The sequence below is a fragment of the Fundulus heteroclitus genome, unplaced genomic scaffold (genome assembly GCF_011125445.2).
Source record: "Fundulus heteroclitus isolate FHET01 unplaced genomic scaffold, MU-UCD_Fhet_4.1 scaffold_380, whole genome shotgun sequence".
Taxonomy (NCBI): domain Eukaryota; kingdom Metazoa; phylum Chordata; class Actinopteri; order Cyprinodontiformes; family Fundulidae; genus Fundulus; species Fundulus heteroclitus.
Genome location: NW_023396793.1, coordinates 1 through 118,865, shown reverse-complemented (window position 1 = coordinate 118,865; position 118,865 = coordinate 1). Strand labels below are relative to the sequence as shown.

The window sequence follows — 118,865 nt, the reverse complement described above, 5'->3', positions numbered from 1 at the left end:
CTTTTTCTCCAGAAAGCAATTAGAGGGGGGAAAAATTGCAAGAGTTCTCCCTTGCTTTGATGAGCCTAATGGAGAAAGTGAAAGCACAGGCACCTAGGGACATGCCTAATGCTGAAGTTCTCTTGCGTGACCAGTTCATGGAATATGTTCTTGATGGTGCGCTCCGTCGTGCGTTAAAACAGTATGTTCGTCTGAAACCGGCAGCCACACTGCTTGATGTCAGAGGTGAGGCAATGAGGTGGGAATTACAGGTTTGCCAGCTAGTATGCGAGGCCGGAGTAATTCTCTGCCTTAGCGCCCAGTTTTCAGTTTGCTGTGCGTGGGGTTCACCAGTTACTACTAGCCCCACTAACAGAGAAATTGACGAGTTAAAAGAGCTTTTACAAACAGCAAAGGAGCAGCTTAAATCGCTTACTCAAAGCATTACCCTCCTTCAAACTGCACAAGAGCGCAGTCGCTCTCCACGTCACGGTCCTATTATATGTCAACGGTGCCACAGCCCAGACATATTGCTAGGGAGTGGGGGGCCACATGTTGCCGTCCATCAGCCGTCTTTGTCAGGGTCACATCAGGGGGGCCGGCTTTCGGAAAACTAGTGCCCACCGCGTTGCAGAGCCACAGCTCGGGTGGGGCATCCATAGGCTCAACTAAGGTTTGTGTTCAGCAGATGCACCTACATTAATTGCTTCTTGCCCACATATCGAAGTGGACATGGCTGGAGTAAGGGTGCCTTGCCTGTTGACACGGGTTCAATGGTGTCCACTATTACAGAGAGCTTCTTTATTGAATTCTTTGAGCCCTGGGGTGAAGAGCGTTTGAGAGCTTGCCACTGGCTACAGCTAAAAGCAGCAAACGGTCTCCCTATTCCTTACATCGGCTATTTGGAAGTATCTATTGAACTGTGTGGCAAGTTGATGCCCCACTGTGGGGTGTTGGTGGTGAGAAACCTCCTGATGGTGGTTCAGCTTCCGTTCCTGGTGTGTTGGGGATGAATGTTATAAATAAGTGTTACCAAGAGCTATTTGGACAGCATGGTAATGCTCTGTTTAATACAACTCCTGTTGTGGCATCTCCCAAACCCTTGGTTAATGCTTTACAGAAATGTCATGCAGCTGAAATGCAGCAGACTCTGAAGCAGCCTAGTAAGGTTAGGGTGCGTGGTGGGAGGGCCTGCCGCATTCCAGGGGGTGTAGTGAAGATTGTGCCTACCACATGCTGTGATAAATACTCAGGCACTACAGTCTTGTTTGAACCATCTGAATCTGGCTTACCAGCGGGTTTGTTAGCATCCCCTGCTTTAGTTCGGGTTATCCGGGGGACTGCTTATGTCCCAGTGGTAAATGTGGGCCACACAGATGTTTTGCTTTACCCCTCGCACCACTGTGGGAACTTTAAATAGTGTTGGTGTGGTGAGTCTTCCAGAAGGTGTAACTGAAGTCCCATTATTTGTAAATATGTCTTCCCAAACAGCTGCTGCCCCTGCCTCAGATGGGATCGAGGCAATTTGATTTATCATCTTTGCCTGTGGAGGAACAGGGTCGGGTGCGAGCACTGTTGGGTAAATACACTTCTGTGTTTGCAACTAACGATAAGGATTTGGGTTGCACCAACCTCGTTAGGCCATGACATTCCACTTCTTGATGACGTGCCCGTTCGGCAACGTTATCGTCGAATTCCTCCATCGGAGTATGAAATTGTGAAGGACCACATAAATCAAGCTTTTGGCAGCAAATGTCATTAGGGAAAGCTCCAGCCCCTATGCATCACCAATTGTGCTTGTTCGCAAAAAGGATGGCAGCATTAGGCTCTGTGTTGATTATCGTCAGCTTAACAGCAAGACACGGAAGGACGCTTTTCCACTCCCTCGCATTGAAGAGTCCCTTGATGCTTTGACAGGGGCACGGTGGTTTTCCACTATGGACTTGGCCAGTGGTTACAATCAGGTTCCTGTCACGGCAAGTGATCGCCATAAAACCGCATTTTGTACACCTTTTGGCCTTTTCGAGTGGAATCGCATGCCTTTTGGCCTATGCAATGCCCCGAGCACATTCCAACGCTTGATGCAGCGCATTTTTGGTGACCAGCAATGCCAATCCCTCTTACTGTATTTAGATGACATTGTTTGTGTTTTCATCCTCTGTACAGCAACATCTTGAGAGGCTGGATGTGGTGTTGGGACGGCTGCAAAAGGAGGGGCCTTAAGCCAAGCTGAGTAGAATGCCGTTTTTTTTCAGCAGGGAGTGCACTACCTGGGCCATGTAATTTCTGACAAGGGAGTAGCCACTGATCCAGCTAAAAATCGAGGTCGTAGCAAATTGGCCTTTACCCACCACGGCCACTGAGTTGCGTTCCTTTTTGGGATTCGCTAGCTACTACCGCAGGTTTGTAGAAGGTTTTGCTAAGATGGCTGCCCCTTGCATCGTAGAGCAGCAGAGCTAACTGGTAAAGGGTCTAAAAACAGGGCTGCCCAGATAATTGTTGGAGCCTGGACTGAGGAGTGCCAACAGAGTTTTGAGGCTATAAAAACCAAGCTCACGTCTACTCCAGTCCTTGCTTATGCAGATTTTTCCCTCCCTTTCATTCTAGAGGTGGACGCAAGCAACACTGGGTTGGGAGCTGGTCTTGTCACAAGAACAGGATGGGGAAGATAAGACCCATTGCTTTTGCCAGCCGCGGGTTAAGACCTAACGAGCGAAATATGTCAAATTACAGCTCAATGAAATTGGAGCTGTTGGGCCTTAAATGGGCAATGACAGAAAAATTTAGAGACTACCTTTTGGGCCACAGGTGTATTGTCTACACAGACAATAATCCTCTGAGCCATTTGGACTCAGCTAAGCTTGGAGCAGCGTTGGGGCAGCCAGCTTGCTTCCTTTAACTTCGAGTTAAGATATAGGTCTGCTAAGTATAAACAAAAAGCCGACGCTTTATCTCGCTGGCCTTGGCCGGCTCCCCCTGAAGTGACTTCTTTGGTTTCAGGTACTCTTGTACCTCAGCCATTACAGCAAGCTGTGCAGAGTGAGCAAACGCAAGCCACCCAGTCCTCTATAACTGTCTTTCCCTCTATTGCCCCCGGTGATCTCCATGTCCTTCAGCAGGCTGATCCGGGTCCCTTCAGGAAGTTCTTTTCCTTTTGGAAAAGAAAAGAGCGGCCAAATCGTACCGAGCGGCAAGGGCTTTTCACGATCTGCCCTTGCATTGCTCAGCCAGTGGATCACCTGACTGAGTTGGAGGGTCTAATGTATCGGCGGGTGTATCGACCAGATGGCGGGTGGGGTAGTATACCAACTCCTCCTGCCGCAGGCCCTAACCAAGGACATCCTGACTCAGGTCCATCAGGGAGCATGGACACCAGGGAGTGGATCGGACTTTAGCTGTGCTACGGTCTCGCTGCTATTGGCCAGGGTATGTCACGAGAGGTAACAGACTGGTGTAAACCTGTGAGCGGTGCCAGGTGGCCAAGGATAGTCAGCCACCTGCTCGTGGCTTCTTGGGGCATTTGCTTGCATCAAAAACCAAATGAAATTTTTGGCAATGGATTTTACTTTGTTAGAGCCAACTCCATCTGGGCTAGAAAATGTACTGGTACTGACTGACGTTTTTTCTAAATATACATTAGCTGTCCCAACTAGGGATCAGCGCGCTTCTACTGTAGCGCACGTCCTGGTCACTGAATGGTTTGCAAAATTTGGAGTACCAGCACGCATCCATTCAGACCAGGGCCGCAACTTTGAAAGCACTTTGATCCAACAGCTTTGCAGTCTGTACGGCATTATTAAATCTCGTACCCACACCTTACCATCCAGCTGGTAATGGGCAATGTGAACGTTTTAACAGGACGCTTCACAATCTGTTGAGAACTTTGCCCACATCCCGGAAACGAGACTGGACTGCTTGTTTGCCCCAGTTGCTTTATGCATATAACACCACCCTCATCAATCAACTGGTGAGTCACCATTTTTCTTGATATTTGGTTCAAGAACCCACGTCTTCCAGTTGATTTCTTGCTGGGAAGAGTTCAAAACCCAGTTGCCGGAACTGTTCATGAGTGGGTCAAAGAACACCAGACCCGCCTACAAATCGCATTTGAGGGTGCTAGAGAGAAACTGAGGACTTCTGCAGGACGCAGAAAAGCTAATCATGATAAAAGCATCAAAGAAGCTCCACTTAAGGAGGCCAGCTTGTGTTACTCCGAAATCTGGAGAGTAAAGGTCGTCAGAAAACTCAGGATTTGTGGAGTTCAGTGAAACATATAGTTATCCAAGTGAGGGTGGGGTAGTGTACTCAGTGGCACCTGTTCATGACCAGACTAGGGTACGAAGGGTACATCGCTCTTTGTTAAAGATTCTGATTGATGCGGAAGCACCTACTCCAGTTTCAGTGGAAGTTGCGTCTCCTGAACATTATTCCATTTCAGAAGGAGAGCTGTCATTTGAGGGTGATTTGTTCTTGAAGCCATGGCCTCGGGAGCAGGTAACATCTGCCCCACCTGTTGCTGTGGCCTCTGGTGCTGTTCCTAGGGCTTCAGGACCTACTGTGGCTCCTTCTGGCGTGACCACAAATCAACCTACCCTCATTACCAGTTGTACCAGTTGCAGAGCCTGGTCCCAGCGAGGTGTCGGTGCGTAAATCGGTACGATCAACTGCTGGCCAGCATCATAATCTCCATCATCTTCCAAGGCCAGCACTGAGAGAAACTCCATCATCTAGTACCATATCTGCTGTATTTCGACCTTGGTGTTAAGTTAGACCATCGTCGGGACGTCGATGCAGTTTGGGGGGAGTGGAATGTGGCAGTATGCCCTGCTGGCCCTGAACGCACCATACAGGTGCCTGAATCTAATTGGTTGTGGTGCTGTCTGTATATAAAGGGCCCTCCCTCACCTGGCAGACATGTCTGTCTTCTGGTTCAGACCTCGGCGTTTGCTGGTGCTGCATGCTAGCTGCATACAAATGCACGCATGAAAGACTGACATTTATCTCAGACCAATTCTTCCTGTGGTAAGAAGCTTCCCACACTCTTAATGTTTGCTTAACTTAGCTTTAGCTCAGCTTTACCTGTGTATCCAGGTGGCCAGTACCACTGTTTGATTCCCCTCCCTGCTTGAGGCACTACACAGAGCTCAGGGGTAAGTGAGAAGCTTATTTTCTGTACACATTCAGATTCTATTTTTGACATCTACTTTTGATAGACGCTGCTGTTTGTCCTTGGCTGGCTGTTTGCCAGACTGTTACTCCGAGCTGCCGCTCGCCTGCTACCTTGGGTATCCATCGTCTGCTGACTACCTGTCAACCTGGTTGCCGTAAAGCTGGCTCCTGGCCCTCGTCCACTGTGGCTGATTTGGGCTGGTTTGCGACCAGCTCTACTGATTCTTCTGGTGCTTCTCTGGGTGGCGCGAGCTGTGGTGTGGCCGTGTGCCCCAAGACGGATTCCTAATTATAACTGCTGCTTGAGTTGTTGTGGACTGAACTGTATCATTTAATGCATGTCATTTGAGTGTCTATTTGTATATTTGCCAGGAACAGCCAGCTCGTGGTGTTGGCGGTGGACTTTCCGGGTGGTGGTGCTTTTTGGTTTGGTGCATGATTTTCTTTTATTTTTGTTTGCTGCGTTTCTTTTGTACGCCACTACCCTGATTTGGACTGCCACCTAGAGTGAGCCAAACTGTCATTTTACTGTGTGATTGGTTTTAATGTAGTATGTTTTATCAAACTGAACCCAAAACAATTGTGCAATAAATAAAATTATTGAATTGGGTGAGATTGTCTCAAGCCTCATCTGTAGCGGGCCGATGTGCCTTAAAGGTGACTTGGAGGAGAATTAATTACAACCGTATAATTGTTAAATTGGTTTTTATTAATTCAAGTTGCCCATTTGTAAAACACTGGTACCGCCACACTCATATCTGGAACTTTGGATCAGAACTATGACTTCCTCTTTATAATTAGATTTATTATTAACTTTAATATTATAGCTGCTCAGCTTTGTCCTCCTGGTTCTGATCACGTTCCTCCATCTTGTGGCTTTATTCAGTCTGAGAGGAAACGGGAAGTGACTGTGAGCTCACAGCTAAAGAATCTGAACAAAACGGGTCGGTCCAAGATTCTCACTGAGAGAACAAAGGTTTAACTTCCTAGTTCAACTGTCAGAGAATAAAAACATCTTCTGTTTCCTGAGAAGATGTGAATAATTAAAGCTGAAGCAGAACCAGACTGGGTTCTGGTACTGGTTCCGTTTACAGAGAGAAAACCAGGAGAAGTTAAGCCACCCTGATCCAGGTTCTTCTCTTTGCTCTGATCTAAACTGACTGCAGTCTGAACCTGACTGGACCTGCTTCTCCTGATCTCATCACACCTGACTCCTCTGAGGCTCCGCCCCTTCTCACAGAACAGGTGAGTCTACCTGTGTGGAACAAGGTTTAGATTCCTTTCTGCTCATCTCTGCATTGACAGCAAACTGGCCCTAAATGACTGCCCAGTGCTGCAGTCAGTAGCTCTGTTAGCTTGCAGCAAGAAGATCCTGGGTTCAACACCTGGGTTTACCTGGAAGAACCCAGGTGTTCTCTCTGGGAGCTCTGGCTTCCTCACACAGTCCAGAAACATGATTGTTAGGTTAAATGGTGACTCTAAGTTACCCTTAGGTGTGTGAGGAGGAGACGGGATCTGAGTGTCTGATTACAGGGAAATAATTGACTGGTTTTAGTCTATGTTCCTTTTCTTTATTCAGGATCATGAAGAGTTGTCTCCGGTGGGAGACAACATTCTTCAACAAAGGTGATTTACACCCCAATAGGATTTTTTTAACAGGGGAAATCACCTTTCAGTGTTGCCACAGCTCCTTAACAAGGAACTCGTTGCTGATGAATAGAGGGACATCTGATAAAATCACCCTGGTAGCGGCTGCGTGAGCGGAGACACCTGGAGGAACGAGCCATTCACCGAGATGCCTTATTCCATTAACAGGTGCGCCTGCTCCACCTTCCAGCTTTTTTGTTTTTTTTGGACAGAAGACCTATGAACCTATAGGTCTGTTTAAAATACAATGACTAAAAATAAATAAATAGAATGAGATTCAATACTTTATTGTCATATAGACTTTAATGCACGCAACCAGGGTCTGTAACACAGACATCACCAGTTCTCAGGTGAATATATGCGCTATTAATTAAACTTCACACTAACACTTATGCTAGGTGAAAGATTGCTAATGAAAAGGCTCCATCCATGTTTAGCTGGACTCTAATCTTTCTTTCTACGCTGTAAAACATTCAGTCCTGGTTCTACGGGGATCATTTTCTCCCTGAAATCATCTGCAAGTGTTCAGCAAATGTTCCCACAGTCAGCTTCACTTTCTCCCAGCTTGGAGTCCCAGAAAAGATTGATTTCATGTGTGATTTCTGGGAATCTTCTGCTGATGTTTTTGCTGAAAGCCAAAGTGGAAGAAGATCCCAGTCAGAGCTGCAGGTCCAGTAAAGTTCTGCTCAGCAGACTGGTCAGCAGCTCAGCTCAGTCTGCTGAGGATCTGGAGATGTTGAGGCTCTCAGCAGCTTTAGGTGAGTCTGATTCCAGGAGATCTCTCCAAAGTGTCTCCAAGTGTCCTGTCCTCCTGAGATGTTTCAGAGCAGCATCCTAACAGCACAGCTGAGGAAACGTGTTGCTTGACTGCTGCTGCTGCTCTCACTTCTTCTTCTTCTTCTTCGTGTGGGAGGAGTGTGAGTGAAGGAGCGGAAGAGAGAGTGCGTGAGAAAACTCTGTTTGAGTGGTTTCTCTTACTTTTTTCTGTCCTTTTTCACTGGGTGAGTGTAAATATTGTGTATATAGTTGTTTTACTTTGGTTGTTAAGGTTTTTTGGTGGGTTTTGTGGGGTTTGGTGGCCGTCGGGTTTTGCCTGAAACTTCTAAACAGACTAATTGGCATTTTAGACTGTATCTGGTTAGCAGAACTAATCCAGCGTGCAGCCATGACTGGTTCTGAATGAAGGATTTATCTGGGAGCTGCTCTCCCCCTTTGCCTCCTGCTTCGTACTTTCACCACTGGTTAAGACCAAAAAAAAATCATGACTTTGATTGTTCTTACTGCTGCTCTGTTAACTGGATCATCCATGCATTTAAATTTTAGTTGTAGTTCTCTTAGCCTTGCGCATGTGCTCAGTTACGCACTCTATTTGCACCATACACTGTTGCCAATTATGACACTATTTTCTCTCTGTGAAGTATTTGATAGAGTGCAGGTCAGAGAATCTGGGCGCTGTTCATAGGGGAAACTAGAAACGTGGTTACAAACACATGCAGTGTTATTGAGGAAAACTAAAATAACTGCGCTCATTCTGTGTGTAGGTGACTGAACTTCTCTCTCAGAGAAGCAAACCGTTTTTTTCCCCCAAAGTAAAATCACAAAAAAAGTAACGTAACGTGAATTGGATAAGGAATTTTAATCTGATTACTAGTTTGTAAAAAGTAACGGGTTTTTTGATCTTCATTAAAAAGTAGAAACAATAGAGTAACGCCCTACTAAGTAAGGCGTTGCTGGCATCATTCTCCATCGCTGCTCTTGAATCGACCCGACCTTTTCCAAACACAGTTAAATCAAACACAATTACAATAAACAATTTTCCAACAATTTTAAAACCAATAAACGACCCCCTCTTTTGTCATCAGCACCTCACCATTCACCTCATCATCATCATCATCTTCCCATTCATCTCACAGAACTTTGGTAAGCCTTCGCTGCACTTCTCTTCTATTGCTTATCTTGCTGTTCTCTGTTCTTAGTTATCAATTCAAGTTTCTCTGCTTTCTGGGCATACAGACGCACTGGCCTCGACCTCGGCTATTTTTGGGGGGAACATCCCTATTCTCATACACCTGCTTATGCATATTGAAGTATAATTCAGCGTGAATGTTTCCTGCCATGGTCTGAGTGCCAAAGTCTTAAAATATTGCATCAATAACTTCTTCTAATTGTCTCTTCTTTCCGTGTGAGTTTTTCGGATTGAAATAACTGCGCTCATTCTTAGTCTGTCATCATGGTCCCAAAGGCAGCTGCAATATGCCGCAGCGCTGCGCACCGATGGCAGGACGCTATGTGGAGAAATGCAGGCAGATGGAAAGAATAGCAATGAGCTTCTCTGTTCATGTGAACATCTTTAAAATAATAGAAGAAAAATGGAGGCAGGACCTGTGGCAGACTGGACAGGTTATGGTTTCATTTTCTGAACGCAGTCTCAGTCAGAAACGGCTCCACATGATCTCTGCAGAGACCCAGGAAACTGTTTTAATGGAGAACTTCTGCTGTTTGACCTTTTCCTTTATTAAATACATTTGGTATTATAAAAATAAAAGAAAACGACTGTTTTGTCAACAACATTTCAACAAAGCAGAAGAAAAACTCTGAGTTTAATAAGAAAATATTCCAGCTGCCAAATCCAATGAACAAAGGCAGTGAAAAGCCATTTTTCTCCTTATTCTAGCGGTTGGTGGATCAGTGACGGTCCTCATGTCAGACCAACAGCCTCCGTGGACTAAAGAGCTCCTCTGGTCTCCAAAGTCCAACCAGCGTCTTCATCTGCTCTTCATCCACAAACTGCTGCCTGACAGCCTGGAGCTGAACAAAGATCACCACAGCTGCTGCTTTGCCTCAGAAGGAAAGAAGGGAAGATTCTGAGCAGATGTGGACTTGGTAATAGTTCACAGCTTCATAGTCACTTCCCACATCAGTTCATAGGCCACATAGTTGCATACTTGAAGAAGTGCGACAGAGGCCTTGATGGTAGCAACATGTTTGTGAGGATGATGAAGATGGAGAAGAAGATCTGCTGTCACATGCTGAGGGCTCCAAACTAACTGAAGGGAGAAAATATTGTCATATTTCTGCTGTCATTAGTCCTCATTACCTCTAAGTTATGTTTCTGATAGAGAACAAACTGATTTCTGCATTCAAAGATGTTCAGTGTTGGGATGCAGAGTTTCTTTGACATAATCTGGATTTTGTTCCAGTTATAATAGCTTGACTGACGACCTCTGTTTTCTCCATTGATCAGGACTGTAGCAACTTCAAAGCTGCAAATTTACTCTGATCCAGAACCAGCAAAGCAAACGTGACGTAACTGGTGGATCTGGAGCTGCTGCCAACATGAAATACCATTAATGTTGTTGAACTGGTGGCGAAAGGTGTGTTAATTAATCTGAGCAGAAGTCATTACCTGTGGTTAAAGATGGAAAACCCTCAGATGCTGTCCAGAAATGCTGAATTCTCAGTTATTTTCATATTTTCTCATGTATTTATCAGTTTTTTCTTCTTGAAACAGGCTTGCAGATCCAGAATGTGTCATCACTGAGCTGCTGAAAAAATGTCAGGACAAAAACATTGATCTGCATTTCATAGACGACGCTGCGTGGGAAGTTTTCTCACAGATGCATGTGAGCATCTTCCTGAATGTTTGACTCAATATTTCTGTTCATATTAAGAACTCACTGTATTGTGTTGATTAGAAAACCAGAGAAGCTCTTCCTAAAGGTTTCTCCATGGCTGTAGCGGCATTTCTTGTTTTGGGACATAAACTGCGGGCTCAGCTTATTTTTTATTTGCTGGGACTAAAACTATTTAGCCAAATTGTAGCAGATGTTTCATCCTAGGTACATACCTGCACATGAAGAAATTATTCACTCCATTCTTTGTGCCATATGGGAGTTAGGGTCATTTTGACCTTTTTCCCTGGCTCTCGCCGATGGGAGCAACAGGAAACCATCTGGAATCGGTTATTTACTAGGACTGTTCCAAGATATGTCAAGTAGTGGAACTAATCGCTCTGTTGTTGTAATTTTCGTGATAAACACTTCCCAGAATTTAAGCCCTGTTGCCAATTGACGTCAATAGCGTGTAGCGCACACACACCAATGGAGACACACAGACACTTGTGTTTAACGCACACACATTATGTTCCTTTAAAATGACGACCATTGTATTTGAATGTCAGAATTCGCTCCGGAAACCCGTTTGTACGTTTCTAGGCATAATAAAGACGAATTCTCGTTGTTAAGACAAAGGAACGCCATTTTCTCTGAGTCTTTCTTTCTTTTTATAAGGTTAATAGTTAAGTAATTCTCCCACAAAATTGGTGAACCCCGGACGTGATAGGAAAAAAAAAAAGGGAGTTTTTGCCTTCCCGGACAGACGGCTTGGGTTCCCCCGCGCGGACCTGGCCCCTCCGCGCCGGGTGGAGGAGAGAGGACAGAGGTGAGTGAAAATAAATTTTTTACTGCTCTGTCTTCTGCTCTCTCTGCTTGTTAGCGATGAATCTGCCGCCTGTGTAATTGGAATTGGGAAGAGCGTTGTTTGTGATTGATTGACAGACGGGAGTGGTCGTTCCTTTGGCTTGACATCTATTTGGTATTTTTCTACGTAGAAAAATAAGTTGTCTAAACATCAAAAGATTTGGAATGATATTTGCTTCCTCCACAGTTGGGCACACATGACAACTTAAAGAAGTGATTGGTTACTCCCAGCCGCTTTTATCGGATGTCCCGTCAAATATGACGTTAGAAGCGACGGCGTATAAGAAATTAATCGGACCAGTACGGGTCTTTGCTGAAGTTTTTCTAATATACATAACTTTTTAGAATCAAAGAGATAATTTCTGAAAGAATTGATCTTATAAATGTTCGGTTGGTCGGAGTCTTTAGGGCGCGGCCCTGTTAATGTAAGCGCTTGAAAAAAGAATAAGGCAGTTCTCGGATCATTCCATGCGTGGAACTCCGATGAAAATGTGGCCTTAACAGAGTTGACTGCAGTCTGTTTTTGGTTGAGTACTCCAGGTTTAGGCAAACGAGGTTAAAGCCTCCTATCAAATTTGAAGCAAAGAGGCCTTGCTGGTGCACGTGAAGTATAAATGTTTATTTTTAACTTTTTTTTTTGCTCTGGGTCCCATAAAAAACCTGATTTAAATTTTCTGTGCGCACAGTTAAAATCCAGGAACATTGAACATTTGGACCTTTAAGAAAAACAATAAGTCTCCCGGGAGAGTGAGAGTGAAAGGAAAACGTGAGAATGTGGGAATGTTGAAAGGTGATGATTAAGAATGTGTGATTGTTGTTGACGTCTACGTGTGATTATAAAGGATGAGAGCTTTATTGGATGACTAAAACGCATGGATGAATGAAACTGCATGGTTGCTTTTGTTTTGTTTTTGTTTTTTTTGTATTCAAGTCCCACTGTTAGAGGTAAAGTTGTCTAGGTTGATGAGCTAAAAAGTGCTTGGAAACTTTTATTGTTGTAAGGAAATCTAGGTGGACCAAGGTGTGTATACTTTTTGAAGCTGTTATGTTGTTAAGATGTGGGTGCAGGTATTTAAACTTTGTATTTGTAAGACTGTTTTGTTTGGGGAAGGAGACGGCTCCGTCTGCCTTTTTTGCCTGTCAGTGGGGCAGAACCACTGGCAGGCTGAGTTATTTTTAGCCTGTTAGTTAAAGACTGCCAAGTAGCTCTCTCCCCCGCCCGAAGGAAAATCTTGCACACACACACTAAGTTCTCCTCAGGCAGAGGAACCACACATACAGCTCTACGCAGGCAAGGAGAGCCACACACACAATGCTTTTCACTCCCTCCTCCCGGAGCGTTGCCCCTCCTCTCCCTCTCTCCCCCGCCCGAGGAGAGACAAAAGGACCTCTGAAAAAACAAAAAGTAAAAAGATTTTAGTCTCGCTTTCGCGAGAGAAATTAACCCCGTATTGCATCTCAATTTTTTTTTGTTTTTCTTAATGTGGACTAACGAAATGTGGACGATTTGTTAATCTGCGGAAACACACTAAATGACTGTCATCAGGACTCAATCAAAGTTCTGCAAAGATTAGCAGAGGGAGGACACAAGGTCTCCAAACAAAAACTACAGTACTGTCAACCACAGGTAGATTACCTAGGAAGACAAATACCTCAAGGAAGAGTTAGCATTTCACCTTCTCAACTGGAAGGTTTTACCAAAGCTCCAAGTCCACGGACAGTCAGCGAAATGATGACATTGTTGGGAATGACAGGTTTCAATGCAGACTGGATTGAAAACTATGCAGGAAAACAGCATCGTTTAGAGAACTCCTAAAAGAAGCAGGAAACCAGTTGTTTAAAGCAGTGTTAAAATGGACAACTGAAGCTAAAATAGCTTTTGAGACACTAAAACAACACTACGATAAATAATTTTACCTGTATGTAGCCAACAGAAAAACATGTACGCGTCAATGTACTAATGCAAGAAACCTCACCCCAACCAACTTGTCAGTGAGAGCCTGCGTCTGCTCCGCTGTCCCCTGACCAAGAAAAAAAAAAAAAAAAAAAAGAAAAAACTTAAGTTGAAATGTAACAGTATCTTACAAAAACCTTAACCCTTTGTTACCTCCTTGGCAACCCCTACCGTTTGCCAAATTAAACTCGCTCTGTCCAAAGAACATTAACCCATTAATAGCCCTACTGTCGTCGGTTCACTGGATCGATCATTGATTTTGAGGTTGAGTTGAAGCCTACTTAGTATGGATGTTTAATTGGACGTGTGATGTGATGAATGAGGTTATTTGAATATGTGAAATGCATGTGACAAGGTATTAACATTGCATGTTCGGCTTTAAGCATTAACAGCTGTTTCAATCGTAATGCAGAGCAAACTCGCTGTGTGAAAGCAGACACACACACACACACACACGCGCATGCTTTAAATAACTGCTGACAAGCAACTAGAAACGTAAAACTGTTTATAGCAATTAATAGAATAAATGCCGGCAAGATTATCTATAACATACAAAAGTTTGTGTTTGTCTAAGTGTTGTCTAAATGTTGTGTACGTCTAAGTGTTGTTTAGGGGTATTTTGTGTAAATGTTTAATCTATGTTGCGAAGGCGGTTTACTGACAGTTGTCTGACTTTTGTTTGTGCTATCGCAGTATGTTTTAATAATAATGTTGATAAGCATTATTAACGCAATGACATAATGGATCAACGAGAATTTATTAGTGTAAACAAAGGTCATAAGTTTTAGCTGTCCACAATGCCTGATGTCTCAGTATTCACAAAAGTCCGGACTGAAGTGAATATTGGCGAATTGCCTTAAGATTATGCATTGGATTGTACTAAATTCTTAGGAATACTGGGGTCTCAGTCAGGCTGGAACTCAATTGTGAGGTTTATTAAAAAGAATCATCATCCATAAGCCTTCGTCAGTATCAGGAGTATGGGTGGAGAAAAGAAAAGAGAAGGAAAAGAGGAAAACCATTAATGATGTCTGTGTATTATGTGATAATGATGTCTTAAGATCTATGATCATTACAATTTTGGTATACTTAAGGTAACATATTGAGTTAATGGTGTATTAAATGAAAGTGTGAATATTATTGAACTTTGCGGTTATGAAAAAACTTTGGAAGTGGTTGTGTCTCTCCACTCCTAAATACCAGGATTGACACAATGCCAGGAGCTGCAGAGCTCTGAGAGGAGAGCAGCAGAGAGGAGAGGAGAGCAGCAGAAGGGGGCTGAGACTCCCGACTGCACAACAGGGGCGACCCTAGAAAAAACAGGGCCCCAACATATTTGACGTCTGTCGAATCACTATGAGTCAATAAACCATAAAATTTAAAGAATATGGGAAATCTGGATAATTAAAAACAACTTAAACAGGGAAACTGAAAAGGAGGCTTGTGATCAAAAGGTACTTCTAAATTAGTACTCTTTTGGTTGGTTCACCATTGGGACTAAATACAAGTTTAATGTAAAAAACAGCAGAAATTATAGCATTCACAGTGAGTAATAAGGTCTAATTTAAATAGGATTAGAGTTGCCAAAGAATAGGTTGTGATAATTGTCACTCTTGTTAAAAACAATAAAATAAAATAACTTAAAGTGAAGATTAAGATGGTGAATTAATTATTTTGCCATTGGGAAACCTCTGTGACTTTGTGTGATAACATCCAAAATTATAAAATGACTTCAGAAAATTGTTTAATTTCGGTGCAGGGGAAGTAATGAATAAAATAGAACATAAGCAAAATTAAGGAATCAACTTATTAATCTCTAAATGGTGGATCTGATGAAAAGGGTTGCACATACTGAAATGGCACTGAAGGAGAAATGCCTAATGAGCAGCTGACTGGTGATGGTACAACCTGAGGTTTGTCAACACGGGGAACCAGAACAAAATTTACATCGGCGGGAATCCTGCCTGGATTCCAGAGCGCTGGCTCAGCGCCTGCTCAGACATGGAGCAGCGAAGGACGCTCAGGCCGTCAGGAAACACGGCTGAGCAAAGGAAGCGGTCGCCACATCCGTTGACAAAAATGGCCATGGAAGAGAGCTGCAGCACACTGATGTTTGTGAAAACCCAGCGACTGAAGGTCCACCACAAGAATTAGCACAATCCAATCGATTCGATTAATTCTGGAAGTAAAGTAAAACAAATATTGAGAATGGCAACTAGTTGCTATAATGTATTAAATTATATAAGTGGCTAAAATCAAATTGTCCAGTGTAATTATTAACAGAAAATTCCCAGTGATCAGATAAGTTAACATTTTGTTTTATACCTTTGAAGTTGAACTAGTAGAGTGTTGAATAATAAGACGATGGGTCCTCCCATGACAAAGTAATTAATTACTTTCGGCACTGTTAATTAGGAAACAGGCACTTTTAAGAATAGGATAGCAGAATTTGAGGATTACAGAACAAATGAGGTATTCAACACTAGAGTGTCACATTATGATTGAATGACACGAGTAGATTGAGAAACCAATAACTTATGTATTTGAAAACAGATTTATGGCTTAATGACGTAAACACTAGAAAAAGATTAAAGTCATAAATTAAAATAATTTGGGTTGAAGAAATTTCAGAAATAGTTTTGAACCCTAAACTAAGTACTTTTGTTTATTTCCTTTAAACATTAGACAAGAAGGACATGTTATTTTTTATTCTTGAATAAAAAATATTTTTGAAGTGGATTGGGAATCTTTCTGCTAGTATCAGCAGATCACAAGCCTCTGCTCAGTTCAGTGAGTATTTTATTTTGGTAATTAAAACCTTGGGTAACAGTGAATCAATCAGTGACAGTAACCCGATTTTTGTTATAACTATAAAAATCCTAATGTAAAAAGATACATGGGGTATGTGTAAATGCTTCATTTGAAAATTGAGTTTGTTACCGGGTAAACAGACACAGCCACAATACAAAGAGTAATGACAGGACCAGGTTTTGATTGCATGCTTAGCATTAACAACTCAGTCCTGATTGAGAGCACTAACTATTCTGTCTTCAGTCCTGTTTTTTTTTTTCAGAAGTTGAGATTCTGTCCGGTTCTGGCCAACCTTTTTCTGATGGAAGACACATTGAAAAGACGAGAAGAACAGCTGTAAAGTGAGCATGGAGAGACGGTATGATAAATTATAAAGTGAAAATCAGACTGATGTCAACCTCTGATTTAAGAATAAATCTGAGCAGTCGGGTATATTTTTAGATTAGGATTGCAGTGCAGCATGGAGCAATGAATATTTGAAAAAAAAAAAAAGAAAAATTCTTAATTGCTGAACAAAAGAGAGAATAAAAATATACCACTTAGTTTTACTTAGTTCTGGAAGGAAAAAGGGGCCTCAACTTCTAACACTTCTTCTTCTTTTCTTCTACTTTTGCTCCCTTATCTTGCATGAAAACCCTGGTCACTAAATTTTAATCATAAGGATGGAAATTTTTGTTAGGAATATCTTTCAGGAGCAGACGGAGAGCAAATTTGCACAGGAGTATGGCTGAGTCTGGGTACTGGCGGAGTAAGCCCTGTGAACATATCCTTTTTAAATTGTGAATTTTGATGAATAATTTTGTGACAAATGAGGACATTGGTTAACCTTTTAAATATGTGAAAAGTCACTATTTTGCCGTTGATGTGGACTTTAAGTTCTAAATGTGCTGATGTATTTTATTTTCTACTGTTCCTATGTCCTGGAGTGGAGCATGGTTAATGGAGAACGGGATGAATTGTCACCGAAGCGGACTTTTATGTAAGGGTTGATAATATAGTGTGAAAAGAAGTTCCTGTCCAGGGATGGTGGTGAAGAGACCAGTCAAACCAGGAGACCTGGTGTACGTGAAGGTGTTCAGACGGAAATGGAACGGCTCGAGATGGGATAGACCCTTTGAGGTCAAACGAGCAACCGCAACCGCCGTCCAAGTTCAGGGAAGTGAAACGTGGTTTCAATTGACTCATTGTACTAAAGTATACGCAAGAGACAATGTGAAGCCAGACATTGGGAAAAAGTGTGAACAGACGATTTGCAGCAATGAGACTAGTATTAATGACATTTCACCTGTGGATGTTGGCAGAAGTGGTGAACCTAACGACAGCGAGGCCGGAGATGAACTCTCACAGCCTGCAGCCAGCGCCACAGCATCAGCTAACGACAGCTCAACCACGAGAGAAAGCAACGAGTAACGTGGGTCGAGACAGTCGACGTCCAACCATGAACTGTGGGACTTCGGTCTATAAAGGGAAATCCACCTTTGTAGAACAAGATAAGTACAACACAACGTTAATGGGTTTGAACAAGTACACACCAGTGTTTTTCCCAGCTGAACTAAAGTTAATGACTCATCTAGGGTTTAGAGAACAGTTAAGAGTAAAAACAAAAAGAATGCGTAAGAAAAGACAGACCCATGCTGAATTCAAATGGAAAGCAACGGTAACCGATACAGAATTTCATACAGAATTAGATACAGAATTTGAAGTAAATGTCTATTACAATACCAGGAAATTATGCGGAAAAAGTGTTAAATAGGAATATAAAGTGTATGGGGCAGACCAGTGTTCAATCCTTTTATACATTAAGGACGATGGTTTTGGCGTAGAAGTAAGAATAGAGTCCCATTGGTATCCTGAGGACAATTACCGTCCCTAGTGGACATGTGACTTTACCTATTTCAGTCACCAAAGCAGGACTAAATAAACTGACAACCTTAACGGTTAAGACATTAACAGTTACATCAGCATCTACAATCTTAACTAGCACAATACAAAGTTCAACCAATAACGATAAAACTACAAAGGTATATACAAATAAAAAGGAAGTGCTACCTACAGAGGTTGATAGCAATTTAGAAAATGCAAAACCTACGGTGCCTCGACCTGAAAATAGGATAACCGAACCTCCAACAACCGCCACGGCTAAAGCAAATCCACGGACAATAGTTTCAACTGCAGTAGAACCCAAAACAGCAGTAGTTTCAGGTACAGTTAAATCCACAAAGGAAGTTTTAAAAAGTACTAAACCTTCATTAATAAGATTAATTACAACAGTACCTTCTCCGGTTGAGGTAACGTCAAACCAGGACAACAACCTAATATTAGAATTCACAGAACCGGATCCAAAACAGTATGGATGCTCTGAAAAAGAAGGATGTGAGGATTTCTCTGAAGGTTTAGATCAATTTTATGAAAAACGCAATCCAAAAGTAGCTATACCAAGAGCAATAAATAAACTACAGGATATTAAATGGCACGGAATCAGACCAAGGGGAGATCCTTTATGGCAAAGAACCTTACATAATACATGGTATACAACATCATGGTATACTGTCAGGGAGTTAACTAAAAATGATTGCTTAGTCTGTACTGTTGCTCCGGGAGCAGTACCTATGGTTATTCCAGAAAAATACACGTCAAAAGAATGTGCAGTTGTGCAGTGTAAAAAATGTAGCAATGGTGAGTTCACTTCAAGGGAAGATGCAGTGTCATTTTTTAAATTACCTATGTGTGGTTTGAGTTGCAGACTCTTATATGGTTCAAGAAACTCTCATCAATACTTAGAAAAATAGAAAGGGTATAAATTAGAATCATTGTGTGCAGAATTTAACATTAGTACTACAGATAATGTTCCACCTACTGATTATGACATAGATTATGATGCAGACTACGAATGTTTCGTTAGTGGAGGTTTTGAGGACAATGAAGGAATTAATGTAGGAAACACCACTGTGAAATGTAATGTAACCTGGGTGGTATCTTGGTTTAAGCATGCAAATGTAACACCAGAGTTTGCTACAAAGCCCGTTTGGTTTGAAAACCCAGAATTTGTAGAAGAGGACTGTAAAAATATAACTATGACTTTTCCCAAACTTTTCTTTTTAGGAGATCAAACGTATCCAGTGGCAGACAGTTACTGGATGTGTGGCGATGACATGCTAATGAACACTTTACCACTGAAGTGGATAGGACTTTGTACATTAGTACGAATGAAAGTACCGATAACCTTAGTGTATGACGGGGTAAAAGAATTAGTTCAAATTGAAACAGGTAAAACTAGGTCTCGTCAGAGTCTAGGAGATTACGGATTAAATGAAAAAGTTTATTTAAATCTTATTGGTCAACCAAGAGGAATTCCAGATGAATTTAAAGCACAACATGAAGTTAAAGCAGGTTTTGAGTCTATTTTGCCTCAGATTACTATTAATAAAAATGTTGAATGGATAAATTACATTTATTATAATCAGCAGAGGATGATAAATTTCACGGTGGAAGGATTTATGGCACTAGGAGACCAATTACATGAAACAAGTAGAATGGCAATACAAAACAGGCAAGCTTTAGATTGGCTTCTAGCAAGCAAGGGAGGTGTATGTCACATGTTTGGTAATGAGTGCTGTACATACATTCCCATGAACACAGCTCCTAAAGGTTCGTTTAGGGTAGTAATGGCTAAACTTATGAAACTTAGAGAAGAAGTAAAAGATAATGCTGGAAGAAACAACTGGTCGTGGAAAAGTCTGGAAGAAATTTTAGGAGAATGGGGAGCAATGGCTGCAAAAAACAGGAATAATTTTGGTGATAACGCTGATTGTATTCTTTTTAATTGTGTGTTGTGTTGTGCCTGTTTTGAAAAGGTGGATTGTGGGGACAATGTATAGATGGATGACATCAGGCAGCAGCCATCCGAAGGGCTGATCCCCGGCCGCCTGGACACGTCCATGGACTCATGCGTGTGCTACAGACTCATGCCACATGGAAAGGAGCCCCGAGATCGGGATGAACTCTTTTTGTTTTGCTACGTGTCCAGGAACTCATTCAAGCCAAGCACACAAACTGAAGATGACTAACCCTATTAACCTTGTTTGTTACTCAATTAATAAATAAACAAAATACAATACAATGAAGCTTTGATAGATAAGGTAGCACAGGCGGCCGGTTAGGTTAGTTTATACTATCATAACATTAGATTCTAACATCCATTTCGTTTTTAATCCTGCGTATCAATATTATTAGCAAGATAATTTACATATGTTGTTTGTTGTTTGTATTATGATGTTTTGTTATTATATCATGCTTATGTACTCTTTTATATGACAAGTGCTGGATGTCATTGCGAGTAGCATGGCTGACTTCCAATTGATGCCGTCGGTCAGGTGACCGATGATAACGGCGGATGCTCAGAGGTATAAGAGGTCCATGAAAGACTTTTTCCCTGAGAATGACACATAAATAAGTGATAATTATTGGGGTTTTTTCACTTTCATATCTAATTGGAAAGATGTTATTGCAAAAGCAATGACTGTTTTGCATACGTGCACACTCTCTCTGTCTCTCTGTCTCTCTCTGTCTCTCTGTCTCTCTCTGTCTCTCTGACACTCTCTCTGTCTCTCTCTGACTCTCTCTTTCTCTCTCTATTATTGGAAATATGTTATTGATTGTAATCTGCACTTATTACATGACATTTTATATCAGCACGTGTGTAGACACCATGATTACATTAGTATGTTATCCATTGGTTGTGTAAGAAATTAGACTTTTTTTACATGTTTGTTATTATCACAGCTAGACTTGATCAGTGTGGAGTCAGATTTTCAATGAAGAGGTCTTCTAGATATGTCACGCTGTAACGTGCCAAGGGAGGATTTATGGGAGTTAGGGTCATTTTGACCTTTTTCCCTGGCTCTCGCCGATGGGAGCAACAGGAAACCATCTGGAATCGGTTATTTACTAGGACTGTTCCAAGATATGTCAAGTAGTGGAACTAATCGCTCTGTTGTTGTAATTTTCGTGATAAACACTTCCCAGAATTTAAGCCCTGTTGCCAATTGACGTCAATAGCGTGTAGCGCACACACACCAATGGAGACACACAGACACTTGTGTTTAACGCACACACATTATGTTCCTTTAAAATGACGACCATTGTATTTGAATGTCAGAATTCGCTCCGGAAACCCGTTTGTACGTTTCTAGGCATAATAAAGACGAATTCTCGTTGTTAAGACAAAGGAACGCCATTTTCTCTGAGTCTTTCTTTCTTTTTATAAGGTTAATAGTTAAGTAATTCTCCCACAGCCACAGTTTCCAACAATGTGCTCCGAGCTTTTCTCTTCATCCCAGATCATGTAGAGAACACGAAGGCTGCCTGGATCTGGCCTAACAGTTTGGATCCATTTAAGGTTCTGCTAATGTGGCTCCATAGAAAGCTGAAGCTGCTCAGCAGCGCCACCTGCTGGTCTCCTATCCTGATGGAGACAGAATAAAGGCTGGAAACCAAAGGAAACATCCAGAGAACAAATGTTTCAGAACAAATGAACAGAGAAATGTTCCTTTAAGGTTCCCACGTTTCCATCAGAGGAATGGTCTCTAAAGCTGCTCTGACTGAACCACAGTCCAGCTTTTCATTTCCACTCACTTTTTAGTGGGAATTGACCTGGCTCTCAGTAATGGGAGTAAACATATGGATATCATTGTTTAACTTTAGCGTTCCAAGATATGTCAAGTAGCGGAATTAATCGCTCTGTTTTTGTACTCTTTCTGATAAACATTTCCCAGAAGTTTAGTCCAATTGCCAAGATGGACGTCATTAGCCTGCAACACACACACCAATGGAGACACATAGACTGTTGTTATAACGCACACACATCTGTAGGCCTTAAAGAGGCCAGCTCTGGATATGAATGTTAGAACTCATGCTTCTCACCCGTTTGTTCGTGCGAAGATGAAATGGAATAAATTGAGTTCTCGTTGACAAGACAGAGGAACGCCATTTTCTCGAGTCTTTCTTTCTTTCTTTCCTTTTCTTTTTTAAAGGTTAATAGTTAAATAATTCTCCCACAGAATCAAGTAAGACACGACCAGCTGATCTTTGATTTTAAAGCTAGAAACTGCACCAAAGGATCCAGATAACTTGTTAAACTTCTGATTTTAAACTCAGTTCTGACTAAATCTAATAATCCCTGTTTGATGCATGAATCATTTTAATAATTCCTCATTTTAACCCATCTTTAATTTTAAAATATAACACATCTAAAAATTATTTTCTATCTTTCTGCCTATCTGCTGGAATGCCAGATATGGTCTTTCACAGGTTCTAAATGTATTTATATAACAGGGAGACAATCTGAGGATCCAGGTTCTGTAGAGCAGATTCTGGTTCTGGTCCGTCTGAAATGTCCAGGAAACGAGAAAAAAGGAAATGATTCATGTTTGAATTTCTGATGAAAAGAAAAAATCTCTTTTCCTTCTCCAACGTCCACAGTGGACTTCATGAGGAGCTGCAGGTGAAGGTTTTACCCCCACAGTCCCTAAACAGGATTCAAATCTATGGTCTGACCTCAGCAGAGCAGAGCTGCATGATGAGCCTCAGATCCAACATAACCAGAACCGTTCTGCAGGAAGAACAGAGAAAATCCTCCAAAGAAGATCATAAAGTCTCTGAGCTGCTTCAGAAAGTGTTTCCATGCTCACCAAAGGAGAAGCTGGAGCAGATAAAACTTTATCTTTACTCACTTTTAGATTTTACCTTCAGAAAGAAGGAAATAAAAATATTTGATGTAAAATCTTGAAGAAAGGTTTCATCCTCTGATTGAAAAAACCCCATAATTTTACTCACTGAGCTGTTTGCAGCAACAGATAAAAGGAGCAGAGCTGCTCAAACATTTGCAGAAAGCATCTAAAATATGCTGAAAAACCTCCAGAAACTGCATCACAATGAAGCAAACATGCAGCCTGAACACTTTAGAGTTGAGCTTTATTTCAGATTTCTGGGTTACAGGCTGAAAATGAAGCAGAGAAAAAAAAGGATCAACTTTGCAGTTTCATCAGATTCAGATCAAAACTCCATGGAGCCACTAAATGCAGCTTAGTTTTCATTTGATCCTTGTTGGTCCACATAGAAAAACAATATCAAACACTAAATGACAAACATTATCAGATAAACAGGATCAACATCTCTAAGGTCAGAGTTCATCATCAGGATCCAGTCAGTCTCTTTGAACTCAAAATGCTGCAGCTTCAGCCTCTGGATCATGAGGACAGCTCAGCTTCTCTCCTCTACTAAGATCATCACCTCCACTTCCTACAGAGAGAAGAATGAGCATCAGAGGAGATCAGTGAGTGTTTTCAGCCTCTGGAAGCTGAACATGAACATATCATCTGTTCCTGAAACATCAGCTGACTAAGAAACATGGAGGCTGTCCCTGAACACATCTGGATGAAACTAGTGAGAGAAGGACACATGTCCAGATGTGCTGAGTGGACTTCAGCAGAGCTCCTGCTCTGTAGAAAGACCACATGGTGACTAAATGTAATGATGGGCTGTGAAATCAGTGGTTTGCATGCTGCAGTCAGACTGATCTCAGAGCTGTGACTAAGATGAAACTAATCAGCTGTTTGCTGTTGAAATGAGAGAAGAGTCTGAGATCAGATCTGATGCTCCACAGCTTGATGAATGAGGACCACTGTCTCTAGACATGGTGGAAGGCTGTCAGCTGCATTTCCTGGAGACATGAACACAACAACAGTCATCTTCACATGGACACAAAGACAGGAATGCAACAAGCTGCTGGCTCATCTGATTGGCTCATTGTTGTCTTTGTGCCCAATCAGGAAGCCTGTCACCATTCTCCTCCCACTGAGAAGCTTCAGCTTTACTGGGAACACTGGATCTTTGCTTTGGTACCAACTGGGTTCAGAATAGTTCTGCTGACAGCAGCTGACTTTTAGATTTTAGACTCACTCCAACCATCTACTTACAGAGTTTCCAGTTTGTAGTCTGGAACCTTTACAAGATCCTGCAGCTGCTGAACAACTGACTCCTTCAGGTCATTGTCTCTCAGGTCAAGTTCTGTCAGATGGGACGGGTTGGACTTCAGCGCCGATACCAGATAATCACAGCTGATCTTTGACAAACTGCAGCCTATAAATCTGAATAAAGAATCAAAGATGTGAGCTGAAGCCACCAGGATGCAGGTTCTAAAAGTCCAACAAAACAAGTTAAAGACCTCTCATTAATATTAATGACAACAAGCTGCCGCTTAAATAAAAACCTAATGACTTCAGCTCTTCAACAATCAACAATATCAGAACTTTCAATAGTTAAAACTTGTTTAGCAGTTTTTACAGTCCTGGCTCTCATTTAGAAACTTTGTGTGGAATCCGTACTAAAAGTGAACGCCAAGAAAAAGAAAATGGAGTATGGCAAAAATATTCAGATGAATCAAACCATGCTCAGGCACAGCAGCAGCCATTTTCCTTTCCAAATCCCAGCTGTAGCGATACATTTGGTACCAGGTTCTGGCTCAGGTTCTGCCCTCTACACGCCCAGATTCAAACAGAAACGGTCGATGCAAAGCACCTCATGAATGTGAATGTGTAGAAAATGTGTCAGCTGATCATTTTTTCATCATGGTGATGTTGCAGCCATGGAGAAAAAGCAAAGAAACGTTGGGAAAATTTCCCAGAGAGGCGTTTATTAAATGTGGAAATCAGAGGAAAAAGCTCAGATGTTGTCCACATTAAAACAAGTTGTTAATAAGCTGTTAAAATAAGTTGTTAAAAAGTAAACCACGCAGTGCTCCGTGTTGAAATTCCCCTGTGGCTGTGGGTTCAGATCCACATTCAGAGGAGAGAGGTTTCCCCACCATTATTACCCCCTCCCCCCCAAAAAAGGTGAGCACTGCCTGGGTGTGAGCAGAAAGCCTCCTTCTCTGCTCTCTGGGGGTTGGAGAACTGCCTTTCAGCTCCTCAAAGGGAGGTGGAGCCACTTTCCCCTGTGGGGAACAGCACAATGCATGCTGGGTGTCAGAAGCAGGATATTGGCCAGTCCTCATTATTGGCCAGGAAATATTTGATCCCTGAAAGCACGTTTCCTCAATTCTCCAACTGCACTGTCTTCCAGCAGTGCCAATGCATCCAGCCAGCAGCATTACGCACGAGTGTGTTTGACTGTTTTCAGCAATTAAAGTGATTGCTGCTCACCTGGTCACAATAATCTGTGCAACACATCACCCTGGTGATCATTGGAGAGAGGAATGTGAAGGTAGAAAACACAGAGAAGATGGTAGCAGACTTTGATTTAAGATTTAAGATGGCTTAGGGGCATTTAGATTTATCTGAAATGTCCCAGATGGATTTAAGAGTCACCAGCAGCAGAATGAATATTAGTGAGGTTTTAATGCTTTTGATCAAGATGATCTATGATTAAAATCTGATATGGAGTGAAAGTGAACGTCTGAGAGGAATCCTCATGCAGGTTGGCTGTAATTCACCACTTCACCATCTGCGTCTCCAGTTTCCCCGTCTCCAAAATGAGCGTATGCCTGGGTCAGAGCTGGCATGAGGACCACACATTTTCCCCTCAAGTTCATTTTTAGAGATCCTAACTTCTGGTGGAAAGTGGCGTTTTAATGATTCCACAGTCATAAAAACATGATGCCATGGAGAATATTTCATGTAAACTGACTTTAGGAGCTGAAGCTCCCAGAAGCAGAACCTGGTACTGTGACATGTTGTGTCTGAGTGTTTTAGTCAGTAAAAACCTTGCAGAGCTTCTAAAAGTGCTGAAGCATCAATCAGGGATTATAGATTTGTTCCTGTCAGACAGATTCCAGGAGCTGAAATTCACTTTTCTAAACTGGTTTGAATCCCCTCTGACCCGTTTCACATGAGGGGCATTTATACACACTGGGGGTCCGAATGCCGTCCGCTTCTGACCTGAGATCAGGGCTCAGACTCAGTTACACAGAGAAACAACATTAAAAACTGGCTCCAAGTCCAGGAACAAACTCAGCAAAGATTTATTACAATAGCAGATCTGAACTTTGTTTTTCTGCTGAATTAGATCAACTTATTCAATTATTTTAAAACCATTCTGTAGAAAATGGAGAAAAACTGACCTGATGAAGGTTTAAAGAGCTTAGAAACCTTCAAAATTCAGCTCATTGCTTCATGTTTTCTGATAATTATTGAGAAAATCCTGACAGGAAGTTAGAAAAAGAAAAACTTTACCTTTAGCAAAGCAGTGAAGAAGAAAGAAGACATTACCATGAAGATCCTCAGTGTGGATCAGTAGAATATCAGCCAGATGTCTGCAGTTTAGTGTCAACACAACTTTCACATCGCAAATATCAGAACTAAAACATGGAGTCTGACCTCAGTATCTGTAGTTTGCAGAGGGGAGTCTGGAGGAAACCACAGAGTTCCTTCACCCCACCATCTTTCAGGTCTTTGTTGGAGCTCAGGTCCAGTTCTGTCAGATGGGACGGGTTGGACTTTAGCGCCGATACCAGATGATCACAGCTGATCTCTGACAACCTGCAGGCTATCAAGCTGAATAAAGAATAAAAGATGTGAGCTGAAGCCACCAGGATGCAGGTTAAAACTGAAACTGTAATATTCTGAGTTCTGTTCTGGTTTATGTTAGTTTTAGTTTTCCTTCTCTCTCCTGTCTTTTATTATCTTGCTGTTTTGAGTTCTTTCTTGTCTGGATTCTTGTTTACTGTTTTAGTTTGTTCTCTTATGTCTTCAGAAGCTTCTTAGTTTAGGTTTGGTTTTTTAATCTGTGTGTGCAAGATCCTTAGAGAATTCTGGCTCTAAGGATCTTGCTCAGGGACCCAGGGCAGGAGTCTGTGGGATTTGAACCAGCAAACTTGCAGTGCAAACTTGGACTACAGATCTATGCATGGTATTTGGTTTTAGCACTAAACAGTGCAACAATGAGGCACAGACTAAATCACCATTTGACTCAAGTTATAAAGGGTTAATAATAACACCCCCACCCTTTATTTAGGAAAATAAAAAGGTGAATAAATATATTTACTTTAGGACCTTTAAATAAAGACAATTAACAAGCACTTCTCCACATACAACACCAAAATAAAAACCCTCAGGGTGTCAATCTGAGACCCCAGTTCAATAATATTTGCTTAAATGCTTATTAATTAAAGCTAAACCCGGTAAAACCCAAGCTAACACTACATTGCAGGCCTGTTTTTATGCTTGTGAACATGGAGACCAAACTCAGTGGTTGCTTTTGTCAAAGAGCAAATAATGAACTAAAAAGGAACCTTGGTCCAGATAAATAATAAGGCTAACAGAAACGCTCTGCTCCCTTTAGTCCTCCTCTCCTGGAAAAACTCGCCTCCCACAGTCACGGCTCCCACTCCAATACTAGTCCACCTGCGGGGTCCACACCTATCACAAACTTCTCGTCCTTGTCTCCAATGTCCCCAGAGGTCTCCAGAGTGCATTCCGGGTGACTCAGAGTGCATTCTGGGTAAATCTCTGGTTGTCCGGTTGGGTAACGATACTCTCCAAGCTCCTAGGTCCAGCTGAGTTAGCCAACGGCAGCCTAGAGTCCATTGGCCAGCTTGTTAGCATCGGCTAGTTGGTATGCTAAGCTAGCGGCTAAACACAGTCCAAAAAGCTTCCAGTAGAAACTTCAGAGTCTTCTACCTTGGACTGAAGCTTACTCACTGTGGATCATCGTGGGGACAAACCATAGCACAGAATACTGTTTATAGTCCAAAGACAAGCAGCTTAACATGGAGATGTTGACTTATGGCCGCAGAACCAGATCTCTGCAATTTCCCCTGCTGCGCTCTCTCACCTACACTCACAATGCATTCAATGACTTCCTCTGTGTAGGAAAACACACTTCTTCTTCTTCATGTGGGAGGAGTGAGTGTGAAGAAGCGGAAGAGAAAGCGCGTGAGAAAACTCTGTTTGAGTGGTTTTTCTTACTTTTTTCTATCCTTTTTCACTGGGTGTGTGTAAATATTGTGTATATAGTGGTTTTACTTTGGGTTTTTGGTGGGTGTCACGCCAACTGACAGAAAGCACGACGAAAACATCAAAAACCTCTTTCATTCACTTCCGTAAAAAAAACAAATCTTCAGGCGGACCAGCAGGGGGCAATCAAACATTTGCATTTTTGCAACATCACCAGAAAAGCATCCCAACCGACTTCCTGTCAAGAGGAGGAACTTCCTGTTAAACGGCCATCTTGAACATCAGTTCAATACATGCTTTGGAGGACAAAGGAGTAAAGTTTGTTGAGAGCAAAAGCTTAAAGAAACAAGTCAAACCAAGAAAACTAAAATCCCTCAGTTCACCATCAAACGCAACTGGTTTTCAACCTGAATGACTGAATGACCCCTTCACCAATCAAATCAAGAAAACAAATTTTAATAATAAACAAAAAAGGGGAAATCCTTGTTCTGAGTTGTTCCTTGCCGACTGGGCTCTTTCAAGTGGAGTATTACTAAGGAAAAAAATTAAAATCACAACAAAACTTGACAGTGGGTTTTGGGGGGTTTGGTGGCCGTCGGGTTTTGCCCGGCGGCAGGTCGGCGTCTCGAACGCCATAGTGTTGTTTCTGGCGTCTTCTCCACGCTGACACGGAGGAACGGCATCAAGGTGGGTGCCGGGTCTCCGTGCAGCGTGGAGGACATGTTTCTGGCGGTGGGGGAGATTATTGGGCATGGTTCTATCAAGTCCGCGGCCCGCATGAACAGAGCCGCGGTGTTGTTTGTTGAGAGGGTTGAGCAGGCAAACCTGTTGGTTGAGTCGAGCATCTCGGTGAACGGCTCGTTCTTTCAGGTGTCGACGCTCACGCAGCCCACTACCAGGGTGATGTTATCAAATGTCCCTCCATTCATCAGCGACGAGTTCCTCATTAAAGAGCTGTCCCGTCACAGAAAGGTGGTTTCCCCCGTTAAAAAGATTCTGTCGGGTGTAAATCACCATTGTTGAAGCATGTTGTCTCCCACCGGAGACAACTCTTCATGATTCTTAACAAGCGTGATGAGGAGCTAAACCTGTGTTTCCGGGTCAGAGTGGACGACTTTGATTACATCTTGTTCGCCACCTCATCCAGCATAAAGTGCTTCGGCTGTGGACAGGAAGGACATTTGATAAAATCGTGCCCAATCAGAGCTGGGTCGGCTCCGTCGGGCTTCGCGGAGCAGCAGCCTACTGCTGAGAAGGTGGGTGTGTCCGGTGAGGCTGGAGCACCTACCGCGGCGGGGGAGTCTGGCACTGCGGGGAACTCCAGCGTAGCCGCGGAGGAAGCTGTGGCATCGGGTCTGGTCGCTGGAGACCATTAGTGGAGTTTAATGGAGGAAAGCACTGTGAATAAAACATCTGATCCACAAAGGAGTGATTGTGTGGTGAGTGAGGGCAGCACGGTGGTGTGTGGTGGTGGAGAAACTTGTGTGACTGGTGAGGAGGTGGAGAATCAGGGTGAGATGGAGCAGGATGGTGTGTTTGGAGAACAGGAGGGTGAGACTGGTGGTGAGGTGACTGGTGTGTGTGAAGATAAGGGAGGGAAAGGTGAGGTGGTGGCTGATGGAGGGGAGGTGAGTGTGGAGGAGCCTTTGGTGGCTCCTGTGAGGGAGAAAGTCGAGGGGGACCTGGTGATGGAGCAGGAGGCTCCTATGAATTTAAAAAGATGCAGTCAGAGGAAAAATGTGATGACTGCTGTTCAGAGCAGCAAGCAGGTCAGCAAGCTGGCCACACGGAGAAAGGAGGTGTCAGACAGTAGTGATAGTGAGGGTGAGCTGTCAAACAACAGTGAGGTGTCTCTGTCCCAGGGTAATAGTGCAGAGGAACGTTATCCTGTGGAGTCTTTTAATACTTTTCTCCAGGAAACAAAAGGATTAAGAGGAATAAAAGTTGGAAAATATTTTCCCAATTTAAAAATATTTTATTTTTATGCAAGGTTTAAGATTGCCTTCAACTGTTCTAGTTAACTGAATCACCACTTCTTTGTTCTAATTTCTATCTACATTTTATTCCTACTTGCTTTTATTCTGTTTTAATGTGCTATATTGTAATCATGTAAAGCACTTTGCATTGTCCCTGTACTGAATTGTGCTATATAAATAAATGTGCCTTGTCTTGCCATACATTTGCAAAGTTTTATATTAGAAGAAAAGAAGAGTCTGGTTTTTTCTGATCAGGAGGGTTTTAGACTAAAGGAAATTATGGGAAAAGTGAGAAAACCATTTTGAATATCATGACGTACACTAGCTTCTTTTTATTTTATTATCGTGTTGTTTTTAGCCTTTTACCCAACATGGATCATTTTAAAATAGCTTTTTTAAACATTAATGGAGCTAGGGAGGCTGTAAAACGCACCATGATTTATGAAACAGCTAAACAGAAAAGAATCAGTGTTTTATTTTTACAAGAAACGCACAGTGATCTTACCATTGAAGCAGACTGGCGCAAGGAATGGAAGGGAGAAGGTTTTTTTAGCCACGGCACCTCACAGAGTTCACGGGTGGGCCTCCTCTTTTCCTTGGCTTTCACCCCGAAACTCTTTTAATGTAGAAAATATCGTCCAGGGAAGGTGTCTTTTAGTAAAAGCTCAGTTTGACCATTTTAACGTAGTTTTTTTTAAATCAATATTTATGTTCCTAATGTCGGTGCAGAGAGGAAGCGTTTTTTAGAGAAAATTGGGGAGAGGTTGGGAGATTGTGTGGGAGATTTATGTTTTTTAGGTGGGGATTTTAATTGTACAGAAAACAAATTGTTAGACCGGAATCACAAAGAGCCTCATCAAGCCTCCCAACAAGCTATGCGGCAGCTGGTCTCGTCCCACGGCCTGGTGGACGTATGGAGGAGGATGCACACAGGCTCCAGACAGTACACATGGTCTCCAGATAAAATCATTTTAATGTTTTTAAAAAATATCAGATTTTACCAGTAGCTTTTACAGACCACTCTTTGCTTTTAGGGAATGCTTTTATCACAAACATTTTACCTAAAAGCGCCTACTGGCATTTTAATCTGGCTTTAACATATGATCGTAGTTTTAGAGAAGCTCTAAGTTATTTTTGGACTGTTTTTAGACAAAGAAAGGGTGATTTTACTTGTCTAAGGCAGTGGTAGGACTATGGAAAAGTTCAGATCAAGCAACTTTGTCAGCAGCATACTCTTAATGTCACTCGAGATGTCCCCAGATCTATTAGAGATCTGGAGATGAACATAGTACCTCACTTAGTACCGGATGTGTCCCAACTACTCTTAAAAATGCTGTTGTACAACCTCTGATCAAAAAGAAAAATCTAGATCCCTCTGTGTTGTCCAACTTTAGGCCTATCTCTAAATTGCCGTTTTTATCTAAAATTTTAGAGAAAGTGGTTTTTATCCAGATTCAATCATTCTTAGTGGCCAATGATATAAATGAGAAGTTTCAATCTGGCTTCAAACCTTTTCATAGCACTGAGACAGCACTGATGAGAGTTTTTAATGACTTATTGGTGACTGTTGACTCAGGAAATCCTGCTATGCTAGTGCTCCTTGATCTTACAGCTGCCTTTGACACTGTGGACCATGGGATCCTCTTAACGCGACTTGAGCAGTGGGTGGGCATTACAGGATCTGCTCTCTCATGGTTCCAGTCTTATTTGACTGATCGGAGCTTTTCAGTGCAGCTAGGTGAATTTACCTCATCTTCAGCTCCTTTGAGTTCTGGGGTTCCCCAAGGCTCCATTCTTGGACCTATTCTTTTTCTTCTATATATGTTACCATTAGGATCAATTTTCAGGAAACATAATTTTTCTTTTCATTGTTATGCTGATGATGTTCAGATCTACTTTCCTTTAGTATCAAAATCCAACAACCCTGTACAGTCATTTTCTGACTGCTTAAACGATGTAAAATCTTGGATGACCTCAAACTTCCTTAATCTAAATGAAAATAAGACCGAAATTATTACATTTGGTTGTAGTCCAGCAGTTTTTCCTCCTGGCTCCTTGGGCCCTCTTACACCTAACATTCGATCATCAGTAAAAAATCTTGGTGTAATATTTGATGATAGGTTGAAATTCGATCGCCAGGTTAGTTCGGTCGTAAAAAACAGTTTTTACCAGTTAAGAATTTTATCAAAAGTGAAAGGGTACCTGCCACGCAGAGATCTGGAGACTGTAATCCATGCTTTTATTAATACAAGATTAGATTACTGTAATTCATTATATGCTGGCTTGGACCACTCACTTTTACACCGTCTGCAGTTGGTACAAAATGCAGCTGCCCGTCTCCTTACTGGCACACGTAAACGTGACCACATATCACCCGTTCTAGCCTCGCTGCACTGGCTTCCGGTTGTTTTTAGAATAGATTTTAAAATTTTATTGTTTGTTTTTAAAGCTCTTAATGGTCTAGCCCCCCAGTATTTGACTGAGCTTCTCAGAATCCATGTCCCGGCCAGAACACTGAGATCCTCTAATCAGTTGCTACTGGCCATGCCTAAAACCAGACTTAAAACCAAAGGTGATCGCGCCTTTATGGCAGCGGCACGAGACTCTGGAATAACTTGCCTTGGCATATTCGATCGGCAGGCTCCTCATAGGTTTTTAAATCTTCTCTAAAAACACATTTCTTTTCACTGGCTTTTAATCAAGTCTAGGTGAAAATTTGGCAAGTTATAATTTATTTTAATATTTTATTTAAATTGAAACATTTATCCTATTATATTTTTATCTGCATTCAATTTTTCTTTTTGCATTGTGTTTATGTATTTTAGCATTCAGTTTTTATCTTCTATCTGTACAGCACTTTGGTCAACCCCGGTTGTTTTAAATGTGCTTTATAAATAAAGTTTGAGTTGAGTTGAGTTGAGTTGATAGTGGAACTAGAACATTTAAGTGAGTCCACAGGAAATTGAGAGCATATTGAAGCTCTCAAATCCAAAAGGCTAGTTTTAGCCAACCTGCTGGAGTCTAAAGTCCAAGGCGTGTTGGTCAGGGGTCGGGTTCAGAACATCACAGAGATGGATGCTCCCTCTAGCTTCTTCTTCAGCTTGGAGAGGAAACACGGGCAGAGGAAAGTGATCCATTCCTTACTATCCGACACAGGCCCTGTTTCTCCTCTGCACCGACTACAAGATCTTCTCCAAAGCCTTGGCAACAGGGCTGAGAGAAGCTATGGAGCAGGTCATCCATCGGGACCAGACTGACTTCGTCCCCGGCAGGTTCATGGTAGATAATATCTACCTAATTCGGGATGTTTTGGAGGTCTCCGGTTCATTGGGTCTAACAACGGGCTTTATCGCATTAAATAAAGAAAAGGCGTTTGATCGCGTCGAACACAGCTTCCTTTGGAAAACAATGGAGAGGTTTGGGTTCGGCGCTGGTCTGATCGCCAAGATCAAGGTGATGTACAGTGGCATTGAGAGTATGTTAAAGATTAACGGTGATCTGTGTGCTCCTTTTAGGGTGCGTAGAGGCGTTCGCCAAGGCTGCGCTATGTCCGGGATGCTCTACGCGCTGTCCCTGGAACCCCTGCTTCAAAAGATACATTCCAGTGTTCACGGTTTGATTTTACCTGGTTTTAATAGCAAAGTGATTTTATCTGCCTATGCTGATGATGTCGTTGTTTTTACCAGAAACCAGCAAGATGTCGATAGACTGGCCGAGATTACAACTAAGTTCTCTGTTTTATCTTCTGCGAGGGTGAACTGGGGAAAAAGTGAAGCCCTGGCAGTGGGCGAATGGCGCGAAGGATTGTGTTTAAATGAATATAATGTTGAACTAGAATCTGAGCAAACTAAACTTCTTAATGGTCTAATTTCTTCAATCCATTCTAATGCCAACATGATACCAAACATTTCTCCTGTGTAAACTGAAATTTCATCACTGATTCTTTTACCTGACTTAAAATTAAATTCTGGAACTAAAAACGAAACTCCATTCTTATTATTTGAATCTTTTGAAGCATCCATGTAAATTTTTACATATCCATAATATTATTTATCTACATATTGCTCAACCATATTTGAATCTGAAATATCCTCTTTGTTTTTCCGCCTATACAACAAAGTTAAATCTGTATCAATTTCAGGCAACATAGATGGATGAAGTAATGATCTAATAACTGTTTTACTGCCATTTGTTTGAGACAATTCAAGATCTTTAATAGTAGAATCTGCAATCCATCCAAAATGATTTAATTTCTTCTTCCCTTTTTCCCAACTTGGTTTTAAAATTTCCTGACATGGATGAGTTTCACAATGGTTATTTAACTGAAACCAGTAAGTTGAAAGTAATTGTAATCTCCTCAATTGTAGTGGCATTTCTCCCATTTCTACTTGCAATGCTGATGTTGGTGTTGTTCTTATGGCACTTGTGCATTATCTCAGTGCTTGATACTGAACAATATCCATTTTTTAAAGTAATGAAACTGATGCTGAACCAAAAACAATACATCCATAATCAAAAACAGACCGAATTATACTTGTATAAATTGATTTCAATGCCTTCCTCTCAGCTCCCCATTCATTCCCAACCAAACACCTCATAACATTTATAACTCTTTTGCATTTATCAATTATCTTCTCAATATGAACTTTCCAAGTAAGCCTTTAACCCAACCATATACCCACAATTTTAAATTGTTTTACCCTTTCCAAATCATATTTATAAATTTGTAACTTTATTTCGTCAGGAACTTTTCCCTTGTAAAAAACAAAACCTTTGTTTTATCTACAGAAATCTTAAATCCCCATCTAAAGGACCAATCTTCTATTTTATTAATGGCTTCTTGAACATTTTTAATAATGAAACATTTTTACCCCTCTTCCAAATAGCTCCATCATCAGCAAATAAAGAAACATCCATTTTATTTTCCACATCTTCAAACACATCATTAATCATAATAGAAAAAAATAATGGACTAACTATGCTTCCTTGGGGAATACCATTAGGAAAACACACTTTTTCTTTTTTTTTTTTTTATTTGCAGATTGCAACCAACTTAAGTTGCATTTACTGCCACCTCCCAGACTGGATCTTTAAATATCACACTTTAAATACAATTAAATAACCCAGGGTTTTTAAAAAATCTAATTATTTGACTTTTAACAGAATTTAATTTCTTATGGGACGGGTTAGACTTCAGCGTCGATACCAGATAAAATATGATCCAAGATGGTGCTGCGGACGGCTGCCACGGTGTGTTGGTGCGTTGTTTTTTACTTTGTCTTACTATGTAATTCTGGTTTTTGTGATACCCAGAGTTCTTTCACCAGAGAAGAACTCATGAACATCAGGGCTACATCACCAGAGGATTTATTCCCTACTTTTCTTCTCCCTACGCTGGAAATCTTGGACATTCTAGTCAAAGGTGCACTCACCTTTGCTCACGCAGCAGAACACCAGAGGAGAGGGAAGCGTGCTTTTGTGCTCGTGCGTCACTGCCACCGCGGACTCCGCTTACCGCTACCGGGAATAATCCTGTCCAACGTGCGTTCCCTGCCTAACAAACTGCACAAACTGAAACTGATGCTGGGAAAAAACGGGGACTTCTCTTCATCTGCTGTTTTCTGCTTTACGGAGACGTGGCTGTGTGGATTAATCCCGGATTCCGCGCTGCAGCTGGACGGTTTCCAACTTCACAGAGCTGACCGCGACACACATCTTTCCGGCAAAGGGAATGGTGGAGGGATCTGTTTTTACACAAACAACGGCTGGAGCAACGACGTAGCAGTGATCTAGCAGCACTGTTCTCCTGACCTGGAATCCTTCGTCATAAACTGTAAGCATTTTTATGTTCCCCATGAGTTTGTTTCATTCATTCTGGCCGGTGTTTACATCCCCCAAATGCAAACGTGTAGGTCGCACAGCGCACGCTCGCATACCAGATACTGAATGTGGAGCAGAGAAATCCGGACTCTTTAGTTATTGTCCTTGGTGACTTTAACAAAGGAAACCTCACTCGATAACTTCTTGAGTGAGTGAATCTTGGTGTTATTTTTGACCAAGACATGTAAGTTAAATCCCATATTAAACAGGTTTCCAGAGTTTCCTTTTTTCACCTCAGGAATATTGCCAAAATTAGAAACATTCTTTCCAGGAGCGATGCTGAAAAACTAGTCCATGCATTTGTTACTTCAAGGCTGGACTATTGTAATTCTTTACTATCAGGAAGTCCACAAAATGCAGTTCAAAGCCTTCAGCTGATCCAAAATGCTGCAGCAAGAGTTCTGATGAAAATCAACAAGAGGGATCATATTTCTCCAATTTTAGCTTCCCTTCATTGGCTTCTTATTAAATCTAGAATATAATTTAAAATTCTTCTTCTAATGTATAAAGCCCTTAATAATCAATCTCCATCATATATCAGAGCTCTGATTATCCCATATGTTCCTACCAGAGCACTTCACTCTCAGACTGCAGGTCTGCTGGTGGTTCCTAGAGTCTCAAAAAGTAGAATGTGAGGCAGATCCTTTAGCTATCAGGCTCCTCTCCTGTGGAACCAACTCCCAGTTTTGGTCCGTGAGGCAGACACCCCATCTACTTTTAAGACTAATCTTAAAATGTTCCTTTTTGACAAAGCTTATAGTTAGAGTGGCTCATGTTACCCTGAGCTACCTCTATAGTTATGCTGCTATAGGCTTAGGCTGCTGAAGGACATCAGGGCCTATTTTTTTCACTCTACTGATTTATACTGTTCTCCAGTTTTACATTGCATTGAAATGGCTGTTATTTCAGCTTTTAACTTTTTACTCTCTCTCTCTTTCTCTTCATAGTAGGTACACATGGTCTGACGTTCTGTTAACTGTGACATCATCCAGGGAAGACAGATCACCCGCTACTACCATCTAATGTAGAACAGATTACTGGATCAATGTTTGCTTCTGTGCCTTTTTTCCTCTCTTGTTGTGTCTCTGCTCTTTCTTCTGTAACCCCCAGTCGGTTGAGGCAGATGACCGTTCATACTGAGCCTGATTCTGCTGGAGGTTTTTCCTTTCCGTTAATGCAGAGTTTTTCTTTCCACTGTCGCTTCATGTTTGCTCAGTGTGAGGAATTGCTGCAAAGCGATGGACAATGCAGACGACTCTCCCTGTGGCTCTACGCTTATCCAGGAGTGAATGCTGATTGTCAGGACTTTGAAGCAATCAACTGGTTCCTTTATATAGGAAATTTTTGACCAATCTGTATAATATGATTGAATTTGACTTTGTAAAGTGCTTCCAGATGACATGTTTCATGAATTGGCTCTATATAATTAAAATTGAATTGAACTTCCCAAATATAAACAGTTTATTAAATGCCCAACCAGAGAGGAGAGCATTCTGGATCACTGCTACACCACAGTCAGGGATGCTTATCACGCCGTCCCCCGTGCTGCACTGGGCCAGTCTGACCATGTCGTAGTTCACCTGATTCCTGCTTACAGGCAATGACTAAAGCTCAGCAAACCTATAGTGAGGACATCAAAGAAGTGGACCAGTGAGGCTGTGGAGGATCTTCAGGCGTGTTTGGACTCTACTGACTGGGACGTTTTCAGGGCTGCTACCAACAGTCTGGATGAATTCACAGAGGCTAAGGCTGGAGAAAGAAAATGCTTTCAAAAGTGGGAATAAATGCAGATTCAGAGATGCAAAATACAAGTTTAGCAAGGTGGTTAAAGAGGCTAAACAGCTGTACTCTGAGAAGCTGAAATAACAGTTTTCAGCCAACAAATCTGCTTCTGTCTGGAAAGGGCTTAGGCAGATAACAAACTACAAGCCTAAAGCCCCCCACTCCATGAACGACCGACAGTTAGCCAACGACTTTTAATATGGTTTTGACAGACAAAGGGACAGTCCTGCATCCACCCCCCACAACACCACCCAACAGGTCACCTCCACCTCCTCCTCAGTGACAACTCTTTCCATACACGAGAGAGATGTTAACAAACTCTTCAGAAGACAGAACTCCCAGAAAGATGATGGACCAGACTCTGTCTCTCCATCCACCTTGAAGCACTGGGCTGATCAGCTGTCTCCAGTGTTCACAGACATTTTTAACACCTCACTGGCGACATGTCATGTGCCAACCTGCTTCATATCCTCCATCATTATCCCTGTTCCCAAGAAGCCAAGGACCACAGGACTTAATGACTTTAGACCTGTTGCTCTGCCCTCTGTGGTTATGAAGTCCTTTGAGTGTCTTGCGCTTTCACACCTTAAAGAAATCACTAATCCCTTCCTGGACCCCCTACAGTTTGCCTACAGAGCCAACAGGTCTGCAGACAACGCTGTCAACCTGGCCCTTCACTACATCCTCCAGCATCTGGACACTGCAGGAACCTACGCCAGGATCCTGTTTGTGGATTTCAGCACTGCCTTCAATACAATCATCCCAGCTCTGCTTCAGGCGAAGCTCTCCCAGCTGAATGTGCCTGACTCCACCTGCAGGTGGATCAGACTTCCTGTCTGACAGGAAGCAGCACGTGAAGCTGGGAAAACATGACTCTGACCCACAGCTCATTAGCACTGGTTCCCCCCAGGGCTGTGTTCTTTCTCCTCTGCTCTTCTCCCTGTACACCAACAGCTGCACCTCCAGTCATCAGCCTGTCAAGCTCCTGAAGTTTGCGGATGACATCACTCTCATCGGACTTATCTTTGATGGTGACGAGTCCGCCTACAGGTGGGAGGCTGACCATCTGGTGACCTGGTGCAGGGAGAACAACCTGGAGCTCAACCCTGTAAAACCAGTGGAGATGGTTGTGGACTTCAGGAAGAACTCCCCCCCCCCCCCCCCCCCTTAGTTGATCTGGGTTCTTTAGTGCAATATTGCAAACCAATTGTAAAACATCTTGGGGTAAAAGTAGAATCAGACCTTAAATTTGACAGCCAGATAAAGGCTGTAGTGAAATCTAGCTTTTTCCAGTTAAGGCAGCTGGCAAAGATCAAACCAGTTCTTCAGAGACAGCACTTTGAGACAGTAATCCACGCCTTTGTGACCACTCGGTTGGATTACTGTAATGCACTTTATATAGGGATTAGTGGGTCCTCAATTGCTCGTCTTCAAATGGTACAAAATGCTGCTGCACGTCTTTTGACTGGCACATGCAAGTATGAGCACATTTTGCCTATTATAGCTTCACTCCACTGGCTACCCATCCATCTTAGGATTCATTTTAAATTATTTTATTTACTGTTAAAGCCTTAAATGGCCTTGCCCCACTTTACCTCTCTGAGCTGCTGCATCCCTACACTCCCAGACGATCTCTCAGGTCAGCTGACCAGCTGCTCCTGACAGTGCCTAAAGCAAGGCTTAAGCTCAGAGGGGATCGAGCGTTTTCCGTTGTAGCTCCAAAACTTTGGAATGGATTGCCACTGCACATTAGACAGGCCACCTCTCTGTCTCATATTAAAACTCTTCTTAAAACCCACCTCTTTTCCTTAGCTTTTGACACCACATAGGGCGTTGATTTTATGTATATACATGCATATTCGTATCCTGTGCGGGGCAGTGCTTTTATTTATTTAATCTTTTTGTGCAGCACTTTGGAAATCTTGTGTTTGTTTAAATCGTGCTATATAAATAAAGTGGATTGGATTGAATTGGATTAATGACAACAAGCTGCTGCTTCAATAAAGACCTGCTGACTTCAGCTTTTCAACAATCAACAATATCAGAACTTTCAATAGTTAAAACTTGTTTAGCAGTTTTTACAGTCCTGGCTCTCATTTAGAAAACTTTGTGTGGAATCCGCACCAAAAGTGAACGCCAAGAAAAAGAAAATGGAGTAATGGAGTATATTCAGATGAATAAAACCATGCTCATGCACAGCAGCAGCCATTTTCCTTTCTAGATCCCAGCTGTAGTGATACATTTGGTACCAGGTTTTGGCTCAGGTTCTACCCTCTACACAAGTTTCAAGCAGAAACGGTCGATGCAAAGCACCTCATGAATGTGAATGTGTAGAAAATGTGTCAGCTGATAATTTTTTCAACATGGTGACGTGGCAGCCATGGAGAACAAGCAAAGAAACGTTGGGAAAATTTCCCAGAGAGGTGTTTATAAAATGTGGAAATCAGAGGAAAAAGCTCAGATGTTGTCCACATTAAAACAAGTTGTTAATAAGCTGTTAAAATAAGTTGTTAAAAAGTAAACCACGCTGTGCTCCGTGTTGAAATTCCCCTGTGGCTGTGGGTTCAGATCCACATTCAGAGGAGAGAGGTTTCCCCACCATTATTACCCCCCCCCCCCCCCCCTAAAAAGGTGAGCACTGCCTGGGTGTGAGCAGAAAGCCTCCTTCTCTGCTCTCTGGGGGTTGGAGAGCTGCCTTTCAGCTCCTCAAAGGGAGGTGGAGCCACTTTCCCCTGCTGGGAACAGCACAATGCATGCTGGGAGTCAGAAAAGGGATATTGGCCAGTCCTCATTATTGGCCAGGAAATATTTGATCCCTGAAAGCACGTTTCCTTAATTCTCCATCTGCACGGTCTTCCAGCAGTGCCAATGCATCCAGCCAGCAGCATTACGCATGAGTGTGTTTGACTGTTTTCAGCAATTAAAGTGATTGCTGCTCACCTGGTCACAATAATCTGTGGAACATGTCACCCTGGTGATCATTGGAGAGAGGAATGTGAAGGTAGAAAACCCAGAGAAGATGTTAGCAGACTTTGATTTAAGATTTAAGATGGCTTATGGGCATTTAGATTTATCTGAAATGTTCCAGATGTATTTAAGAGTCACCAGCAGCAGAATGAATAATACTGAGGTTTTAATGCTTCTGATCAAGATGATCTATGATTAAAATCTGATATGGAGTGAAAGTAGTACCTCTTTCTGCAATGACATCATGTCATATTTCCCAGGAAAAATCAAAAACATTCACCAGAACCTTGGATCAACGTTTCATCTCAGCACCTCAGCAGATCTTCCCTCGCCTACACAGTCGCTCTCCTCCTTCCATCTTCCCACTGTCTCGGAAATCTCAGAGCTCATCCGGAAATCCAAACCATCCACCTGTCAACTGGACCCCTTCCCAACACAACTTGTCAAAACCTGCCTCCCCTCTCTGGTTCCCCTCATCTCCGCTATCATCCGCACCTCCCTCACCACTGGAACTGTCCCTACACCTCTCAAAACTGCTGCCATCACCACGATTGTAAAAAAAAAACCTGGTGCCGACCCGATCAACTTCAACAACCTCCGTCCTATCTCCAATTTACCCTTCATTTCCAAAATTCTTGAAAAAACAGTTGCCTCCCAGCTCCATTCTCACCTATCTGCCAACAACCTGTATGAAGAATTTCAGTCTGGTTTTCGGCCACTCCATAGCACTGAAACAGCACTCATCAAAATCACCAATGACCTCCTCATGGCATCTGATTCTGGACTACTCACCATCCTCATCCTCCTCGGCCTTAGTGCAGCCTTTGACACCATCTGTCACACCACTCTCCTCAGTAGGCTTTCTTCCATTGGCATCACTAACACTCCGTTGGACTGGTTTATTTCCTACTTCTCTGACCGCACTCAGTTCATTCAACTGAAGACCCTCAAATCCACCCCCTCCCCCGTCACCTCAGGCGTGCCCCAGGGCTCTGTACTCGGGCCCCTCCTCTTCATCATCTATCTCCTTCCCCTTGGCAATATCTTCAGCAAATTTAACATCCACTTCCATTGCTATGCCAATGACACCCAGCTCTACCTCTCCACGCAATCATCGTCCTCTCTTCCCCCCACCTCCCTCACAGATTGCATCTGTGAAATAAAAGCCTGGTTCACTAACAACTTCCCTCAATTAAACAGTAGTAAAACTGAGGTTATCCTCATCGGCACCAAATCAACTCTTTCCAAAACCGACAGTTTCCCACTTATTATTGACAGTTCCTCCATCTCCCCCTCCCCCCAGGTTAAGTCTGGGTGTCATCCTCGATAGCACCCTATCTTTTCAACCCATATCAATAACATCACTCCATAAACTACAACTGGTCCAGAACTCAGCTGCTCGCATTATACCAAGAACTGCCTCTATCCACCACATCACTCCGGTCCTCCGACAGCTCCACTGGCTCCCCGTGCAGTTCTGCATTCAACACAAAATTCTCATGGTGACATTCAAGGCCATTCACCACCTGCCCCCCCGCCCCCCATATCTGTCAGTTCTCCTGCATATTCCCACCCCCTCCCGTGCTCTTAGATCCTCATCTGCTTCACACCTGTCTGTCCCTTCCGCCCGTCTCACCACCATGGGGAGCAGAGCTTTCAGCCACTCTGCCCCCGCCTCTGGAACTCTCTACCACCCCTACTTAGAAACACGGACTCACTTCTCCATTTTAAATCACAACTCAAAACTCATCTGTTTAAGACTGCCTATTCTCTTTAATTATCAATTTCCCTCTCCCAGCATCGGTATTTTTTAAAATGTTTTTTGTTTTGATTTTTGTTTCTGACATTCTGTTTTTTTACCCTTCTGTATGGTGACCTTGAGTGTCCAGAAAGGTGCCTTTTAAATAAAATGTATTATTATTATTATTTAAAGTGAACGTCTGAGAGGAATCCTCATGCAGGTTGGCTGTAATTCACCGCTTCACCATTTAGGTCTCCAGTTTCCCCATCTCCAAAATGAACATACGCCTGGGTCTGACCTGGCATGAGGACCACACATTTTCCCCTCAAGTTCATTTTTAGAGATCCTAACTTCTGGTGGAAAGTGGCATGTGCACATTCCAGCTCCATTTAGTGTCAGCAAGCTTTCAAAAATGACAGCCCTGCTAACTTCAGCTCTTCGCCTCTTTCAGCTCCACCAGCAGCTCCATCAATACAAACTCAGGTTCTGCAGCCAAATTATTCAAGTTTCACAAAAAAGAAGTCAGCAGCAACTGTGGAGCAAATATGAACAAATGGAGATTAATGCAGATAAATGAACTATTTTAATAATTCCACAGCCATAAAAACATGATGCCATGTAGAATATTTAATGTAAACTGACTTTAGGAGCTGAAGCTCCCAGAAGCAGAACCTGGTACTGTGACATGTTGTGTCTGAGTGTTTTAGTCAGTAAAATCCTTGCAGAGCTTCTAAAAGTGCTGAAGCATCAATCAAGGATTATAGATTTGTTCCTGTCAGACAGATTCCAGGAGCTGAAATTCACTTTTCTAAACTGGCTTGAATCCCCTCTGAGCCACTTCACAAGAGGGGCATTTATACACACTGGGGCTCCCAATGCTGTCCGCTTCTGACCTGAGATCAGGGCTCAGACTCAGTTACACAGAGAGACAACATTAAAAACTGGCTCCAAGTCCAGGAATAAACTCAGCAAAGATTTATTACAATAGAAGATCTGAACTTTGTTTTTCAGCTGAATTAGATCCACTTATTCAATTATTTTAAAATCATCCTGTAGAAAATGGAGAAAAACTGACCTGATGAAGGTTTGAAGAGAATAAAAACCTTCAAATAAATGAAACATCAGCATTTTATTTCTTCTCTCTTCCTATTCAGCTCTTGATAAAAGCTGCAACTATAAACTGAAATTCAGCTCATTGATTCATGCTTTCTGCTGATTATTGAATAAATCCTGACAGGAAGTTAGAAAAAGAAAGAAACTTTAACTGGAGCAAAGCAGTGAAGAAGAAAGCAGACTTTACCATGAAGATCCTCAGTGTGGATCAGTAGAATATCAACCAGATGTCTGCAGTTTAGTGTCAACACAACTTTCACATCACAAATATCAGAACTAAAAGTTCTGATACTGAGTCTGACCTCAGTGTCTGTAGTTTGCAGAGGGAAGTCTGGAGGAAACCACAGAGCTTCTTCACTCCACAATCTTTCAGGTCTTTGTTGTAGCTCAGGTCCAGATCTGTCAAATAAGACGGGTTGGACTTCAGCGCAGATACCAGATAATCACAGCTGATCTCTGACAACCTGCAGACCTGCAATCTGAATAAAGAATATAAGATGTGAGCTAAAGCCACCAGGATGCAGGTTAAAACTGAAACATGAACAAATAAATGATAAAATGTAGAAAATGAATGTCCCTGAAGGTAAAAGTCCCAGAAACATGATGAACTGATGTCTGATATCTGATCCAGTAGAACTGATTTAAAGAGTTAAAGCCAGCAGAACCAGAACATGTTATCATGACATGTGAAGGTCCAGATCAAGGTTTGGTTCTCAGCAGTGGCGGCTGGTGATGAAGATGTTCTGGGGTTAGGGTTGGGGTGGCACTAGAGCTTAGAGATTACCTGCCAACAATAAACTCTACTTGAACATAAATCCATCCATGATCACTTGCTGCTGCTGGATATTTAAGTCTTATGGCTCTGGCGTCTGTTTAAAATGCTGCTGTCTTCTAGTCTGGCTCAGGGTTATGCTAGAAAAGTGGTTCTCAGAGCCATAATGTTCTAAACATGGATCATTTAACAGAATTTCAGCTCACGTTGTTCTGGATTCATCTTCAAGCTAAAGCAGCAGCCTGCGTGGAGGCTTTTCTTTAAGGAAAAATGGTGTCTGTTTAAAGTTCTGCTCCTTCAGTCCCTGATCACTGAACATTGGTCCCATGTTCTGCTGCTGGGCTCACATGTTCTCTATCATACTGGCTCAGTTGTTCTCAGTGGGTCTCTGTGTGTCTGGTGGGTCATTGTGACAACTAAAACCTACCATGAGGAGACATTCCCCACCTGCGGCCCTCAGCTGTGCATCAGCCTCCCTGGACACCTGAGCGCAGCTCAGAGCTTTGGACTAAATAATAATCATCTGCATTTTTCAGCACATCTTTAGAAACCAATGAAATGTGTCTTCTGCATTTAACCCGTCCCTCAGGGAGCAGTGGGCTGCCACTGGGTGGCGCTGGGGAGAATTCTGGCTCTAAGGGTCTTTCTCAGGGACCCAGGGCAGGAGCCTGTGGGATTTGAACCAGCAAACTTGCAGTGCAAACGTGGACTACTCATTTATGCATAGTGTTAGGTTTTAGCACTAAACACTGAACACTGGAATATTGAGGCACAGACTAAATCACCATTTGACACAAGTTATAAAGTGTTAACAATACCCCCCCCCTTTATTTAGGAAAATAAAAAGGTGAATAAAATAAATGTACTTTAGACACCTTTAAATAAAGACAAGTAACAAACACTTCTCTGCATACAACAGCAAAATAAAAACCCTCAGGGTGTCAATCTGAGATCCCAGTTCAATAATATTTGCTTAAATGCTTATTATTTAAAGCTAAAGGCGGTAAAACCCAAGCTAACCCTACGTTGCAGGCCTGTTTCTATACTTGTGAACACGGAGACCAAACTCAGTGGTGGCTTCTCTCAAAGAGCAAATAATAAACTAAAAGCCAACCTTGGTCCAGATGAATAATAATGCTAACAGAAACACTCTGCTCTGTGACTACTGTGAGGGACAGAGCCAACCAGACCCGATGGACTCCTTTCCTGGCCTGATCCTGGATCCTGGTTTCCTGGAGCAAAGTGGACCTCTGCTCTCCAGCCTGGACCCACAGAAGATGGTTTTATTCACTATGAACCAGAAAACTGTTTATGGAGTCTGCTCTAAAGTAATGACTAAAAGAGGAGGAGGAGAGAGGGAGGAGAAAAGAGGAGGAGAGGAGGAAAGAAGGAGGAGAGGAGTTGGAAGAAAGGAGAGGAGGAGAGGAGGAGGAAGAAAGGAGAGGAGGAGAGGAGAGGAGGAGAGAAGGAGGAGAGGAGAAAATGAGGAGAGATGGGAGAGAGGGAGAGAGAAGGAGGAGAGAAGGAGGAGAGAAGGAGGAGAGGAGGAGGAAAGGAGAGAAAGAGGAGAGAAGGAGGAAAAGAGAAGGTGAAGATGAGGAAATGAGGAGGAGAGAAGGAGGAGAGGAGGAGGGGAGGAGGAGAGAAGGAGGGGAGGAGGAGGGGAGGAGGAGAGGAGGAGAGAGGGAGGAGAGGAGGTGCAGTGTGGAGCCTCTGCTGATCAGTCTGTGAGGAGGAAAGAAGGAGAAGAGAAGGAGGAGAGGAGGAGAGAGAAGGAGGAGAGAAGGTGAAGATAAGGAGGAGAGGAGAAGGAGGAGAGAAGGTGAAGATAAGGAGGAGAGGAGAAGGAGGAGAGAAAGAGCAAAGAGGGAGGAGAGGGGAAGAGGGAGAGAGGAGGAGAGAGGGAGGAGAGGAGGAGGAGAGAGGGAGAGAGAGGGAGAGAGAGGGAGGAGAGGAGGAGGAGAGTGGGATAGAGAGAAGGAGAGAGGAGGTGCAGCATGGAGCCTCTGCTGGTCAGTCTGTGAGGAGGAAAGAGGGAAAAAGAAGGAGGAGAAAGGGAGGAGAGGAGAGAAGGAGGAGAAAAGAAGGAAAGAAGGAGGAGAGGAGAGAAGGAGGAGAGAAGAAGGAAAGAAGGAGGAGAGGAGAGAAGGAGGAGAGAAGAAGGAAAGAAGGAGGAGAGGAGGAGGAGGCGGCTGATGGAGGAGGAGGCTGATGGAGGAGGAACTGATGGAGGAGCAGAGGGAGGGTCCAGGAGCCGTGGAGCGCCTGAACTCCTGACGCTGGCCACGGTGGTCCAAGCAGCCGGCAGACCAGCGAGGGACGTCGGCCCGGAGCGAGGCCTCACCAGGTCCTGAAGCGTCTCTGACTCCTCGCCGTTCTTCTGGATCTTCTCCAGCGCCGATTTAAAGTGAGGAGCCAACAGAGCATCTGGGCTGATGGGGCTCCCAGCGCCACCTTTTTCACATCCTGGGAGGAGGAGGATGGAGGAGAATAGCTGAAGCCAGATGTTCCTCTACATCATGGTCTGCCAGGCAAAAATGGTATGAAGACTAATAGAAATGATGATTCTTCAGTTTTTCTTTGGTTTCCTTCTTGGTGCTCAAACTTGTTGGCTTGTTGCTGAACGGTACCGCTGAGTCCAGAGAGCGTCTGCTGCAGTAGAGCTTTTTACTTTTCAATATTGTGGTGGAGCTTTAATAGCCACAATGCTGGGTCCTGGTTCTGGTCCTGTCTGATTGAGCTGTCAGACTGAAGAGGACGGTTCCTCTCTGACCCGCACCAACAGAACAGCAGCTACAGGACAAAGCTGAGCTGCTGGAACCTGCTGGTGCCGTCCATCCAACCATTTTCCAACAGGCTTATCCCTGCTGGGGTCCTGAGGGCTGCTGGTGTGTATCTGCAGCTGTCAGTGGCTGAGAGGTGGGCTTCACCTGGACAGGTAAGCAGCCTATCACAGGACAACACAGAGACAGACAGGACAACCAACCATTCACACACACACTCAAACCTAAGGAGAATTTAGAGAGGCCAGTTAAGCTAACAGTCATGTTTTAGGACTGTGGGAGGAAGCCGGAGTACCCAGAGAGAACCCACGCATGCACAGGGAGAACATGCAACCTGCTGGTGTCGTCGCTTTGATTTAGTTTACATTTTCTCTCTTTGTTCTTCTCAGACATTCATTTTTTAGATAATGCTATTTTATTATTTTTATTTTACTGTTTATGTGTATGAATGTGATCCTGGCACTACTCTGGAGGAACAAACATTAATGTTTCATGTAAAGATGTGACAAAGAAATGAAAAATAAAGCTAAATGATCTGATCTTGTTATCTAAATCTTTCCCAAATCAAATTAAAACATCTCCATCAATAATTCACATCATTTGACTTATTTTCCTAATTTTTGTTCTTCAGCCCAAAGCATTTTAAGTGTTTAATGTTCAATACTGAAAATATCAAAGAAGAAAATAAATAATTGACAAGGCAAAACATTTGGACAGCAGGTTGTCTGTAAAGAAAAAATTTCAGAACAAAATTATTAATTAAAATAAGTTTTAAAGTAGCAGTGAAGATAAAACCTACGTCAGCTTCTTTACTTTACAGAATGGAGTCTCCAGGATCTCACAGAGACGCTTCATCTCAGAGTCTCCAAAGGTTATCCCTAGATCATAGATCTGATCTATTTCCAGGTCAGTCAGGAAGGGGTTGGACTTCAGAGCTGAGGCCACAACTTCACATTCAGTCAGTGAGAGATTACAGCCCACTAGTCTGTGATGAGAGAAATAATCAGATCAGTTGTAGTTAAATCAGACTAATAAAGACTGATAAACAGACTAAAAGATGATGACTAAACAGTGATGTCATCATCAGATGAACATCTGCTCTTCACATTAATGTCCTGTTTGACCCACACAGAGAATCTCTTCAGTCTCTTCAGGTCTTGGTTTTACTGCAGAGCTGCTGTGTCTCTGCTTTGGTTAAAAACTTCATATAACCACAAAGATGAAGAAAGATCATCTAGAGTAAAACAACAGAACTGACTAAATCTATCTGGATGTCCATGTTAGCATTTGGCCGTCTCCTCTATGTAAATTATCACCAGATTATCTCTAGACATATGTGAGTCTGGTGATAATACACTATGGTTGTTTTGGCTTCATCTCACTTCCAAATCATCTCTAACTATACATACAAGTGACGCCTCTTCCTTTTACTGGAAGTGACCAAACTGGGTAAAATTACTGGTAATGTATCAAAAAGAAAACAGGAGGCTCCAGTTTTCATTTAGTAAAGAGAGTCATGACTTAATGTAACAGATAACGGCATTATGTTACTTCCAATAGAACACAGTGTGTTACTACAACTGCATCAATAAAGCAGCTTTTCTTCAGAGCATGCTCTCCGCTGCAGGAGTTTACCAGTGGCTGACTTAATTTAGCACTTTACTTCTTCAATGGTATAATAGATGAAGTACATTCTACATACTGCTGTCTGCAGTGGAGGGACCCCTATTTCATTTACTACAAAGTCTGTTTTAGCTTGATATATTGCTGCAAGAGAAGATTTTGTTACAACCATTTTATAGCATTTGGTTTATTTATTGTTTTATGATGAACATTGAGTATATTAATAATCATCATATCTACATAATTATATTAAAATTAATAGATGTCTTGACTCTTGACTCACTTGTGCCACCACACACTAAAATGGTAGATTAGTGGACAATGTTTTCAGATTTATACTCCATTCATTATTTATTCATTATTATGTATTTTAAATGTGACCCTTGAACTCTAAATTCTATTTAAAGTTTCACTAACAGGAAAGTGGTCCTAATGCTTTGACATGTTAGATCCCATAAAGTAAGTGAATAGCTCCTTTATCTAGTCAGTAGTGCTGGATGAGAACATTGTGGCGCAAAGGCCTCTTGTTTTTAAAGCCAGACCTATCAGCTCTGAGTCACTCTGAGCATTAAAGCCACTCACACCTGCAGATGGAGGCAAAGGAGAAGGCCGGCTCAGCTTCAGGTAAGCTCCACCTGCTACCAGGCTCCACTTTGTCCTCGTTCACAAGGCCATGCCTGATGTTCTGTGTGTGGGTGAGCATCAGTGTTTGGCTTATGTGTGTTATGTGTTATTGGTTCAGGGCCCAAAGCTGCAGTCTGCTATAGCAATGTGAAAGGTGCTGCTAAGATCAGAGCAGAGCTGGGAGAGCAACAGGCTGCTGCTGCTGCTGCTTCTGCCGCTGCTGCTGCTGCCGCTGCTGAGCTGGGAGAGCAACAGGCTGCTGCTGCTTCTGCTGCTGTGGCTGCTGCTGCTGCCGCTGCTGCCACTGTTACTACTGCTGCCGCTACTGCCGCCGCCGCCGCCGCTGCTGCCGCTACTGCTGCTGCTGATGGTGGCTTTGCTTTTGCTCTGTTTCTGTTAGCTGCAACTTGATAAAATCACTGTTTCCTTTTTATTACTCAGTCATCAATTATTTCCTGAGTTACAACCTTCAGTCAATCAGTCTGATGGTGAACATGATTAAATGATCCATCATGGTTGATGATGAAATCCAAGTCCACAAAATCATCAAGTAGCTCTTAGACAGCTGCTAAAGCATCTCAGCTGAAGTCTGTAGCCTGGTGTCTTTAGACAGGATCAAATACGCTCTAAATGGAACGCTTTCTGAGCTCCGTTAACACCACTTAGTCTGGGGGGGTTGATGCATCACCTTGTGCTTGAATTCAGGTGCACATAATCACCTTACATGTAATTTAGGTGCCCACTTTTAAGGGTCATTTTTAGGGACTTGCAACTGAAAGGGGTTCAGCTCAGACCGTCATTCCTCCTCTTCCCTCTAAAAGAGCCCTTTACATCCTTTATTGATGCATTTTTCCTCACTGTTTATTTCTGACACGCAGCGCACCAATGGGGGAAAATCCTCCCACCTCAATGATTCCTCACCGCTATCATTAAGTATAAATTATGCTGGTGCCAGACGTTACCAAATAGTGTTTTTTCTACAGTCACTTAATAACCAGTGAGACACAGAGCTTGAAAAGCTGCAGCGTTCACTTGACCCCCGTGAGCAACATATATGTTCAAAACCTGAGGTTATATCAAGCTACATGACTTAATAAAAGAATCAAGTTCCAGCATCATTTCTTTTAGATTTTTTAGTTTAGATCAAACTCATTTAGCCGGATTACATGAAATTACAACATGGATTTTTTAAAGAGCTGTATAGCATATTTTTATTTCAGAGGAGCAGTCCTGCTATGGAAGAACTGAGAGATGTGCACATCTTTCAGGGTTCTAATTTTATTGCCATTAAATTATTTACATTTTTTGCATTGAGATTTAGCACCAGCAGTAACCCATGTAGTAACCTGTAGTTATTAAAGTATTTCTGATTCTGATTAAAAAAGGAGTGTAATAATGCCGGCAAAAACTTACAACTACTTTATAACTTTATTCAGAGATTATTTGTACATGTGGGGTCTGTTTCATTTGATCCATTCATGCGGGTCTATCTAGTAACAAAATCTATTTTACAAGAATAAAGCAGCAGCTGAATGGACTCAGGAAGGTGGAGTTTTGGTTGCAGCGGACAGAATTTCTGCAGATGAGCCAAAATCAGAGCAAACTGGATTTTCCTCAGAAATCTGGCATGGACCACAGAGCCGTTTACTTGTTGAGAAGGTGCAATATTCAGCGTAAATGTTGTGAATAGAGATTAAACAGACGTGATTCTGCTCATATCAGGCAGTCTTGGTATGTTGGAACAATCACAGGAGAACAGTTTTGTGTTTTCCTGTTTAACCCACTAACTGGACAGTAAGGTATTGACACTCCTCTTTCACTTTTTAACCAAAGGAAAACATCTCCACTTCCATGTCTAGTCAGTTAAAAATGAGACGCAGTTGACTGGATCCATTCTCTACCGCTCCACCAGCCCAAAAAATGAACATAATCTCACTCTTAACTTTCCCTAAAAGGTGAGAGGTGTGATGATAGCGGATCTAGTAAGCTGAAATCTTTCTCTTCTAACTCTGTTCTAACTCCATAACATAGTGGAACAATCCAAAGGGCTCCTGAGAGACACTGTGGTGTTGTTAGGCTTGGCTTGTCATGGACTGTTGCTGCTGTCCTCACAACAGGAGACTATGTGAAGCTAGACAGCCAACAAGATGAAAAAAGTTCTCCACACAAGGCTTGATATCCTTCACTTCTCTGAGGAACCTTTATTCAGAGATATGACCATGATGGGAGGTCTCACTCTGATTAAATATCAGACCCAAACCTTTGTAAGTATTGTAAGCATGGATTTACTTGGACTAATTTTAAACTATGATCTATTTTATTATCTTATTTATGTCATTTGTTCCCACCATGAATTTATTGCTGCCTTTTAACAAAAGGCAGGACACTGTTAATTTGTTCTTTATTGTTCTTGATCTCAATGGTCTTTTTCCTGGTTAAATAAAACTAAAAATGAAGCTGTTGTTCCTTTTCTGTTTCTTGGTGTAGGGGTGCTGGAGAGGCGGATTTAGACAGAGACAGTTCTGCACCATGAGTTCCATGTCTGTTCTGTTTAGTGACATCCTCTGTTCTGCAGTCAGCTTTAGAAACCAGCCTGCCTTCAGACAACTGTTTGTTAACCAATGGTTGAAGTGCAAATAAAGTCACATGTCTCTTCTTGTGGGCTCACCTATGTGGCTTTACACAGTGGGGGGGCTTACTCCAAGGGTTGAAGATGTCAGTGACAGTCGTAGACACTGGGAGGCAAACATAGCTGTGGACTGTTTCAGAGAACAATGAAAGCTAACCTATTACTTAGAGGTTAGGAACTGAACGGCAGACAAACCAAGGCTGTTCAACCATGCCACTCATCTGGGCTGTTTTTCACACAATGTTTCTGATCTTCTCTAATTTATTTAGTTTTTACAAAGAAGTCATTTAGGGGCCAGATTACCATCACCAGCGGACCAGAAGTGACCCACAGACCATCAGTTCAATTGCCCTGACCTAAAGAGTGATTTTCTAAAAAGGTGAATTATGGGTAACAGCCCAATGAGTGAAGAGCTGTTAAAAGTTTAAAATGTGTCTCTGGGTGATTGAATCTTTCTAAAAATCTAAATCTCTAAGTACCAAAAGCTGCAGCAGAGCTGACCTGAATGAGCTGAAGATATAGAAATCTGAATGGTTGAAATAGTCCAAAGTATGAAGGAAGTAGTTAAAGGTCCAAAAACGTCCAGAACCGACTGAATAATGAAGAATAAACCGGTGGCAATAATGCTGAATCAGCATCAGTCAATGAAGACATCTGGACTCACCGAGCCTTTCTGCAGTTCCTCACAGCTGGAACCAGTCTCTGTCGTCCTGCTTCTGATGTGTTGTACTTCTCCAGGTCCAACTCTTCCAGAACCTCCTCTGACATCTGCAGCATGTAGGCCAGAGCTGAGCACTGGATCTCTGAGAGCTCCTCTGATCTGTTCTCGGATTTTAGGAACTGTTGGATCTCCTGATAAACTGAGAGGTCCTTCATCTCAATCAGACAGTGGAAGATGTTGATGATTCTGTCAGGAGAGATTCTATCAGTGTTCATCTCCTTCAGGTTGGTGATGACTCTCTGGATGGTTCCTGGACTGTTCTCTGTCTGACCCAGCAGGCCTCCTAAGAGTCTCTGGTTGGACTCCACAGAGAGGCCATGAAGGAAGCGAGCAAACAGGTCCAGGTGGCCATTTTTACTGGAGAGGGATTTCTCCATGATTCTATTTAGGAACTTATCCAGAGATGTTTCACTGTATTCTTGTCCCAGGAAGTTCTCCACCACCTCTGTGTTGCTGCTGGTGAAGCAGTTTAACATGTAGACTGCAGCCAGAAACTCCTGAATGCTCAGATGAACAAAGCAGTAGACTGCTTTCTGGAAGATCACGCTCTCTCTCTTGAAGATCTCTGTACAAACTCCTGAGTACACCGAGGCCTCTGTGACATCCAGACCACACTGATGCAGGTCTTCTTGGTAGAACATGATATTTCCTTTCTCCAGATGCTCCATCGCCAGCCTCCCCAACTTTAGGAGAACTTCCCTGTCAGCCTCCATCAGCTCGTGTGGACTCCTCCCATGTCCTCCATGGTACTTGTTCTTCTTCCTCCTGGTCTGGACCAGCAGGAAGTGAGAGTACATGCCAGTCATGGTCTTGGGCAGCTCTCCTCTCTGCTCTGTGGTCAACATGTTCTCCAGAACCGTAGCAGTGATCCAGCAGAAGACTGGGATTCCACACATGATATGGAGGCTCCTGGAGGTCTTGATGTGGGAGATGATTCTGCTGGACAGCTCTTCATCACTGAACCTCCTCCTGAAGTACTCCTCCATCTGGGCGTCGGTGAAGCCTCGTACCTCTGTTACCCTGGCAACACATGAAGGAGGGATCTGATTGGCCGCTGCAGGTCTGGAGGTGATCCAGACCAGAGCCGAGGGAAGCAGGTTCCCCTTGATGAGGTTTGTCAGCAGAACGTCGACTGATGACTTCTGTGTGACGTCAGAAACCAGCCGACTGCGCTTGAAGTCCAGAGAAAGTCTGCTTTCATCCAGGCCATCAAAGATGAAGAGAACTTTGTGGCGAGCCAGCTGCTCTGCTGGGAGCTTCTGGAGGGTTGGATGGAAAACATGGAGCAGCGTGAGAAGACTGTGCTGCTCACCTCTGATCAGGTTCAGCTCCCTGAACGACAGCAGAACCACCACACGGACATCTTGGTTCTCCAAGCCCTCGGCCCAGTCCAGAGTGAACTTCTGCACTGAGAAGGTTTTTCCAACACCAGCGACGCCATTGGTCAGAACCATTCTGATGGCTCCATGTTGGTCAGGTGAGGGTGAGGCTTTAAAGATGTCGTGGCACCTTATTGGAAAGTCATGGAGGTTCTGGATCCTGGAAGCTCTCTCCAGCTGCTCCACCTCATGTTGGGTATTAACCTCTTCACTCTGTCCCTCTGTGATGTAGAGATCAGTGTAGATCCTGTTGAGGAGGGTTCTACTTCCTGGTTCATCACTTCCTTCAGTCACACGTTCACATCTCCTCCTCAGACTGATCTTATGTTCCTCTAGAACCTCCTGCAGACCAACATTTGCTGGAACAGAGATAAGAGACAACTGAAGGAAAAACCTGATTTAGTGATGAAGTCGGAGCAGAAACATCTGGACATCAGGAGGTGTCATCATTAAAAGGTCTCTTAGTTCACTTGATGTGATGCTAACCAATGGGATCCATCCTTAGAAGCAGAACCTTGTTAGATGGTCAGACAGCAGAGTTCTGCCTCTGCTTTGTGGCCAGTATCTGTTCACTGTCAGGATCTGATTCACAAAGCAGATCAGATGAAGACATGCTGACAGAAACATGCAGCAGCTTTCAGCAACATGAACTCTTTAGCGTCAGGTCACCATTGTCCTCATTTCTCTGCTTCTATCTGACCTTCTCTGACAAACACAGCAGCTACAGAAGAGGCAGAGAGACAGAAAATGGTTCCTGGCAGCATTTCCAGCCTTAATGAAGGAAATCTGGAGGAAATGCTCTAAACTGCCAGAGAAACAGCTCCTTGGATCAGGTAGTGTTCACATTTCAGATGCTTTAGTTGTGATCTTATGCAGTGCAAGTGGGTGTGGCTGAGTGGTGGTTCCTTCCTGGTTTTGTGGCGCAGCTGCTGGCAATCCTGAAATCAACCTGGCAGTATATAAACCCCTGAAACCAGACAGCAGGCGCCAGTTTGTTCTTCTTGATTTCGTTTGGAGAAGTTGGATTCTGCTCAGATCACTCTGTCTGCCAGCCTGCCTGCCAAACCCACAGCCGAAGATACTTGCAAGTAGTGATGGTGAGATGAAGCCTCATGAGGCATTGAACCACTTGAGCCAACTGGTTCGAGAAAGGTTTATTTCTTGGAGCTTCATGTGCACACGAAACCACCTACTGGCCAGGTGTATAATCACAGGCAGCAGTATCTTAACACGTGCGATGCATTGATTTTTTATCTATTATGACTCTTGGGAATGACTTCACAAAAGGTGTATGACGAAATCATTTGTCTACATAAATTATGTATACACATATGTGTATAATAAAATATTGTTTGAATGTATTCTCTGTGTGTAATTATTCCCAACACAGTAGTGTCATGTTATATGGCATGGTGTGTAATAATCAGACCTCTCAACTTTGATCAAAAGTTAAGAGTGAGATTATGCTAATTTTGGGGGCAGGGGGGATTATGGTCAACAATTTCCCTTCAGCAGCAACACTGAAGCACACAGAGGTTCACGCTGCGTCTTTACGCACGATCCAGCTGCTGATGTCTCCCTCTTTTCAGCTCAATGCACTTCTAGACTGTTACAGTTTATAACATTCTTATCACCTTTCATGGCGACAGGTTTCTCAGTCAGTCGCTGACCAGACAAATTTCTATTGCTCTCGTCAGTGCACTCTGCGCGGTGAGGTGGGCGGATTTTACCCCCGTTGGTGCGCGACGTTGTGTGCGACGGATAAACGGTGGGGAAAAGGCATAACTAAATACTGTAAAGGGCTCCTATAAAGGGAACAGGGGTACTGACAGACCTGAGATAAAGCCCCTGATGTTACAAGTTCTTTAAAATGACCCTTAAAAGTGCGCACCTTAATTAAAGTGTGAGGCAGCAGCCCACCGAAGCGCCACTGATTCTATGTTGTTAAAAACAAAAGAGCATGAAACACAGCGACTAACTCTCCTATTGACTTTAACTGGCACACATTGCTACCCATGTGAGGACATTAAACGTAGTGATTCACGTTTTGAATGGTGAACGGTGATAAAAGCACCTGCTCCGAGGGAAAGGAGGGGGGAGAGGAGCAAGCGCTGAGGCACAGAAATACGATGCATGTAGTTAAAAAATGCAGAATTAATAAAAACGAAACTTATAAACAGACTAAGTAGTGTTTTAAACTGCATCTGGTTAGCAGAACTGTTTTATGATCCAGCGTGCAGCTATAACTGGTTCAGAATGAACCGGTCATCTGGCAAAATCTGAGCCACTTCCCGAAGCAGTCACGTGGTACAGCCGGGCATCACTACATGCAAGTAAACTGGAGAGTTTTGCTTTTTTCCAAGTCCAAGTTTGCAAGTTCCTGAAGAGTCTAGTCCTGTGAGCTTCCCTGCGCAAGTTAACTGGAGAGTCTTGCATCCCTTTGTTTTCCTTCCCTTTTTGGAAGCGCCTAATGTTAAAATAAATTATTTATTTTTACTTCCTGAGTCTGAGTCTGCATTTAAGTCTGTACAAAACTAACCCTAACATCTTTTCTCCCTCAGAGACTGGATTGAATGTTTTTAAAGAATAATTACAGATTAGAAATGACATGGGACTGATTTGGTCCTTTAGAAGTAAATAGCAGATAGAAATATTCCATGTTTCTACAAATATATCTGCTGTAATCTGGGATCTATTGTCAGAGGAAATAAAGGTTTCTGTCTCTCAGACTTTCCTTCCCTCTTTCTGTAAAGCAGCAGTGCAGCAGGTTTTCTCCACATTTTTGTTTCCATCAAAATGAGCTGCAGCTTTAGGGAGATTATCAGTTTTAATGCATTTAGCACAAAGGGCTGAAAACAGAACCACTTCAAAGCAAACCCGATAGGTTGTTGGGTTGAACACAGACATTACATTTACAGCAGCTGGAAATCCAGAGATTCAGGGGAAATAATCGATCCCAGAAAGACTTTAAACACTTAGATTCCCAAATGCCAACTAAAGACGAGGAATTAGTCCAACAGACGATAGAAGGAAGTTCTGATTGGAGATGTTCAGTCTCACCTGGAGCACAGCTGCTCTGATTGGCTGCCAGCAGTCCAGGTCCTGGTCTGAAGAAGTAAAACAAAAGTAATCATACCCCTTCTCCTTCCTTTAGATCTTAACATAAATGGTCTTCCAAATTCATGCTTTACTTACGAGTTTATAAAACTCTAAGGTCCATTTTTAAACGAATGAATGAATATGCTTAAAAAACATATATTTACACATTTACATGCCAACAATTCTCCCTACAGCCAATGTGACTAAGACCATTGTACATGTGTGTATAACCAGGCCCAATGTTTGTGTGAATACTACTGGTTTATTGACTAACAGCTGATGATTATGGAGCTTTAAGTTAAGTTAAAACAAATTTACTTTCACTTTATAAACTGAAGACTGAGTAAATATTATGTTTTATATCTTTGTGGAATCACAAGGATCAGTTAGAAACTGGGTTCTTACTCTGAGTCTGAGGGTCCAGGTTCTTCACTGAAGTCTGGATTGTCTTCTTTGGACCAGTCACTCCTCATAGACGGACAGCTGTATCCTGGAGGTTCTGCTCTGTTCTCCATCTCCTGGACTTCAGTCAGCCTGAGAGAGAAACCAGAACCAGTCAGTTCCCAATGGTTCAGGTCCAGTCAGTGTTCTGTAGAGCAGAAAGCTGGTTCCCATCATGTGTGTAGAGGACCAGAGGAACCTGAGTTCAGCAGGTACCATCTGGGTCTGGATTGTCCTCTCCTTCACTACTTCATGCACCTCCTGATGTCTGCTGGGTGATCTCCTCAGAACCATCTAGAGAAGTACTGGTTTCTTCGGAAAATTAAGCTAAAACTGAGGGTAAAACCTTTTCAGGTCTGAACTGGAATCCTGTTCCAGGTCTGTAGAAACATCCAGAGTGAATGAAGGAGGGAACATTTCCTCTGAAGTTCTGATGTGTTGGTTCTAAACACAGCGGCCCGCAAAGATGAACAAAGATGCTGCAGCTTCACTGCTAAAAGGAACTAAAAGGAAGTAAAACTGCATTGAAATGAATGTTTTTGTCCTTGATCTGAGCAGCTAAATAGGATTATCTGCCAACTGAATACGATTTAGCACTTAATATAGGATCAATTCATCTCCATCATCTTATGTCAAGGTCAGTATATCTAATTATCTTATTTTAGGGATCAAAATATTCTAATCTGATTAAGCTGCTCAAATCAAGGACAAATACACTCATTTCCAGAAAGTTTTACTTCCTTTTAGATCTCTTTTGCAGCTTGTAACTCTTCTCTTGGACCATCCTGCAGGTCATTCTCCAGAAGAATGACCTGCAGGATGGAAGAAGAATGAGCTCAATCAGAACCAACATGTTCCTCTGAAAAAGATTTTATTTAGGAGGAACATCTTGGTGTTTCAGCTCCTTTATGACCAAAGTTATATTCAGGAGACCTGAAGTTTTTCTCTATTTATTTCTTTGGCCGTAGAATCCAAAACTGTGCAGTCCTTCTGCCGTTTTGTCCAAGACTTCTTCAACTTTCACTATCTGACAGTTATTCAGTATTAATTGTGTTTCTGACTGAGCAATAACTGTTTAAAGGGCAAAGCAACAAACTTCAGGCAAGTCCTGTCTGCTGAATAAACGGCAATGAGAGGGTTAAAAGTGACTCTGTTACAAACTAGTCTGCATGAACTGCTGAACAACATTTCTGGCTCGTTTGCATTCCATAGAAACTTTGATATTTGTCAATCAGGGCAGCGATTTAAAAGTATTAATAAACTATATGAAGCCTAGGCGGAAATTCAACTGAAGAAACTGAATTACTTACATTCATCCAATCAGAGGCTCATCTCCTCCGACGTAAGCCAATCAGCTTTGAACCAGACCTCCACAAAGCCCAATCAGCATCCAGAGTTCATCTTAAAGGTCTTCAAATCACGTCTCAGCCTGCTACCCAGCCAAAGCTCAAGCAGTGGTTGCCCAATGTCTGATTAGGACTCAGATGACCCTGATTCAACCCACCTCCATCCCTTCTCCACCATGGTAGCCAAGCTCCATCGGGCTTTCCCATGGTGCTCCTTCAACCTCGTCCCTATCAGAGTGTAATTCCTCCTGGACTCTGACTGCATTCCCTGTCACATCTCAATGGGTCCGGCAGAAGACAGCCATGGAAGAACCCAGGTAAACCCAGATGCTCTCTCTGGGTACTCTGGCTTCCTCCCACAGTCCAAAAACATGATTGTTAGGTTAAATGGTGACTAAGTTCAATTCAATTCAATTCAATTTTATTTATATAGCGCCAAATCATGAAACATGTCATCTCAAGGCACTTTACAAAGTCAAGTTCAATCATATTATACAGATTGGGTCAGATTATACAGATTGGTCAAAAATGTCCTATATAAGGAAACCAGTTGATTGCATCAAAGTCCCGACAAGCAGTATTCACTCCTGGGGAAGCGTAGAGCCACAGGAAGAGTCATCTGCATTGTACATGGCTTTGCTGCAATCCCTCATACTGAGCAAGCATGAAGCGACAGTGGGAAGAAAAACCACCCATTAGCGGGAAGGAAAAACCTCTGGCAGAACCGGGCTCAGTATGAACGGTCATCTGCCTCGACCGACTGGGGTTACAGAAGACAGAACAGAGACATAGCAAGAGAGGCAAAAAAGCACAGAAGCACACATTGATCTAGTAATCTGTTCTACATTAGATGGTAGTAGCGGGTGAGCCGTCTTCTCTGGATGATGTCACAGTTAACAGAACGCCAGACCAGGTGTACCTACTATGAAGAAAAAGAGAGAGAACAGAAAGTTAAAGCAGAAATGACAACACATAATGCATAATTGAAGAACAGTAGAACTCAATAGAGTGAGAAAATTAGATCCTGATATACTCCAATAGCCTAAGCCTATAGCAGTAAAACTATAAAGGTAGCTGAGAGTAACATGAGCCACTAGTTATAATTTTTGTCAAAATTTTTGTCAAAAGAGTTTTGATTTTCATCAGAACTCTTGCTGCAGCATTTTGGATCAGCTGAAGGCTTTGAACTGCATTTTGTGGACTTCCTGATAGTAAAAAAATGACAATAGTCCAGCCTTGAAGTAACAAATGCATGGACTAGTTTTTCAGCATCACTCCTGGACAGAATGTTTCTAATTCTGGCAATATTCCGGAGGTGAAAAAAGGAAACTCTGGAAACCTGTTTAATATGGGATTTAAATGACATGTCTTGGTCAAAAATAACACCAAGATTTTTTACTTTATTACCAGAGGCCAGGTTAATGCCACCCAGATTAAGTGATTGGTTAAGAAGTTTATTTTTTGAGGACTCTGGCCCAAAGATTACAACTTCGGTCTTGTCAGAATTTAGATGCAGGAAATTTAAAGTCATCCAGCTTTTGATGTCATCAAGACATGACTGCAGTCGAAGTAATTGATTGGATTCATCAGGATTTATGGATAAATATAGCTGAGTGTCATCAGCATAACAGTGGAAATTAATCCCATGCTGTCTGATAATTTTGCCTATCGGAAGCATATATATAGTAAAGAGAATTGGTCTAAGGACTGAACCCTGTGGTACTCCACAGGTGACCCTAGAGTTTGAGGAAGATTTATTATTAACATGAACAAATTGGAATCTGTCTGACAGATAAGATTTAAACCAGCCTAATGCTTTCCCCTTAATCCCTACAGTATGTTCAAGTCTTTGTAGGAGAATATTGTGATCAACTGTATCAAACGCAGCACTGAGATCTAACAGGACAAGTATAGACACAAGTCCATTATCTGAGGCCATGAGAATATCATTAGTGACCTTCACCAGAGCTGTTTCAGTGCTATGATGAGCTCTGAAGCCTGACTGAAACTCCTCAAGTAGGTCATTACTTTGTAAATGTTCACAAAGTTGATTAGCAACTACTTTCTCAAGAATTTTAGATAAGAAAAGAAGATTAGATATAGGTCTGTAATTTACTAACATGTGTTACCCTTAGGTGTGTGAGGAGGAGACGGGATCTGAGTGTCTGATTACAGGGAGATAATTGACTGGTTTTATTTTCTGCAAGGAGCTCTATAATAGATCAAAGTAATAATAATGGGCATGCTTCGGTGCCACAGTGGTTCTTAGACCATTAATCTGCACAGTAGAGTGGGTGGCCTGCAGCCCCGTGGCCCGGTCCATTTCAGAGAGCCAGAGGTGAACCTCCTCAGGGCCTTTCCTTGTCTCTTTAGCCTCCAGCCTGTCAGCCTCTGTGCAGGACTGCAGCCTCTTCTCACTGCAAGCAGGGCGCCTGCAGCTGCAAGGAGCGCCAGTTACTCAGAAAAGTGATATAATAGATGATGGAAACCACTATGGGGCACAGATTAGTTTTATTCTCTTTTTTAACTACTCCTGCTGCCCCCTATGTGTCAGTGAAAAAAGTGTTGCCCCAGGCGGTGCCAGAAAAAGGCTACTGACCACAGGACGCCCATCTGTGGTTAGTAAATAGTAAAACAGTTCACAGTGTACCAACTTATGCAGGTTTACATGAAAAGTCTCAGGAAATGTGAGTTTTCTGTGCACTAGAACAAAGAAAGGGCTCTGTTTGATCATTAGTACTAAAATAGTCTAATACAGGACTCCAGCCAAAATGTGTCTAATTAAAACATTCAGCCAAGATTTTCACATTAGATACAAACCGGATTCCAAAAAAGTTGGGACACTAAACAAATTGTGAATAAAAACTGAATGCAATGATGTGGAGGTGTCAAAAACAAATATTTTATTCAGAATAGAACACAAATCGCAGATCAAAAGTTTAAACTGAGAGAATGTATCATTTTAAGGAAAAAATATGTTATTTCCAAATTTCATGGCGTCAACAAATTCCAAAAAAGTTGGGACATGGCCATTTTTACCACTGTGTGGCATTCCCCTTTCTTCTAACAACACTCAACAGACGTCTGGGGACAGAGGAGACCAGTTTCTCAAGTTTAGAAATAGGAATGCTCTCCCATTCATGTCTAATACAGGCCTCTAACTGTTCAATCGTCTTGGGCCTTCTTTGTTGCACCTTTCCCTTTATAATGTGCCAAATGTTCTCTATAGGTGAAATATCTGGACTGCAGGCTGGCCATTTCAGTACCCGGATCCTTCTCCTACGTAGCCATGATGTGATTGCTGCAGAATGTGGTCTGGCATTATCTTGTTGAAAAATGCAGGGTCTTCCCTGAAACAGATGACATCTAGATGGACTCATATGTTGTTCTAGAACCTGAACATAGGTCTCTGCATTTAGGGTGCCTTTCCAGACATGCAAGCTGCCCATGCCACAAGCACTCATGCAACCCAATACCATCAGTGATGCAGGTTTCTGGACGGAGCGTTGATAACAGCTTGGGTTATCCTTGTCCTCTCTGGTCCGGATGACAAGGCGTCCCAGAGTTCCATAAGGAACTTCAAATCGTGACTTATCTGACCACAGAACAGTCTTCCATTTTGCCTCACTCCATTTTAAATGATCCCTGGCCCAGTGCAAACGGCTGAGCTTGTGGAGCTTGCTTAGAAATGGCTTCCTCTTTGCACAGTAGAGTTTCAGCTGGCAACAACGGAAGGCACGGCGGATTGTGATCACTGACAATGCTTTCTGGAAGTATTCCTGAGCCTATTCTGTTATTTCCTTGACAGTAGCATTCCTGTTTGAGGTGCAGTGACCTTTAAGGGCCCGGAGATCACGAGCATCCAGTAAAGTTTTACGGCCTTGACCCTTACGCACAGCGATTGTTCCAGATTCTCTGAATCTTTTGATGATGTTATGCACAGTTGATGATGATAACTTAAAAGTCTTTGCTGTTTTACGCTGGCCAACACCATTCTGGTATTTCTGCACTATCTTTCTGAGCAACAATGGTGGAATAGGTTATCCTCTTACCATCTTGGCTTCAGAGAGACACTGACACTCTGAGAGGCTTTTTTTATACCCAATCCTGTTAATTAGTGTTAGTTGGTCTTCCAGCTGTTCGTTATATGCTCAATATCCTTTTCCCAGCCACTTATTGCTACTTGTCCCAACTTTTTTGGGATCTGTAGACACTGTGAAATTTTGAATCAACTTATTTTTCCTTTAAAATGTTACATTTACTCAGATTAAACTTTTGAGCTGTCATCTATATTCTATTACGAATAAAATATAGACATTTGCCATCTTCACATCATTGCATTCAGTTTTTATTCACAATTTGTTTAGTGTCCCAACTTTTTTGAAATCCAGTTTGTATTTGGTACTTTACAAACTAAATGCTTTATAGTGACTTTTCAGCCACAGCGAACAGACGGTCTGGCCAATAATAACACAGCAGCAGCAGCAACAACGGGGGTTTCTCCCTGCAGCCTCCCTGGAGACACCAGCCTGTTGGCGGGTCTCTGCCGCCCCGACAAGTCCCAGCAGAATTAGCATCGGCTCATCATCCTCCAGAACTGACTGCACACATGAAGCTTGGAGGTGTACTTTCTGCCTAAAAACATTTTAAAACTACATTTTTCATAAATTAAGGCTATAAAATCCATAGGTTTGTAAACTAGTCAACTCCTTACTGCTCCTTACTCCATCCTTGTGGTGGACAGTTTTTCTGGTTCCAGCCAACCCCGTTCCCTCAACAAGCCCCAAGTACTGGGTCAGCTGAGGCACCAAAGCCCCAGAAAATGAAATTAGTCGGTAAATGTGAATGAAAGGCTAGCAGGGATCTGAAAGCTCCAGGCTTTTCAGTGGCAATAGAAAAGAGGCTATACATACAAACATACACATGAATATATACACAGCAAAACAAACATCGCTCTCATTTGTTATATACAACAGACTGAAACACATGAGCCATAAAATAGTCTGGGCCTCCTTAATAAACACAGTTTTAGCTAAATATAGAAATGTTGGACATTTCTACACTGAGTCTCATCCACAGTTTCACTCCACTACTGTACTTGAGTATATTTTGGAGTACTTTATACTTTCCTCGAGTACAATTTTTTTGATAGATTTATCTTTTACTTCACTATATTTCCGAATTTAATTGCATACTTTTACTCCATACATTTTCAATGTTTGTTTTAGTTACTCATTACAAAAAAGCGAGATTGAGAGAGAGAGAAATGCAAGTGTTTTGACCCCACCTACTGATAACGTTACAGGTGTATCCATCAGCAGGTTTATCACTTCCTGTAGGTTAATTAAGCCTGGTTTATCACTTAACCATGTTCTTAGTATACACTCCCTGGTCTAAATGTTGCCTGCACTTGGTTGTGTGTATTTTTAAAGTGTATAGCACTGACCTTACTTGAAGAAGGAAAACTGAAAGATTACAAAAAAGTTTTATTTTCTGTCTAAATTTAGTCTAAATTTCTCCTGCACTTGGTTGTTTATATTATTTTAAGTGAATTTGATCTTTAAATTTTACCAAAATCTAAAAAATGTAATTCAAACTGCATCTACCTTCTTTTACTTTTTACTTATACTTTTCATTATATTACTTGGGGACATCTATTTTTACAGTAATTTTTATAATTAAGTACAAGACATTTCAGACACTTTAAGACTTTAACTCAAGTAACATTTCAGTCAGTGACTTGGACGTTTACCAAAGTCATATTTTGGAGAGGTACCTATACTTTTACTTGACTCTGAGATTTCAGTACTTTATACAACAGAGCTGCTGGCACAGGTAGAAAGTACTCTCTGTAACAAAGACCTGGGTGTCAACAGAGGAGCAAACTGAACTCTGACTTCCCAAAGAAAACTCACTGAGCAGAAAAAAAGTTAGAATAAAATGATTTTACCTTTAATTCTGACACCGACGTGTTTCTTCTGTCTGTTCTTCAGAGACAAAATGGAGCCTGAGCTTCTGACCTTTGATCTCTACCTGCTGCAGGTAAACATGAGAAGCAGGAAGGGCTCAGCCTGCCCTCCTGGACTCATTTACAGGAAATCAGGGGTCCGTTCTTCGTAAGTTGCTTAAAACATCCAAGATCAAATGAGACATCCAAGATGATTTCATCCGGCTAATCCTGATCCGGCTAATTGGGTTCTTCGAACACACCTGTTGTTTACGATTAGTATCACTGGATTGAGTTATCTGAGACAACTGCGCGTTCATGCGTTTGTTTAAAAGGGGAAATGTATCGATAGTAGAAACAATGATCAGCAGTGCTGCTATTGGCTGTTCAGCATGGCCAAAGAACGTCCACAGTTTTTCTCCCAAGCAGAACAAGAGCTTTTAAAAGATGTTTATGCCGAATTTGAGTCAATTAAAACGACAGGTAACACCTCAAAGTCTGCTAAAACCAGGAGAGAGGGCTGGCAAACAGCAGCAGACAAATTAAATTGTAAATACTGTCCATGATAGATGTTTCTATCACTTTCTACAGTATATATTTTTGCATTTTAATAATTTCATAAGTACTAAGTTCTTTTACGTCAGAGCCTCCATGGGAGCCACTAGAACATGGGGGGAAAAAGTGAAGTACAAGAATATTCTACAAAATTATAGGCTTTAATTATTATACTGTATATTAAAAAGCAACATCTTCCTCTTTTTTAAAAGCCACTGTTAAATTACGTGTTTGTCTGTTTTTAACAGCCACCAATAAGAAGGCTGAAAAAAATCGGGTTCTTTTTACTTTTACATGTTTAACCCTTTTTCTTTTTTCTTTTTTTTCACATAATGACTCAAGGTGCCATTTGTTCCCTATATTAACAGCATCTTCAACAAAAGAAAAAGTATTTTGTCCTGAAAAAAAAAAAATTAAGAGGAGAAATTGAACTCCACAACAAGAAAAGGAGAAAAACTGCACTAGAGATCGAGTTGCTTCAAAAGGACCTTCAGAGTAAATTCTAATACACCATTTTACACATAGTAGTATTACTGACTTTACATAACTGTCTCTTACTGCAGGCAAAAGATGACTTGCTGACTTTTCTTTATAAATAATTGTTTAAATAAAACGACAGGAACAAAGCATTATTTGTTTCGTCTTTTATTGAACATAAAATAAAATGGTGTTCCACAATTCTGTCCCTTCCTCTGCCACTAGGTGGTCCAAGTGTGCTGGCTAGACACAGACTTCCCTATCTCCTCCGCTACGATCTAATCATGTTTACATCAAATAAACCTGCTCGGGAGCAGGCTCAACTTTGCGCACATGTTGCTATGACAGCAAGTCCGGGATGAGTTTCGAAGAACCAAACGATCCAAGATCATGCCAAATCGTCAACAATGAAATCCAGCTAACTGAGTTAGCGACGTACGAAGAACGGACCCCAGGGGTCCGTTCTTCGTACGTTGCTTAAAATATCCGAGATCAAATGACACATCCAAGATGACTTCATCCGGCTAATCATGATCCGGCTAAGTGGGTTCTTCCAACACACCTGTTGTTTAGGATTAGTATGGCTGGATTGAGTTATCTGAGACAACTGCGCGTTCATGCGTTTGTTTAAGAGGGGAAATGTATCGATAGTAGAAACAATGATCAGCAACGCTGCTATTGGCTGTTCAGCAAAGAATGCGCACAGTTTTTCTCCCAAGCAGAACAAGAGCTTGGAAAGTTATGCCGAATTTGAGTCATTAATTAAAACACCTCAAAATCTATTAAAGCCAGGAGAGAGGGCCGGCAAAAAGTAGCAGACAAATTAATGCATAAATACTGTCCATGGTAGATGTCACCTTCTATCACCTTCTACAGCATGAATTTTTGCATTTTAATAATTTGATATTTACTTTGTTCTTTTATATCAGAGCCTCCACGGGACCCACTAGACCATGGGGACAAGTAAAAGTGAAATACAAGAATATTCTACAAAATGGTAGCCTTTAATTATTACACTTTATTTTAAAAAGGCACTTGTTATGTCAAGAGATCCAAATTTCAGTGTCATTCCTTAGAGACGGGAAGTAAAGGACACGTGCAAACTGGGAATAAAAAAAAAAAAATCTTTATCCATAAAAAATTTAAATTTTCCTTTTCCAAGTCATCCACAGTTTACACAGTAAAACTGTATTGCTCCGTGTCTAGATAATCCGTCCATAGTTTTTTCTAATAGGGCTTGGGCGTCGTGACGTAATCACTTTGCATGGCCGCCATATTGATTGCCTCCTCCACCCCTTTTCAGACTACTACCGCGTACTGGACTCCCTCGCAGCCGTGTTTATTTTTTAGATTAATTTCACTTTGACTTGATTTCAGTCATGGTAAACCGTTGCTGTGTTGTGGGCTGTAACAGCGCAACACATGATTGTCGTGGCAAAAAGATAGGAAATGGGATAACTTTCCACCGCTTTCCTGCCTGGAGGCGCAACCACGGAGACCAAGTGTCAGCGATAACAAAGAGTCGTCGGCTCGCTTGGATCGCGGCTGTAAGACGACCGAACATAACTTTCCATCGTATCCCGATTTCAATGAGAGTGTGTTCTCTGCATTTTCATTCTGGTAAGTTAAAGATGCACGGTTTTATTTTATAGCCTACATTGTTTCTTTCCTTCAACCGCGACACCACATACATGCATGAATGCGCACCCAGAGAAGGTTGATGTAGCATTTCATCCTCTTCAGTAGAACACACTGCCAGTTCCTACAAGGGCAGGGACATCCCTCTCCATTTTCAAAAAACTCCTGGAGACCCAGCTCTTTAGAGACAACATCTCTCATAGCACCACTTATAAGTTTTGCTGATCCTAGCACTTACCAGCCGTCTTGTAATGTAATGTAATCATAGGATCTTTGATAACATTAAGGTTCTATATGTGTTCAACACTTCTGCTATGGATAATAATTTTAAATTGTGTTACCAGGAAAACCAGCAAATGAAATGTACAACTCTCATCCGGATTGGGCACCATCACTACACTTGGGCCACACTGAGATGAAGGCCACAAAGACTGCACGCTATGAGAGACAGGAAAAGAGAAAACGGCAAAGGACTGACAGTGCACCTGTGATGGATGAGACAGTTATTGATGACCTTGTTCCACCAGGTAAGCCTTACAGAGCCAGCAGAAACAACACCTTATATTGCTTTTGTTGCTGTTTCAGCTGCACGATGCACATTTAGCTAAAATATTTCCTTATTTGATCCACAGTGGATACACCAGCACCAGCAGAGGATGGAGCTGACCAGACGCCGCTGACAGAATGTGACTTCTGTCAGCGCCGGAGTGCTGAAATAAACCGGCTGCTGGAGGAGAACAGGACCCTAAAATGTGAGCTTGGCCAGAGAAAAATGGATGAACATTTCCTGAAGGATGACGACGTCAAAGTGAAATACTACACTGGACTTCCACACCTTGAAGTTGTCATAGGTGTTCTAGCCTGTGTTGGACCGTACATGACACAGAGTAGTAAAGTATTGTCACCTTTTCAGATGCTTTTCCTGACCCTAATGCGCCTTAGATTAAATTTACCTATACAACACATTGCCCACCTCTTTTTTGTAGACAGAAAAACTGTTTCCAAAACGTTCAGCGACACCATAAATGTTCTGCATGCACGCATCAGCCCTTTGATTAACTGGCCAGGGCGAGACGCGCTGCATGCAACGATGCCCCATCAGTTTGTGGAGGCCTTTGGGAAGCGTGTTGCTGTTATTCTGGACTGTTTTGAAATATTTATACAGAGACCATCAAATTTTAAAGCTCAAGCTCAGTCATATTCCCACTACAAACACAACACAACTATGAAGTTCCTCATTGGTATTACACCACAGGGCTCAATTTCTTTCATTTCCAAGGGATGGGGGGGACGCGTCACTGATAAGCACGTAACTGATAACTGTGGGATTCTGGACAAACTGTTACCTGGGGATTTAGTGTTGGCTGACCGCGGCTTTGACATACAGGACAGTGTGGGACTTATGTGTGCCGAAGTAAAGATCCCGGCTTTCACAAAAGGACGCTGTCAGCTGGATGCAAGAGACGTGGAGAGCACAAGAAAAATTGCCCACCTCCGAATTCATGTGGAAAGGGTGATCGGAACCGTCCGCAACAAGTACACCATTTTGTCAGCTAAAGCACCTATTCACATGGTGTTGCCATGCAAGGATGAAGACATGACATTTCTTGATAAGATTGTGTCTGTATGTTGTGTTCTGACAAACATGAGCCCTAGTGTTGTGCTGAAATAAATGTGCATCTGGTTTCTCCTTTATCATTATTGGTTACCTTTAAAATTGGTTTCAACAACTTCATTCTGCTGTACTGTATTAAAACAAAGAATGTTGATCAATATTGAATTGACAATTTATTTGTACTGACAATATACTCTTAAGCTAACATCTAACAAGTGGTTTTCAGCCATAAGTGTCGGATGCATCCATACCCAAAAGCAAGAGGTGTCAGACAATCAGATGTTTTTCAGTGTTTATTTGCAAGTAGTGCAACTTTAGAACACAGTGCACAGCAGAACGGTGCAGTGCAGTTGGAATGCTTGAAGGTAAAGGGTTAAAAAAAATGGACGCATAGAAAATGTAGTGCAATTTCTTATAACAATAACAAATACTATGTTTTTATAAAAAATGTTCAATACTATTAATAAATAGGTATCTATAATACAACAATGGACACAGAAAATGGAGGTTGTGCAAATTAAATAAACAATAACAGATACAAATAAATGGAGGTAGTGCAAATTATAAATATATGAAACAATAACAGATACAATAAAATGGTAGTGCAATTTCTTATAACAATAACAAATACTATGTTTTTATAAAAAATGTTCAATACTATTAATAAATAGGTATCTATAAAACAACAATGGACAGAAAATGGAGGTTGTGTAAATTAAATATCAATAACAGATACAAATAAATGGAGGTAGTGCAAATTAAAAAAATAGTAAACAATAACAGATACAAATAAAAATGGCAGTGCAATTTCTTATATAATAATGAATATACATTTCTTAAAATGTATAAATAAAGGTATCTATACAATATATAATAATATACAATAATATAACAATATGTTATAATATACAATCTGATATTATAATAAATAACAATATTTAATAATATAGAATATATGTCTTTGGACAGCTACTACAGACATGCATCACAAAACCAGGAGTCACCTGCTGCAGTGGTTGCATCAAGTCCAACACAGGAAAGGTGGAACCACTGCGTCGCACAGATCTCGTTGTCACACGCAACCATGTCATCCAGTTCCTCAGGCCCTTGGCACACGGACCACGTATTCTCTTTATGTTCTGTGGTCCTCTTCCTCGCTCTCTTTTGCCCTCTTACTTTTGGGATTTTTACAGTGTTAGGAGATTTGACAGCCATAACTCTTGAGGTCTGCAGTGTGGAGGCATCTTGTGTGTAGTGGCGGCAAATGAGCTCAGGGAGGGAAACCTTCAGGAAAAATTCCTGTGCCTTCTGTAGACATGACTCCCAGAACCTGACATCTGGCATGACTCGGACAACAACAAGATCTTTCTGTGTCCACACCACAAAGTCACAGTATTTGGACTCAGTCACAAAGATCTGTGTCTGCACCTGCGTGTAGTATCTGTGGCCTTGTTTAAGTTGATATGTGTTGTCCACAAGTTGGAGACAGAAGTCCCTGTCACCAACACAAGCCTCCTGGACAGTGTTGTTCTTGTGCTTTGCTGGACACTTTATTTCCAGGCAGCCTTTCCCACAGCAGATACAGTAAAGTAATCCATCAGGTGAAGCGCCTACTTGAGGAAACTCAGGGTTGATGCAGAAACCAGACAGCTCAATTTTCAGGTCAGTGTGGTGTGGTGCCTGCTTGGCCTGATACACACTCCTTGCAGTCTCCTCATGCTCAATTCCCCATCTTGTGTCTTGTGTGGTCAACAGTGCTGTTGGGTAGCACACTTCTCGCACCGTGGACACAGCGGGCTTCTTAATGTTGCAAACATGAACTGCATGCATTGCTGAGGCGGTTACTCTCCCTGCCTGTACTCCATACCAGGCAGATGACTTATGTTGCTGCTTTGTGTAGCTGCTGATGATGCTGGCTTGTTCCTTTGACACAGCTGCAATGTCTTTCACTGTCTCACAGTGCTGGAGAAGGACAGCTAGTGGAGCATTATCAAGCTGTGGGTCACGCAGACGGTCTTGCAGGGGTTTTGGCATCACAGCTGGCTGGACAGGATCAGCATAGTCATGAAAGTACGTCTCCATTGTGGACATACAAACTGCCCTATGCTTATGCAGAACAGGGAGCAGTGACGACAAGTCGTCCAACGTGGCTTGGGGCGTGCATCTGCTGGCCCGTGTCCGTAGGCCAGGCATGGGACTGTTGTCATTGATGACTCTGTCCAGAGCAATCCTCTGCGCCTTTGCTAAAGTAAAGTCCATCTTGTGGGTGACTTCTCCGTGGACTTTGTTAATTCCTGCTGGTATTTTCCAGTAAGCTGGCACATCTGTCACTGTCTTTTTTCCACGGATGCGGACTGCTGCCTCAATCTTGAACAATAGCGCCCCAACATGTGTACATGCCTCTGCAATGCCAGCCATGCATGTACAGTGTGCACAGCAAACCTGGCCATCGTTGGCAATGATGACCAGTGGCTTCAGGGGAGTCTCATTAATGCGCTGAGAGTGCAAGACCTGAGGAGAATTAAATGGACATACATTATGCAGGTAAGGACACCACTTCATTATGTTTCATTCCATGCAGGAAACCAAACATTAACCTCAACCCCTCAGTAATGTGTATACATGACTTGGGCGTAGGAAGGTTTTAAAATGTGTGTGTGTGTGTGTGTGTGTGTGTGTGTGTGTGTGTGTGTGTGTGTGTGTGTGTGTGTGTGTGTGTGTGTGGGTACCAATAAACAGTACATAGTCACACAAGATGTAAACAATTTACACATACAAAGAGTATTGAAGCTTAACCCATATTAAACAAAATAATATAAAATGAATTTGAACATTAAAACGATAATTAAATAACCAGTAGACTGCAAGTAATTAAAAATTTAATTAAGAGAAAAATGTGTTAATAATAAGAATTTAATTCAATGACAGTAACACTATCAATTAATTAGGTAGCCAAATTCTTGTTGATATTGATAGTTGTATTTATTAAAATAATGGAAAAAGTAAAAATTAAATTTTATCTCAAAAGTGGACGAGGGACTTGTCCCCCTTGCCCCCCTTTTCCTATGCCACTGCATGAGACAAAATGACATTTATACGACAGTAAAGTATAACATCTGAAAATTAATTTTAACATTCATCTTTCTGTTGCTATCCCTCTGCTGACAGCAAAAATGCGTACTACAAAACTGCTGCATTAACTAAGCGAGTTGTAAAGCTAAGTCTGACGTGATTTTGCTTACAGATTGCCGTGAAATCATGCTCTCACAACCATGCTGTTATCTTAAAAAGGACATCACGCAAAGGTTGCATTCAAGTAAGCAAAAGGATGCTTTGAAATGCGTCCTGTTTCAGGAAAGGCAAGGTTGTAGCAACAGGACAACAGTACAGAGACTGATAGGTCCGATGGAAGGGCTAACGTTAATGTTATGAGAGTTAAAATGTGGGATCTTTTACGGGAAAATACTAAAACGGCAGCGAGAAAGGCTGAGAAACATGGAGGGTTTAGGGAGGGTTGGCAGTTAATGTTACTAACGGTTAGCAGCTACTAAACTAGCAGGTACCAGAGCCTGTCTGAGCACAGCTTACCTTTGTACGAATGACTGTGTTCCCACAGTTTGCTGGCTTTAAGATCTGCAGCTCCTGAACCCATCCATTCGTGAACTGCACATGAGACTCCAAGGACTTGTAGCTTCAGAACTGTTCTGAAGTATAGGTGCTCACACCACAAACAAGGTAGGCAAAGACGTCTGCTATACAAAACAGTGGCAGCAAGTCCTCATCGGCGCTCCACTCTTTGTTTGGAACTTCATATGGATCCAAATTATTTATTACGCTGATTTTGTCTACATACCGGTCCCTGGCTTCTTTGTTTAAAGTGTCCCTGTCATAGTTTGAGTTCTGTTTTTAGTTTAGGTACTGTTGGTGTTTGACATCTGTCATTGTTTTCAGTATTATTTCTGTGCAGTTCATTTGTTTTCTCAGTTCTGTTGGGATCTCGGTACTGATGTTGGCTCTGATTACTTACTCCACACACCTGCTCATCTCCACCCCTGCTGCAATTAGTTCTAACATGCTCCACCTGTATCTACCACTACTTAACCAGCTCCCAGACCCAACATCAGTGCCAGAGAAAAGTCGGCCGCCATCTTAGAGCGGTTGTCGGCAGAGAAGCGGAAGGGTCTTGGTGGTGTTGGACAACTTGTGGAAGCGACTACGTGTCAGGTTGGACGGTGTTGATTTTGGCGGTTGGCAAAACTAGAGTGTGACTGGATTGGGATGACAAGTAAGGTAGATGGGGATGGTGAGGGTGATGAAATGGATTTCGATGATTGGACTCCGGTAGGTAGAGGAAGAGGTAGAGCTAAGGAGAAAAGTTTGAAAGATGATAGAGAGACTGCTAGTCAAATTAGTAAGAGAAGTTTAGAAGATTGTAGTTCAGATGATGAAAGCAGAGTGGTGAGGAGAAAAGTGACAAATGAGGAATTTAAGGTAATACTTAAGTTCAGGAAGGAAGATGAAAACATAAATCTAAGTCCGATAGCAGTTTCAAGAGAAATAAAAAAGAAGATAGGGGAAGTGGAGGTTGTTAAAATATTGCGAGATGGAAACATGTTTATAAAATGTAAATCTGAAGACCAAAAGAATAAAAGCATGCAGATTGATAATATTTGTAAAAAGGTTGTGAGTGAAAGGAAGATAGTTGGAGAAAATAGAGTATCACGTGGTGTTATCACTGGAATTCCACTTGATGAAGATTTGGAAAAACTTAAAAGAAATATACATGGTGGTGAAGTGCGGAGATTGAAAAGATTGTTGAAAACTGTGGATGGGGAAAAAGTAGAGAGTTTCTCTATACTTCTGGAGTTTCAAGGTGATGTTCTTCCTGATAAAATAAAGATTGGTTTCATGAGTTTTTTTTGTAAGGCCTTATATCACTCCTCCTTTGCGATGTTATAAATGTCAAAGGTATGGTCATGTTGCAGCTGTGTGTAAAGGAAAGCAAAGATGTGCAAAATGTGGTGGAGATCATAGATATGAGGAATGTGGAGCAGATGTACAGTTGAAATGTTGTAACTGCGGTGGTCAGCATAATGTAGCATATGGAGGATGTGAAGTAAGGAAAAGAGCGGTAGAAATACAACAGCTGAAAACGGTTCAAAACATGACGTATGCAGAGGCAGCAAAAAGTGTTCAAGAAAAAAGAACAATTCAGAAAAGTCAAAAAGTGTCTTCTAATCCAAATCCTGGGCCCAGTCAAAGAACAATGGCAGGAACAGAAATCACAATGGATAAATTAATATTATTTATGGCATATGTTATCAATTGTACTGATCAAGTGAAACAGAAAACGGAAAAGATCAAAATTATAGTGAAAGGTGCAGAAAATTTTTTAGCTGTGAAAGACTTATCTTGGGAATTGATAAATAAAAGGCTTGAAATAGATGGGAAACAAGGTGGAGGAAGAATTTAATGTTTATTCTACAATGGAATGCAAGAAGTTTATTAGCAAATGGACAAGAATTTAAAGGATATTTAAGTTTTTTTGGAAAATAAACCAGATATTATTTGTATTCAAGAAACATGGCTTAAACCAGAGTTAAATTTTATTATAGCAGGATATGATAGTATTAGAAGAGATAGGGAACAAGAAAGTGGAGGAGGATGTGTAATATTTATAAAAAATGGAATACAGTATAGATTTATAGGAAAAGGGAAAACACTAGAATGGTTAGCTGTGGAAATCTGGATTAATAAAGAAAGGGTTAACATATTAAATTTTTATAATCCATGTAAAAAGCTGTGTTTGGATGAAATGGAGGAAATGTTTAAAAATTTAGGAAAAAAGATAATATGTTGTGGAGATTTTAATGCTTTTAGTACTTTGTGGGGTAATAAGAATGATAGTAATGGAGAAGTGGTGGAAGAATTAATGGATAGGAATCAATTGGTTTGTCTTAATAATGGAGAAGGGACAATGATTAATATTAGAAATGGATATGAATCTGCGTTAGATTTAACTTTATTATCAGAAAAACTTGCTGGAATTAGTGATTGGAAAATATTAAGAGAATCAACTATAGGAAGTGACCATTATCCTATACGTATTGAAATTGGTTTAGAAGTTGGAAAAAGTGAAAATGGAGGTATAGAAAGATGGGTATTTGGAAATGTTGATTGGGAAAAATATAAAATACTCATTGATAAAGAAATGCAAAAGGTTGATTTAAATTTGGATATTGACAAGGTGAATTTTTCTATTTGTGAAGCCATTGTAGGTGCTGCACGTGAAACAATACAAAGGAAAAAAGGCAAATATAAGAAGAAAATAGTTCCATGGTGGACAAAGGACTGTGATGCTGCGATTAAATCTCGAAATAAAGCTTTTAGGTTGTTAAAGAGAAATCAGAATTATCAGAACTTTATTGAATATAAAAGGTTCCAAGCTCTTGTTAAAAGAACTGTGAAAAATGCAAAAAAGGTTTATTGGGGAAATTTTTGTAATTCGGTAGGTAGGGAAACAAAAATTTCCAAAATTTGGGGAATGATAAAGCGAATGAATGGAATTAGACCTGAATATGGATATCCAGTTATGAAAGAGGGAAATGTTATGGCTGTGACTGAGGAGGAGAAGGCAAACATGTTGGTTCAAAATTTTGTTAAAGTTCATAGTAGTAATAATTTAAGTATAGAAGAGAAACGTAGAAGAGTTTGTACAATTAATGAAAATGTTAATTTATTAGAAGGAAATATAGGATATAATGATTTATTAAATGGTCCTTTTTCTTTATTTGAGTTAAATAATGCTTTAAGGAAATCAAAAAATTCATCTCCAGGGAAAGATAATATTACTTATATTATGGTTAGTAAGTTTAGTAATGAATCTAAAAAGATGTTGTTAGAATTTTATAATAAGATATGGGAAGTAGGTTTTTTACCTAAGGCATGGAAAGAAGCAATTGTAGTTCCAATCTTAAAGCCAGGTAAAGAGAGATCAAATCCAGCTAGTTACAGGCCTATTGCTTTAACTTCACACATATGTAAAATAATGGAGAGAATGATAAATGAAAGATTAAGTTATTTCATAGAGAAGAGGGGATACTTATCAACATTTCAAAGTGGATTTAGAAAAGGTAGAAGTACTATGGACCCTATTCTATGTTTAGAGCATGAAATTAGAAAAGGACAAGTTAATAGGGAGAGTGTGGTGGCTGTTTTCTTTGATATAGAGAAAGCCTATGACATGATGTGGAAAGAGGGTTTTTTAATTAAATTGAAAAAAATGGGAATTAGTGGATCAATGTTTTATTGGATAAGAGATTTTTTACAAAATAGATCAATACAAGTGAGAGTAGGACAACATTTGTCAGAAAAGTTTCTTGTTGAAAATGGTACACCACAGGGAAGTATAGTGAGTCCTTTGTTTTTTTCTATTATGATTAATGATATGTGGAATGGGGTTTTCTTTATTTGCTGATGACGGAGCAATTTGGAAGAGGGGGAAAAATTTAAATTTTATTGTTAAAAAGATACAAGAAGCAATTAATAATATAGAAGATTGGTCTTTTAAATGGGGATTTAAAATTTCTATTGACAAAACAAAGACTTTATTTTTTACAAGGAAGAAAGTATCTGAAAATTTAAAATTACAAATATATAATCATGAATTAGAGAGGGTAAAGGAATTTAAGTTTTTGGGTTTATGGTTGGATGAAAAGCTTAGTTGGAAAATTCATATTCAAAAAGTTGTGGATAAGTGTAAGAGAGTTTTAAATGTAATGAGGTGTTTGGTGGGGAGTGAGTGGGGTGCTGAGAGAAAAGCATTGAAAGCAATATATACTGGTTTAATAAGGTCGGCATTTGATTATGGAAGTATAGCTTTAGAATCAGCATCAGAAACACTACTCAAAAAATTAGATAATATTCAGTATCAAGCCTTGAGGTTATGTACAGGAGCTATAAGAACAACTCCAACGTCAGCTTTACTGGTAGAAATGGGAGAGTTACCACTTCATCTTAGAAGACTACAGTTAAAGATTTCTTATTGGTGTCAATTAAAGGGACATAAGGGAAATCATCCATGTCAAAAAATTTTAAATCCTAGTTGGGAAAAAGGAAAAAAGAATTTAAAATCTTTTGGTTGGGATATTGAAAATATTATAAAAGAATTTGATTTAGATTATATAAATATTAGCCAAACAGTCCCTCTTTCACCAGTTCATCCATCTTTATTTTCTAATAGTATTGTTGATTTAACCTTGTTGAAGGAAAGGGAAAAAGGAAACTATTTAGATTTTAATTCAATACAATCATATTTAGGTAATAACTATTATGGATATATTCAAGTTTTTACAGATGCTTCAAAAAACTCTAACAATAATGGGGTGTCATTCATTGTTCCAGAATTTAATATTAAGAAATGTAAAAGAATTTCTGATGGAGTATCAGTTTATACAGGAGAGATGATGGGAATCATTGTAGCTTTAGAATGGATTGAGGAAGTTCGTCCTTTGAGAAGCATAATTTGTTCCGATTCAAGTTCATCATTATATTCAATAAAAAATAATCATTCTACTAGTAGATCAGACCTTTTATTAGAGATTCAGTTATTAAGGTATAGAATTCAGGCAATGGGTTTAGTAGTTGTTTTTACATGGATACCATCCCATATAGGAATAAAAGGAAATGAGTTGGCAGACAAATATGCAAAAAAAGCTACAAAAAATATTAATATTGATATAGTGGTAACATTTAGTAAGGAAGAAATTAAATCTATTATTAAACAAAAGGTTAAGGAAAGATGGCAGAAGCTGTGGGAAGAAGATAGAACCGGAAGATGGCTTTATAGTATTCAAAGGAAAGTTGGTGCAATGAGGATAACAGGAAGGAATAGAAAAGAGGAAACAATTATATCTAGATTACGTTTCGGACATACAGGGTTAAATGGAAACCTTTTTAAAATGAGGAAACATCCAACAGGAGTTTGTGACTTTTGTTATCAAGAGGAGACGGTGGAGCATGTTTTGTTGGTTTGTCATAAATATTATATGGAGAGAAGAGAATTATTACGTCAATTACAAGAAAATAAATTACAATTAAATTTAAAAGATATTTTGGGAAACATTTCTAATTCTGAATATTTTGGTTATTTGATAAGCTACCTTAAGAAAACAAAATTGATAGAAAGGATATAAGTATATTTATGTAATTATTATTATTATTATTATTATTATATTTATATTTATTTATTTATCTAGTTATTTATTTTTTGTGGGAGAATATATATATACATAGCATCCCGATCCACACTCCACTCTAGTAGATGGCGGTAATGCACATCATTAAGTTGCTTGCCAACCGCCATAAAACAAGAAGAAGAAGAAGAAGAAGAACATCAGTGCCAGTATTATATATTGGACTTATTAGATCGGTTATAGATTATGGATGTGTGGTATATAATTCTGCCTCAAGTAACTTATTAAAGGAAATAGATAAAATACAGTATCAAGCGTTAAGAATTTGCTGTGGGGCAATGAAGACGACACCAGTGTCAGCACTACAGGTAGAAATGGGGGAAATGCCATTGGAGTTAAGAAGGAAACAATTAGGAGTAGGGTTTTGGGCAAAAGTAAAAGGGCATAAAAAAAGTTATCCTATAAATAATATATTACAACCATGCCAAGAAAGTGTTAAGAATGTAAAAGTAAATAGTTTTGGATGGATAATAAATAAAGAAATAAAGGAAATAGGATTAAATCAATGTTTAATTAGCCCGGTCGTGGATTTTTCATGTAATCCGCCTTGGATACAAAAAGAGATGAAAGTTGATTTAACATTGTTGGAAGAAGGAAGACAAACGGTAGAAGGAGAGGTGGAAAGATACATAAGAAGGGTATATGGAGAATACTTACAAATATATACAGATGCATCAAAAATGGTAAATGATAGAGTAGGGATAGCATTTATAATTCCAGATTTAAACATTATGGAAAATAAAAGATTAATGGATAGTTTGAATGTATACACAGGAGAGTTACTGGCTATTTCAATGGCGTTAAAATGGAGTGAAGAATTAAGAGAAAAGAAAGTGTTAATTTGTTCTGATTCAAGTAGTGCATTAATAAGTATTATGGAACAAGAGTCGGAAGCAAGACAAGACATTCTGATAGATATAAATAATTCAATACGTAAAATGGGAAAAAATGGATCTACTGTTAAATTTATTTGGATTCCGGCTCATACCGGAATAGTTGGAAATGAATTAGCAGATACATTTGCAAAGAGTGCGAGTAAGAGAAATGAAGTTGAACTGGAAGGTAAGTATAGTAAAAATGAGATAAGGAGTATAAGTAAAATATATTACAAAAAGAAGTGGCAGGAAAAATGGGAGGGTGAAAAGAAGGCAAGGTTTTATTATAATATTCAAAAAAAAGTGGGGGAGTGTAGAAAAGAAAATAGGAATAAACAAGAGGAAGATATTATATCTAGATTAAGATTTGGACATGTAGGGTTAAATAGTACTTTGAAAATAATAAATAAACATAGTACGGGGTTATGTAATTTTTGTGGAAAGTTGGAAACAGTTATACATATTTTTATGGAATGTAAAAAATCTAATCTAGAAAGAGAGGAATTAGTAGAAGAGTTAAATAGGAATAAAGTTAAATTAAGTATTAGAGATCTGCTACAAAAATCTTCTGGAAATGTGGTTTTTAAATCCGTGTTTAGGTTTCTTAGGAAAACAGGTCTAATAGGGAGATTATAGGGATTAGACATCTGGTTCATACTCCAGTCCAGAAGGTGGCGGTAATGCACCTGAAAGTTGTTTGCCAACCGCCATAAAACAAAAAGAAGAAGAAGAAGAAGAACATCAGTGCCAGATCCTCTCATGAGCTTACTTGGTGAGTTGTATCCAGTGGGTTTTTTCCCTATCTGTTGATCCTGACCTTATTTTGCTTTGTGGATTCTGAGACAGCTGATTCTTTACCTGTTTTACCCTGCTTGTTGGATTACCTGCTTGTTTTTGTCTTGACCGGACCGGTGTTTTGGATTTTCTGAGTTTTTGCCTTTCCAGGACCTGTGTTTTTGGATTCCCTGAGTTTTTCTTTGTTCCTGCCTGTTTTTGGGTTCAGCTCTCATGTACTGACTGGAACTGTTTTTTGAGCCTGTCTATCCCTTTTTCTGCCAGTCTGAGGTTAACAAATCCTCCTTTCATCCACTCCTGTTGTCGGTCTGAATTCTGGGTCCATCTGTCCCCGTTCATTACAGTCCCGGTAAATTCCTGATCCTTTTCTGGATTTTAACATCTTTTTTCGATCTATTCTTTATGAACTATAAGAACTACTGCTACCTATCGTTGCACAGCGTTTTTTTCCCCCCTCAAGCCACCAATATGGCCGCCACGTCCCACAATGCAATGCGGATCCCAAGCCCTATACCATAGACATCATATACGTAGACGCCCCATTGTACGCTGCCGGCCGCTAGGCTGACGTGCCTACAGGGCGGCCATCTTGGGTCAGACCACAGATCAGACATCTGCTGTCAAAATGAATAGGAGGCAGCTCAGATCTCATTTTAATCATATGTTCACAACGCTCGTGACATTTCAGACAGATTACATATATTTATTCAGAACCAAAACTATTTAAATTGAAGTCAAACTGGATGAAAAATGTACATGCACTTACATATTTTGCAGTTATATATTAATCTAATATACACACAATTTATACACACATAAATTTCTCTCTCTTTCTTCATATATATATATATATATATATATATATATATATATATATATATATATATATATATATATATATATATATATATATATATATATATATATATATATATATATATATATATATATTGTATGTATAGGCTATATACACAGACACCGATCTACAGACAACAGCACTGATCTACATAGGAGCAAAACTATATACAGACAAGTGAGAGCAGAGGTGCTCATAACAGCATTTAAAAATTATATATTACAAACCGCTATCTGGGGGGAAATAAATCAACAAAAAACCTAACGCATCTAAGAATCAAATACATTACAAAATCATAGCAAAAACTGTATAACATCCCCCCCACCACAAATCATGTCTATCCAGTAATTTAGGACCATTTTGTTTGTTTTTGGTGTTTAATGTACTTTCCTCTACTTCCATCCCTGCTACCCATTAGCACATATTGTGTTTAAGCCAGAAAAACTGTGACTGTAAAGCATGGGGATTATCTATCATAAAATCTTACTTATCGAAGGTAATTCCCCAGGATCTGGTTTCTAGTAGGCCTATCCTTTTATTTGCGCACCCATAAGGGGAGTAAAAGTCGGGCTTCCTGGGACGTAGCTCTGGAAGTTTGCTTACTTTCAATACAAAATCGAAATTATATATTAAGTTAGACAATAATTTAATTCAATCAATTGGTCCCATGTAGCCCCTAAAGGGGTGACGTTTCAGTCAGTTGATTTATCTGGAAATCGGGTGAGAATTCACCGGATTCAGAGTGTCTGAAAACATAAAGTACATTTTTCTGAATTGACTTGTATTCTCTCTGAGCGCAGCTAGGTCTGACCTAAGATGGCCGCTCTGACGGCACGCCTCTCACCCGAGGACGCGGCGTCTACGTATTCATGTCTGTGCCCTATACTGTACAATATACGGCTCGACAGGAAGCAAGCCTTTCAAAGTAAACTAAACTTCACAATAAAATGGCCTGAACAAATCTTCTTACTATAGGATAAAAATAAAAAGCAAACCATCATACAAATAACTTAAATATTTTAGATTTATGGCTCCAACACCACTTTTTCCTCTTTAAAAGCCACTGGTTAATGATGTGTTTGTCTGTTTATAACAGCCACCAAGAAAAATCTCTCTACAATTACACTGTTGCGCTGCGCTAAAGGATCCTGTGTATTGCGCAATACGCGATTAATTCGAAAAACTCTGCAAATTATTCTTGCACCTTCCGCAACAGGTTGCAGTCGTAAAAATGGACATGGCTACGGCAGACTTCCCTATCTCCTCCGCTTATACAGCCGTGATCTAATCTTGTTTACATGAAATAAGCCTGCTCTGGAGCAGGTTTAAGCTGGCGCACATGTTGCTATGACAACAAGTGCAGGAAGTCTTTCGAAGAACCAAACGATCCAAGATTATGGCCGTTTCTCAATATGCGTTCTTGAGCGTTCTCGTGTGCTCGTGTGCTCGTGACACGTCATCAGCCTCAGACCGAGCACTGTTCCAATGCTGAGAACGCCAAATCGAGAACGCGCCGAATTCCCCGGATGTTGTTCTCGCCCGCCCTCTTTATCGAGCATGCATCAGAGCAGACTTGTGCGTTCTTCAGACTGACCGCTTGCCCAGAATGCACCGCGGCCGCAGCTTGATTTGAGACAGCGCAAACAGAGCTCACAGCGGTAAGTTAAAAATTCCCTTTTCTGCTGCTGTTGTTGTTCAAAAGTACGTTTTAAGATCGTTTGAGGCGAGAACATTATACTTTTAAGCTTCCCTATGTGGCCTGTTTACAGAGTTAGTGCATAATTAAAAAAAGTAGTGTGCATAATACCGCTGGTTATGATTTATTTATTTGTTTTGTGTTTATCTGACTGACGTGTGTTGCTTTATTAACTCAATACTTGCTGGAATAAATTGTAAAGGTCTCCCTAGGACGGCAGCAGCATATAAAATAAATAAATAAATACATTCTATAAATGTTTTTCCTATCTAAGTGAGTTTCTTCTGAGTCAGGACACGAATAATTGAGAGGAGAAAGAGGGAAAGAAAATAATAGTAATAATAGTATATGAAAAAACTGACATTTATTTTATACAAATGTTTTATCTTTGGAACAGAATGAAGGTGTAATATATTCAACAAAATATTAACAGTTACTAACATGGTTTAAAACAAAGAAATAACTCATTAAGATCTTATACAAACAGACAATGCCTATAAACTTACAATTGAAAATAGTTGGAATGGAAATTAATTTACACATTATTTTATGTATTTTTCCAGGTGGTAAAAAAAAGAAATGAAGCAGCATGTGAACATGACTCCAACTGATCTACATTAGGTCAGGTGTAGTCATGTTCACTTAAACATGCAGCCAGCTGCAGCAGCTTCCTATCTTCAGCCGCTGGATGGTCATCCTCCTCTGGATCAACCTCCTCGTCCTCCTCTGGATCAACCTCCTCATCCTCCACGTCTAGCTGGTCCCCTGCCTCTATACTAATACTGTGGAGGATGCAGCAGGCGGTGATTACTTTTGGGGGAAACGTCAGGCAGACCTCCAACGCCCTGAAGAAGATGAAACGCCACCGTGTCTTCAGACCACCAAAGACACGCTCAATGATGTTAATCAGCCTTGGCGTGGTGCCTGTTGTAGCGTGCCTCCACTTGACCTGTACCAAATATGAAATTAACTTGTAATTTAGGTAATATGCTGATATGTCTTAATCTTCTATCCAATTTATATCATCTATCAATTGTGTGTCATTGTTGGCTCTATTTAAGGACAAGAAGGTAAGAGATCTTACTGTCAAGCTGTTTCCCTATAGGATGCACCACAGGCCAGCCAGCAGAGGGTCACCAGAACCTCTATCTCCTGTGGCCATCCATGGACCTTCTGATGGGCAGCAGCTGAAGGAGGAGGACGATGGTGGCCCTTCTTAGCCTGAAGGCTGGTTTCAGGTCCCCTTCATTAAAAAATATTTGGAGGATTGGCACAGAGGTGTTTATCCTCACATATTTTGTTTCTTTTTCTTCCTGTAAATAAAAAATGTCAAATGTTACCATAATTGTTTTTTGTCACCTTTTCTATGCATAAATCTATACCTGTTTAACATGCAGATTATTATAGTTCTCAAGAAAGAAAAGGTAAAATGTATAGTAAATGTAACAAATGGCTTCCCTTCTCTGGTATTTTTACCATTTCACTGAAAAAATGGGCTGAACTAACTGCACATAACTTATAGATTGATCACTGTAAAGGTGGACAGACATAAAAATGTTTTTTTTTTTCCTTTCTTAATGATCAATGCTGTGAAGGTCAGGAGGTGCAATAAAGTAGCTTAACCCTACTGTTATTAATGTTAAAACTGGGTCTTCATTTTTATTAATATAGGAAAATAGTCACAATTTCAACCTGATCACGTTTTTAATATCATCATCAATGGGGTTTTTTTTAAAGATAAAAGTAGGAAATTGGCTGTCAATCTTAAAATGCCTACCAGTTGGCAATAGATGGGTGAGCAAAGCCTGCCTTCTGAGCCTCCTCTGCCGCATCAATCGGATTTGTCTCCTCAGCTGCATCACCTCCTCTTCAGCCTGCTGGTAAAGCTGACCAACGACCGAAGCAACAGCAATATTGCTCGTATTGCTCATTTTGGTTCTATAAAGTGCTGATTTTTTTTTAAAGAAGATTCAATCGCCTCTGCAACTACAACAATTACAACTCCCCACAAAGAAATTCACGCTATTGCTGGTTTTATACCCACAGTTCTGTAATTATTTTAGATAAATTAATTTAAATAAAAAACGTTTTCAATAAGAAATGATGGTGTAGTGTATAAATAGTTTTGAACATTAAAGAAATGCTCAAGAGCTGTGGGTGTGATGACGTCACGAGTATACTTCTGTTCCAATGCACAATACGTGCTGCGGGTCTTTGGTGGTCCGGACAAGATGGCGGACATGTAAGACATATTGCATCGTGCTCTCAGTACCAGAACATTAAATGGCAATTATATGATAGATTCCCCGAATAACACTTTGAGAAGAATTTGATTCTTATCAAATTTTACTACTCATTTTGAAAGAAAATGCGAAAAGCTGCCCAGAAAAGAGCCAATGAGCATAAGTTGCTCACAACTACCACGCCTGCTACTGACGACCATAACTACACTGGCATGGAGCCACAAACAGATGCTGAGGAGGATGAATTTCCTCCGCTCCCGGTTACACCAAGTAAGTCTCCAGCTGCCAAGAAACCTTCTCCTAGTTTTCCTCGAACAACAAGCAACCCAAACACTGAAGATCCCATTACCATGCTTGCTAACCTGATCAACACAAGAAGTGATGCACTGGAAATGAAGTTGGGAAATATGCTTGAGCAAATGGAACTTTTTAAAAAGAAGGTTGACTGCATTGAAAAACGTGTAGAGCTCACTGAAAAAAACACCACAGCCTGTTCGATTCGTGTTACCGAGCTGGAGCGCTACAGTCGCCGTTGGAACCTCAGACTTCACGGCGTCCCCGAGAAGGAGAAGGAGGACGTGGTGACGGAGGTGACCCAGGTCTGCCAGGAAATTCTGCCGAGGGAAAAAGAGAGGCTTCAGCTCTTTATTGATGTTGCTCACCGTGCTGGAAAAATGTTCACCGGCAGCTCCCGTCCTCGACCTATTATCATTCGTTTTGTCGCCAGAAGGTACCGAGATTACATATGGAAAGCAGCTAAAGGCAACGACTTTCTAAAAAAAAATGGTCTCCGTTTTACCGAAGATCTGTGCAAAGAAGACCGCGACTTCCGACAGAAACTATGGCCGTCCATCCAGAAAGCTCGAAAAGAGGGGAAATCAGCATATTTTGTAGGTGGTCGCGGTTTCATCAATGGCGTAGAGATCCCTGCAACTTTTGACCCAGTGGAGGAGTAATCTGGAGTTTAAATATCCTGCTTGGATCACTCTTTTGTTCTAAGAATGTATATTCTACTGCCAAATAATATTTAGTTCCTTAATAAGGTGCTGGTCCACGATGTTTATGTTACTATTCACCTTCTCTGACCGAGCACTTTTTTCTCGTTCTCTAAATGTTAAATCTTTCATTTATTTCTCTCAATGCCAGGGGGATGCGTAATATGTTAAAAAGGAAAGCTTTATTTCTATTTGCCAAAAATGTCAATCCTGATTTTTGTTTCTTTCAGGAGTGTCATTCAGTTGTTTCTGATGTTAATTTTTGGAAAGCCCAATGGGGAAATTCCATTTGGTTTTCTCATGGCTCTGAGCATTCTGCAGGAGTTATGATGTTAAAACATAGATTTAAGGGAAATATTATTGCTTCTGAATGTGACCTAATGGGACACTATATCTGTCAAGTTTTTTCTCTTGAAAACCATTGCTTCATTTGTGCTAATATTTATGGTTACAACAACAAAGGAGAGAATGATAAACTATTTCACTTAATAGAGATTTTTTTTTAGAATGGTTGAAGAAATTCCCCAAAGCTATAATTATCATAGGAGGAGATTTTAATACTGTTCTTGATGGGGATCTTGATAAATGGCCTCCAAGCAGACCTAATGCCTCTAACTCAACTGTCAAATCCTTTATGGAAAAATTCAACTTGACTGATATCTGGAGAGCTATCCATCCTCATGACTATATATTCACTTGGAATAATAAATCCTCAACTAGAATGTCCAGAATTGATTTCTGGTTAATATCAAACACAGTAAACAAGGAGAATGTAACTGTTAAAATACTTCCTACTCCTCTTACTGACCACAAAGCTATTGAATTAATTTTAAATTTTTCAGACAAAAAACGGTCTTTTTACTCACCATCATACTGGAAAATGAACAGTTCCTTACTGCAATTTGAAGAAGTCTCTGCAAGTATATCAACGTTATTAAATCAATACTGGTCTAAAGCTCATGTAGATGCTCGCTATAACCTTAATTGGGAATTGTTAAAATTTGAAGCTGGCAAATTCTTAAGAAATTTTAGTAGTAATAGGATCAAAACTATTAGAGCAGAAGAAAATTATATAATTTCCAGAATTGTTGAGATGTCTTATTCAAATCCTTCCACTTTAAGTGATTTAAAACAACAAGAATTAGCTGAATTACAAATTAAGTTAGACAATATATATATAAATAAAAGTAAAGGTGCTTTTGTTAGATCAAGAAAAAAATGGATGGAAGAAGGAGAACAAAATACCCATTACTTTTTCAATCTTGAAAAACATAATGCTGTCAATAATTCTATTAGCAGACTAAAAATTAACAACTCAACAACTGATAACCCCGATAATATTGCTAAATACTGTTGTTCTTTTTATGAGAATCTGTATCGTTCTAACCTCTGTCAAGCCTCAATTGATTCCTTATTAAATAATTTAATAGTGAAACCGATTTCTAATATCGACCAGAAACGTTGTGAGGAACCAATCACCATTCATGAAATTCTTGATGCTATTGCACATCTCAAAACCAACAAATCCCCTGGCACCGATGGTCTAAGTGCCGAATTCTATAAAAACTTTTCTAATAACCTCGCCCCTTTTTTACTAGAGGTTTTCAATGAAAGCATTAAAAATGTCTCTCTGCCAGCAACTCTTACACAGGGCTTAACCACACTTATACCGAAACCCAACAAAAACCCTTTATTTCTTGATAATTGGCGACCGATTTGTCTTCTTAATACCGACTATAAAATATTAGCCTTGGTGATCGCTAAAAGATTAAAATCAGTCCTTCATTCAATCATTGACGAAACTCAATCAGGATTTATGAAAAATCGGCATATCACGAATAATATAAGACTTGTTCTTGATATTTTAGATTATCCTGATTTTGTTTCTGATAATGGATTTATTTTATTTTTAGACTTCTATAAGGCTTTTGACACTGTAGAACATGGTTTTATATTTCAAAGTTTAGAAAAGTTTGGATTTGGAAAGCTATTTATAACGATTATCAAAACTCTATATCGAAACAACAACAGTTCTATCAAATTAAAGAATGGCTCCTCTCCTAGATTTAACATCAGCAGAGGAATCAGACAGGGGTGTCCTGTCTCCCCCTACCTGTTTCTTTTGGTAGCTCAGCTTCTGGCAGACCATATTAAAACGAGTCCTCTGAAAGGGTTAATTGTTGCTGAAAAAGAACTTATCCTAACACAACTGGCTGATGACACTACCCTGTTCTTAAAGGACAAGGATCAAGTTCCATTAGCGATCCAAGTAATAAATGGTTTCTCAAAAGCTTCTGGTCTGCATCTGAATCTCAACAAATGTGAAATTATGGCAGTTAAAGATTGCACAGACGTCAATTGAAGGCATTCCAGTTAAAAACAAGGTTGTTTATTTGGGCATAACCATTACAAAAGAACAAAAAAATCGTAGCTCCGTAAATTTTGAGCCTTTAATTCTAAAAGCTAAAAAGAAACTTAATCAGTGGTTGGTCAGGGATCTCTCACTATGAGGTCGTATTCTACTTAGTAAGGCTGAAGGCATCTCTAGGCTCACTTATGCTGCTCAGGCTTTAGATCTTGATAAAGGTGCTGAAAAAGAAATTGAAAAATTGCTCTTTAACTTTGTTTGGAGGAATAGAATCCATTACATTCGAAAATCTACTTTAATTAACTCGTACGAAAATGGAGGGCTTAACTGTTTATCTTTCTCCACCTTAAATAACACTTTCAAAATAAATTGGATTCGCCAATTCTTCGCATCTCAAACTTCTATATGGAATACTATTCCCCATCACATTTTTTCAAAACTTGGGGGTTTAACCTTCTTCCTGATGTGTAATTTTGATGTACATAAACTTCCTGTCAATCTCTCTAATTTTCACCGTCAGGCTTTTTTGTCATGGTCACTTATCTACAAACACAACTTTTCGCCTCACCGGTATTTTATTTGGAACAATAAGGACATCCTGTACAAGAAAAGATCATTGTTCTTGGATTCTTGGTTCAGGCATGACATTACTCTGGTTGATCAACTGTTTGATGACAATGGCACATTATTGAGTTATGAGGGGTTTCTCTCTAAATTTGACCTCCCCATTTCTTCTGGAGAATACGCAAAGGTTTTTGGTGCTATTTCATCTGGGATTTGCATGTTATACAGACAGAGGCCTAGACTTAATTCTTCTTCATCTCCCTCTCTGACTCCCATGGACTCTTTTGTTGGAAAAATATGTCTCACCTCATCTCTACGTAAGAACAATAAGTTAATCAGATCCCTCTTTCAGAAAGAAATGACCACTGTTCCTGCTGTTATATCATATTGGACCCGATTTGTATCTGATGTGTCCTGGAAACGTACTTGGCTGTTACCCAATCACTTTCTCCTCACTAACAAGGTGAAGGAAGTCTCATTCAAACTCATTCACAGGATTTATCCTGTGAAAGACTACCTAAAAAAGTTTAAACATGATATTCCTGTGAACTGTACTTTTTGTGATTTTCTCCCAGAAACTGTAACACATTTGTTCTGGTTGTGTCCATACTCTAAGATGTTTTGGCTACACTTCTGCAACTATGTGAATTCAAATGTTATGAAAAATTTTCAGCTTCATTGGAAAAACATTTTATTTGGCTTTCAACTGCAAGATAAAATGTTTCCCAAACCTTTCCTTATCAATCTTTTAATTTTGTTAGCCAAATTTCACTTGCATAAATTTAAATTTCTAAAAAAAAAGCCGGACTTTAAAGTTTTTTTAATAGAAGTTAAGCAATATTTTCATACAATTCAACTCTCTTCTCATCAGAAGGCACAGAAAACTATAGCAATCTGTTCCCAACTAGAAATTCTAGACAACTTAATGATGTAGAACATATATTTACTTGTGGATTACATACACGTATATATGACACTCCCCAGCGCATATGTTTGTATAATTGCTTGTCTTTTCTCCTAACTGTACTTGTTTATTCTCACATATCCCCTGGCATATTTGTTTGTTTGTTTGTTTATATATTGTTGTATGACTTTAATTGAAATTAAAAAAAAAAAAAATACGTGCTGCGTGCTCGCGTTCTCGTCAAGTCCGATCTTCCTGTGTTCTTACCGAGAACAGACTTGACGAGAACGCGAGTACGGACTCGCGTTCTCGTGAATAGGGTGTTTTCAGCTGACGTCACGCTCACGTGACTACTCAGCGCGTCCGCCATATTGGGTGGCAGTCGTTTCGCACCGTTGACCTGCATTGTATGACGCCTTAGGCAGTATTGGAAGTGAACAATGGGGAAAACGTGTTTAATGGTTGGTTGCACGGCCCGTGGAGGTGGAGATCAACGCTCTTTCTATCGCCTACCAGCCGTAATCGTGAATCAGTGTGAAAAAAAAACAGCTGTCTGAACAACGCCGTCACCTATGGCTGACACGGATATCCAGGTCCGACTTGGACGGTGTTAAGCTGGAATACGCCAGAGTCTGCGGTGCTCACTTTGTCACAGGTAATTAACTGTTAAGTATTTAAAACATATAAGAAGAATATATTAATAATAGGGCTTGGGCGATATGACTTATTACTTTCCGCGGCTGTCATGTTGACTGCCTCCGCCGCCTCTACTGCCTATTACTACCGCGTACTGTACTCCCTCTCTCAGCCGTGTTTTAATTTGATTAATTTCACCTTAACTTGATTTCAACTATGGTAAACCGTTGCTGTATTGTGGGCTGTAACAGCGCAACACATGATCGCCATGGGAAAAACATAGAAACAGATTAATTTTCCACCGCTTTCCTGCCTGGAGGCGCAACCACGGAGAACAACTGTTAGTGATAACAAAGAGTCGTCGGCTCGCTTGGATCGCGGCTGTAAGTCGACCGAACATAACTTTCCACAGTATCCCGATGTCAATGAGAGTGTGTTCTAAACGTTTGAAACACATAGCAGCTAGTTAAAAGTACATTACATGCGCGAGTGGTTGTTAGCGCTAACGGTTAGCATGAGCCAGAGCCCGTCTGTACGCAGCTTACCTTTGAACGAGTTACAGAGATAACAAAGAGATCGTCGGCTCGCTTGGATAGCGGCTGCAAGTCGACCGAACATAACTTTCCACAGTATCCCGATGTCAATGAGAGTCTGTTCTAAACGTTTGAAACACATAGCAGCAAGTTAAAAGTACATTACATGCGCGAGTGGTTGTTAGCACTGACGGTTAGCAGCTACTAAACTAGCATGGGCCAGAGCCCGTCCGAGCGCAGCTTACCTTTGAACGAGTTGCTGTGTTCCCACTGTTTGTTGGCTTTATAATCTGCAGCTCCTACCGGCGCCAATACGGTAAATACAACTTAATTTTGCACTGGTCATTGTTCTGCTTAAATAATTAAAGCCGCGAGCGGCGTCGATCGGCCCTGCAGCCAAGCGCCTTCGCGCACCGCCCGCCGCCGGCCGCCAGCCACCGCAGAAGCATGCGACACATTTGCGTCGGATTGTTTACATTTTTACCATCTTATTAAAACTCACCCGTCCACGTATGATGGCGATTTCCTTGATGTACATAACCAGATGTGAACTGGTTGTGAGCCTCTAGACCCTTGTAAGCTCTCATTTCCTCAAGAGTGTGCAGAGGGTTTTCACCGAACACCAGGTAATGCATCTGGATTACGGCTAAACAAGGCACCGTGGAGGGCATACGGGTCCATATGGTCGATCATGGAACATTTCCTCAGATATACGTCCTTATCTGGTCGCTCTAGCGTGCTGGCGTACTTATCCATTCGCGATACGATAATACGTGTAAGACAACTAGAGATAAGGAAGTGTGCCACCCAATATGGCGGACCGGAAGTTGGCCAGTGACGTCAGTGAAAACACCCTATTGAGAAACGGCCGATGTTTTCCTTCCGGTTCAGACCTTGGTGTTTGCTGGTGCTGCACACAGACATATATACGTAGACGCGTCATAGGGCGCAGGTTCGCACGTCAACGTCACCGCCATATTGTATGTGGCAGAAAAAAGTTGAGTTCTGTTATTGTGAACGTGGATCAGAGAAGATGCCTCATTCCTGTGCTGCAATAAACACACACACACACACACATATATATATATATATATATATTTTTTTTTTTATATATATATATCCATCCATTCCATCCATTTTCCAAACCGCTTTATCCCTCATGGGGTCGCGGGGGTTGCTGGTGCCTATCTCCAGCGTTCACTGGGCGAGAGGCGGGGTACACCCTGGACAGGTCGCCAGTCTGTCACAGGGCAACACAGAGAGACAAACAGGACAAACAACCATTCACACACTCACACTCACACCTAAGGACAATTTGGAGAAGCCAATTAACCTAACAGTCATGTTTTTGGACTGTGGGAGGAAGCCGGAGTACCCGGAGAGAACCCACGCATGCACAGGGAGAACATGCAAACTCCATGCAGAAAGACCCAGGGGTGTACTTGAACCCAGGACCTTCTTGCTGCAAGGCAACAGCGCTACCCACTGCGCCACTGTGCAGCCTTATAGCCTTATAGGCTGCACAGTGGCGCAGTGGGTAGCGCTGTTGCCTTGCAGCAAGAAGGTCCTGGGTTCAAGTACACCCCTGGGTCTTTCTGCATGGAGTTTGCATGTTCTCCCTGTGCATGCGTGGGTTCTCTCCGGGTACTCCGGCTTCCTCCCACAGTCCAAAAACATGACTGTTAGGTTAATTGGCTTCTCCAAATTGTATATATATATATATTTTTTTTTATATATATATTTTTTTATATATATATATATATATTTTTATATATATATATATATATATATATATATATTTTTATATATATATATATATATATATATATATATATATATATTTGTGTGTATGTGTTATGAATATAAGGATCAATTTGTTAAATCTAAAATTGTGGTCTTCATTATTTCATAAAACCGTGTCACATGTGAACCTTTAGACTTTTTGGGTGAGTATTAAAGAGGTAAAATTAATAACATGAGGAAAAAAAGTCCTAGGTGAATAAAGTAAAAATAAACAAACAAATGTTATGATAAAAACATCATATTATGAGAATTAAGGGGGAACATTTCCAGAATAATCACAGTTAGCAGAATTATTTCACTCCTGGAGTAATAGGGCCAGGTTAGATTATTTTAAATATTTTTATTCTTTATGAGAATAAATTCAGGAGAATTAAGCTAAAGGGATACGAAAATAAACTTGTAATATTACAAAAAAAATACTACGAATACAAAGTATATTCAGAGATTAAAGTCCCTCTGATACTGTTTAAGTGACTGAGTAACTGCAGATTTGCCACATTTAAGATGGCGGACGCTCTGACGCATCGCAGCATAGGCAGATCCCGCCCAATGACGCGTCTACTCTTATATTATGTCTATGGTGCTGCACGCCAGCTGCATATTAATGCAGGCTTGAATGATGCGCTTAACGACACTAATCTCTGATCGATCTTTCTTGTGGTAAGAAGCTTCTCACACCCTTAATGTCCGTTAGCCTAGCTTTAGCTCAGCTTTACCTGTGTACCCAGGTGACCCGTACAAACTGCCTGATTCCCCTTCCTGTTTGAGGCACTACATAGAGCTCAGTGGAATGGCTAGCTCGTGGTTTTGGTGGAGGACTCTCCGGGTGGTGGTACTCTTTCTGGTTTGGTGCACGATTTTCTTTTATTCTTGTTTGCTGTGTTTCTTTTGTAGGTCACTACCCTGATTTGCACTGCCATCTTTGAGTTGTGCCAAACTGTTATTTCAATGTGTGAGTGGATTTAAAGTAGTATGTTTTGTCAAATAAAATAAACAATTGGGTGAGATTGTCTCAAGTCTCATCTGCAGCGGGCCTGTGTGCCATAATGGTAACTTTTTGTAGAATTATTGCAACCTTTATTAAAATAGTGGTCTTAAATTTAAATTGCCCATTTGGATCACACTGGTACTGCCACACATGTTCCCAAGCTGAGAGCAAAATCTGGACTTAAATCACCTGCTGCATGGCAGGTACTCGACTACGACCCGGGGCCTGCTCCGACCGCGTTTTGGCTAGCTCAGAGCCGCATGTCTGCTGCTGAAATGACCAACGATTTCCTGGAGTACTGCTTTCCCTTGGATGGCCAAAGTAAACCAGATTCACACCGAGACACCGACAGGTTTGGCAGAGAAATAAACAGGGAAAGTTAAATGGTTTATTTAGAAGGTTTACATAATACACTCTCACCGTTAGCCTCGTTAGTATTATTTGAACTATGTCATTGCTGATGTAACTTGAGTGTGTTTTTATGGTGTTCACAAACGTTATCTCCACAAGGGTTTTATACACTGATGAGATATTGTTTGTGTTATCCAGTCCACTTATTACGACTAAAATAAAGGCAAAGCTTTTTAAAGTTGGCGCCGAATGTCCGCTAGCCTATGCTATTAGCTTCCGGTAACTTCCTCTTCCCGGGTGTACAACTACAATTCGTTTCAAATGTAAGGTTTGTTTTTCACTTTGCTCCACCATGCTTCTGTATACTCCTAAATAACTCCCTGACTCACTCCCTAAAGGCTCTTTTTTTCTTGTTCAACAGTTCTTTCAGGTCACTGGTGATCCAGGGTTTGTTATTAGGGAAGCACATCACTGTTCTGGTGGGGATGATGCTGTCCATACATAGTTCATATAGTCAGTCTCACACTCAGATATGGCATTTATGTCCTCTCCATGTGGCTGGCAAAGAGAAACCCAATTGGTAGTTTCAAAACAACCCTGTAGGGTCCTATGACCACTTTCTCACAGCCCTTTTTGTTGCAGGTAGTCTCTTGACAAGGGGTTTATAATCTGAGCAGAGAAAAACAAGGTTGTGATCTGATTTACCCAGAGGAAGTCTTGATTTGGAAATATATGAATCCCTGTTTAAAGCTAGTAAATATCTGATCATGTTGTTTTTACCTGGAAAATAGATGTCTTTTTTCCATTTTCTGACACATGCCTTTCACCAGCTGTCAATGGATGAGAGGCAGGTTCACCCTGGACATGTTGCCAGTCTATCGCAGGGCAACACAGTGACAGAGGACAAACAACCATTTAGGCACACACTTACACCTAAGGACAATGTAGACAGAACAATTATCCTAACGGTCATGTTTTTGGACTGTGGGAGGAAGCCAGAGTACCTGGAGAGAATCCACGCACCCACAGGGAGAACATGCAGACTCCCTGCAGAAAGACCCAGGGTCAGACTTGAACCCAGGACCTTCTTGCTGCAAGGCAGCAGTGCTACCCATTTTATTTACAGATGACTCAGCAAGGAGGAGGCAGTATTTTTAAATACAGATTTACTGTAGTAAATTCTATTAAATGAAGACACAGAACACGGCTCAGACTAAGTCCTCAAAAGATAGGGAACATGTTGCTGTTCCAAAGAAAAAAAGTATTATGCAAGATTTGACATGGCATGGGAACGCCACAATGATGATGCAGGAGCTGAAACAACATGGAGTCATTGATGAGGGTGATGGAAGCTCAACAGCAGGGTAAGTCGTTACAATATTTTAAGTTTGTTCTGTTTCAAAGTGAGGAAACGAGGACAGGGCTTGTCTCAGGGCTGTGAGCAGAGTCCTGAGCGGCTGAAGTCATTCTTCCAGCTGCCGCGTAAACATCAGTCTGGTAGCTCGTAAGGCGGCTCTTAGTTTGTTAGCTGGTTAATGACAGGAGCTTGTTTACATGCCCAACTTTCCCTGATTGAAACGTGTTCAGATTAAAAGGAAAGAAAGTATTCTGAAAGTATAGCTGCTCCCAACTTCTAACTGGTTGATGTAAGTGCAATTATCCAACTGATGGTTCCAAACGTTTATTACCGGATTTTCCGTCATACAAACGCCCAAAACCACCGTGAATACTGCAAAATACACGGTGGAAAATATTCATCAGTGAAACCGCCATGTTCCCTTATATGAATTATCAACTGAAACTTATTAAACAAAATATAAATTCTCTCAATTGTCCATACCGTATGCCCCTCCAACCAGAAGGTTAGGAGTCGCTAGAAGTCCTTACAAGTCCATTTCTTCTGTATTTCAGTCTCTTGCCTTTACTCTTGCACACGCCGACTGAGTATAAACGAAACTCAGAATTTTTACATCAAAGATATCACGCGAGAAAGTGATGACCTAATCAGTGACGTCTCCATCTGACATTATTACAATATTTCCCAAAGTATGTACATATTAATCAAAAAATACACAAATATGAAATGGATATTCACAAAATAAAATAAATTCACACAAAAAAATGCTTATGTAACTGCGTTCGCTACCGAAACCATTATTTATATGGGCTCTAAATCATGTAATTTCATCATGACGTGTTTATTGCACCAAGATTTATTCATAGTAAAAACTCTCTGACGTTAGTAGAGTGGTTGAATTTCCATAAAACAACCGCAGAAGTTCTATACTTCTTCATGCAGGAAAAAAACAACAATAAAGGCAGAGGTGTGTTGGTTCTGACTGTTCTGAGTGCACAGAATGGACCTGCAGCTGGTTCTGAGATGGTAGAGAACTCCTGCTGTTGCTGTGGAGAGGAAATGATGATCATCCCAAAATGTTCTGTTCTGCAGCTCCATCCTCCAAATGCAGGCGCTGTTAATTCATGAGTTTAGATGGACGCTGATCAGATTATGGATCATAAACCAGCCTTCTCAATTTCATTCTGATGGTCATAATCTGTTGATTAAGGTTTACTTTTGAGTTAGGAAGGCCTTAAACTAACTTTTCAAGAATCAAGTCTTTATTGTTTTTATGTAACCAAAATGAAATATTGGTGAGACACTCAGAATGATAAGAGGCGGACCCAAATTAAAAACACTTACAGAACAACGAGACATAAGCATTTCTAAAGGACATTTTCAAAAATGTTTAAACTATCAGAAAAATAAAAAGTATTAAATATTTTTTTTTGACTCTTCAAAGAAAAATTTGAAAAACTTACGGAATAAATGTTCTAAAATATACAGAAGGACAAATGTAGCATGTAGTATTTACATAAATGCAGCTTGTGCTGAAACAGTCTATAAATGGGCTGCTGGTTTATTTAATATTCAGAAGTGCTGCTTTTGCTCTGCTTTCATTGTTAGGACCAATTATTTCTCCAAGGTGCACAATGGTGAGATTCAGCCAAACCACATTTTACAGCGGTTATCTCCTCTGTGAAGAACAGTCAAACTAAGGGGTTTTTGTCGTCTCCACAGATGAGTTCAGACTTTCAGGATGAAAGCTGAAGACGTCTCCCTCTGCTGCTGTTCCTGCATCCGTCTTTAAGGCTCCAAGCCCACTTCCTGCTGCTGGTGGTTCTGCCTGTACGCTCTGTGTTCCCTCATCATGTTCAGGTTCCTCTAGTTGGGTCAACTAACCTCCTTCACTCTGCTGAAGACTAACAAAACTCAGTTTTTACCTGTTTTATTTTCTATGATGAAATGTGACTCTGCATGCCGTGCTGGCCTTTAAATGTTTCATTCTGAGGTTCTGGACTAGTCCAAAAAGAAAACCTGTTTCTATTTATGTAAACATGAAGTAATATACTGAGGAAAAATAGTCTTTTTCTGTAAGAGCCGGGCTCCTGGTGGTTTGAAGAGCTTCAGTGGCTTCATGAAGCAGAGCTGTGTGAGGAGACTCTGCAGGTGATGATCTGTGGAGCAGAACCAAGAGCGTCAGACCAACAAACCACCTCCTGATCATCTCTCTTCCTCAGCTGGAGCTTCAGCTTCTGGCTCATTCCTGGACTTTTTTTTTTTACCAAAATCTGTCATTTTTATGAGACAAATCACGCCTGAGAACCCTTTCTGGTGTGATGAGCGGTGGCTCAGAGGGTTAAGAAGTGAGTTATAGAGTCACAGGTTGCAGGTTCACCTCCTGGACTAGACCACTTTTACCTCCATTTTCCCTCTATTGAAAGCAAAAAGCAGCAAGATGCCCTCTGGAGTTGAACCTGCAACCTTTAGATAAGAGTCAGCCAACCAGCATGTCTTCTTATTCCCTGAGCTACTCGCTCATCTACCAAAATATCCACGTTTCTCGTATTTGACTTAAATTTCGGGGTGTTTCTGCAAAAAGAGGCGTCAACATCCCAAAAAGGGGCGTCGACATCCCAAACCTTCGTCTCCTCCTGGAAAACAGCCCAGCAGGTCCAACCATAACTCTGAGCAGCTGGGTTCTGCTCCACAGCTTCTGCTCTGGCTTCACTTCAGAAGCAAGTTTCTCCTCAGAACATGAAAGACTGGGAGATCATTTCTCCCACTCTGTCCTCACATGCTGGAAATGGTCCATGTTTTAAAATGATCAGTTTAACTCTGTAAATCTTTCCATCCAGTACTTTGAGTTTGAAGCCTGGGAAGGTCCAACACCGCCTGGAGCTCTGATTCTGGTCCAGTTCATGAAATACAGATAAAATAGGTGGATATTTGCTAAATAATGAAGAGTTATTCACCAGGTGAGGAAACAGACGTGTTGAAAAGGAATAAAAGTCTAATTTAAATCAAGTTACAACAGTTATGAATTTAAAAAAAGGTAAACTTTGAATTAGCACTAAAACAAGGGTTATGAAACTTTTCAGATAACGATAGATAGATAGATAGATAGATAGATAGATAGATAGATAGATAGATAGATTGTTGTGCATCTTGTAAAGTTTTACTTTGCTTTCACAAATAGGGAAATATTTAATCTTTTTAGCACATCAGCAGGAAATAATCTCACATCCCACTTTGGTAACTCTGCTCTAAAATATACAACAGATCCAGTTTTTAATAGATTTGCATCAACTTAATGCAAATATAAAATAAAGTCCTGGAAGCCAGAAAACTTTTAAAAGCGTTTATCTCAAGTTAAAATAATAATAATAATAATAATAATAATAGAAGTAGTAGTAGTAGTAGTAATAATAATAATGAAATTAAAAGTCATGCAGTTAGTTTCCATTGTTTTATTAGATTTTTCTCCAGTGTACATAAATACACATGAAGAAGAAGAAGCAGAACAAACACGGTACATTCAGAAAGCTGCAGCAACACAAACAGAACGTCACATGACTCAAGGAGCTGCAGCTCAGAGCCGCTCTCATCGTCCGTTGCCTCCTGCTGCAGCGCTGTGCTTTATCACCACCAACCAATGGAGAGGCTGGTTCTGACCCGAGGACTGGAACGCTGCACAGCTTGTTCTGCTGGCTTTGGGAACCCAGACAAAGAGCAACATCAGTAGGGCTTTTTGAAAACGACCGAAGGTACCCAGCCTGTGTGGTTACTCAGTCCCAGTCACCAAAACATGCAGACATCTCACTGATTCTCTGCTGGTGTCCTCGTTTCCCAGTGAAGCAACTAAAGAGTCCCCAGGTTTTAGTCCTGCTGACTTAGTGTGTGGACATTCACCTGCTGGTCCACTTAAAGCCCTGAAAGAGGAAGTTTTAATTCTGACTACTGGATCAAATCAAAGGCTTGCTCCATGTGCTTCCTCCATCCAAACCGGGTCAGGTCAAAGGTCAGACTGTCAAACAGGAAGTAAAGGCTTCCACTTCCTTTTATAGGGCGGGGCAAAGCAGGCTCTAGCAGCAGGGCTGGATTTCTGGGTAACTGAGGCCAGAACACGTCTCTACAGTCTGTCTGTCCATCTGATCCATGAAGAAACTGAAGCTGACATCAGGGGACACCAGAATCACAGCTTTGTCATCAGAACCTTCACAGTGGAGCAGCTGCTCTTTAGACCAGGCTCTCAGGAGAAACCTGTCTCTGATGGTTTTACTCTGAATGGAGATCAAGAAATGTTGGCTTTTGTTCTTCATGTGGTTGTCTGAGAACTTTACACTTTGAAATCATCATGTCCAACAATTTATCAGCAACCAGAACTTACCAGAACCATTTCAGCTTAACTTTGGTTTCATGTTGTAGTGACCATCCAACAGGTCAACACTCGTTTCAAGCTTTTTATCCTTGCTTTTCCTTGTTAGCTTGTTAGTCTTCAGGAGCCTTCAGAGAAATGACCCTACAGACCACACAGAATACTTTCTACAGACTGAGCTGTTTGATCACACAGCTGAAACACTTTCCCTCTATGACCAGTCTTTGTTTTCACTAAGTCACTTCGCAGCGGTAGAGCTTAAGTAATCTGAGCTAAACAAGTGTAAAGTTGCAGGAGGTCTCACATTTAGTGCACATTATTTTACACATTTTATCAGGAGAAACATGAATGAATAATACAGGTTAATCTAAACAGACTCTGCAGCCTGTGGAGGAAAATAAAGAAGGTGCTTAAAGTCTGTGCAGGGTCCCAACTCAGTTACTGTCTGCAACAACTACCCCGTCCACTAGAGGGAGCACTGATACTGGCACCAGCTCTGCTTCAAAGTTACACAGGAAATAACTGCATTCACTGGTTTGGTATTGGTTTAAGAAAAACAATTTAGCTTTTTATCTCTGTTCTTGTTATTAAGAATTAGAATATTTATTCCAAAAAAACAACGATAAACATGTTTTAATTGAATTAAACTGGATAAAGCTTGGGTTTAAAGTCTGAGAAGACATTAAGAGCCCAAGTGTGAAAATCAAAAGTCCAGAAAAAAGACAGTTGACCTGACAGCTCAGGATGATGGAATCAAGGACTGAGAACATCTAGTGTCTTCATTCAGTTCCTCAACTGACCAAAGAACTAATGAGTCTTTAGCATCAATTATATTCAGTTACTTTAACAGCTTTAGACATTTCTCTGTTGCTTTAATACAATTCAAGTTGACTTTAGTTGGTAAAGTTTAAAGCAAATTCCCATCAGCTGCTAAACGTCCAGATTTCAGTTCCATTTATCAGATTGAGCCGATAGATCAGAGATCATGAGTGAAAGGCTTTAGGATACAGCAGAAAGACGTCTGGTTGGATAGCTCAGGGTGTTTGCTCAGATATCAGCAGTATGGAGATCATGAGATCAAGACAGACAAGCTCCTTGTTTTAAATAAATCCAAAACTGAACAATTTGAGAGAAATTTGAACAAGATAGGAAAGAGTTAAACCAGTGTCAGTCAGTAGCTCAATGTGATAGACTGTAGGCTGGTAATCTAGAAGGTCTGAGTTCAAATTACTATCAGGCTCCTTATTGTTATGAAGAACCTTAGAGTCTGTATTTTGATGAGTCCAGGATTCTGAATGAAAACTTTAAAAGCACCAAGAGAAAAACATTGAGAGGGGAGTGGACCTGATGGTGCAGTGGAACTGTCTGTGACCAGAAGTTACCAGAGGTGGAGGTCCTGGGTTCAACTCCTGCCTGTGCTGTGACCTGCAGAGGTAAGTGTGTCCCACTGTAGGGAGTGGGTGAGGGGGCCGTGTCCCCTCCCCGGCTTCTCAGGAGGTTCATGAAGGGGGTTATGCTCTTTGCAGAGCTGACTTTTTATTGCTGACACACCTCCACTGCTTATGCTTCCTCACTTGCTGCTCAACTTGGACACCAGTAACTTTAAACCTGAAACTGGATCAACCTGACTGGGAATGTGGAGTTACATCAGGAGAACAAGAGGAGAACCTTTGGATCTGAGGAGGACCTGCTGCTTTACTTCATCAGCTTCTGGATCTTCTCAATCAAAATACTTTCAAAGCTTGATTCAAATCTCATTTTCTTACATGGAAACTCTAAAACAGATCATCCACATTGGTTCAACAGCAGCATCTGATCTGAGCTTCAGCAACAACTTCCAAAACATCTCAGCGTCAACATCTGAGTCCAACATGCTAAATTCAGCTGACCTGCTCAAAGAAGTTCAACAAACCTTCAGAAACTCCACATTACAACTGAACCAGAGTCTCTGAAGACAGTCAAACATCTCCAAGCAGGTCAAAGCAGTTAGCATGTTCTACTCCACATGCTAGCACCAACATGTTGTGAAAGCTCCTCAGCAAACAGACCAACCACCAAAGCTGAGCTAGAAGAACCTTGGATCTGAATGACCTCTATTAGTGTTTCAATGCAACAAACTGAGATCTGAATCCAACCTCTGAACCAGTCTGACTGAGCCGATCCAAAAGCTGGAGAACCAAAGCAGCAGCTTCAGGTCTCCTCACATCTAAACCTTCTCCTCTTCTCTCACCATCTGAACTCCACTTTCAGTCACATTAATACAGTTACAGGTTTAAAGTCACCGGTTGAGCTCAAAGTGCACTTACCCAAAGGGTTGCTCCATGTGCTTCCTCCATCCAGACCAGGTCAGGTCAAAGGTCAGACTGTCAAACAGGAAGTAAAGGCTTCCACTTCCTTTTATAGGGCGGGGCAAAGCAGGCTCTAGTAGCAGGGCTGGATTTCTGGGTAACTGAGGCCAGAACACGTCTCTACAGTCTGTCTGTCCATCTGATCCATGAAGAAACTGAAGCTGACATCAGGGGACACCAGAATCACAGCTTTGTCTTCAGAACCTTCACAGTGGAGCAGCTGCTCTTCAGACCAGGGTCTCAGGAGAAACCTGTCTCTGATGGTTTTACTCTGAATGCAGATCAAGAAATGTTGGCTTTTGTTCTTCATTTGGTTGTCTGAGAACTTTACACTTTGAAACCATCATGTCCAACAGTTTATCAGCAACCAGAACTTACCAGAACCATTTCAGCTTAACTTTGGTTTCATGTTGTAGTGACCGTCCAACAGGTCAACACTTGTTTCAAGCTTTTTATTGTTGCTTTTCCTTGTTAGCTTGTTGGTCCTCAGGAGCCTTCAGAGAAATGAGCCTACAGACCACACAGAATACTTTCTACAGACTGAGCTGTTTGATCACACAGCTGAAACACTTTCCCTCTATGACCAGTCTTTGTTTTCACTAAGTCACTTCACAGCGTTAGAGTTTAGGTAATCTGAGCTAAACAAGTGTAAAGTTGCAGGAGGTCTCACATTTAGTGCACATTATTTTACACATTTTATCAGGAGAAACATGAATGAATAATACATGTTAATCTAAAGAGACTCTGCAGCTTGTGGAGGAAAATAAAGAAGGTGTTTTAAGTCTGTGCGGGGTCCCAACTCAGTTACTGTCTGCAACAACTACCCTGTCCACTAGAGGGAGCACTGATACTTCCACCAGCTCTGCTTCAAAGTTAAACAGGAAATAACTGCATTCACTGGTTTTATCAGACTGTCAAATCTGTAAAACAACAAAATAAAGCTAGTTTTCAACTTGGTTTATTCTTTACCTATTGGTTTAATATTTTGGTTTAATTCTAATTTTACTTTACAGACTTTCCCCAGCTTACCCTCTTCCTGTGAGGCTTCTTGTAACTAAAATGTTCTTCTAATTCCTGAATCTTTTTGTTTTCTATGTTCTTTTTATGAGATTAGAATGGAATTATTTTTACCTCATCAATGATTTCCCTGCCTCCCAGAGGATAGATGCTGAGGTCCCTGGTTGATCATTGTATTCCAAATATGAAGCCCACTCTGCTTTAAAATATTTGATAAATTCTTCATTTTTAAGCAGTGATGTATTAAATCTCCAGTTTTTGTTTTGTGGGGTTACTTTTTAATTTTTTTTAGGGTTAAAGAAACTGGAGCATGATCACTGACAATAAGATGTATTACAGCATCTGAAATGTCAGACAGCAGCGAGTTTTTGATTAAGAAGTAGTCCTAACGAGAGTAGGAATGATGGACATTTAAAAAGAAAGTATATTCCTTACTGTTAGGATGAAGAGATCGCCATGTATCACAAAGACCAAAATCACTCATATATTGTTTGACTACATTTATTGATAGCCAACCAAGCTGAGACCCTGTTGTAATCAACCTTTTTCCTCAATTAGACCAAAGCTGAGATCACCCCCAATAAAAGGAGAACAATCCAATTGCTTTGAAAGTGCATAAAAGTTTATAAAAGAATGAGGGATCATCAGCATTTGGACCATATAAACTGACAATATATAACTATTGTTTGTGAACAGATGTTTTTATTATAATGAATCTACATTTTGTTTAATATTGTAAAATTAACGTTTTTGTGGATTAAAACAGCTACTTCTCTCAATCTAGAGTCAAAGCAGATGAAAAACACATTAGAGAACTCAGGAGAGTTTAGATTTTTTAACAGGTGAAGCTGATTCTATAATAATCAAGCTCCATCATATATCAGAGCTTTGATTACCCCGTATGTTCCTAACAGAGCACTTCGCTCTCAGACTGCAGGTCTGCTGGTGGTTCCTAGAGTCTCTAAAAGTAGAGTGGGAGGCAGATCCTTTAGCTATCAGGCTCCTCTCCTGTGGAACCAACTCCCAGTTATCAATATCTGCTTTAGACGTTGTTACACAGTCAAGCCATTCATCAATGACATCAATAACCTCTTGACAATTAGTGAGAAGGATGAGCCTGTCTCTCCCAACACAGTTTATTCTTGGAGGCATGGATGACAAACAAACTCTAAGATCATCTTCCACTTGTAAACAAGCTCTGCATTTTTTCTTCATTACAGTCAGAGTTGAAAATGTTGATTCACAGAGGTAAGTGGTTGGAAACATGTCAGGTTCAAATACCTAAAACATTCATTAAACAACACAAGGGAAGAAAGACAACAAGCGTTAGTTTGGTTTTATTTGAGAGGAGGACAGCAGAGATGTGCTCAGTTACAACTCCTTACTGCTCTGAAAACACACCCTGTGCTTCCTCTCTCTTTATTGTGTTCAGGGAGGTCCCTAATTAGAAACCATTTATGATGTGACATTCAAGATAATACAACGCCATTCACACAGTTCAGTTCAGGTCTTGGAAAAAGAGTTATATCTCTGCAGGCCTTCTGCAATGATAAGAGAGACAGTTGAAAAACATAGTATGAGGTAAGATGAAGCATGGTATATGTTCCAGTAAATAAATCACAATAATAATAAACACAAACACAATAATACATGAGAGATATTAGTCATTTGAAAAACACTTTGTCTGAATAAACTCAAATCTTAAAACCTTTTTAATAGTAATGAGTAAATATGTGATAAATGCCATAAACATGGTAAATAAAAATAAACATGTAGAGAATAATAAAAATAATTCTAACAAAACTGCAGCAATATTTTCATGTCCTCAGCAGCCAGTTCAGGATACTCATGTGAGAGGGAGGCCCAAAAGTCTGCATGATTTTCCTGTTGGAATCTGGCCTTCAATGTTCTGTCACAAGATAACTCCAAGAGCTGTTCTTCTGTTTTACCTCTTAAGCCATTTCTTGTTGCATCAGGTGAAAATGGATCAGCACCCAGTCCCAGGCATCAGTGTTCACATCAGAGAAATATGAGCTGAAGTTCTCACAGTGATGTTAGGTATGAAGTCACAACATCCCTCACAATAGCAACAGACAGCTTCTCATTGTTTAAAAAGTCAGTCAGTTGGGGAACATGTCTGTTATTCCATCTTTTATTCTTCTTCTTCTTCATAAAGGTGGTGATTTTGTCACTAACTTTAAGGATAGATGTGTAGCTTCCTTGGACGGAGAAGTTGAGGCTGTTCAATATGTTGAATATGTCTGCAAGATAGGCTAACTTGGCAATGCAGTCTGGATCATGAAAGAAATGTACAATGTCCATTTTTTTCCTCTCATAAATTCAGCCATTTCTCTGTGTAGCTAAAAAACTCTGCAACACTTTCCCATGAGACAACCATCACACCTCAGTGATAAAGCAGTGTGTCATGTTCAGCATCCAGATTTGGGCAAAGTTGACCAAACAGCCGTGATTTCAAAGCTCTGGATTTCACAAAGTTAACTGCAGTGATAGCTGTGTTCAGAACAGAAGATCTGGGTCCATGTGTCTGGAAGCTAGTGCCTGCTGATGCAGGACACAGTGGGTAGCTATAACGCATGGATTGATGGATTTTATCCACGCTTCAACTCCACTCTTTGGGCCGGTCATCACTGCTGAGCCATCCGTACAAACAGAGAGACATTTTTCCAGCTCAGTCTCACTTCAGTCAGAAAAGCATCAACTAGCTTAAACATTTCCTCACCAGTTGTCCTGCCTTCTATCACCTGAAGAGCATTCTCATGATTAAAGGACTGATGTCTCAGCAGGTTATGGAAAAACTAATCCATGCATTTACTTTTAGTAAAAATCAAAAACTGAAACTGTTTTCTCACAGGTCCACAAAAAAAAAAAAAAAAAAAAAAAAATAAAAAAAAAAAAAAAAAAAAAAATCAGACAACTGCAGTTAATCCAGAACGCTGCTGCTTGCGTCTGCACTAAGACTAAGAAAGTAGAGAACATCGACCTGGTCCTAAAGTCCTTTTGCTGGCTCCCTGTATCTAAATAAATAGACTTTAAAATCCTTCTGTTAGTCTATAACCCTCCAGACCACTAAATTCTTCTGATTCATGCCTAATCTGGTAATTTGCTTGTACTTGTATAGCACTTTAACTAGACTGACTACCCCAAAGCGCTTTACAACCTGTTGTAGGAAGGTGACTTTCTATATTCTACCTATCTGAAACAAAAGTCCAGAAGACTTTCTTTTAAATGATGATTATAAAGACATTTGCTTAAGATTGACTTTAAGTGTTCTAGTTAATCTTTTAACTGAAACATTAGTTTTAATTTGTAGTCCTATTGTTTATAAAATCAATAATATTTACTCTTAGTTTCTATTTTCCTGTTTTATTTTGTTTCACTTTTACTCACTTATTCCAACTAATTGTTTTTAGTTTTCTACATTTTATTCATATAAAGCAATTTGCGATGGCCTTGTACTGAAATGTGCTATAGACCAGTTCACGTGTGACGTCAGCGCTACATCCGGGTCCCGCGGGTAGGCAAAAACAGTACTTTTCTCGTCTATTACATGACAGAACGGGTGAATGAGAGTGTGCTTTTAGTTAATTTATTTTTGGAATCTAAACAATGCCTACGACTTGTAGTGCTCCCGGTTGCACACAGAGGCATTCCAAATCGTTGGATGTACGTTTCTGTCGTTTACTGAAGGACGGAGAAAGAAGAAAGAAATGGATAATTTCAATGAAAAGGACGCAGGCAGACAATCCCAATCGACTGTGGGAGGCATCGCACCATGACAGAAATTGCAGTCTGCACTTAATCTCCGGTAAATACAACTTAATTCTGCTCTAGTCATTGTTCTACTTAAATAGCGGCGGAGGGGAGGTGGCGATCGCTAGACGGGGTGGGAGAAGTGGAGTCGATGCGCTGCAGCAGCACGCCGCATCATATTTGTTTTCTTCGTGCAATAATGTGCACCAGACAGCGGCTGCATTACGCCCCCTGTTCACACCCGCTAGTACTTCTGTGTTTACGCTGCAACGTCGCCTACACCCCCACCCATTTTAATAAGACAAAAACACCAAAATAATTCGTAGTGAACAATGTTTTTTTAACCTACCGGTGGCGGGTCTTCCTCTCTGCTGAGGCGCTGTCTGTGTCCGACTCCGCTTTCATATGTTACACAAACATGTCTGAACATCCATCCATCCATTTTCTGACCCGCTTAATCCCTCATGGGGTCGCGGGGGTTGCTGCTGCCTGTGTCCCGATATAAAATAATTGTAGCCGTCCAGTTTCATGGCTTTCATGCTCTCTCGTGTGTACTGGCCTGCCGTGTTTATAAGGTAGCTGTATAAGTCGCCGTTCGGAACACTTGGCCAGCATTTCACAGACTCTCTCCGTCCCTTCAGGCTTTTACTGTATGAATCTGGCAATCTGATACCATCAACCATCAACTTACTCTTAAAACGATCTTGTGATACGTTATCTAAAGAAGAAAAATACGTCGAGAACTCGTCGTTTCCTTTGTTTTGCGTCAGCCATTGTGCTCGCCTTTTGCCTACCAGTCCAGCAGGCATGCGCAAAAAACCCGCATCAAAACAATAACAGTGAACTGGTCTATTCAAAAACTTTCGTTGTCTTGCGTTTTATGGTTTCTCATGTGTGTCTTCAAAATATCTTTTAATCTAAATCTTTTTCCACAGAGATCACAACAGAAAGGCCTCTGTCCTGTATGGATTATCATGTGTTTGTTTAAATCTGATTTTTGGCTAAATCTTTTTCCACATAGATCACAACAGAAAGGCTTCTGTCCTGTATGGATTACCATGTGTTTGTTTAAATATGATTTATGGCTAAATCTTTTCCCACATAGATCACAACAGAAAGTCTTCTCCCCTTTATGGATTCTCGTGTGTTTGGTTAAACTTCCTTGTAAGCCAAATCTTTTTCCACATAGATCACAACAGAAAGGCTTCTCTCCTGTATGGATTCTCATGTGTGTCTTTAAAATATCTTTTAATCTAAATCTTTTTCCACAGAGATCACAACAGAAAGGCTTCTGTCCTGTATGGATTCTCATGTGTCTGTTTAAATTATGTTTGAGGCTAAAGCTTTGTCCACATAGTTTACAACAGAAAGGCTTCTGCCCTGTATGGATTTTCATGTGTGCGTTTAAATTTCCTTTTAGACGAAATCTTTGTCCACATAAGTCACAAGAGAAAGGCTTCTGTCCTGTATGGACTGTCATGTGTGTGTTTAAAGCGTATTTTTTAATAAATGTTTTGCCACAGTCTTTGCAGCTAACCTTCATTCCTCTGCGGCCTTTCCTAGATGACTCCACATTTTTCATCTCTGTAGAACATTTCTTATATCCAGAGTCTGACAAGTGTTTCAGCTCAGAGAGAGGGTGCTCTACATTACTGTCCTCTTCATCCTCCTCAGTGTCTCCAACCTCTGAAGAAATGGAAGCATCTCCATGATCTTCTTTCCTGATGGACTCTTTCCCATCATTCTCTTCTCGAAGCTCTCTGCCTTTAATTTGGTCTGGATAAACCTGTGAGAGCAGCAGAGACTGTTCATCATCCAGACTCTTTATGGGAGAAGCATTGACTGGAAACCTGATGGCATTAATCACCTCCTTCCCATTGAGCTGCTCTCCTGGCAGACTGATGTAGACTCCCTTCTGTTCCTCCTTTATGTAGAGGGGCTTTGGGTCATGTAGGTCAGCACGAGGTTTGTGGTCTAAAGAAGCTTCTTCTTTAACAATCAGCTTCTGCTTAACATCTGCAGGAAACATTGAAACACATTATGCACATTAGATAGTATTTGGATTTCATCCTGAACTGAGGCACATTTTAATAAAGATATATTTAGGACATTTTGTTGAACTAAATTCTTTGACAGAACACGCAGAGCAGTAAAACACAATAAAATAACATAACTGTTATAACCCCTACAAGAACTCAGTTCTTTGTAGAGCTACCTTTTTTACCTTAAAGTGCTGATGACACGACATTGACCTTTTCAGCCATGCTTTTAAAGCAAAATGTTAGGCATTGTCCAATGTGCCTAATATGTCCATGTCCAGACATACAACACAACACATTATAAGGTGCACCAATTTTTGAGGAAACTTAAGGGCTTTAAGTGTCCTTTATAGTCAGAAAAATACAGTAATAAAATGAGTGCAAGGAGACGTCATTTTATTTAAATGTAGAAGTTTTGACTATTCTGCCACAACTACAGTATATTGATATCATTTTCTGATTAATTCCTTTTAAAAACTCAGCAAATGATGTGAAAATGTTAACCCATTCAAAGCTACTTTTCCAGCACAAAACCTTCCAAATAACCCAGGTTAGAAACACTTTTTATTTCGGGATTTTATTGAGATTTTTTTGCAGCACTGTAGGAGTGGTCACAGAGCCTTTCAGTCTGAAGCAAATAAAATGTTTGCTCAATAAGTGTGCACCCTGGAAAAAATGGAAGGCCCCCTTAGTTTGTTTCTGCAGCTGGGTTGGAGCACATTCCGTGAGCGACAGGGACTGTCCGCAAAAGTTTTATCCATTGTAAAACGTACCAATCGGCTGCATTTCTTGTGACAAATTGCTGGGGGGGGGAGGGAAGGTATAGTAGCATGTTTGTTAAGCTAGTCGCTCTGAGAGCTGTTTCTTCTACAGAAGTCACCCACCAAAGGGCACAGAAGGGCTCATTGTACATCCTTGACTGCTTGGAGCAGCTCAGTGGATTGGTACATATAAAACAGTTTAATGGGAAGATTTCCTTCCTGCCGAGCAGATACCAAATTGAACACAGTCGTAAAAACAAGAGCTTTACGTGCCTGGACTCGTGTTAGCAAGCACAAGGGAGAGAGTCTTTAGTTGGCTGCACCGTTTTTGTTCAAAAACATGATCATCTCTTTGCTAACGCACATATTTCAATTTGAAGGCGTGTGCACTGAGTCCCCTGTAGTGTTCTGATAATATGGTAGATTCGAGATTTAACTTTTTACTGTAATTAATGCAATTCTCTCCGTGTTCCAGCAACGTGGAAATTAGTGGTCCGAGCAAATAGCTACTTTATTGATACTATTAGAGCCATAAATAGAAAATATTTAAGCTATTTGTATTATGGTTTGCCTTTTATTTTTGTCGTGTTCAGTGAGGGAACTGATATTTGTTCAGGCCATTTTATTCAGAGGTTTGGCTTTATTTTGAAAGGCTCGCTTCCTGTCAAGCTGTATTGTGGAAAAAACTGTAAACTGACTGTTTAGACACGGAGCAATACAGTTTTTGACCGTAAGGCTGTGTAGAAATTGGAAGAAGAAAAAACAGAATTGTGAAAAGATAGACATTTTTGTATTTACATTTTTTCTACATTTTTCCTAGTTAAAGAATTTTTTGTTAAAAAGACGATTTCACACGTCCTTTACTTACAGTGTCTAAGGAATGACAGATATTGGATCAGTTGCCATAACAGATACCTTATAGATTACATAGTCCTACAATATGGGAGACAATGTACTTAGCTCTGAAACACCAGCATTATTGATCTGCAGCTGCAAGAAGTAGTATGCTGATGCTGGTCACTGCGTAAGTGATGCACACCGCAGATGTGTGCTATTTATATAGCCAATGTTTTTTAAAGGACAATGGATAAGGTGATAGCCTCTGACCTTGACGGAAACAGTGGTGTGGGAGCAGCAGAGGACTTCAGAGGACTTGTCAGAGTCTCTACAATCCTGCAGCTCTCTCAGAGATCCAATTTTACCCCCCCCTTTTCTGAATACAGAATACATTTACTACTGTAAATATGGAAGTACTATTTCACCCAGTATAACAAAAAGTGGTTCTAAACAGGTTTACATATTATTGTCAGGGTTGAGTTTTGTTTCTTGTTGTCAGAGTTCAGTTACTCTCACGTTGCTTACCCTCCAGTAATCAGTTACACCCGTTAGCTCTGCAATCCGACAGAATCCACTCCACCTGTTAGTTTCTCTATTTAAGCCTCACTCTACCTTCAGTTCCTCGCTGGTTCGTCTTCACTCATCCTTCGCTCACCTGATGTTCAGAAAGAGATTCTTCCCACGTCTTCCTGGATGTCAACCTTCTGTTCCTCATCTGCCAAAGATTCTTCCTACGTTTGGCTGAGCCCCCCCCCGAGTCCTCCGTATCTGCCCGCTACCTACCTGCGTCAAGTAAGATCCTCTTCTTGTTGTTGGACTAATCCTGTCTCCCCTATGCCAGGATTCTCAAGTCTGCTCTGGAGGTACCCGTTTCTACGGCGCAACAACTGCAGCGTCCCAGCTACCTCCAGCAGTGCAGTCCCTCCTGTCCTCCTTGCAATAAACATTCTTATACTGAGCTCCTTGTGTGTGGTCTGAGTCCGGGTTCATCGTAACAAAAACATGACAGCACGAACCAGCCAAAAGGTGAACCCGACACCCACACGGAGCGGTCGTGCAGGAGCCGGCCAGCTAACGGGACTGAAGATTATTGAGCGGTGTAACCGGCTCTGGAGTCAGATGGACACCGATCTGGCCTGACGCCTCGCATGCATCTCGCCAGGGTCAGCCACCGGCACGGAACAGGCGTGGAAGACGCCAAAGAAACGCAGCATCCTACCTGGCTGACGCCCCACATTGCTCCTGTGAGGGTCAATTACCACCGCCTACTCCGCTGCTCTTGGCTTCCGTCCATCTCCGCCCAACAACCTCCACGCCGGCTCCAAGGCGCTCGACCGCACCTCCTCCTCCCAACAAGCAGCAGCCTCACGCCCACCAGTCCGCGGGGAAAGCAGGGGCGCACCACAAGGATCCCAGGATGGTGCCCAGGCCCCTCCAGCGGCCCCCGACTAGCAATGGTGAAATTGATGGATGGGATGTTCTTCTGCCATTAATCCCTCACCGCATCAAGGAGCCACCACAAACCAGAGTGCCACACATAGAGGAGTCCCAGTTATGGCACTTCTTCTACGGGGAGAGGGACGACTTGTTCCCAAGCTGGTCTGTCCCTGCAGGGGTTGGTGCACCGCACGTTACGGCCCAAGCCTGCGTGGGTGTGGTGCACGTTGAAGAGCCTGTCTCTAAGGTTCCTGCTGCGCACGCCACGGCAAAAGTCTGCGTGGGTGCGCACAGACCTTCATCGGCTGCATAAAAGGGTTCTGCCGCGCACACCACAGCCAAAGTCTGCGTGGGTGCGCCCGTGCCCTTACCAGCCGGACCAGAAGCTCCTGCTGCGCACGCCGGGGCCAAGGTTTGCGTGGGTGCGCACGTCCCTTCACCGGCTGCTGCAAAGGGTTCTGCCGCGCACGCCACGGCCCAAGTCTGCGTGGGTGCGCCCGTACTCCTACCGACCGGATCAGATGCCCCTGCCTCTGCTAAGCACGCCATGGCCAAAGTTTGCGTGGGTGCGCTCGTACCAACACCGGCCGGATCAGAGGCTCCTGCTGCACACGCCACGCCCAAGGTCTGCATGGGTGCGCATGTCCCTTCACCGGCTGCTGCAAAGGGTTTTGCTGCGCACGCTACAGCCAAAGTCTGCGTGGGTTCGCCCCTACCTTTACCGGCCGGACCAGAGACTTCTGCTCCTGCTGTGCACACCAAGGTCTGCGTGGGTGCGCACATCTCAGCTCCGCCGGCCTTTGCTGACGTCCCGCCGCCGCCGGCCTTTGCTGAAGTTTCCAAGTCCCGCGAGGGGGTCGAGGACCCGCCTCCTGAGAGCTGCAGCCAGACGTCTCCTGGACTTTATAGCCAGGGGGATCCACCTCCATTCAAGTCCCGAGAGGGGGTCCAGGAAGGCCCACCTCTCATCTTAGCTTCAGATTTCTTCGAGGGTCCTGCGCTGGAGTTCCTCATTAGAAAGACCCAGATGAAGCTCCGGTGCCGGCCACCTGAGACCTTGCCGCTTCACCGTCAGGGCCGCCCTCCTTGAGGCTTTAATCGGGCGATGCTGCTCCGCCTCCTGCCACGTCCTGGCTGTCCACCACCAACTCCATCTGGTCGGGTAGCTAGAAAACGACGCCTGCGCTTTAAAGGACGCCTGCGCTTTAAAGGACGCCCCAGCGCTCTCGGAGGTCCCAGTGCTCTCGGAGGTCCCAGTGCTCTCGGAGGTCCCAGTGCTCTCAGAGGTCCCAGTGCTCTCACAGGTCCCAGCGCTCTCAGAGGTCCCAGCGCTCTCAGAGGTCCCAGCGCTCTCAGAGGTCCCAGCGCTCAGTTGGTTAAGTCAGTTTAGCTTTGTGTGTTCTTCTAGTTATCTTGGAGCTCCCTAGTTTTCGAGTTGCCTCCTAGTGTCTAAGTTGTTCTTGATCCCCTAGTTTTTGAGTTGCCTCCTAGTGTCTAAGTTGTTCTTGAGCCCCTAGTTTTTGAGTTATTCTAGTGTCTAAGTTGTTCTTGAGCCCCTAGTTTTTGAGTTATTCTAGTTCCTGAGTTGTTCACTAGCCCTCGAGCTATCTTTATGTTAAACCAGTTCCTGAATGGTTCACAGTGTTCTCTAGTTATTTTCTGGAGCCTTAGGTTTCAATGTTGTCTAGTCTCCGCCTTAGTTTTTTGTTCTTGTCTTAGTTCTCCAGTTGTAATCTCGTGATTTAGCCCCTAAGTTCTACAGGTTTCTGCGCTCCTTAGTCTTATCTGGTTCCTTGGTTTCCGTTCTAGTTCCTTGTGGTTTCTGTTTTGTTCTGGGCATCCCTAGATACCCTGTTGGTTCTAGTTCCCCCATTTTTCCCTGGCGTTTTGTGTATTTCTCAGTTCCTTGGCGTATTAAGACGCCCTCTAGTCCCTGGTGTGTTAAATACGCCTGTTTAGTCCTAGGCCTTTGCCTACACTCTCTGCTCATCTGCTAGTGTTTATTGGACACTCTTTTTAATTTGTTAGCGTTCCCCAACGCCTTCTAGTCTTCCAAGCGTTCCCTAGTTTCCAAAGATCCCAGGTGATCTCTCCCTTTGTTCGCCCTGGTTGGGTAGGGTTTTGTTTGACCCTAGCCCCCCATCCTGAGCCGCCCTCCACTCACCCTGGTTGGATTAGTTTGTGTTTTGATGGTTGGGTAAGCTTGTGTTTTGATTCTAGCCCCCCATCCTGAGCCTCCCTCCACCCACCCTGTTTGGGTCATTTTGTTTTTTTGGCCGTCCGGTGACCGGCCTTGAGGGGGGGGGGGGGGTGATGTCAGGGTTGAGTTTTGTTTCTTGTTGTCTGAGTTCAGTTCCTCTCACGTTGCTTACCCTCCAGTAATCAGTTACACCTTTTAGCTCTGCAATCAGACAGAATCCACTCCACCTGTTAGTTTCTCTATTTAAGCCTCACTTTACCTTCAGTTCCTCGTTGGTTCGTCTTCACTCATCCTTCGCTCGCCTGATGTTCAGAAAGAGATTCTTCCCACGTCTTCCTGGATGTCAACCTTCTGTTCCTCATCTGCCAAAGATTCTTCCTACGTTTGGCTGAGCCCCCGAGTCCTCCGTATCTGCCCGCTACCTACCTGCGTCAAGTAAGATCCTCTTCTTGTTGTTGGACTAATCCTGTCTCCCCTGTGCCAGGATTCTCAAGTCTGCTCTGGAGGTACCCGTTTCTACGGCGCAATAACTTCTGCATCCCAGCTACCTCCAGCAGTGCAGTCCCTCCTGTCCTCCTTGCAATAAACATTTTTATACTGAGCTCCTTGTGTGTGGTCTGAGTCCGGGTTCATTGTAACAAAAACATGACAATTATACCTTATGGGGTCCATGCTGGGTCCCCTCCTATTCAATATCTACATGCTCTCTTTAGCTTATATCATAAAAAAACATTAATTACCATAGTTATGCAGATGACACTAGCTGGCTCTTGGGACGTGGAATGTCACCTCTCAGATGGGGAAGGGGCCTGAGCTCGTGCGCGAGGTTGAGAGGTTCCGACTAGAGATAGTCGGACTCACCACGACACACCGCTAAGGCTCTGGAACCAGTCTCCTCGGGCTTTATTGGCCTGTGGGACTCCGGAAGCAGCTGATGTGTACCGGCAGTCAAAGCGGCAGGCGGCTCGGCTGGTCGCCGAGGCAAAAAACTCGGGCGTGGGAAGAGTTCGGAAAGGCCATGGAGAAAAACTTCCGTACGGCTTTGAAGCGATTCTGGTCCACTATCTGGCGTCTCAGGAGGGGGAAGCAGTGCAGTACCAACACTGTTTATAGTGCGGGTGGTGTGCTGCTGACCTCGACTCGGGACGTTGTGTGTCGGTGGGCGGAAAACTTCGAAGACCTCCTTAATCCCACCAACATGTCTTCCATTGCGGAAGCAGAGCCTGAGGACTCTGGGTCGGGTTCTCCCATCTCTGGTGCTGAGGTTGCCAAGGTTGTTAAAAAGCTCCTAGGTGGCAAGGCTCCGGGAGTGGATGAGATTCATCCTGAGTACCTTAAGGCTCTGGAGGTTGTGGGCTGTGTTGGTTAATGCGGCTGTGCAGCATTGCGTGGACATCGGGGGAAGTTCCCCTGGATTGGCAGACTGGGGTGGTGGTTCCCCAATTTAAAAAGGGGGACCGGAGGGTGTGTTCCAACTACAGAGGAATCACTCTTAAGCCTACCTGGTAAGGTCTATTCAGGGGTTCTGGAAAGGAGGGTCCGTCGGATAGTCGAATCTCGGATTCAGGAAGAGCAGTGTGGTTTTCGTCCTGGCCGTGGAACACTGGACCAGCTCTACACCCTCAGCAGGATTCTGGAGGGGGCATGGGAGTTTCTCCAACCAGTCTACATGTGTTTTGTGGATCTAGAGAAGGCATTCGACCGTGTCCCCCAAGGGATCCCGTGGGGGGTACTCCAGGAGTATGGAGTACCGGGCCCTTTAATAAAGGCTGTCAGGTCTCTGTACGACCGGTGTCAGAGTCTGGTCCGCATTGCCGGCAGTAAGTCAGACTCGTTTCCGGTGAGAGTTGGACTCCGCCAAGGTTGCCCTTTGTCACCGATTCTGTTCATACCTTATATGGACAGAATTTCTAGCCGCAGCCAAGGTGTTGAGGGGATCCGTTTTGGTGGCCTTAGGATTGCGTCTCTGCTATTCGCGGATGACGTGGTCCTATTGGCTTCATCGGGGCGTGATCTACAGCTCTCAGAGCGGTTCGTAACCGAGTGCGAAGCGGCCGGGATGAGGATCAGTGCCTCCAAATCCGAGACCATGGTCTTGAATCAGAAAAGGGTAGAGTGCCTTCTTCGGGTTGGGGAGGATGTGCTGCCCCTAGTGGAGGAGTTCAAGTATCTTGGGGTCTTGTTTACGAATGAGGGGAAGATGGAGCGGGAGATCGACAGGCAGATTGGTGCGGCGTCTGCTGTGAAGCGGGCGCTGTACCGATCCGTTGTGGTGAAGAGAGAGCTGAGCCAAAAGGCGAAGCTCTTGATTTACCAGTCGATCTACGTTCCTACCCTCATCTATGGTCACGAGCTTTGGGTCGTGACCGAAACAACGAGATCCCGGATACAAGCGACTGAAATGAGTTTTCTCCGTAGTGTGTGTGGGCTCTCCCTTAGAGATAGGGTGAGGAGCTCACTCATCCGGGGAGGACTCAGTAGAGCCGCTGGTCCTTCACGTCAGGACGAGCCAGTTGAGGTGGCTCGGGCATCTGGTTAGGATGCCTCCTGGACACCTTCCTGGTGAGGTGTTCCGGGCACGTCCCACTGGGAGGAGGCCCGGGGGAAGACCCAAGACACGCTGGAGGGACTATGTCTCCCAGAGGAACACCTTGGGGTTCCCCCGGAGCTGGCCCAAGTGGCCGGGGAGAGGGATGTCTGGGCATCCCTACTGAAGCTGCTACCCCCGCGACCCGACCCCAGATAAGCAGAAGAAAACGAACAGATGGACACTACTTCACATTGTCACCAGGTGATGTAGCGCGCCTACCCCAAAAGAGAATCCGGCGCTCTTCTGTTTCTTTAAGAGTAATGTTCCGTCTAGCCCACATCAGGACAATATCCACTTTCAAATGCTAATGGTTTCTTAATCAACGTGATGTTTCCAGTATCTCCTGGCATCTGGTTTATTACAGTCCTGCGGCTCTTAGGAAAACGACTTTCTCTGTGCCGCCGGTTTACTGGGAACGAGAACATGAAGCTTGCTGTTTTCATGTTTGGTACAAGTAGAAATTCAATTTTATTCAGATTCATTTTATTTTATGACAATTTCTATAATGACCTTAGGTGACGTCCCTAAAAAAAAAAATGTTCAAAGGAAAGCCCCTCCATTGGGTGGGCCCTGATACAAAGGGGGAGAGCATAGGCCCACTCAGGCCCGCCCATAGCTATGCCCCTGCCCTAAAGAAAACACTGATGGCTTCCACATAAGCCGACAGGAAGAGAGACAGTGGTAAGACGAGGGCGTGGCTGTGTTTATTAATATTCACGCCCGCTGACAAGGGGGGAACAAACAGGTCACTTGTCCTGGGCCCAGGATAGAGGGGGGGCCCAAAACCGACACTCTGACAATTAAAATACAAGCAGAAGTAATTTTTCAGTATATTTGTGTGAAAAATATTTAATATTAAAACTAATATATATATATATATATATATCCATCCATCCATTTTCCAAACCGCTTTATCTCTCATGGGGTCGCGGGGGGTGCTGGTGCCTATCTCCAGCATTCACTGGGCGAGAGGCGGGGTACACCCTGGACAGGTCGCCAGTCTGTCGCAGGGCAACACAGAGGGACAAACAGGACAAACAACCATTCATGCACACACTCACACCTAAGGACAATTTGGAGAAGCCAATCAACCTAACAGTCATGTTTTTGGAATGTGGGAGGAAGCCGGAGTACCCGGAGAGAACCCACGCATGCACAGGGAGAACATGCAAACTCCATGCAGAAAGACCCAGGGGTGTACTCGAACCCAGGACCTTCTTGCTGCAAGGCAACAGCGCTACCCACTGCGCCACTGTACAGCCCATATATATATATATATATATATATATATATATATATATATATATATATATATATATATATATATATATATATATATATATATATATATATATATATATCAGTGTTGTAGTCAAGTCACTATGCCTCGAGTCCGAGTCCAGGTTCGAGTCTCCAGTGTTCAAGTCAAGTCCAAGTCATAAAAAAAAAAAATCCAAGTCGAGTCCGAGTCAAGTCCACTACTCATCCGAGTCAAGTCTGAGTCGAGTCACTACTAATCCAAGTTCGTTGTAGGAGCATGCCCTGACGTGTGATGTATGACACGAAGCAGTAAAATTCCATTGCACTATATGGAAGTCTGAAAAACCATGGTTTTTAAACATTGTGGTTATGGAACGTGCAACAGCGACTCGAGGTAAGCTGATAGGCCGCATATGAAGGATGTTAAAGCCGCAAGCGGCGTCGATCGGCCCTCGCAGCCAAGCGCGCTCCGGACTATTGGCCACCGCCGCCGGCCGGCCGCCACCGCAGATGCTGTCACGCATTTTCCTCGCCCGTCCACCAGGCGATTCCCACAAACGTGTTCGGCAGCACACCCCCCCCCCCCATGACTCACAAAAAATCTGGTGCAGACCGGCCGATGCAGCAAGGAGATACAGCCGTTGGATAATGATAATGCATTTGGCCACCGGACTACACTAAATTGTTCGGCGGGCCGGACAATTTATACCTATTCCTGGACGGTGACTACAAACAGAAAAAAAACGGCCGATGACGCCATGAACTCCGAGCAGGAGAAAAACATCGACTTACCTTTCAATCAACTCGGCCCGTTTTCCAGTCTTTCTAAGCCCTCGACACTCCAGCCATCGTTTGAGCTGAACGTTGGTATGTTGTTCAACAGTTCTACCAGTAAAATGGGCGCCTGGACATCCTCTTGTGATAGTTTAA

General features: G+C 41.7%; 1 protein-coding gene and 2 long non-coding RNA genes across 3 annotated transcripts; 1 reads left to right on the top strand and 2 right to left on the bottom strand.

The window, feature by feature from the left end:
- Nucleotides 1-5,081: 5,081 nt before the first annotated feature.
- On the top strand, nt 5,082-5,758 carry LOC118560089. The gene is made up of 2 exons (XR_004929061.1): nt 5,082-5,129; nt 5,193-5,758. It is a non-coding gene; the product is annotated as an uncharacterized LOC118560089 (long non-coding RNA).
- A 6,870-nt stretch (nt 5,759-12,628) lies between these two features.
- Nucleotides 12,629-13,255, bottom strand: LOC118560088. The gene is made up of 2 exons (XR_004929060.1): nt 13,191-13,255; nt 12,629-13,085 (listed from the first exon to the last, which is right to left on the bottom strand). It is a non-coding gene; the product is annotated as an uncharacterized LOC118560088 (long non-coding RNA).
- A 9,895-nt stretch (nt 13,256-23,150) lies between these two features.
- On the bottom strand, nt 23,151-54,478 carry LOC118560087 (NLR family CARD domain-containing protein 3-like). Its single transcript, XM_036130813.1, has 6 exons — nt 54,466-54,478; nt 52,544-54,338; nt 47,803-47,988; nt 27,569-27,576; nt 24,015-24,177; nt 23,151-23,337 (listed from the first exon to the last, which is right to left on the bottom strand). The coding sequence occupies exons 1-6, from the start codon at nt 54,476-54,478 to the stop codon at nt 23,325-23,327; spliced, it is 2,178 nt and encodes a 725-aa protein (XP_035986706.1). The 3' UTR covers nt 23,151-23,324.
- Between the last annotated feature and the right edge of the window lie 64,387 nt (nt 54,479-118,865).

Excerpts from the sequence above, each read along its gene's own strand:
- LOC118560087 (XM_036130813.1), bottom strand. Across the intron at positions 47,989-52,543 it reads AGGAACTGCAGAAAGGCTCG|ACTAGTGGGCTGTAATCTCT; the intron begins GTGAGTCCAGAT and ends CTCTCATCACAG.